At 44.6% G+C, this 121,786-nt stretch overlaps 2 protein-coding genes across 2 annotated transcripts; one reads left to right on the top strand and one right to left on the bottom strand.

Moving 5' to 3' along the window:
* The first annotated feature begins 30,825 nt into the window (after positions 1-30,825).
* Positions 30,826-31,150, top strand: SLN (sarcolipin). Its single transcript, XM_049778602.1, has one exon. The coding sequence runs from the start codon at positions 30,849-30,851 to the stop codon at positions 30,942-30,944; it is 96 nt and encodes a 31-aa protein (XP_049634559.1). The 5' UTR covers positions 30,826-30,848; the 3' UTR covers positions 30,945-31,150.
* Positions 31,151-39,429: 8,279 nt separating this feature from the next.
* On the bottom strand, positions 39,430-95,112 carry ELMOD1 (ELMO domain containing 1). Its single transcript, XM_049778579.1, has 11 exons — positions 94,911-95,112; positions 69,778-69,879; positions 58,306-58,451; positions 58,115-58,143; positions 54,480-54,577; positions 52,344-52,473; positions 49,372-49,505; positions 48,645-48,713; positions 43,907-43,957; positions 42,953-43,086; positions 39,430-40,924 (listed from the first exon to the last, which is right to left on the bottom strand). Exons 2-11 carry the CDS (start codon positions 69,810-69,812, stop codon positions 40,752-40,754), a joined length of 999 nt encoding a protein of 332 aa, XP_049634536.1. The 5' UTR covers positions 69,813-69,879; positions 94,911-95,112; the 3' UTR covers positions 39,430-40,751.
* Positions 95,113-121,786: the final 26,674 nt, after the last annotated feature.

Here is a 121,786-nt window from a genome sequence, read left to right as displayed (position 1 = left end):
TTTTCTTGGCCACAATGTACCTTGTGCCCTCCCTCAGCACACACCGCAGTGGGCGCCCTCGCCTAGGCCCCAGGCTCCTTTCTCTTTCTCACAGTGTTGGAGAAGAGCTGGAGGCCCCTGTCTGCCCGTGCACACCACCTGGTGTATCTGTCATGCCTGTGTTTGTGGTGGCCCGTGTGTGCCTTGACCTGGTCTTATTTGGCCTTGCCTGGCTTTGTCTTTGTCGTGGCCTGGTCTGGCATGACCTGTGTTAGCTGTGGCTCATGTTTTTATGGCCTGGTCTGATGTGGTCCATGTCTGCCCTGGCCTGGTCTGGCATGGCCCGTTTTTGTTGTGGCCTGTGTCTGCCCGTGGCCTCTCCCTGGCTCTAACCCTTCTACTCTCCACTCTTCAAGTGCTTGTTATATTGGATTTTCTCCCAATTTAGGCCATTTATGGGGAGACTTAATGGAAGACCCCACTGTGCTCTCTCTCCTCTCTAGTCCCTCCTCTCCTCTTTTCCTTGGACTCCCTCAGGACTTGGCATTCACTAGTGCCCCGGATGCTGGTTTGTGTTGATTGACCCAGAGAATCCCGGCTGTGAAGGCAGGATAGGGCCAGGTGAGATGCTTGCAAAGTCCAGGTGATGCTGCGCAACACCGAATCCAGCAGGGGTTCTGCTGCCCACTTTCCCCCACCCCCTTGTGGTCCTGGCAAGTCACCTTCCAGTCCTTTTTTCTGATTGGTTTCCCCAGCCCTGCTGTCAAATCCATTCAGTCCCAAACTGTTCCATTAAGGTTTTTTCTGCCCCAGAGAGGGCCCCTGTCCAGTGCCTGGACTTTGGTCATTCTTTAGGGGGTTAGCAAGATAACCTCAAAGGAAGAATTTCCATTATTTTACTATATTTTTTTTTGGGGGGGGTCACACCTGATGGTGCTCAGGGGTTACTACGGCTCTGTGCTCAGAAATTGCTCCTGGCAGGCTCGGGAAACCATATGGGATACAAGGAATCAAACCCAGGTTTGTCCTTGGGTCAGCCGTGTTCCAGGCAAATGCCCTACCACTGTGCTATCTCTCCCGGCCTTATGTTTTTCTTTTTAATATAGCAACTACCACCCAGATTAACCTTTGAAACCCCTGAAGTGCACAGCCTATAGAATAGCCTAGAACTCCGTCACTACATGTGTGTTTGCTCGAGGAGCTGCAATAATTTCAACCCTGCTTCATCTCTTCTGAGTTACAGTGGGGGCCCATTATCTCATCTACTAATCCAGGAGGGATTAGCACCAGAAATGGGATAAAAGAGCTACTATGTTGTCCCTAGTGTTGGTGCTAGGTCTAATCTGGGTTTTGCCTTTGGAAACTGGTGGAGGCTTCCCAATTCTTGGCCTTACCTGAGTCGAGAAGGGCTTGTAGTACAGAAGTTTTCCCAGCAGGTGGCGCGGTGAACAATAGAAACCAGACAAACCTGCCTCTTCCATCCTGATAGGTGTCCATAAGGTCTGGTACAAGACACTGGTTTATTTAGGGGGACTGTTACCAACACTGCCCCCAACAGGGCTTGCCTTTGATGAGGAGGTGAAGGATTAAGATCCCAGAAAATAGAAAACCTCTTTCACAGCATCCCGCTTGGGCATCCTGTCCAGATGAAAACAATCCTAGTTAGCTGCTAGGAACAGAGTTTTGTCTTATTTTTTTGTTTGTTTTTGTTTTTCTTGGCCACACCTGGCAGTGCTCAGGGATTACTCCTATCTCTGCTGTCAGAAATTGCTCCTGGTAGGTTTGGAGAACTATATGTGCACCTGGGGATCGAACCCAGATCAGGTCAGCCATGTGCAAGACAAACACCTTCCCCATTGTGTAATTACTCCAGCCCCTAGGAACGGTGAATTTTGAGGGGGACCCTAGTTTCTGGGTCTAATGCCCAGTATGCCTCCTGTGAACTGAGCTGGGAACATTTTCCTGCAAAAACTTGAGGGATGAGCTACTACTTTCTCTGTGCCCTGGAGGCTTTGTCTGCGTTTGTCTGTGGGGAGTGGGGTTGGCACCTTGTGGCTCATCCTGCCTCCCACTCTGACAGTGTTGCCATGGTGGACCATTTTCATTCCCATCTAATCATTTCATTTCTGGACACAGCCTTCCAACAATCTCCATAAATCAGAGGAATTCAGCAAAGAGCCACTTAGCTGATTAAAAGGTAGGCGATTTATGAGTAAGTTAGAGAATGCTGAGCTCGCAGTTCTCGAAGAGCTCCGGAAAGGGCTCTGGGGAAGCTGGGTGTGAATGGAGGCAGGTGGGGTGTCCAGAACTATGTGGGAGGTCTTGATCCACATTTGTGGATGATGGGGGCTGTGCTGAAGACCTGAATTTGGAGCTCACATATCCTGTGATTTTTGGGAGTAAGTTACTTAACCTCTCTGAGCCTCTACATTCTCATTTAGAGAATTTCACTGCCAAGGTTGCTTCAAGATTTAAAAACAGATGAGATGATAATATTATTGTAGAAGTGCACCAATTTTCTTGGTGTACATTTAAGAGCAAAAATAGGGCCCGGAGAGATAGCACAGTGGCGGTTGCATTGCAAGCAGCCGATCCAGGACCAAAGGTGGTTGGTTCGAATCCTGGTGTCCCATATGGTCCCCGTGCCTGCCAGGAGCTATTTCTGAGCAGGCAGCCAGGGAGTAACCCCTGAGCCCTGCCAGGTGTGACCCAAAAAACAAAAAAAAAAAAAAAAAAAAAAAAAAGAGCAAAAATAAACGTTTTACATGCTAAATTCCTATTGCATTTGTCTAACTTGGAAAATACATTTTTGGGGGTAAATTCTTTTAGAGACTCATCTGTTTTTAAAATAATTAATTTTTCCCAGCATTTTCAGAAATGATAGATTATTGTTATGAATAATTGATAAAGTCCCAAAAATGAGAAACAAGTATCAGAAAACTCCCTCAAAATTTTACTAGAGATAACCACCACCATTAATTTAGTCAGGGAAAGAACTCAATTGTTTGGAGTTCATGACTTGCAGGAGGCCCCAGGATCAATCCCAGGTATAACCTGTTCCCCTTTATAGCAGGGGAGTGACCCCTGTGCATGGTCAGATGTGGTCCCCAAACAACAAGGAAAAATATCAAAACAATCTTTATATGTTATACTATGTACTTATGAATAATACGTGCACACACATGCAGTAATAGAATATACACAGTTGGGGCCGGGCGGTGGCGCTGGAGGGAAGGTGCCTGCCTTGCCTGCGCTAGTCTTGGACGGACCGCGGTTCGATCCCCCGGTGTCCCATATGGTCCCCCAAGCCAGGAGGAACTTCTGAGCACATAGCCAGGAGTAACCCTCTGAGCGTCACCAGGTGTGGCCCAAAAACCAAAAAAAAAAAAAAAAAAAAAAAAGAATATACACAGTTTACAAATTCTTGTTTTTATTTATTTTTTGGGGGGCATACCGGGCAGTGCTCCGGGCTTACTCCTGGCTCTGACAATAAGAGATCACACCTGGCATGGCTCAAAGAAGATGGATGGTACCTCTTGCCTGCTGCAGGTAGTTCCGGAAACACAGGAGGATTCACTGATTTTCTCCAAGTTCTGACTTTTCCCCCCATACTTATTTGCCTTTAGAAATAGACAGACCGGGGCCGGAGAGATAGCACAGCGGTGTTTGCCTTGCAAGCAGCCGATCCAGGACCTAAGGTGGTTGGTTCGAATCCCGGCATCCCATATGGTCCCCCGTGCCTGCCAGGAGCTATTTCTGAGCAGATAGCCAGGAATAATCTCTGAACACTGCAGGGTGTGGCCCCAAAAACCAAAAATAAATAAATAAGAAGAAGATAGACAGGAGCATGGGCTGGAGTGGTGGTGCAAGCAGTAGGGCTTTTTGCCTTGCACGTGCTAACTTTAGGATGGACCACAGTTCGATCCCCCAGCATCCCATATGGACCCTCAGCCAGGAGCGATTTCTGAGCGCAGAGCCAGGAGTAACTCCTGAGCATCATTGAGTGTGCCCTCCACCCCCTCCCCCAAAAAAGAAAAAGAAAAAAATCTGCCTCAAAGACAGGCGAGGCCAGCAGGAGGGTGGGAAGGGAACTGGGAACATTGGTGGTGAGGAATGTGCATTGGGGAAGAGTGGTGGAAATCGTATACAAGCTCCATCATGAACAATCATGTAACCATGGTGTTGAAATAAAATAATTAAAACAGAGAAAAGAATATTTGTTTTCTTACATGTTTTTAGATGTTCTTGATGCGACCTAGGAGTTTTTTAGTCCCTTGTTAGTTTTTCTATTACATTCTTCCAATCTGTCATGTACCAATAAATCACACATGTATTTTTTTCTTCTTAATGCCACTCTCTTCACACCAGGATTCCGTGATACACATTCTCTGAAGCCCATTCCTTTCTCCTAATCAATAGTGTGCTCTGGATGGCCATCACTCCTTCAATCTGTCACTCCGCTTTCTCTTGTTATTTAGAAAAAAATATTTGCAGGACTTGCTGTAATGTAATGGTTATCTTTGTTCTGAAAACTTCCCAAGACCCCCCAGTCCCTCCTTTGAAAACTAGTAATGTACTTTTGGGATCATTTAAAGGCAGAGGAGCACTCTCAAAGGGGGTGGGGGAAATGGGCTTTGCATATTGGAGACACAGATTCTATTCAGTAGTCATAGGAGACACAGGTTCTATTCAGGAGTCATATAGTCCTCTGAGCACTGCTGGATGTGACTCAAAACCAAAGGAAAAAAATGGGTATAGTTTTCTCTCAATGACCATTTTTTTGGTTCCCATTTCTCCTTTTTTTTCTCTTTTCCCTTTGCTTTTTATTTCTAGTGTGTTTTCAAACTTGTATTTTTTTCCCTCTTGTTTTAGTTTTGACCTGCAATTGTTAGCAGTCCTTTGGCTGAAGATTCTCTCTGTCTCTCTGTCTCTGTCTGTCTCTGTCTCTCTGTCTCTGTCTCTATCTCTGTCTCTGTCTCTCTGTCTCTCTCCCCTCTCTCTCCCCCCTCGTTCAAGCACTTACCACTGGAGATTTTTCTAGAAGCCTCGTGCCCCAGGGTGGCAGCAGAGAAACGCTGTACTACAGTTATGCCACTCCCACCACAACTGTCCAATCCCGTCAGCTATGGGCTGGACCCAACTCAGGTCCTGGTAACTTCAAGCTTTGTGTTCGACCAAGAATCTGTGTGAAACCACGAAGCTTCATGTCAAGACTTGGGGCTAAGGGAGAAATACAGCAACAGGATACATAGCCCCCCACCCCATAACACTCTGTTTGAGAGCAGGGCCCCCAGAATAGAAGGAGACAGGACAGCAGCTGCGAGTGGCCAGGACAAGCTTTCGGTATTTACAGCAATGTCCGGAGCCTCCTTCCCTCACAGCTGCTGCCAGCATATTCGTGGCCCTTTCCTGAACTGACTGGAACGCAAGGTCACCCACAAACTCTCTAGGTGATGAGGCTTCATGCGCTAGAGGTTCACAGCACCTTTGAGGGAGGCAATGGGAATGTTCACTTGGGGGCATTTGAAATGTCAGCTAGTTAAAAATGTTCTGAGAAATATGGGTGCTAGAGTGATAGCACAGTGGTAGGGCATTTGCTTTGCATGCTGCCGATGTGGGACAGACCTGGGTTTGATCCCCAGCAGCCAATATGTTCCCCTGAGCCTGCCAGGAGCAATTTCTGAGCACAGAGCCAGGAGTAACTCCTGAACACCAATGGGCATGGCCTCGAAACAAACAAACAAAAAAACCCAAAAATGTTCTGAGAAATAACATTGACGCTGGGCCAAGAGTATGGGCAAGGGGACAGAACACGTGTCCAGCATGAACTGAATCCAGGCCCACCCCTGGCACTGCTGGCTGAAGCTTTTGTGGACTCTCCAGAACACTCTGGCCACTGTGCTTCCCCCAATTAGGGTGCACACCAGAGTGGCCCTGGTGGTCCTGAACACTGCTCAATGAGTCCTGCCGGAAACATTCCCAATCACCGTGATCCCCTCTATTGTTGAGGGTGGGGGCCTAGAATATAATAATAAACATTTTGGGTCATAAATGAACAAAGACTTAAAAGCTTGGGGTCTGGAGAGATAATAAGCTTGTCTTGCATGTGACTGACCCAAGTTTGATCCCTAGCATCCCATATGGTTCCCTGAGCACTGCCAGGAGTAATTCCTGAGCACAGGGCCAGGAGTAACTCCTGAGCATTGCCAGCTGTGTCCAAAAAAAGCAAAGATAAGTAAATAAAATAAAAATTAAAAAAAAATTGGGGCTGGTGAGGTGGCCCTAGAGGTAAGGTGTCTGCCTTGCAAGAGCTAGCCAAGGAAGGACCGCAGTTTGATCCCCCAGCGTCCCATATGGTCCCCTCAAGCCAGGGGCTATTTCTGAATGCTTAGCCAGGAGTAACCCCTGAGCATCAAACGGATGTGGCCCGAAAAACCAAAAAAAAAAATTATTTAAAAGGTAACATTTGTCCTGATTCAGATTAATTTTGGAAAAGAGGAGGCTTCCAGGAATTAAGGGAAAACTTAATTTTCCTTTTTGGCTATTAGGCTATTAGCAGTTGGAGGTGTTCAGGGATTATTCCTAGTAGGACTCGGGGGGGGGGGGGGCAATATAGGATGCTGGGAAACAGACCCAGATTGGCAAATGACCCTACTTGCTGTACTACTGCTCTAACCCCTGAGGAAAAAACTTTATTTTAAGAAAAATATCAATAGTCTAGCTCCTCAAAAAATGGGGAGAAGAAAATGGACAGGCAATTTGACAAAAAAGAAATACAAATGGCCAAAAGGCACATGAAAAAATGCTCCACATCACTAATCATCAGGGAGATGCAAATCAAAACAACTATGAGGTACCACCTCACATTCCAGAGATTGGCACACATCACAAAGAATGAGAACAAGCAGTGTTGGCGGGGATGTGGAGAGAAAGGAACTCTTATCCACTGCTGGTGGGAATGCCGTCTAGTCCAACCTTTATGGAAAGCGATATGGAGATTCTGCCAAAAAGTAGAAATCGAGCTCCCATATGATCCAGCTATTCCACTCCTAGGGATATACCCTAGGAACAAAAAAATACAATACAAAAATCCCTTCCTTACACCTATATTCATTGCAGCACTACTACTTACCATAGCCAGACTATGGAAACAACCAAGATGCCCAAGATGAATGGCTAAAGAAACTATGGTACATATACACAATGGAATATTATGCAGCCATCAGGAGAGATGAAATCATGAAATTTTCCTATGAAATCTATTATGCTGAGTGAAATAACTCAGAGGAGAGAGATAGACACTGAATAGTCTCACTCATCTATGGATTTTTAAGAAAAATGAAAGACATTCTTGCAATAATAATTTTCAGAGACAAAAGAGAGGAGGGCTGGAAGGTCCAGCTCATAACATGAAGCTCATCACAAGGAGTGATGAGTGTAGTTAGAGAAATAACAACATTGAGAACTCTCCAAACAATGAAAATGAATGAGGGAAGTAGAAAGCCTGTCTAGAGTATAGGCAGGGATGGGGTGGGAGGAGGGAGATTTGGGACACTGGTGATGGGAATGTTGCACTGGTGAAGGGGGGTATTCTTTACATGACTGAAACCCAAACACAATCATGATTGTAATCAAGGTGTTTAAATAAAGGCATTAATTAAAAAATAAACTAATATACACAAAAAAGAATTTTTAGGAGATAAAAATAAATAAACAAACAAACAAATAAACAGCCCAGCTCCACAACCGATCTTGGAAAGAACGCCAAGTCATTGACTCTACCAGGTACTGGGTTCTGGATGGAGAACTTGGGGGCTGTATTAGAATTAGGATGGCAGTAGATCCCCTCATTAAAAGACCCAGCAGCCTCTACCCACACTGACATTTTCTGTCCTAGAAAACAGCTCAGCTTCACACTGACCCTCTGCAAAGCTGCCCAACTTGTTCTAGTTCCTGGAGTGTTGCAGCTGCATTTGTGACAGCGACACCTCCAGTGTCAGCACTGACAGCCCAGTAGAAATGGAGTAAATCTCCACTTCAGTTGTGTAGAACTGAAATGCAGTTGTGTAGAACTGAAATGCAACTCCATTGCAGTTGTGTAGAAAACCACCAAGCTCAGCGAGCAAAAATAATAACCCAGAAGGCTCAGCGAGCACCAATCTGCTCCGAAAATTCTGACACTGACTTCAGTACACTGTTGGGAGCTACAACAAGGATCACGATGAGAAAAAATGATCTACTTCCTGGTAATTCCTTGTGGCAGCAAGCAATATAAAGTAAATTATTTTATGCCTGTTATAGGGGGCAGGCTTAAGGGAGAGGGTGAGTTGGAAATGTCTGTGCAAACAACCAAAACAATCATCAGCCAAGTATGCTGACACCACAGCTCATGTACAACCTTGGAGACCTAGCTAACATCATGCCTGTGCCACTTCGGGGAGTTACTCCACATAGGCAACCTCAGATTCAGAATGCCCGGGCAGCCTCAGAATCAGTGTGCCCGTACAACTTCAGAGAGCAGCACCATCTCTGCAGCCTTTGAGAGCCAGCATGCCTGTGCAACCTCAGAATTCAGCATATCTGTGCAACCTCACCCAGCATGCCTGGACAACGTCAGAGCCAGCATGCCTCTGCAAACTCAGATGGCCAACGTGCCTGGGCCACCTTGTCCACACCAACAACAGCCCCTGCTACAAAGGCAATTATTACCTCGAGAGTAACTTTTGTTTGAGTGCGTGTTGTAACAAGCCAGATAAAGTAAATTGTTTTGGGCCTACTCAGGGACAGACCTGGTTTAGAGTGGGAAACGGGACATTGGCAGAGGGAAGGGCGCACTGGTGTTGGGGTGGGTGTGGGGACATTGAATGCTGGACATAACTGGATTTATTATGAACAACTTTGCAACAATCACTGTTTCAAGTTAAAATAGATAAAGCAGCCATTATCCAATTAAGAAGCAAAGAAAAGATTTAATGAGACTAACATCTCTCTGAGCCCCTCAAACCCTCTTTCCTAGAAGAAATCGTTGGGAATTGGGTATAGACCTCTACCCAGGTTCGTACGTCCTGGGCTTATATCTAGCATACATCTTCACACAGTGGCTTTAGTTTAGAGAAACAGTCATGAAGCATGTATCAAGTTGACTTTGCTTCTTGGGGGCTGGAGAGATAGCACAGCGGTAGGGCGTTTGCCTTGCATGAAGCCGATCTAGGACAGATGGTGGTTCGAATCCTGGCATCCCATATGGTCCCCTGAGCCTGCTAGGAGCAAATCCTGAGCGTAGAGCCAGGAGTAACCCCTGAGCGCTGCCAGGTGTGACCCCAAATCAAAACAAAACAAAAAACAAACAATAAAAATTTGCCCCTCCACCTCTCCATGAGGGCCTGTATTCAAGCAGGATCTCAGGTGCCCAGCTGATATTCAAGAAGACAGGGCAGCTGTGGGCATTGTGCCCTACTCTCAGAGTGAACATCCCTTGTGTGGGGCAAATGAGCACACAGGCCCCTTGTACCAAGGGAAGAAACACAGAGAAATGGAAATGGAGAAGGACTCAGCCACACACATCAGACGTCAGAACTCCTCTGAGGAGCTCAGAGAGTGCAAGTAAACATGGGGAGCACTTGAGAAAGAGCTACAGGACAGAGAGGAACAGAGGCATGATGAGAAGGCAGCACCGCAGGTAAGTAAGAATGTTGGGGAAGGTCTGAATGACGGAGAAGAAAGCTAAGGACAAATCCAGACCATCAGCAGTAAACTGCTCGTGCCTCTCAATTACCCAAAGCAAATATAATGACCCTGAAGCAAATGGGTCAAGGAAATTAGAAGTATGTGATCACTTCTCATTCCCATCTATAAAATTAGAAGCATGAAACAGTTTCCTTTCCTTTTTTGGTTTGTTTTTGTTTTGGGGGCCATACCCAGCAGTGCTCAGCGGTTGGTTACTCCTGACTCTGTGGACAGAAATTACTGTTGGGGGCTGGAGTCATAGCACAGCAGTAGAGCATTTTTTTTGGCCTTGCATACAGCCAAACTGGGACAGAACCGGGTTTGATCCTTGGCATCCCATATGGTCCCCCGAGCCTTCCAGGAGTGATTTATGAGCTCAGAGCCAGGACTAACCCCTGGGTACTGCTGAATGTGGAAAGAGAGAAAGAAAAGAAAGAGAAAGAAGAAAGAAAGAAAGAAAGAAAGAGAAAGAAAAGAAAGAGAAAGAAGAAAGAAAGAAAGAAAGAGAGAGAGAAAGAAAAGAAAGAGAAAGAAGAAAGAAAGAAAAGAGGGCCCAGAGAGATAGCACAGTGGTGCTTGCCTTGCAAGCAGCCGATCCAGAACCTAAGGTGGTTGGTTCGAATCCCGGTGTCCCATATGGTCCCCCATGCCTGCCAGGAGCTATTTCTGAGCAGACAGCCAGGAGTAACCCCTGAGCACCGCCGGGTGTGACCCAAAAACAAACAAAAAAAACAAAAAAAAAGAAAGAAAAGAAAGAGAAAGAAGAAAGAAAGAAGAAAGAAAGAAAGAAAAGAAAGAGAGAGAAAGAAAGAGAGAAAGAAAGAAAAGAAAAGAAAAGAAAAGAAGAGAAAGAAAAGAAGAGCCAGAGATATAGCATTGAGGTTGGGTGTTTGCCGTGCATGCATAAGGATGGTGGTTCAAATCCCGGCATCCCCTATAGTCCCCCAAGCCTGCCAGGAGCGATTTCTGAGAGTAGAGCCAGGAGTAACCCCTGAGCGCAGTTGTGTGAACCAAAAACCAAAAACCAAAAACCAAACCAAAAAAAGAAAAGAAAAGAAACAGACAATCAAGGAAAGAAAAAAAATATAATTAAATTACTGCTGGCAGGCTTGGGAAACCATCTTGGGATGCCAGGGATTGAACCTGGGTTGCCACATGCAAGGCATGTGTACTGCTGTACTATTGCTCCATTTTAGTCTTTTTTTTTTTTTTAAACATAGGGAATCACATCTGATGATCTTCAGCAGGCCATGTGGCCCTCTATACGCCATGCCCAAGCTTTCTCCTTCTCCTGTCATTTTCCTACAGAGGTGAGAGAGAGCATCTATTGGGTGGGAAAGTGTGTGGGGGAGGGGATATGACCAAGTGTGCAGGAATTTGGTCCAGGCTCTCTGCTCAGTTCCTTGTTCTGTGTGAACCACTAAGTACCCTGGGGTGCTGCTTTATTGGCCCCAGCACTGCTGGAAGGAGCTCCTTCCTGTCCCCCCCCCCCCAATTTGGAAATAGCTGTACCTGGGAACTATGTTTTGCTATAATTGCTAAGCTAGATTCACAAGCTAGATTGCTTGTGAAAAATTCATCTGTAGTTTTTAAAGCTCTGGCATGAGCCGGAGCAATGGTGTAGCAGGGAGAGTTCTTGCTTTGCACCTAGCCAACCTGGGTTCGATTCCTGAGTATAACTGGATCCCCCCAAATAAAAGTTTTGACAGCAAGACCATAGTTCAACAATAATAACCATGTATCATATGCACAGAAGGAAATACCTTGTTACCAGGCATTATTTTTCAGGGCTGTTGGGCCACATCCAAGGGTGCACAGGGGTTCCTCCTGGCTCTGTGCTCAGAAATCACTTGAGACATGTTTGGGAAACCTATGGCATACCAGGGATCAAACCTGGGCTGGCCACATGCAAGGCAAAATGTTCTACCCATGGTTCTATCACTACGGTCCTTACCAGGTTTTCTTTTCTGTAACGAGTCAGCAACAGACTTCATCAGAAACCATTTCTCTAACACCTTCTACTTATTTGGCTTTGGGCCATACATCCACTCTGCTCAGGGATTACTCCTGCTGGCAGTCGGAGAACCATATTTGTTCTGGTGCTCGAAGCCTGACCAACTACATGCAAGGCAAATGCCCACCCCACTGTGCTCCTTTTGGCTGCGCTGACACGTTTTAATTATGAATATATTAGCTTCAGACAAGGGGCAGTGGGTATCATATTTTGCCTTATCTCCCCATCTAATAACTTTTTTATTTTAAATTTTGTTCAATTTGTTTACTAATTTTTAGGAAGTGCCCAAAAGCCATTAGAATGGGTCTATGGATCTCTACATCTGCACTGCTGATGAAGATTTCAGTTTGGCCTCTGCCATCTTGTGCATCAGGCATTTTCTTTCCTTTTTTTTTTTTTCTTTTCTGGATTTTGGGCCACACCTGGTGATGCTTGGGGGTTACTCCTGGCTCTGTGCTCAGAAACCACTCCTGGCTTTGGGAGACCATATGAGATGCCGGGGATTGAACCCAGGTCTGTTCTGGGTCAGCTGTGTGCAAGGCAAATGCCATACCACTGTGCTATTGCTCCAGCCCTGCAACAGGCATTTTCAAAGTATTGGAGCAGTGGCAGGAGAATTTCATCGAGGATGAAATTTTTAAGATAATGAAGATGTTGCATGAATTATGTAGTCTGGTCCCATGTCTGGGTGTTACAGAGCTGGCCCCATGCTTTATGGATTCCTGTTCAGACCAAGCATGGTCCAGGGGTGAATAGATCACAGCATGATTATTTTTCAAATACTTGTTTGCTATATGATTTAATATCATATGAATTCATGTGAAGCTATTAAAACTATGACTCTGCATTTTGCTGAAAAAAATATATTTGGTTTTTGGGTCACACCCGGCAGCGCTCAGGAGTTACTCCTGTTTCTACGCTCAGAAATCGCTCCGGCAGGCTCGAGGACCATATGAGATGCCGAGATTCGAACCACTGTCCTTCTGCATGCAAGGCAAATGCCTTAATTCCTTGCTATCTCTCTGGCCTCTGCTGAAAATATTTTTAAAGTTTGAGTATCATATGCCTTTGGCTAGATATGTATATTTCATATACAAAAGTAAAGTTATAATTCGGCTTGATTCTTTCTTTTGGTTTGCTTTTGTTTTTGGACCATGCAGAGATGCTCAGTGATTCCTCCTGGCTTTGCTTTCAGGAATTACTACTGGCAATGACCGTTTGAAATGCTGTGGATTGAACCTAGGATGGCTATGTGCAAAGCAAGTACCCTACCTTCTGTACTATCACTCTCGCCCGGGTTGATTTGTTGTTGTTGTTTGTTTGTTTTTGGGCCATATCCAGCAGTACTTCTGGCTCTGTGCTCAGGAATTACTCTTGGGCAGTGCTCTGGGACCATTGGAATGTGCTGGGATGAAACCTGGGTCAATTGAGTGTAAGGCAAATGCCCTACCCATGGTGTTGATTATTTCTTTTTTTGTTTGTTTTGTTTTGTTTTGTTTTGTTTTGTTTTAGGAAAGCCACATCCAGTAGCACTCAGGAGTTATTCCTGTCTCTGTGCTCAGAAATTGTTCCTGGTGTACATGGGGGACATATGGGATGCTGGGATTCGGACCACCATTGGTCTTGGGTAAGCTGCTTACCAGGTAAATGCCCGATCGCTGTGATATACAGATGCCTTCGTAAGAGAATAGAGCTCAATTTAATTTAATTAAAAAAATTTATTTTTGGAGGGGGGGCACACCCGGCAGCGCTCAGGGGTTACTCCTGGCTCTATGCTCAGAAATTGCTCCTGGCAGGCTCGGGGGACCATATGGGATGCTGGGAATCGAATCCAAGTCATCCCAGGTGGGCCACGTGCAAGGCAAATGCCCTACCACTGTGCTATTGCTCCGGCCCCAAGTTTCTTGACTTCTTAAGTCCATAACACTTAGCTTCTGGTTGTGTGTGTGTGTGTGTGTGTGTGTGTGTGTGTGTGTGTGTGTGTGTGTGTGTGTGTGGTTTTTGGGTCACACCCAGCAGTGCTCAGGGGTTATTCCTGGCTCCATGCTCAGAAATTGCTCCTGGCAGGCACGGGGGACCATATGGGACGCCGGGATTCGAACGGATGACCTCCTGCATGAAAGGCAAACGCCTTACCTCCATGCTATCTCTCCGGCCCCTTAGCTTCTGTTTTTTAGTAATCATCTTTTTTTTTTTAAAGCCCAATTTTGTAGTCTGCTCATGAGCGGGGGTGCATGCAGAAATCTCAGCCATCTGTTCTAGTTGCAATGATATCTAAGCTCGTGAATCCGACGCTGCATTCCTATGCTAAAGAAGCAGTTTGGCAAGGTCGATCATGGAGGAAGGAGGTGCGGGCCCCGTTTCCCAGAGCAGACTGTGAAGGCAGTTCTTGGGATGCTGGGTGGTGACAGGCCACCCCACGTGTAAAGTCAAGAGGAATAAACTCCCAGATCCTTCTGGAGCCTGCTTCTGGCAGAGCCTGTGTGGCTTTCTGGTGGCTTTCATGTTTGCAGAGGGGCAGTGCTGGATAGGTCAAGAGATGGAAATTCCAGGCCAATCGCATCTTTGTTTTGGGGTGAGGCAGCTATAGACAAAGGGTGGGAAAGACTCCCAAGCCTGTCTCTTGTGCTTGTGCTTGGTGTGGCAAAAGCGGGGGCATAAAGGTGCCTAGACAATGCTGTCTCTCTGATATGGAGGGACAGAGTCACAAAGCAAGAGGCCAACTCATGGACTCCAGCTGTCATTGACAAAGCAGGCCTGGAAGGCACAGACTAGACTGAACAGGAGCCTGGCCTCCTCTTTCTTCTCAGCAGGCAAATGGGGTAGGATTCTATGGGGGAATCAGCTGGGGTTGTCTTTCTTCTCTTTCTTTCTGGGGTTGTCTTTCTTCTCTTTTTCTTTCTTTCTTTCTTTCTTTCTTTCTTTCTTTCTTTCTTTCTTTCTTTCTTTCTTTCTTTCTTTCTTTCTTTCTTTCTTTCTTTCTTTCTTTCTTTCTTTCTTTCTTTCTTTCTTTCTTTCTTTCTTTCTTTCTTTCTTTCTTTCTTTCTTTCTTTCTTTCTTTCTTTCTTTCTTTCTTTCTTTCTTCCTTCTTCCTTCCTTCCTTCCTTCCTTCCTTCCTTCCTTCCTTCCTTCCTTCCTTCCTTCCCTTCCTTCCTTCCTTCCTTCCTTCCTTCCTTCCTTCCTTCCTTCCTTCCTTCCTTCCTTCCTTCCTTCCTTCCTTCCTTCCTTCCTTCCTTCCTTCCTTCCTTCCTACCTTCCTTCCTTCCTTCCTTCCTCCCGGTGTTGCTCAGGGGTTACTCCTGGCTGTCTGCTCAGAAATAGCTCCTGGCAGGCACGGGGGGACCATATGGGACACCAGGATTTGAACCAACCACCTTTGGTCCTGGATCGGCTGCTTGCAAGGCAAACGCCGCTGTGCTATTTCTCCGGGCCCTGGGGTTGCCTTTCTGATGAGTCTCTTCAGAGCTGCCTTCAGACTCTTACTGTAAACATGAGTAGGTTGGGTGACTCCTGTCCCACAAGTGATCCACGACCCTAGAGAAGCAAGCCCCCCATCCAGAGAAGTCCAGGCCACCATCTCACCCCTACTTGGCTTCCTCCCACCACAGCAGCTCATTCAGGGCAGAGGAAGCTTCTCTTGTAATGAGTGCCACAGAGAAGGACAAGCACTATGGCTAGAGTCTTTCCCCCTCGAATTGCTCTGACACTCCCCCAATTTTGGAAAGACCCTGGATGGCATTCACTAGGTCTGAGTTTCCAGTGGGTGTGTCTACTTAGACTGTCCCTGATGTTGGGCACATCCAGAGTTCTGGATCCTTGTCTCCCCTAAAAGTGTACCTACCCTGGCCAGTCTGAAATCGGGGAGTGTTTAGAGGGCGGCTGGCATCGACTTAGTAGTAAACACATTTTTGGCTGCCTGCACCCCATCTCTCCACCCACCCCGGAGAAGCTATGTTTGATGTACTGAGAGAAAGCTGTTTGCTTGCAGAAGCTTATTATAGAGCGGAATAAACTGGTTCCAGAGAGAAGGAATTTCATTGGTTCTGAGTCAGACATTCCTGATAGTTGTCACCTCGCCCCTCCAGGAGCTCAAATGAAGGATTACAAAGAGCAGGGACATGTGTGTTCCTGGCACAAGGGGCAGGGTGGAGGGCGGGGAAACCAGCTGCTCCCAAGTTTGCGTGACCTGCTAGTGTCCCCTCCTGCCCAGTTGCCTGAGGCCTTGGGGGGCTTCCGTGGGCTCAGGCCTGTTCCCAGCGTCTGCCGTGTCTTCTCTCTGTCGCCCAGGCTCAGCTCTGCTGCTCCCAAGGCCAAAGAGCTCAGTGGAAAATGAAGTGAATCTCACCCCACTGACAGGCCTGGCTGGTTCATGTCACCAAGGACGTGACACGCTGGCACCAGGTGTGCCCACCTAAGGTCAGCTTGAAGGACCCCTTGGGTTTGGGCCACATCTCTCCTGCTCCCAGTCCCAGTGTGTGGTTGTGGGGTCAGGCAGGTCTGACTGCGCTACTGAGGGAACCCTTACTGCTGGGCCCTAAAGTCACAGTTAGGTTGGCCAATAGTATTTGGGCGTGATTGAGCCAGGGGCCAAATATTGAAGGTCTTATCTGCCTTATTCCCCTTCCAATTGAACTGTTCTCTCTCTTTCTCTCTCTCTCTCTCTCTCTCTCTCTCTCTCTCTCTCTCTCTCTCTCTCTCTCTGTCCCTTTCTTTTCCCTCTCCCTCTCTCTGTCCCTTTCTTTTCCCCCTCCCTCTCTTCCTTTTTTTCTCTTTTTTAGGCATTATGATTTGCAATATTGTTCCTGAAGGGGTTCCATATCACTTTTTCTCCTTTCAGCACCTACTTCTCCAGGATAATCATTTGCAACTATCATAAACTATCATAGACGTAGTGGTTCCTCCTCTGTCCGAACTGCACTTTGTGGTAAGCTTCCTACCATGGACTGAACCTCCTGGCCCTCTTCTCCATTGTCTCTAGTTATTGCTACCGTACTATTTTTTAATATCTCACAAATAAGCACCATCATTTGTTTATCTCTCTCCCTCTGAACTCATTTTGTTCAGCACAATACTCTACATAGATGGGGCCAGAGTGATAGTACACTGGGTGTTTGCCTTGCACATGGGTAACACAGGTTCGATCTCTGGCATCCCATATAGTCCCCCGAGCCTGCTGGAGTGATTTCTGAGGGAAGAGCCAGGAAAAACCCGAGTGCTGCCAGGTATGGCATAGAAACCAAAACAAAAATTAAAATAAACCTCTCCAGATGTATCTAGGTGTAAGCAAATTTCAAGACTTCATTTTTCCTAATTGCTGTGTAATATTCCATTGTGCAGATAGGCCAAAGGTGTTTTGTTTGGGGCCATATCTGGCAGCACTCAGGGGTTACTCCTAGCTTGGCACTCAGAAATTACTCAGGGGATCATATGAGATGTTGGGGATTGGACCAGGGTGCAAGGCAAACATCCACCCCATTGTGCCCCAGTTCTAGCCCCAGATGTACTAAAGGTTTTTTTTTTTGGATGTGTGTCACATCCAGTGGTGCTCAGGGGTTACTCATGGCTCTGCATTCAGAATTTGCTCCTAGTAGGTTCAGAGGACCAGATGGGATGCTGGGAATTGAACCGAGGTTCATCCTGTGTTGGATGCGTGCAAGGCAAACACCCTACCGCTGTGCTTTTACTCCCAAGTTTTCTTTTTTTCTTTATACACTCATCTGTTCTCGGGTACATGGATTGTTTCAGATTCTGATTATTGTGAATAGGGTTTTCCTTCATATTTGATTCTACATAGACAAAGCTTCAAACTGCCAAAATATTTCTGGGGCTCTATTACTGGAAAAAAGCTTTTATTTATTTAGGGAAATTTATTTAGAGAAAAAATTGTTCTGAACTATGCCATGTGCAGTATAGGTTTATAGGACAAGCACTTATCAGTCCATTTAAGACTGCAGAAACCAGCCTACGATATATAATAAGAAGGTAGGCGATAACATGGGCTAGGGGGCTGGAGAGATAGCATAGCGGTAGAGCATTTGTCTTGTATGAAGCCGACCCAGGACAGATGGTGGTTCGAATCTCAGCACCCCATATGGTCTCGCAAGCCTGCCAGGAGCGATTTCTAAGCACAGAGTGAGGAGTAACCCCTGAGTGTCACTGGCATGGAGGTAAGGCGTTTGCCTTCCATGCAGAAGAACAGTAATTTGAATCCCGGCATCCCATATCGTTCCCGTGCCTGCCAGGGGTGATTTCTGAGCATAGAACCAGGAGTAACCCCTGAGTGCTGCTGGGTGTGACCCAAAAACCAAAAATCCAAAAAAACCCACAAAACGCAAAACAAAAACATGGGCTTAAGGTACTTGAGCTGCACACAAATAACCCCAGTTCAATCCCTGACATCATGTATGGTACCCGGGGCACCACCAGGGGTAAATCCTGAGCACAGGAGCCAGGAGTATCCCCGAGCACTGTTGAAAATGTGAACTAATTAGAGAACAAGACTTGGGAATATGGTTGCATGCTGGGAGATGGGTTCTGTGTGCATGAGATTATGAATTTGATCTCCAGCACTGCCCCATAGCACTGAGGAAATCCCCTGCAATACAAGTTTTTGACTCCTGGTGTTCTCGATCAAGTGTGCAACCCCTACACATCAGAGCACAGTAACAAGAAAGTAAAGAAAAGGCAGGGAATCACAAAAAAACCAAAAAACAAAAAAACATTGACAATTTGCTGGAGCTGGAGCCAGGAGTAAGCCCTGAGCACAGAATCAGGAGTTAGTTCTGAGCACAACTGGATATGGTTCCATTACAAAATAAAATAGATAAAAAAAAAATCAGACTAGAGGGATTACAGCTGACAAAGCATTTGCCTGACATATAGCCAACCCGGGTTCAAACCCTAGTACCACATATGGCCCCTTGAGCATAAAGTCAGGAGTAAGGCCTGAGCACTGCAGGGTATGTCTCCAAAACAAAGAAAGCATCGATATGGCCCAAGAAGATTGCAGAATCTTAGAGGGCAACTTTGAGTGTACCTGCCCCTCCAGCATACAAAGGCCCCCAAACATCACCAGGTGTATCCCCAGAGTCTCTGAGCAGCTGTGGAGGATTTCCTGACCTCAAGAACTCAGGGCTCTATCACACCCTTAGACCCTGCACTCAAAACTTTCTTGGCCTAGAATCATAGGGAATAGCCTGTGAGCACTGAGTAGGAGACTATTGCCCACCCCCAAAAGATTGGACTTTGTTGTTTCTCACTGAAGCTGCAAATAGCAAGATTTCACTTCTGTGAGCCAAAGCAGACTCATTCCTTCCCCCTCCATCTTAGCCTCATTTCTGTAAGCAATTCCCAAGACTTAACAACGTTCATTCTGTATCCAATACATTTCAGGGCACCGTCCCTCATGCCAGCAGGCCTGATGGAAGAACTTCTGATGGGATTTCCAGAGTCTGTCTAAATCTAGAATTCAGTCCTGGGACAGAAGCCTTAGGAAGAAACAAAGTTTAAATCAACATGACTATGAATCTTGGAGAAGCATCTGCCCAGTTCAGCCCCTTAGCAGTCTTGGGGTGAAACATTTCAGCTGTGTTGGGCTGAAACTAACTTCATTGACCTGTTCATTTTGTTGCATGATGACCCTTTGTCTGGGCAAGGCATTTCATTTGGGGGGAGAGAACCCCAATACAGTGGAGTGTTGTGTATGTAAATATTTTGGGGAATACTATGTTACTCACCCTAAACTGATTGGTGATTGTGCCCTACCCTAGGGTGTGACCTGGCATTCTGCCCCCACCCTAGGGTAGGACCTGATTCTGCTTCCACCATTGGTTGGTATCTGATCCCACCATTGGGTGGTACCTGACTCTGGGGTATAAAAACAAGGGTCTGTGGAAGGCCGGGGCTTTTTCTGGCTGGAATGGAAGCTGAGTCTTTGGACATCAGTTTTGTCCTCCGAATAAAGCAAATATTTCCACGAGCCTGACTGTCTGCGAGCTGTTTACCCGCCGTTTCACCTCAGAACCGTGGGCTAGACAGGGTGGCAGACGCGTGCTCCGAGCTGGAAGAAAAAGGCCTCATCCTCCATCCCACCATCAGTCAACCTCTTCAGGGGCTGACTTGCTACAGTGGAGCTCAGAGATTACTTCTGGCTCTGTGCTACTCACGGGTGCTCTTCCAGTGGTACTTATGGATTATGCAGTGCTGGGAATCATGCCTGGGGCTCCTGCAATCCGTGAACCCACCTCTCAGCCCCCCATCTTTCCAGGCCCAGGACATGGGGGGGGGATTGGGCAAGGCCTCCATGCTAGCTGAGGAGCTCATGGCCAACAGAACTGTCTGAGGCCTTCAGCACCTATGTGGAAATCTTCACACCCAGAAAGATGCTTCCCACTGGAAACCAAACCCAAGTCCCAACCCAGAACAGAGTGGACACCCCACCATCTGGTGCTGGGTGAGGATGGCTCCATGGGGAGCACCCCCAGAGTAGGGGTGAAGTCAGCATGGCTACTAGTACAGAATTACTAATGCAGGCTGGCACAGACAGTTTAGGAGGAACTTATTTTCCAAGGAACTGGCGATCCACTGGGACCCATGGACTTTGTGCATCTGCACCCACAAAGTCTTCATTTTTCTTTTCTTTTCTTTTTCTTTTGGTTTTCGAATCACATCTGGTAGTGCTCAGGGGTTACTCCTAGCTCTATGCTCAGAAATCACTCCTGACAGGCTCAGGGGACCATATGGGATGCTGGGATTCGAACCACTGTCCTTCTGCATGCAAGGCAAACACCTTACCTCCATGCTATCTCTCTGGTCCCAAAGTCTTCTTTTTTCTAAGAAGCATTTAGGAAATGGTTTGTAACAGGGCAGATGAAACAAATGCCCTGGTGTCCATCCACCAAACATCACAAACCCCGTTGACAAGGCTCCAAATCCTTCCGGAGTCCCCGCTGCTACCACACAAACCTAGATCAGGCCTCCTGGTCCCTTCATGACCACTAAGTCAGAAGCTGACCCAGAAAGGGACAAGTGAAGACATTTTCTGGAAGAGGAGGGGGACACAGGATCCAGCCTGGCCGCAGTAAACCAAGCAGTATCTGGATCCACCATGCAGGGAGTTCAGGGACTAGTCCCCAAATTCTGTAAGGTGTGGCCTAAACACAAAAGCAAAACGTCGGAGAGTTAGGGCAGTGAGGATTTCACTTGCTTTGTGCATAGCCCAATTTGATCCTTGGCATTTTATATGGGACCCTGAGTACCATGAATTACTGCTGAACTCAGAGCTGGGAGGAAACCCTGAAGGGCAGAGAAGGGAAGAAGGAAAGGGAGAGGGAAATGGAGAGAGAGAGAGAGAGAGAGAGAGAGAGAGAGAGAGAGAGAGAGAGAGAGAGAGAGAGAGAGAGAGAGAGAGAGAGAGAGAGAGAGAGAGAGAGAGAGAGAGAGAGAGAGAGAGAGAGAGAGAGAGAGAGAGAGAGAGAGAGAGAGAGAGAGAGAGAGAGAGAGAGAGAGAAGAGCGAGAGGAGAGTGGGGAGAGTGGGGAGAGAAAAATGAATGTTGTGAAGTTGAGCTACAGGTCACAGAGGACTGGTGGGTGTGATTAAATCTAAAATACAAAGTCTAAAGTTCACGAGTTGGGCGAGGCTTCCCCCAGCATGGCCCGGTGCCTCTAGCCCCTTCAGTGGGCCAGTCTGAAGATTGCAGGCTAATTTCGGAGAAATAATTCACAAGCAGTCAGTTAAAGTTTCAATGGAGTCAACTCCCTTTATTCCCTCATGGCTTTTCTCTACCATGAGCCTCTGTGCCAAGTCTACCTAACTCATGTTTTTCTTTCAGGAGCTCTGTCTGTTTCCCTTGCTGCCTCTCTCTATGCTTCCTTGCTGCTTCCTTATCGATGCTTCTCCTCTGGCTTTCTATCTTTTTTTCTGCTCCTCCCCCTTCCCCCAGGCTGACTCTCTTATTTTTTATTCAAAATAACCTGACCAACTCATGTGTTAATCCAGGTGGGATTAACATCTCAAAAGGAAGTTATGCTGAGTGAAATGAGTCAGAGAGAGAGAGAGAGAGAGAGAGAGAGAGAGAGAGACAGACAGACAGACAGACAGACAGAGAGACAGACAGAGAGACAGACAGAGAGAGACAGAGAGACAGACAGACAGACCGACAGACAGATGCAGAATGGTCTCACTCATCTATGGGTTTTAAGAAAAATGAGGGGCCGGGAAGGTGGCGCTAGAGGTAAGGTGTCTGCCTTACAAGCGCTAGCATAGGACGGACCTCGGTTCGATCCCCCGTCGTCCCATATGGTCTCCCCAAGCCAGGGGCGATTTCTGAGCTCATAGCCAGGAGTAACCCCTGAGCGTCAAACGGGTGTGGCCGAAAAACAAAAAAACAAACAAACAAACAAAAAAAATGAAAGACATTCTTGCAATAATTTTCAAAGACAAAAGAGAGGAGGGCTGGAAGTTACAGCTCATTTCATGAAGCTCACCACAAAGAGTGATGGGAGTAGTTAGAGAAATAACTACATTGAGAACTATCTTAACAATGTGAATGAATGAGGGAAGTGAAAAACCTGTCTAGAGTACAGGGGGGTGGGGTGGGGTGGGATGGAGGGAGATTTGGGACATTGGTGATGGAAATGTTACACTGGTGATGGGGGGGGGTGTTCTTTATATGACAGAAACCCAACCACAATCATGTTTGTAATCAAGGTGTTTAAATAAATTATTAAAAAAAAAAGGAAGTTTAGGTAAGGGCATTGAGGGAAAGGATACCTTACTGGTGGGCATCAATATCCCTTGCAGAAAATGCTGGGGGGAGAGAGAGACAGAGAGAGAGATAGAGACAGAGAGACAGAGACAGAGAGAGAGAAACAGAAAGAGAAGTAACTTTGCCTTAGAGGGAGGCAGGGGAGAGGGCAGGGGAGAAACTTGGGGACATTGATGGTGGGAAGTGTGTACTGGTAAAGATTGTGGTACATTTTATTTTGTTTGTTTGTTTGTTTTTTGTTTTTTGGGCCACACCCATTTGATGCTCAGGGGTTACTCCTGGCTATGCGCTCAGAAATCGACCCTGGCTTGGGGGGACCCTATGGGACGCCGGGGGATCGAACCACGGTCCATCCTACGCTAGCGCTTGCAAGGCAGACACCTTAACTCTAGCGCCACCTTCCCGGCCCCTGTGGTATATTTTAGAGCTAAAATTTAATCATGAACTGATGCTTGAGTACAAAGCCAGCAGTAACCCCCTACATGCCACTGGATGTGGCCCCCAAATAAAACAACAAAACAACAACAACAAAACCAACTGTATTATGAACAACCTTGTAACCCATGATGTTGAAATAAAGTAATTTTTCAACATCAAAAATAGAATGAATATCAATTATAAAGGTTCACCCCTCCTACTTGGGTGGTAAGAATATTATACTTCCCTTGGTTTTTTTTTGTTGTTATTTTGATCAAACAAAAAATGTTTGCATGGCTCTGGCATAATAAAAAAGGGAACAGGTGTGACTGTACAGCTAGGAAGCATGGCCAGCCTGGAAACAGTTTGGCAAGGACTTGGAAGCAAGAGACAGAAATCTAAGCCCTGTCTGGGAGCAAGCCAGGTGGCCCCACGGATCTGCCAGTGCCGCCCTGCTATAATTATTGCTACTCTCTGTCACTGTCTTCTCGTGGCATGTGGCAATGGAATGTTGTATTCACTTTCTCTGTTGGGTTTCTGTTGCCAAGATGAAGAGGATGAGAATATCCTTTTTTTATGAATAATATTGTGGGGTGGGAGGAATGATGGGGAAAGGTTCAACTGTGAACGCAATGATGTAGAGAATGTTATTTGCTTGTGCCTTCTGGGAAAGCTGAGCTTGGGTTAATCCTAAGTGGGAATTCATAGGGGGGAGGTTTGCTTTATCATATATAAAGAATTTCAGAGAAACACAGTTGCTGGGACTGACTTGAAAATGCTTATCTGATGTTCTCTCAGGTCCAATGAAATACCTCATTGGAGCATATAGACCTTGGGAATATTGATTACAAACCCTTCTATTACTAGAGCTTATGTTAGAAAGGCTGGCAATTCAGGGGGACTGGAGAAATGGCACAACAGGGAGGGCAATTGCCTTGCTTGTGACTGACCCAGATTTGATCTCCTACATCCCATATGGTCTTGAAATCCCTACCAGAAGTGATCCCTTAGCTCAGAGCCAGGAGTAACCCCTGAGCGCTGCTGGGTGGAGTCCCCCACAAAAAAACCACCAACCAAAAACCCACAAGAAAGTGTCAGGCTTTGTTTCTTCCAGATTTATTACTGCTCATGACTCTCAAAGGCTTTTGCGGTTTCTCCCCTAAATCTGTTCCCCAAGCTCCATCGATAGAGCTTTCCAGTCCTGGAGTTTCCCCACAGTAAGGGATAAACCAGGCCCCCTCCATTCCTTTAGCTGGGAATCTAGAATAACGTGTAGACTCACAACACACAGCTTAGCAGGTGCTGAAGACAGGCTATTCCTGCTTGGTTGAAACTCAAAACATTTGGGGGCAGATGGTCAATCCCAGGGCTTGGGACTTATTCCGGTTAAATGGAGCTCAGGGGCCTCTTCAGGGGGCTCCCGAAACCCCACATTGTCAGGGATTGGGTCTGAGGCTCCTGCCTGCTAAGCATATGTTGCAGTCTTTGGATCTACTTTTCCAGTTCCTATTACTAATTCTAAAAGCACTGAAATTATTTGTTGAATCCTGGAACACATGTGGGTGGCTTGGGGGGTGTGTGTGCCAGACAGAGACACCTTGACATTGCAACCATTATTCTGGGCCATCAGTGGGGTCCTAGATTCAGCCTGTCCCATACCGAGTAGGGGTACCAGCCCAAGGCAATATCAACATGTTGTGGTTGATGTAGACATGTTTAGGATAATTACAGAGATGCAAAAGATATATAAAAAACCTGCACCAGTGTACCCCCAAAATTTCCAGGAGGTAGAGACGACTCAGTGTCCCTGGGGCTTGAGTAGGAATTGGCAGCTGTGAAGGAACAGAATGGTAGCCAATATATTTCCGTGGTGCACAATGTACCCCTCTCCACAAAGCCACAACCCCCAGGGGTGTATCCTGTGAAATGCTTTATCAGTGACGTCACCAACAATGTCACCGCCCTACGGCTACTTTAGGCCTTGCCCAAGCCCTGGGGTCCAGACTGGTTGGAGAAGAGCAGGAGTCGGAGCCCAGGTGGAGTGAGAGGAAAAGTCTGCGTCAGCCAGGTGTGTTCTTGACCCTCTGTGGCACAACAGGAGACCTGTGCTTCTTCGTGTGTGTGTGTGTGTGTGTGTGTGTGTGTGTGTGTGTGTGTGTGTGTGTGAGAGAGAGAGAGAGAGAGAGAGAGAGAGAGAGAGAGAGAGAGAGAGAGAGACAGACAGACAGACAGAGACAGAGAGAGACAGAGATTATACAATCAGAATTAGACACAAGACTGGAGAAATAGCATGGAGTTAGGGCATTTGCTTTGCATGCAGAGGGACGGTGGTTAGAATCCTGGCACCCCATATGGTCCCCACTCCGAGCCTGCCAGGAGTGATTTCTGAGTGTAGAGCCAGGAGTAACCCCTGAGCGCTGCCAAATGTGACCCAAAAACCAAACCAAAAATAAATAAATAAATAAATAAATAAATAAATAAATAAATAAATAAATAAATAAAAAGGAATTGCAGACACAAAAAGTTGGGAAGGATAAGCTTTCTGAATGAAGTGGGCAATGGATTTGCACAGTATTTCTTCTCTTTTTCCTTTATTGGATGTACCCAGCATAGCTTCATGCTCTGGGTCATTTCTAGGGGCGCTTAGAAGACCATGCAGTACCTGGCATCAAACTTAGGCTCCCACCAGACAAACCCTAAACTCCAGCTAGCTCAGCTCTGTTAAGATGTAAATTGAAGCACACTGATTTTTGTCTTCCTGCTGCAATTGTGGTATATTCTCCCTTTCTATTGCTTTTATATCCTCAGATTCCCCAGGCATCTGCCTCCTATCTCTGTCTCCATTCACACTTCCTGTGCTATTTTTTTTTCCTATCATCTCTATAGTATTCACTTTGGCGCTTGACTCAAGGCAAAATTTCAAATGAAGCTAAAATTGTCTTTTTAGGTTGAAAGCTGAAAGTTGACACTTCTGAAGTTTCCCCTGACTTAGGTGCCTATGAGGGAAGGCAAAACTCTTTCACAGGAAACACACTGAACTGGGTTCGTCAGAAATTTGTGTTTGATTGGGGGCCATACCCAGTGGTGCTCAGGGATCCCTCCTGGCAGGGCTCAGGGTACCTAAGATTGAACCCAGATTGTCCTGATGCAAGGCAAATGCCCTATCCACTCTGTTATCACTTTGGCCCTCATCAGAAATTCTTACATTAACTCTGTCATTCGTTTTGACAATGAATTCCTTAAGCTATATTATTTAACAACGAATATATAAATTAATCATCCAAATGCGAGAAGGAAGAGAAACGTAGAAGCACTGAGAGTTAAAACCCCAGGACATAAGGATGTGTGAGGAGAACCTGTGAATTCAGAGACTGTAGGACCCTTGGGAGCAGGCGGGAGAAGTGCTTTGTACAAGACTTTCAAGGCAGTGTCTGTCTATGCCACCTAGCGCTCAGGTTAGGAAACTTTGCCTGTACCCTGATAGCTTCTCCTATCTTCTGCCCCATAAATCATCACGTTGACTGTTCAGTTAGTCTTGCTTGATTTTCACTACAACTCCCCCATGTTTCTTTGCATTCCTCAACAAAACGGTCACGTCACTGTTTTGACTTTGGAAACACAGAATCGCATTCTAGGCTTCTCTTGTCTGACCAATCCTATGTGTTGTCCCAGTCCTTGTGTTTGTTTGTTTGTTTTAGCTCTATGGCATCTACTCGAATGAACACAACATGATTCTTCACTCATTTTGCTGTGGGTGTTCAGTGGAGCATTTTCCAGCTTGGGGGGAGTATTTTGAATATGTGGCTATGAAAACTTTGATGAGAAAGAGAGTGGAGAGTAAGAGAGAAAAAGAGGAGAGTGAGAAAAAGGAGAGAGAAGAGAGAAAGAAGAAAGAGGAGAGAGAAGAGAGAAAGAGAATGAGAGAAGAAAAGAAAGAAGAGAGAGGAGAGAGAAGAGAGAGGAGACAGAGAGAATAAAGCATTTACCTTGCACACAGCTGACCCCAGGCTTGATCCTGGCACTACATTCAGTTCCCCAAGCCTTGTGATGTATGCATGATTCCTACATAGATGCAGGAGTATGCTTGAAGGCCTGCCAGGAATGGCTTAATAAAACAAGAAAAGATCCTGTTGATCAGTGCTTGAATACTGACATTGATATGCTAGGGTTTCTGAGGACAGTTTTTTGGGAGAAGAGGGTCACATCCAGTGGTGCTCAGGGGTTACTCCTGGCTCTGTACTTAGAAATCATTCATGGCAGACTCAGGGGACCCTACAGGATGCCAGTAATTGAACCCAGGTCAGCCATGTTCAAGGCAAACACCCTACCTGTTCTGCTATTGCTATTGCTTCTCTGAGGACAATTTTTTTTTTTTTTTTTTTGGTTTTTGGGTCACATCCTGTGACGCTCAGGGGTTACTCCTGGCTATGCGCTCAGAAGTTGCTCCTGGCTTCTTAGGGGACCATATGGGACACCGGGGGATCGAACCGCGGTCCGTCCTAGGCTAGCGCAGGCAAGGCAGGCACCTTACCTCCAGCGCCACCGCCCGGCCCCTCTGAGGACAATTTTTAATGGAATATTTATATGGGCCTGAAGAGACCTATTGGTAACTCCCTTAACCTAACAGACAGACTGGGTAGGGTTGTTATTTTGCCCTTTCTGAGTTGGGGTTTGCTCATTATAAACAGGGGATGGAACTCATATGTCCAAGAAGGCACGTGCCCAACTACTGATCTCCATCGTTGCACAGTTTTTATTTTTCAGAACTTACTCAGGTGAGTGAGTGTTTGTACTATGACTTGATTTTATTGCTAAATTCATAAGTCGAATTACTCTCTTTGTTTTTTGTTTTTGTTTTTTTTTTCCTGGGCCATCTCTAGCAATGTTCAGGGGTTACTCCTGGCTCTGCACTCAGGAATTACTGCTTACAGTGCTCAGGGGACTCATATGAGATTCTGGGGATGAAACCTGATCTACCATATGCCCTCTCCACTGTACCATGGCTCCAGCTCTGAAGTCTGTCTTTGGTTTCTGTTTCTTTACTCCAGGTCCTGAACGGGATCTTTACGTGCATGCTGCTTCTTTGCAAGAACATTCTTGACCCCTATACTTCCTTGACACACTTAGTTACTTTCTTCTCTGAGCAAATTTCATGAGCACTTTACCATACCTTTCATGTAGAGGCCCCAAAGACAGCAGACAGTGATAGGAAAATGAGGCTTAAATCAATTAACACTGCTGTATTTTGTTGTTGTTTTTGTTGTTTTTGTTTGTTTGTTTTTGGCAGTGCTCAGGGGTTACTCCTGGCTCTATGTTCAGAAATTGCCCCTGGAAGGCATGGGGGACTATATGGGATGCCGGGATTTGAAACACCGTCCTTCTGCATGCAAGGCAAATGCTTTACCTCCATGCTATCTCTTTGGCCCCTGTCACACTGCTGTATTTTAAATCATGATTCATCAACCTATTGTTTAAAAGTCCTACTTTGAACTAGTGTGTTATGTCAATGCTAAAATATGAAAAATGATTATTCATTTGGTTTATACAACTAATCATTTTATCCATGAATAATAAATAAAATAATCAAAAGAAACAATTTAGTTAGGTCTTCTCTCTCTGTCTCTGTCTCTCTGTCTGTCTGTCTGTCTGTCTGTCTGTCTGTCTGTCTGTCTGTCTGTATGTCTCTCTCTCCCCCTCTCCTCTCTCCTCTTTACTTCTGGTGAGTCTTGGGGGCATTGCCAGCTCTGTGCTCAAGGGCCATTACATGCGTTCAACCTGATGAACTATCTCCTAGGTCCCTTCAATTGACTTTTAACATGGATCTTCATTTCTACTAGAATTTAAAGTCTGTATCAGCTATGTAATTTTTATTTGTCTTTGTCCTTGTCCTCTCCCATTTTTCTATTTTCATCTGAAAATAAGCTCTAAAAGAAGCCAAAAGAAAAAAAAATTTAGTTAGGTCAGATGGTTAAAAGTACTAATTTTTGTTCTGTTTGTTTTTTTGGGCCATACTGGTGACACTCAGGGGTTACTCCTGGCTATGTTCTTAGAAATTGCTCCTGGCTTGGGGGACCATATGGGACACTGAGGGATCGAACCTCAATCCTTCCTAGGCTAGCGTGGGCAAGGCAGATGCCTTACCACTTGCGCCACTGCTCCGGCCCTTAAAAGTACTATTTAGGTTAAAAGTTTATTTACTTTTTAAAAGCCAACAACACCCTTCCAAGGTCTAGGGATGTAGCCCAGTGGATAGGTGTTTTATACCTTACAGGCAGACCTGGGCTTGATCCCTGGCACTACAAAAAACAAAGCAAACAAATAAACACCTTTCCTGACTCTGAATCCCTCCTCTTTTTTAGGGGTTTGGGGAGCACATCCAGCAGTACTCAGGGATCATTCCTGGTGCTGTGCTGAGGGGACCATATTGAATACTGGGGATCCAACCCTAGTTGGTCATGTACAAGGCAAAAGCCTACCCAGCTGTACTGTCTCTCCAACCCTGAACTCTAGCTCTTCACAAGCTAATGGGCCTTTCTTCCCCAAAGAGCACCTCTCCTTAGCAGGTGTCCGAAATACCCACAACACTGCTGCCATCTTTCATTTCTGGGGTCTGCGTGCATAGAACACCATTTCTGCTTAGCTCTTAGGTGGGGAGACTGAGGCTGGGGAATTGAGTTCCTTGTGCACCGGCCGTGTTGTGGGGAAACAAGTGCTACTCCCCGAAGTGTTTACAATTCGGGCACATCCCACCCTGACTCAAAATAGCCAGCAATGGCCTTGCTAGCACAGAAGCGCCCTCGGGGCTAGTGTTACTGTTTACACTGCAGGTTGCTGTGTACGGGATCTTGGCTGCCTCCCATGGGCCTGGTGCCAAGCAGCTGTTGAAAGTATTTCATGCTTTCACCAGGGATGAAAGACTAGATGAAGACTAGAGCAGCTGAAACCTGAGAAACTGTGCTCCCCACTTCTGTGTGGAATCCGGGGCCAGGACAATACTGCAACCTTTTTTTTTTTTTTTTCTTCTATTCAGGTGACCTTGCTGGCTTACTTTAACTTAGCAAAGCAAAGCCCTTTCCTCCTTGCCCTGTCCTGTCCCATCTCCACTCCCCCAGACACATATTAGAGAGAGGAAAATACATCTGTGTATCTTATCAAAAGAATCAATATAAGGGGCTGGAGAGATAGCATGGAGGTAGGGTGTTTACCTTGCATGCAGAAGAATGGTAGTTTGAATCCCGGCATCCCAAGTAGTCCCCCGAGCCTGCCAGGAGCGATTTCTGAGTGTAGAGCCAGGAGTAACCCCTGAGCGCTGCTGGGTGTGACCCCAAAACCAAAAAAATAATCAATGTGACTGTCACAGAGGCATGATGTTGATCATTCTAGAGAAGTCTCAGGGGACAGGGAGAGAGGAACAGAGCTTGGAGCAGGGGTGAAGGGCCTGGATGTGTGTGTGTGTGTGTGTGTGTGTGTGTGTGTGTGTGTGTGTGTTCGTGTGTGGAGAAAGGCCTGAGGATTCATACATGTGACTGTGGGGATGAGTGAGTTCAAGGACTGAAGGGAGGCTGGAAGCCTGAGCCAGGATTTGGCAAGGCCCAGTGCTTTGAAGTATAGCTCTCTGGCTCACAGAGGCCTTCTCCCCACCGTCAATTCCTTTTCCCTGGGAATCCCATGCTCACTGCACTCCCTCAACAGGACCCATCTGTGGGGGTCCTCTGAAGGCCACAGTCCGAGTTCACTGCAGGTACAGATATTGGAGGTCTGGACCTCAGTATAGAACAGGGGGCTCAGCGCAGAATGTAGTCTCTCTTTTCTTCTTTCAGAGAATCACCCCTTAAACCCATATTTTCTGTGTTTTCTCTGCACTTTCTGTCAGCAGGCAGGAGCTCTCCGGTGCTCTTGTGTTCAGAGGTCAGCCAGTCATCATCACCCCTCCTGACCCAGCGAGATGGAGCGATCAACCCGAGAGCTGTTTCTCAACTTCACCGTGGTCCTCATCACGGTCCTCCTCATGTGGCTTCTTGTGAGATCCTACCAGTACTGAGAAGCCATGCTGTGCCCCGGCTGCCTGTCCCCCACCCTTTTCCCTCACGAATCCCTTATCTGAGGGGCCCGCAAGGCTTTGTGACCTCCTGAGGTGTCACCTAGGCTGACCACTGAGCACCTGACCCCCCAACTCTCACCGCAGCTGTGTGTGGAACATCAGGGCCTGGTTTTGTGCTGATGTAGAGCCCCAGTCTCCTCCTCGTCTGTTGCCCACAGTTCCTCAGCCTCGCTTTCCTCAGAATTTCAAAACCAGCACAGCCATGGGAGGGGGCACTGTCAGCCCCATAGGGAGAGGGAATAAAGCTATTCTCCCACCCAGAACACATCGGCCTTTCTTTTTGAGCTTCTGTCGGTGACATTGTGTTTGGTTGGTCCTTGGATCCAAGTAACAAATGCATCCTGGTCTTAGCCTTTGGGCTCAGCCAAGATGCTCCAACAGTAGGAATTTGAATCTAGCCCACGACGAGCTTGCCTTTCACACTGATGCATGCTTCTCTATTCCCCAAAGTCCCCTCCACACTCGTTTTCAAGTAAGGGGAGAATTGCCTGTCTTCGAAGTTTGTGGGGGGAGCTGAAATGCCTACTAGTTTCTTTGTGTTTTATCTCTGCAATCCATAAGAAGTGGGTATTGGACCTCACAATGTCTCCAGGTTTGTTTTAGTAGAAATATTAAAAATTATTTACCAAGGAACCACTAGAACCTGGTCCTACCCCAAGCTGAGCACCCTCTACCCCTTCCCCAGTGGGTCTGTGTTTTCTGGCACAAGGTCATTAACAATTACAGGTGGAACAGAAAGATCAAAAACAAAGCCCAGGATGGTGTGTGGCTGCCAAGACAGGAAGTGGGTTTCTCTTTCTTCGGAGGTGCTCAGAGGCTACTGCTCAATGTGAACCTCCAAAGATTCAATCTGTCAGACCCTGTGTGCTGGGGGCTCTCCAAGGTTGCACCTGGGGATGGTTGTGGAACTTCTGGGTGTCAGAAATTGAGTCCTTTCCACTCTCTACTTGTCCAGAAACAGACACTTTTGGTTTTTGGGGCCACACCTGGCCGTGCTCAGGGATCATTTTCTGATGTATATCACCTCTGAGGGGTTCAGGACACTCCACTGCTCTCCCCATTTCCCTACCAACCTCGTGGGTGGTCAGCCTCCTCCCCTCAGCCCTCTATGAACTCTCTCTTTATGTATGATCTTTCCTGGGACCCCCGATACTTACTTCCTCCCTGCCTCCCCATAACCACATGGTTCCCCCAATGCAAACTCACCTGTGCCAAATAACCCAGCATCCTACATGTTTGCAGTGGTGCCGACTCACTGGCCTGGGCCAGCCTAGACCTTTTTCTCTTGCATTAATATGCCTCTCAGAGCCTGCATGCAACCTTCACATGTGGGGAATTACTCATCGTCTCAAGAAATCAGATAAATCAGCAAACAAGTGAACTGTGTTCTTGGGAGATCAAGGTAGGGCAGGGGAGAGCCAGGATCTGTTGCTCAGAACACCACAAGCTCTTTTTGGAGGGCTCAGGGGCCTCCTCCACAGTGCTGGGGATGGAGACTGGGTCCTGCCATACCAGCCAGGCACAAACAGCTTCATTCGGCGCTTTGATCTCTATCCAACGGACAGCCGGGCCCTGATGAGAGAGAAACAGGCTGTTGATGGAGGAGAGGCAGGAAGGTCAGGGAAGTGGGTGTTGGGGGATGGAAGGTATCTTGCCCTGTGCAAGGCAAAGCAAACACCCCACTCTGGGACACTCTGTATCACTCTGGAACATTTCATTTTTACCTGATGATTTATTTTAAACATTTGGGGTATATCTCATTAGGACTATTGGCCATCAGCTTCTTCCCCTAGGCTGCCCCACAGCAGACTTTTTATAGGTTTAGAAATTCTTCTTTTCCTTGGTACCTTGTTGGGTAAGGTCATAAGAGCAATTATTATTTACTCCTGGGAAGTTATCTTCAATAATTTGTTTTTTAGGCATGCCCATGGAGGCTGTGGGTTCCTGCTGGGAGTGGGGGCCCATGTGGTATCAGGGTACTCCTGTTTTTGAGCGGTGCCCCAGACTTCAGCCAGTCCTCTCTTCTCTGGCCCTTGTGATGAATGTGTTTATTACAGCTGACATTATGCGGTTTTAGCTTAAGTCTCTCAGCTTTATTCCCAGAAGCCTCCTTTAGCTCCGAATTCTGCTTTCCGGCAGGCCCAATCTACCATCTGAATAGCATCTGTTGTATAACAACATCACTGTTTGGCCAGACAGACTTTTATTTGTACTAAGCTTGTACCCATATCACTTATGTGCAATCATTTCTGCTCAGCCCAGTGGAACCAGGGGGCAGGGACCCAGAGGAAGGGGGGAAGTTCTGGAAGTTTCTGGCACGGTCATGAGCAAACCCAATTTCTCTGAAATGTGAGGCCATTGAAACAGCTTTCCCAAAGGCAGTTTGCTGCTCTCTGAAATATTTATGGGACTTCTTTAGATCACCCTCCATAACTTCCCCACTCTCTCACCATCCTGAACAGTTTGACAATGTTTACAAGTGACTCATCGAAGCCCAGTGTGCAGAGCTTATTTTTGAGCTCCTCTAGAGAGCAGTACTTGGAAAGTCTCCCCTTCCCTTTCCCTTTGTCTGCCTCTGACAACCTCCCAAAAGACCACGAGTGAAAAGTGTTCTCAGGAGATAGAGAGAAAGGACAACAGGGAGGCATTTGCCTTGCACGTGGCTGATCTGGGTTTTATCTTCAGCACTCCATATAGTTTCCTGAGCCTCACCAAGAGTGATCTTTTACTACAGATCTGGGTAGAAAGGCTATACTTGGGATCAAAGCCCCAGAAGCCAGAGGTCCCTACGGCCATCCCTCCCCAATGTCACACTGGGACCCATTTATGTGGCAGAGGTCACTGATTAGCCAAACTGGTAAGGGTGGAATTCACATCTAAAATTTTTGGTTGGTTTTTGGGCTAAACCTGGCAGTGCTCAGGGGTTATACCTCAGCTTTGGCTTTAGGACTCACTCCTGCCAATGCTCAGGGATGCCTGGGATGGAATCTGAGTTAGATACATGCAAGGAAAGTGCCTCTTCCTCCTCCCGCTATCTAGTTTATGAGGCCATATTTAATGTGTAATTTATGTCCCTTCCTGTCCCCCACTCCCACCCAGTGGTACTCATGGGTTATTCCTAGCTCTATGCTTAGGGCTCACTCCCTTATGGTACTGGAGATTCAATATGGAGGTTGGGGCTCAAACCTGGGTTGGCTGCATCCAAGGCAAGTGTTTTAAGATAAGTATCATTTATCTTGTGGCAAGAAAGTTTCAGTGTGGTTGAAATGTTAGAGGTGGCAAGGACTAAATAGGTCCCGTGACCTTTGAGTGGTCCTCCCTGGATCCCTGGATTGTTTCCCAGAGGATGAACTTTCCAACTCTGAGATGCTAAAACCAGCTGCTTACAGAGAGTTTCCCTACTCTCAAGGAACAGGATTGAAACATGAGTCACTGCACCAAGGTCTTGGCTCCCAAACCTTCCTAGTGACATAGGATCTGAGTCCCCATCAGGAGCCAGAGGCCTTCTTACTGCTTTGCATCCTCACGGGAGAGGCGCTGGGCAGAGTGAAAAGGCCCAGCAGCTGGAAGGAGCATTAGTCCTGACTCAGCCACTTAGGGCTGTTTGATCTAGGAAGAAGACATTCCCCGAGCCAATTTTCTGGTCTAAAAATGAAGGCAACAGGGGCCTGAGTGATAGTACAGCAAGAAGGGCATTTGCTTTGCACGTAGCTGACCCAGGTTTGATCCCTGGTATCCCATAAGGTCCCTCGAGCCTGCCACGAGTGATTCCTGAGTGCAGAGTCAGGAATAAACCCCTGACCACTGCCGGGTGTGACTCCTCAAAGCAAAACAAATAAAAAATGTTACCTGCTCTAAATGACAGAGGAAAAAGGAAAAATGACATGCAGAAAATATGCAGCTATAGTAGAATTTAGTAAATTCCTTTTTTTTTTTTTTTTTTTTTTTTTAGGGGGAGTGGTAGACCAATATGTGGAAGTGCTTAGAGTCTATTCCTGGCTCTGTGTTCAGGGGTCACTCTAAGAGGTGCCTGAGATTCAACTCAGGCTTCCTGTCTGTAGTGCATATGGTCTAGTTGACGGGGCAACTTTGCAGAGACACATCCCGGCTTCAAAGGATGACTTTTTGGTTGAATCTATCACTAGGAACAAGCATCTTTTCCTAGAACATTCATGTTTGGGGACTAAATGCTTCTCCAGTACCACACACTGATCTGGGGACATGTTGGGAGTTCATGGACACAAATAAGAATAAGAGGCTAATTTTTGTCTTCTTATTTAAATGTTGCTCACTCCCCACTTCCCTCCCTTTGCTTCTCATTTCCTTTTCCTTGCTGTTTTTTATTTTCTGCTCGCCCCAGCCCCGTATTTTTTTTAAATTTTACTTTAAAATTTTTTATTTTGCCACAACTGGCAGCAGTGGTTACTCCTGACTCTGCACTCAGAAATCACTCTGGCAGGCTCCGGGAACCATATGGGATGCCAAAGATTGAACCGGGTTGGTCCCAGGTCATCTGTATGCAAGGCTCTACCCACTATGCTATCTCTCTGGTTTCGTCTTGCTAAATAGCTGCACATACCCCACATCTGGCTGGGGTATCCACAATTGCTGGCCAGTAGCTGTATGACAGACCTGGTGCTTCCAGGTAAGTTGCACCTTATTCATGAGTGCTCATGGGCAAGTGCTCTTAGTGGAGGCACTCAGGCTCTGGTGCTCTCACACTTGCATACTAGGAGCCACACTTCTTTTAGTCATGGCGTTCAGTGGGTCTGGCATGCCCCCGGGTTGGGGGGAGGTTGGTCAGATCTCGTGGTACTCAGGGATGACTCCTGGTTCTATGCTCAGAGTTCATGTCTGGCAGGTTCGGGGGATGCTACGTAACATTATTTCCTCCCCATAGTCTAGGGTCAGTCTTGGCATTCTCACTTTCAAACACTATTCCCTCATCCAACTTTGTTTGTTTGCTTTTGGGTCACACCCGGCAGCACTCAGGGATTCCTTCTAGCTCTATGCTCAGAAATCGCTCCTGGCAGACTCGGGGGACCATATGGGATGCTGGGATTCAAACCACCGTCCTTCTGCATGTAAGGCAAATGCCTTACATCCATGCTATCTCTCTGGCTTCAGCTTTTCTTTATATTACCTGTATATAAGTGATATCCTGTGTTTGTGTTTGTCCTTCTGGCATACTTTATTTAGCCTATTATCTTCTAGTTCCATCTATATTGAGCAAATTGCATGACTTTATCCTTCCTTAAAGCTGTATAGTTTTCTTTTGTGTATATGTACCACATCTTCATAATCCACTTATCTATTGTTGGACACCTAGGTTGACCATGTCTTTGCGGCTGTGTTAATTAATAATGTTGTGCCTTTTTCCCCCTCTTTTTTGTTTGTGTTTTGGCCACACTCAGCAGTGCTCAAGGGTTACTCCTGGCTCTGCTCTCAGAAGTCACTTCTGGCAGGCTCAGGGGATCATATGGAATGCCAGGGGTTGAACCTGGGTCTGTCCCAGGTTGGCAGCATGCAAGGCAAATGCCTTTACAACTGTACTATCGCTCCGGCCCCAGAATAGGTCACTTCTGATGCTGTAAATTGAAAAAAAATATTTGAAGTAAGATAGTAGTTTTTTTTTTTTTAAATTTAAACTTATTTAGAAAGATGTGAGGGGAGAGAAAAAGAGAAGTCCATGTGTGAGAGAGCATGAGCAAATATTGAGGCAAGTCAGTAAGATGTGTGTTCCAGGGAGAGAACATAGGCTGGAAGAGAAAACTGTACATTTTTAAAATTTTTAAATTTTATTTTTTGTCTTTATTTAAATATCATGATTACAAACATGACTGTAGTTGGGTTTAAATGACTGTTTTTGTGTTCTGGAAATAAACATGCCTAGAATTTGAAATTGCTGGCAGCTCAATTCTGAGTTTACTGAGAATTCTCTCTCTCTTTTTTTTTTTTTTTTGTTTTTGTTTTTGGGCCACACCCGGCGGTGCTCAGGGGTGACTCCTGGCTGTCTGTTCAGAAATAGCTCCTGGCAGGCACGGGGGACCATATGGGACACCGGGATTCGAACCAACCACCTTTGGTCCTGGATCGGCTGCTTGCAAGGCAAACACCGCTGTGCTATCTCTCCGGGCCCAGAGAATTCTCTATGCTGTTTTTTCTAAAGGTTGAACCAGGCAATATCCTTACAGCTGTGGAGGATCGTTCCTCTTTCACCACTAACATGCCCCTGACAACAGATTGGTGAAATTCCGAGTATGGGTTTCTCTTTAGGAACTGTTGTCATACCCTCCCAGATGTGAGAAACACACAGCAGAGGGCGCTCGAGTACAATGCAAGCACTCCAGGGCCAATGGCCAATGCTGTTTCCCATAAGTGTCAATACTGGGATTATGTGTACTTCCCATATATGTGTCATGTATGCTGCCCAGCACTGGGTCCTTCAGGGACTTGCACACAAAGTGATCTTGATACTTATCACTCAAAGAAAACGCAGACATAATCAAGGAGGGGATGAAAGGTTAGGCTAACCAAGAATAACAGCAGCTAATTCTTCACCTTAGGTTTTGCCTTTATCACTTTAAAATATTTATCATGTTAGATAATGTTCTTAAGACTAGAACTATCCTAGGAGAAGTGTCTGAATGAGCAATGAGAGTGTAGGGGAAGAGATAAGACTTCAATCTTATCTTCAGAGAGCACTGAGAAAGAAAGAAGAATGTGACACTATTTATTTACTTGTTGCTTTTACTCCAGGATGCATTGATTGAGTGCAGATAGTAGCTTGATGTCTGGTTTCAATACATATCTCATGGGGCCAGAGAGATAGGAAAGTGGGGAAGGCACTTGCCTTGCACACAACAACCTGGATTCGATCTCCTGCATCCCATATGGTCCCCTGAGCACCATCAGGAGTAATTCCTGTGTGCAGGTTCAGAAATAACCCCTGAGCTCCACTGGGTATGCCCTCCACACCAAAACCCCAAATCTAGATAAATGAGCCAGTTTTGAACTCATGGATCTTGAAGCCCGAATAGATTGTCCAGGGTTTAGGGCAGAGCCACAGACCTCAGTGTGAGTCAGTCTTATACTGTTGAGGGAGGTGGGGGGGGTGGAGAAGAGAGGGAGAAGTAAAGGAGAAGTGAGAGAGAAGCGAGAGAAGAGAGAAAGAGAGGAACAGGAGAAACAGGAGGAGGTTGGTCGGCAGGCATGGTTCATGAGCACAGAGCCAGAAGTACGCCTGAGCACTGTCGGGCGTGACCCCAAATAAATGTGTGTGTAGTCAGGAGGGTGTGTGTAGGGATGTTTCTAATTGCACTCCTGAGGTCACCACAACTGCAACTAGCAACAGACCAGAGGCCAAGAGACTCTCAGTGTCTGGGAGAGATGAAGCCCTCTAGCCTGGAGCTGCTTCACAGGAAAAGGCAGCAAGTCACTAGGCAGGAGACATTTATTTCTGGCAGGGGCCACTCTGGCTGTGCTCAGGAGCTATTCCTGGGGGGCTCTGAGGGACCACATGGTGGCGGGGACGGATTCTGTCCCTCCTTGCATACTAAGCCTGCACCCTAGCTCTGTTCTGCTTCTTGCGGACCAGAGACCAGAGACATTTTTTCCCCATAATAATAACAAAAATGATGAAGGGAAAGTGGATACTCAGAGATGGCACTTCAGAGAGTTTCTTTCCACAGCATGAACCAAGATGGGCTTCAATCAGAGTGAACCAGTGTGTCGGAAAACCTGGCAGAAATTCGCTTGTCTTTATATTTTCACCATTTGGCAGGAACATCAGCAAACTCAGGATGCACCAGGGACACACACACACACCATCCAATTATTTTTTTTAATAGGCCTGAAACCTCTCCTTTTTCACACCCGACTTTCGCTCTGAGGGGGCAAATCTAATAATACCCACAGCAATGGAGCTGGCAGTTTGTTCATGTGAAATCCAACAGAAGAAATGACCCAGGGAGCAGAGGCAAAAAGAGCTGGTGGTGTTAAGTGCCACATGCCATCGAGGTGGGCCCAGGACATGGGCTCAGCGTGGCAGGGAAGAGAAGATTCATTTGAGGGATGGGAAGGGCCATCCTGCCTATGGGAAAGGTTCTGCCCTGGGCAGTGGCTGCAGTGGGTGAAAAGAAAGGAGGGTGGTGGCGGAGGAAGGGAATTGCAGACAGCCGAAGGGGTAACAGACTCGAAGGAAGTTCCAAACTCAAAGGTGGGTTTTGTTTTTCCTGGAAGCCCTGTGAAGCCTCAGGAGGAGAGAGATGAAAGAGAAAGATGCTTCTCCTGACATGCTAATTTACACCTGGTGACATGAGTGACAGTGATTTCTGTCTTCTACTCTGCCTGCCTTTGACAATTCTACCCCCACACATATTTGCATATTCCGAAGCAAAAATATTTAAATAAATTCCACTCTCCATTTCTGTAGAATGACGGGTAATTTATTCATATAACTGACAGTTAGGCCGTCCTCAAAATTCAGTGAAATATGCCAGTGATTACACAAACATCTAATCATCCTAAAATTGAGAGTCATAAGGTATAAAAGACCATGGGTATGAAATGCCATGGTAAATACTATTCAACAGACAACAATCATAATTCCAAACGAAATCATGGTTTATGAAAATGGGTTCTTCTCAGTTGTGGAACAAGGTTGGTCTCGTCAAGAATTGCGGTTGATCGTCATAGCTCCTGCAGCACATTTTCCTTCCAGGTTGTTTTCTGAATGTGGCCTCGAAAGTCAGCAGCAAATTCGCAGGCACTCCTAGCTACCTGGACAGGAACCATGCATGCTGACCCGTGAGCCAGAAAGAGGCTTGAAGAGCCTTTGCTGTACATTTACTTCTTTCCGGAGGCTCCAACAGCAGTAGCAGCATGTTTCAGCATCCAGGCCCCGGGGAAAGGGTGGGAGTGAATGGATGGGTTCTGTAGATAATGGGCAGGCATGGGCAGCCACAGAAAGGTCAGAAGTGACTTCCGTGGTGTTTGCTACAAAAGCACTGCTACCTATGTTTGCTTCTTGTCAGCCTCATTGCATTTTCCTAAAGCTCAGCGAGGTTTGCAGGAATGGTTTGGCTTCTCATGTGTCTGTCTGCATTTCTGGAAAGTCTTCTACTGTATTAGAATGAGGGCCAAGCATGAGCCTGGCTTGCAAAGCTAGCAGCAGCAGCCATGGATAATCTCGACAAATAAAAAGGTTTTCACAGAACAAGAGGAAGGGGAGTTTCTCACTGCCAAAAGATAGCTCGAGAAAGGCAACTTTTTTTTCCTCCCTAAATCCGGTGGCTCTTAGGGATTCCTCCTAGCTATGTGCTCAGAAATCACTCCTGGCAGACTTGGGTAACCATATGGAATGCCGGGGATCAAACCCGGGATGGCTCTGCGTGCAAGATAAATGCCCTCCCTGCTTTACTATCACTCACTCCGGCCCCAGTTTTATTTTTTTTAATGCTGAAGTATGAGGAGGGAAGAAAACAATCTAAAAAAATAGAAAACTCTCTCCCTACCTGGGTATCAAGGGAAGAAGTAACACTGCACAATGCCACAATATGAGCAGTTATTGGATGGCAGGTACCCCTGGAAAGAGGGGGCATCTGGTAATCATGACCGGGAGATGAAAATACTGTATGAAAAGGCATGCAGACAATCACTGTGGGCATTCAGCGAGGGCTGGGACCTAGGAGATCTAACACGACAATGAGGCAGTGTTTGGGGACCTGCTGAAAGCAGAGCAAGTGATTACATGTTGAGTAAACCCTCTGAGGCAGAAAAGTGCGGGCATAACGCCATGTTAGGGTTCTGCAGCTGTTTTATGATTCTCTTGCGGAATTTCTCCCGCACACGATTAAATTCCATTATATCCAGGGGGTCCTCTTCAATCCAGAACTTATGAAATTCATGCATCAAATAGCCTGGAAGGGGAAAAGGTAGTGATAAGAACATGGGAGGAAGAAAAAAAAAAGTCCTCCATCATACTCAAAATCACCCCCAAATAGGGAAAGAGATGTTCGAGCAAAGCATGGAGCAGACACTTGAATATGGCCCAGGGCACTCATTCAAGCCTGTGGACAAAGTTTCCTGCAACTTCCCACAGATCTTTGAAACCATTTCTGGACTTCGTCTCACTCTCCCAAGCAGGAAGAATCAATCTCTGAGAACTGAACCGCATCTGGGACATATTCTGAGAGTTGGATGACAGGATCCTCTCCTTCCTTTCTACCTGAACTACCAGAAAGAACCAACCTTTGGAGCTTCCACCACTTGGTCTGCTTTCTTTGGATATTTGGTTTGTCTGTGGTGGAAATTTCCCTCGACAAATTAAATGTGTTCTGAAAAGAAATTAGGAGATAATAACAATTCAAAAAAAAAATCCACCTAGAGCCACACAGACTGGCCATTGGGTCTCATGAAATTGTTAGTTTCTGAAACAGAATTGAGACAGGATTGCATATCCAAGTCTCAAAACTGGTTTCTATGCATCATCTATTTTGTGGGGACCTCCCCAGTGGTTCTGGGCTGGGGATCAAGAAGAATACAGAGGCCATGTGGTGCTGGGGTCCTCTGCATGTCAGGCTCTTTAAGCAACCCCAGCTCTACACTTGGTTGGGATTAGGGACATTTGGGAAATGTTGAGCATTTGCTATGAGAACTTGTTCATTGGGTTCTGTTTCCTTACTGCACCCCTTCCACTATATCACATATAGAACTAAAATCAGGTAGTTTTTTTTTTAAGGTAATCTTGGTTGTTTCCTTGTTGTAAAACAACTGCAAGCTCAAGTCTTGCCACAACATATCAGAACATAAAGAAAGACAAACATTACACAATCTTTTCTTTGTTTTAACACTAGAAGGAAGTCCAAGCACAAGTAGGAACAAGGCCTGGAGCTTTGGAGGGCTGGCTGGCACATGGTTCTGTCCCTTCTGCAGAAGAACTGAGCAGTAAGGGTGATTGCAGGCCTGACAAGAGAGTTTAGGGAAAACCATACTCAATTCTTACAGTAAGAAGGTAGTAGCTAGTTCTTTCCAGAGGGGACTCTAATGAGTCTTTAGACTGGGCTCATTTTTCATCTCCTAACACTAGGCACAGCGCAGCCCCAGATAACATCCTTCACGCCACGACAACAACAGGCTGGATTGAGGATCATGCGCACTTTCCCCCTCTTAGTGCTTCTTCCTGGGGAGCTGCAAATAGGAGCCTTTATAGCAATACTGGTGGGAGCAGCAAAGAAAAATCCAACAGGCAACTTCAATATCATAAATGCCAGCCTCCTCTGCTGGTGTGCAGCAGGCAATATACAGGGGCTCCCTACTGAAGACCTTGTACCCGTCCTCTCTTCCTACCCTCACAGCAGCTCTATGTCTAAAGGTCTATCTTACAGGTGAAATAATCAAATCTTAGAAAAGGCAGCAAACAGGGGTTGGAGCAATATTACAGTGGGAAGGGTGCTTGACTTACATGTGGTCAACCTGGGTGCCATCCCCAGTATTCATATGGACCTCTGAGGCACCAAGATTGATTACTGAGAGCAAAGCTAGGAGTAAGTCCTGAGTACCACTAGGAGTGGCCCACAAATTAAAAAAAAAGTCAGGAAAATCTGTGAACATAATCTAGGGGGTGATGCAAACTGTCTTCGGAGGCTGCCTGCATCCTTATGTGTAGGATTAGGGCTAGAAAGACACCCAGTATAGCTTAAAATCTGATCAGATGTTGATATATTAGATATTATAATGAAAGAAAAACATTCTTGGTTGCTGAAAACATGAGAATAGGCTTTTGAATGAGGAAATAATAATAGCAACAGAAAGAAAAAAAATCAGAATTAAAGAATGAAGCTCCAAGTCCCCAGAGCAGCAGAATCCAAAGATATTACCCCCATTTGCTCCATTTACCCCAACTCTAAGAAAGCCCAGAGTGACAACTGAGGTGGTAGGAAACTCACAGAAAGTTTGCTGGAAGTGAGAGAGTGTCGGGGCTTCTGGAGCGATGTTGTAGAAGTGAGTTTTCAGGGCTCCACTCACCAGGAGATTATATGCCAGGTCAGTGATGTTGATGCCCACAATAGCAAATGAATATCTGCAAAGGATGAACCCCAAAACGGGTTTGTGTACCACATATGGAAACCAAGCATTAAAATTATTATTCGGTTTTGTTGCTATTAAACTGTGGAAAGTCTCCCTTGCAAAATCTGGAGTTTTGTAACTTACCGGAAAATTTCAGTTATGTTCATCAAGAGAATTGAGAGTTCAATTGGGGAGACCAAATGGTAACCCCATTTTCAGATTGGAGAGAGAAAAATACAGAAACAAACAATTTATAGGCAAACATATTCATTCTAGCATTATATATGATGGCAAAACATGGAAATGATTCAAAAAGTCTTCTAAAAGGAGGTCAGTTAAATTGCAATAGCAAAGAATATTAAAACTTTAAAAAAAAGATCTATATTTCTAAGAACTAAGCAGGACAGGAATTATGCATAGAAGAAAATGTGCATAGAACAGTACAATATAAAAAGGAATAGAGCATTAATGCCAGTAAAATCGAGGTGATTATTTTTGTGTTTACTTTCACATAATAAACTTTCTATAATAATTCATAGCTATTCTTTTCTGGTGTTTGGTTTCTTTTTTGTTTGTTTTGGGGCAACAATCAGCGGTGCTCAGGGTTTACTTCTGGTTCTGAACACAAGAATTACTCCTGGCAGGCTCAGGAGACCATAATGGATGCTGGGGATCGAATCTGGGTTAGCTGTGTGCATGGCAAATGCCCTTCCTGCTGTGCTATCGCTCCAGTCCCTGGTGCTTAGTTCCTAAACTGCACCTGGCAGTGCTCAGGGACATCTTTATTCTTGGTCGGGACTGGGGTGTGTGTCTGAGTAAACCCCCACACTTACCCAATAGCTTTATCCATCCTTTTCTTCTCCCACTCTGCTTTGCTGAATTTGCTGCATGAATGAATGAAAACAGTTTAATTTCAAACCGGTACTTGTCTCTTCTGTTTATGTTAAATCTGTGGACTAGACGCAGAGAAGATTGTAACATAAATATGACTCAACTTAAATGCTATCGATTAGAAAGCCGAAATAAAAATATTTGAAGCTTAGAAATCAGATGATCTAGGCTACTTGCTGCCTCTCACCTGTACTGCAGTAGAGGTTGGTGCCGCTAAGGGTCAAAAATTAAAGAGATTCTTTTATAATTATCAGACAAAACGTGTTTCCTGAAAGCTCATTTGTACTCTGTCATCTCATGGGATTTATCCTTCTTAATGTTGGCTGAAGGTCAGGCAAATAGGAGAAGTCAAAATTTTCAATGGCAAGAAATTGATTGACTTAGAGAAAGGAAGAGAGGAAAGGAGGGAGGGAAGGAGGGAAGGAAAGAAGAATGGAGGGAAAGGAGGGAGGAAGTAAAAAGGCAGAAGAAATGAGTAAGTGAGAGGAGGAAGGGAAAGAGGGAGGGAGGACGGAAAGAGAAAGAAGGAAGGAAGAAGGGAGGAAGTAAGTAGAAAGGAGGGTAAGAAGGAGGTAGGAAAGGAGGGAGGGAAGAAGGAAAGGAGAGAAGAAAAAAGAGAAGGCAGAAGGCTTATAAATTTAGTGCTAGCAAGTGGTAACAAGCACTTCTCCTGGCCAAGCTGAGACAGTTAAATCACAGCAATTCCATTTCAATCTGTTTTCAATTTGAGTTACTGAGCTACTATTTGAGGAAAGGTTCTCTCGGGAGCATCCTGAAAACTCTGCCTGACATCCTCTTTCTTTGTCTGATCCTCTTGCTCATCCTCTCCTTTCTCAAGCTAAGTCCCACTGTTTTGTGTGCCTTTTTTTTTTTTTTTTTGGATTTTGGACCACACCTGGCAATGCTCAAGGGTTACTCCTGCTTTTGTGCTCAGAAGTCACTCCTGGAAGGCTCGGGGACCATCTAAGATGCCGAAGATAGAACCTGGTTCCATTCTGGGTCATCTGCATGCAAGACAAACACCCTTCTGCTGTGCTATTTCTCTGGCCCTGTTCTGTGTGCCTTATGTAATGCTCTTCAGCACCGTTCCACTAAAAAATGCGACTAGCACTTAAAATTAAAATTCAAAGCTAGAGTGCTCATGAACTTTAGCTTCCTGCTAAGAGAATTCTAACCAAACACACTGCAAATGATAGATTAGAAACACACAGAGAACACACAACACAAGACCCCAAAAACACAATGCAAAAGTACTCTTTAATTATAGGCACTTTCTACCCTGTACATGACTAGCTGGAATGCAAAGGAACTGCCTCCACTTATATTCAAATATCCACCTTTTAGAAGCACAACCACCAACTCACCAGCCAACTAGGCAGCTGGAGAGGCAGCAAGAGATTTAACCTTAAAAGACTTATTCAAACTGAAATAAATTAGGTGTGAAATTTAAGAAACTGTATGAAAACTGACTTATGAACAAAATTTCATAAATATGTAGCATCTCTGTGCTGCTCAATTTAAACTCTATTTGCTTTAGAAATGTTAAAAATTGGGCCAGAGAGATATCATGGAGGTAGTGTATTTGCCTTGCATGCAGAAGGATGGTGGTTCGAATCCCAGCATTCCACATGGTCCCCCGAGCCTGCCAGGAGTGATTTCTCAGCATAGAGCCAGGAGTAACCCCTGAGCACTGCTGGGTGTGACCCAAAAGCCAAATAAATAAATAAAAAGAAATGTTAAAAATTACCAGACCAGGGGCCGGGCGGTGGCGCTGGAGGTAAGGTGCCTGCCTTGCCTGCGCTAGCCTAGGACGGACCGTGGTTCGATCCCCCGGCGTCCCATATAGTCCCCCAAGAAGCCAGGAGCAACTTCTGAGCGCATAGCCAGGAGTAACCCCTGAGCGTCACAGGGTGTGGCCCAAAAACCAAAAAAAAAAAAATTACCAGACCATTTCCATATCTACTCTTTAGCTTATATAGGATATTCTGGCCCTAGCAGAAAATTATTCTCTTCAGAGAAATACACACACATCCCAACACACCCTACACATTCACACACATGATAGAAATAATGGTCAAAATGTCTCCTCAACTTGAATCACTTTGATTCTTCAAGTTACTTCCTGGCTCAGCCAAAGATGTTCAGAGAGCAGTGAGTATGGATGCTGCTGGAGAAGAAAGAGCTTCTCTCTGAATTCTCCTCCAAGGCATCCCATATCCTCAGGTCAGAAAAGGCAGAGCCTGTGCTCACATTATATTGGTGAGGATTTTGACTTATAATCTGACTCATATTTGGTGACATTGAATATCCATTTAGAAATGATCAGTACTTGAACTACATCTAATCAAGCTTTCTGTAGTCTGAAGGATGAAGAATGATAACTGTCTACCTGTTATCTACACACACAACACACACACATACACATATTCCACATCTCTTCTTACAATTACACTCTCAAAAATCTTCTCCCTAATTGCTGACTTGGGAGATAAACTTATTATAAAGCCTTTCTTTGAGAATGGCTCAGAGGCCAAAGTAGCATCTCTCTAATGGTAGATCAAAAACCAGCTTGAGACTTAGGTGATGTCCCAAGGACTATGCAGGTGTCATGACCTTTGACCTGCCTCCTCCCATAAATAATTCTGGGCCACAAACTCTATCAGTTCTGTGAGAATTCTTCAATAGCTAGATTTTAACCACAATATGGGTTATACAAGAAGAAAGTGATGTTAATGGATTCTTTTCTCTATAGGTAAAGAAAATCAAATCATAATTTTTTTGTTTTGTTTTTTGTTTTTTTTGGGTCACACCCAGTAGAGCTCAGGGGTTACTCCTGGCTCTATGCTCAGAAATCACCCCTGGCAAGCATGGGGGACCTTATGGGATGCTGAGATTCGAATCACTGTCCTTCTGCATGAAAGGCAAATGCCTTACCTCCTTGCTATCTCTCCGGCTCCGACAAACCAGAATCTTATAAGAGGTTACAAATACAAAATTTGGTCTTGCAGTGGAACCTAATAAAATGAGACTCATTCTCAGTAGTTAGGTTGGAGGAGAGTTCCAAAGTCCTCAATTTTTAAAATGGAAAATGACCCGATCCATTGTGGACTTTACTTAGCAAACATGCAGACTTACAGGAGCTTACAATGTTCAAAAGGAAAAGCTGATGTAAAATTAGGTTGCAGAGTATAAAAACTATCTTTCTGGTTGAGGGTGGTTGGAAATGTGGACACACTTGGCTGTGCTTGGCGGTTATTCCAGGCTCTGTGCTCAGGAGTGAGTCCTGGCAGTATAAGGGGAACCCTATGGAGGTAGGGATCAAATTAAGGTCAGTGTCTACCAGGCAGTCTTTAACCATTGTACTCTCTCCAGGCATAGGAATTTCTGCTACCAAGCATGACTATTGCATCACACTGTCACTACGATAGGGAGCACTAAACCCAGAGATCTACAGTGTGGGCACACAGAGCTCAGAGCAAGAAAGAGTGAGCTCAGCTTTTAAGTAGTCAAAAAGGACTTCTTCAACCAGACATAGTCTTAGCTCCCAAAGGCTCTCAGACATTTTACACCAGATTGTTGTATTCTAATTTTTTTTTCTCTCAGAAGACAAAGCTCAAATACAGTGAGCTGTATTTGAAAATTGGGAAATGGATCAGAGCAATAGTACACTGGGTAGGGCACTTGCCTTGCAATAAAGCCAACCTGAGTTCAATCCCTGGCACCCCATATGGTCCCCTGAGCCTTCCAGGAGTGATCTCTTAATGCAGAGCTAGGAGCTCTGAGCATAGTCAAGTGTGGTCCCCAAACCAAACCAACAAGCTAAAAATGAAGAAATAACTGCTTTATGAAAGATTTTTTTTACGAAATTACATTTCTTTAACATTTTTTCCCATATTAGTCTAAAATAAACAAAAGCAACAAAACACAAGCTCAAAAAAAAATACCTGATGTCCTCTTTAGTGATATCCCTTCGTGTAACCAGTTAAAGAAAAAAATTAAGAAAGGCAAATGAAATAAAAATGCATATAACTTAGGATATAGATGAAAAACAACAAAATTCAATAATGTAGATTTTCATAGTGAATTTTTGAATTGCAGATTTCACTTCTCCCCTCCACTTCCCAGTCACATTTCCCAAACTGAATCTTCTAGATATTTCTCTCCCTCTTGAATCCCCCTACCTTTTGCCTTCCCAACAGTAGGAGGCTCAATCCCTTTAATAAATCCCTTATCTCTCAGCTGAATAAGGACATGGATTCAGAACCTTCACACTCAAACTTTCTCAGAAAAGCTAGTTTGAAAGTGCTTTTGTTCATACAACCATTCATTCATTCATTCGTCCATTCATCTACCCATTCATGTTGTGGGAGTCACACCTGACAATGAACAGGTGGAATGGGGCACATGATTCCTTCCAATGATGGCACCCAAGGCTTTCCTATGCCTGGCACGTGCTCTACCACTCGAGTCCCATCCCCATCTATGAAAAAGCTTTGAAGTTGCACTTCTGGGAGAATTCTATCCCTAGATCCTTGGAGGAGGTAGAATTTGTTCTCCATAATCAGTGCTTGGGTCGCACTCCTATGGAAGACAGGGAGGAATCAGGCCTTTTACATGCCTGGGCTCAGTCTACTGAACTGTCTCTCCAGCCCTTAATATGTGTCTGTTTTCAACCATTACCTGCATTTGGGATGAAGAGAATCCGAGAGGACCTGCTGGGCGGATGCTGGGTCTCTTTCTGCAAAATACCTGCAGTGGGAGGAAAGAACATGGTGGTCGGTGTCTGCTGAGTTCATTCACCCAGCACAAGGCACTGAGTTTCTGCGACACAGGATGGAGAGAGCCCTGTAACTGTACTCCAGCGGACAAGCAGCTTCTCCTCATGGAGTTGTGCGAACACCCTGATGATGGCAGAGCTGTGAAAACCACATTGATTTAAGAACATGCCCAGCAGGCTTGCAAATGGAACAAACGGTGACAGTCCTCAAAGAGTCAAGAATATTCTTCTTGATAAGAGGATCAAGGGGGACTGGGGGGGGGGCAGAAGGAGGTTCATAAAAGGCCAACGCTGGTTTTTTTTTTGGGGGGGTGGTGATAGTGGTAGTGGTGGTTCAAATGGCAGAAAGAGGAGCCAGCAGAGGTGGCTAGATCCCAGACACACACATTCTTCTCTGGGGACAATCATGGCAAATTTAAAATCTATGCAAACAAAATATTTCATAGAGCTTAAAGAGCTTTTTGGTTTGTTTGTTTGTAGAAGCCTCCAAGAAATCGTTCAGATCTCCTGAGAAGTGACTCAGGTTCTTAACATTTTAAAAGCTTTTACTAGTTGCCTTTTATTTTCACAGCCTTCATGGATTTATAAAAGCAAATCTCTAATGTTAATATGGAATCTCCTATTACTTACTGCAAATTGTACAGTCCCAGAAGTCCCATTCCTCGAAAGTCTGTTTTTGGATCATCACCTTGGAAACCAATTTCACACCATTGCTTAGAAACCCTAGATTCCAGGGCCGTATTGGGTTTTAATAGCGTCCATAACTGGGAACAAAAGAGAGAAAACTAGCCTGTTACACACAAAAGAAATGCTCTTTGCAAAGACCTAATGGGGCCAGAGTGATAGTACAGAGAGGAGAGCTCTGGCTTTTCACATGGCGGGCCCAGGTTCAATCGCTGGACTCTATTTAGTTTCCTGAGCTCACCAGGGGTAAGCTCTGACTGCAGAGCCAGGGGTAAGCCCTGAGTACTGCCAGATGTGGTAAAAAACCAACCAACCAAAACAAGATTTCATTACAAAAAAATCTCCTGGTGGGGGTGGAGCCACAGTGGGTAGAATGTTTGCCTTGCACGTGGCTGACCTGGGGTTCATTCCTTGGCAACCCATATGGTCTGAGTCTGCAATTCTAATTTCTTAGAATGCAGAGCTAGGAGTAAACCCTGAGCACCACTAGGTGTGGTTCCCCTACAAAAATAAATAAAAAAAAATCCTGGAATTTATAAACCTCTACAATAAAAAAGGCTATAAAATCAATAAGCAAAAGCCTGTGCAAAAGTGTCATATAAATGGCATATAAATTTTTATTTATATACAAACTTATACATAGAAATATAGAAATCAATCTAACAAAAGAGGCAAAAGACATATTTAGTAAAAGTCATGATTCACTTCTAGACATACATTAAAATTCACTTCTGATGGTGCTAGGAGACCTCTGTGTTGCTAGGGTCGACTGTGTGCAAGGCAAGCGCCTTACCTATCTATTTTATTATTTCTCCGGCCCCACTATATTTCAGCTTTTAAATAGTTTATCCTATTTTATATAGATTTTTAAAGTTAAAACACAACAGCAATACATAACCATTTTTTTTGTGTGTAGGAAATTGTCACACATCTAGCATAACATAAAAGATCATATTCTTTAACAAAAATATGAACCAAAAGCATTGTCATTCATAACAAGTTCTTTTAGGCATTAACCTTAAATTACTATCATTCAAAAGAGAGGAGAAGGGTTTCACAGAAATATCCACTTAAAAAACTCACATAGTTAGAGCTTCTAGACTCTAGAATCTAGAATATAAAGGAATGTTTTCAAATGATCCTCAAGGGCTTACTTCTATTTTACCCACAGACCATTGATTCAAATCATCATTGTAGGTGATGACATGCCCTGGTGCCCACACATACAGTAGATAACTAGGATGGCCTCAGCCTCTGAACACAGGCATGAGAGTCAGTCGGCTAATTCTATTACTTTTTTCCCTTTCAAATGCCTTTTATTTCCATATTAAGGCCATTTGATTGAATTCCTCTACCTCTATCAAAAAGCAAGAGAAGTAGGCAAAACAACAACAATAATCACAAAGCCAATGATGTCTCATGAGTAGGTTAGACCACAATATGTAGGGATGAGAGAGAAGAAAGCCAGTGTGGTGTATGAAAAGTTTTCAACTGTGAAGTATTCATAGAGGCTCTCACATTAAGTAGGAAAGACAAATGACTCATCTAGTTAAGTACTTAGGATCCACCAAAACATACTCTCTCAGAACAAAACATATAACAGGATACATTTTTGAAACCACAGCTGCTGTTGACATTAATTGTGACATTAATCCTTAAAAATAAAGCCAAGGTAGCTAAACAAAGGTTTCCTTGTCTCTGATTTCAAGGAAAGAAGAGAAAGCTTCTATTGTAAGAAGCACCTCATTTTAGAAGTGGATTTGTACCATGTTTCAGATCTGTGTTTCTAGAGGGTGAGCATAATTTCTGAAGCCAAGAGTCACTGTTCCAAGGTAAAGTCATATTGACATTTCAACTATGCCATCACAGCACATTATAAGATCTTTAAGGTTTATCTCTGACAACCAGGGGAGTATGTATAACTGCACATTATTCTTGCAGCCATCTTTTAACACACCAGACACAAACCTTTCTTCCTCCTCTAAAACTCTCCAAGTTACATGAATAAATAATCAGCATTAAGCTCTTGGGTGATTTCCCGAGAGGCCTATTGCTGGAGCAGAAACCAACTTCATCTTCTTTGATGCCTATTGAAAGTCATAAACGAAAATCCCAGGCCGCTCTTTGACAAATGCTAGATCTCTTATTGGCTTTCGACACAGTTAAACAATCTAAACTTGAACCCATTGTGAGAGCACAGAGAAATCAAATCCCCTCTGAGCCTTGTCCAGATCATGAAAGAAAATCAGCTTTACCTCTAACTCCTCCCATGAATTTCTTAATGGAATGCTCATCTCTAACATCAGAATCAAGAGAAAAGTGGTCTTTACTGGAGGGCTACATATGAAAAGAATCACAATAAAAGTGATTAAAGGGGGCCAGAGTGATAGCACAGTGGCTAGGGTGTTTGCCTTGGATGTGGTCAACTCAGGTTCAATCCCTGGCATCCCTAGGGTCCCTAGAGTGTAGAGACAGGAGTAACCCCTGAGTGCCTTCTGGTGTGGCCCCAAATCAAAACAAACAAAAATTATTAAAAAATATCCAGGGGCTGAAGAGATGGCACAGCAGTAGGGCATTTGCCTTGCATGCAGCCAACCTGGGAGGGACCCGGTTTGATCCCCGGCATTCCAAATGGTCCCCCATCCTGCCACGGGTGATTTCTGAGTTTAGAGCCAGGAGTAACCCCTGAGTGATGCTGGGTGTGGCCCAGAACCAACCAACCAATCAATCAATCAATCAATCAATCAAGTTTAAGAACAAACAAAACAAAACAAAATAAAATTCCAAGCAGTTACTGGGTTCTGACTATTAGAATTTTGTGTCTTTGTTCTCTTGGCACCTTTTAGTACCCATCTTGGAACTTCCTGGCACACAGGAGGTGCTGTCCCAAGCCCAGGCCACAATGTGGTAAGTCTCACCTTCAGAAGTCTTTCTTCATGCTGGGGATTATCCGAATCATAGGGTTCTCTGCGGAGCTTTTCCACATCTGCAATAAGGTTTCTGTACCCAACAATTTGCAGAAGGCAGGCTTGAAGAGAGATCCCCAACCTGCGATGTTCAAAAGGAAACAGACATGAGGGAAAAGAGACAATGCTCTTTGCACTTGCTCATGTGAATAAGGTACAAGGACGTTTTGCAAGGGGGCCTGTGAGTGGATGGGACAAACTGATGGCCACAGCTACTCTCAAATGTGCATTCTGCTCATTATGGCCTTGTTGAAAACCAGGTTGCAACATCAGGACTTCCAAAACAGGAGCACCCTTCATGCGGGGGATTGAAGGCAGAAAAGTACACAGAGACACTTAGAAGATGCCATGGTCTGTTTCTGCCCATTTCTTGTAAAATAGTAGAGCTTTCTTACATTTTGTCTTTGGGGTGAATTCTTCTTTGGGTTCTCACATGTGGCACGGTGCTAGGAGGTTTCACTTACTTGCTCAGATCTGAGCTATGGACAGTTTGAGTCAGGGACCCTTAAAATAGCTCATCAGACAGTAAGCTTCTGATCTGGCATACAGAGATCAGGGAGGATTGGCTGTCAATGACCAAAAGGCCCTTTTCCACCCAAACACACAAGGTAAAGAGGGGACCTCTAGCCACTCACACAGTCCTACAGGATGTGTAAAATGAGTATTTATAGTGGCACATGGTCAGCCAGAATTAGACTTAACTTGGAGGTCATAAAGAAAGGGGACTATAGGGGCCAGAGTGGTGGGGCAGTGGTAGGATGTTTGTTGCACACTGCTGACCTAGGTCAGACCTCGGTTCGATCCCTTGGCATCCCATATGGTTCCCCAAGCCAGGAGGCATTTCTGAGTGTATAGCCAGGAGTAGCCCCTGAGTGTCACCAGGTGTGGCCCAAAAACCACAAAAAAAGGAAATGGAAAAGAATAGCTAGCAAGGAAAAGGGTTTGAGTGAAATAGAACTTTCAAGGAAGCAAATCTAAAAGATTTGATATGAAATCTAAGCCAAGCCCTCAAGTTGATAATAACACAATCAAACATTTGTTTTTGACTTTTGGATCAATACAATTGAAGATGAATTGCCTTTTTATAAACTTTTCTGAGGAATAAAATATGTCAGTAAATTTCCAAAGAATATGGCAAAATTAAATCAGCTTTTAGTGGCTGAATAAGGAAGAAGTAGGGCATTAGTCCAAGTGGCTGCAGAATGCTATGGGGAGTAGATAGAGACATATTTTGGTGATGAACCCCAACTACTAATGCTGAGATTCTGGATGTGCAAATCACACTCGGATCACTTAGGCAAAGACGACATTGAGGAGCCTTTCTTAAGGTTCACACATAAAGGTCTCATTGTGTGCATGTCTCAAAGGTGGTTCAATCGTGGCCTACCTAACCCACTTCTCAATAGATCTGCAGGAAGGATTTATTCCACTGAACAGCCTTGGCCCCAGATCTTATTGAAAACCTCCTATACCCAGTGGAAACAGTAAATCTGCTTTTAACAGATGCATTTTAATATTTCCAACACGAGCTGACTAAATTACCATGTTCTAAAGTCTTCGTATTAAAACTCATCTCTCTCCCTCTCCCACACGTCTGTTCGCTTAACAAGTAGGCAGAAACTGGCTCCCAAATTATCAGCCTGTCATGGTCTGGAGGAGAATCGTAGAGGGCGCAGGCTCAGCACAGGCACTTGGCACTGTGTGCATTTGCTGTGAATGTTGAACAGGCACCCTGGGGAGATGGCTGAGAGCTGGGCATCTGCTCTTGGTCTGTCACGGGCAAGAGCAGCCGGCAGAGTTCCCACATGTCCCAGTGCATAAGTAGAAATCACAACAGAGACACCAAGAGCTATTCTTACACCTGAAAAACACATTTTTCTCTACTCTTGATCTGGAAGTTAAGATTCTGCTCTTGATTTTGGGTCTTGGGGGAGGAGAGAAAAGGGAAGAGAGAGAGAGGCAGAGAGAGAGATACAGAGACAGAGAGACACAGGGAGATACAGAGACAGAGAATATGCAGGAGAGCTACACTAGAACAAAAAGAGGCGACTGTGTAGGGGTAGAATGCGCATAATGCAATGTTCTTACTGTGGGTTTATGTCAGGGTTGATCTTTTTCAGTTCCATGATGTCTTCTATAGTTTTCTCAATGGCATCCGGGTGCACACTCACTGCTGTCTGCAACAGCTGGAAGACATATCTGCATCAGCTCCACTGTCAGCCAACAGGGCGGCCTTGGTGGGCCTGTTAGCAGGAACTTGAAGTGTTTCTTTATAGTTGGTGTGTGGGGACACAGCTAATCTCAAATAAAAGCCAACATTTGTTCTGTATTTAAATTCTGTTAAATTTTCACAAGAAAGACAGTGCAATATTTCTGATTAAGGTAATTGACATAAAATAAATTTTTTGTTTTGTTTTTTAGGTCACAACCGGCATCACCCAGGGGTTACTCCTGGCTCTATGCTCAGAAATTGCTCCTGGCATGCTTGGGGGACCATATGGGATGCCGGGATGCGAACCACCAGCCTACTGCATGAAAGGCAAATGCCTTACCTCCATGCTATCTCTCTGGCCCCAGACATAAAATAAATTTTTTAAATTTTTATTTTGATCGTAATGGCTTACACATCTTTCACAGTACTATTTTAGGTACATATTAACACTGAATCAGGGGAATACCTATCACCAAATTTGCCCTCCCCCATCCCAGTTCCCTTTCTGCAATCCATATACCCCACCATCCCCACCCGGGGCTGCTAGAGTAGGTGGTCCCCTCTTTGTCTAGCTTACTATTAGTGATCATATAGCTGTTTGGTCCTGGTACCCTCCCTTGTTTCCCCCCTTTATTTGAGAGGTGGAGCTCAATAATTCGAATTATGTGGTTTTGTTTGAAGGAAAAAAAAGCAATAGATTGGGGTACAAAATAAGAAAATAAAAAGGAAGAAGAAGTCAAATACGCTGAAAATGGGTGGAGTCCTTCTAGAGGCTTTCAACCTCAGTTTGAGAGAGGATGTGAAAAAGGTAATTGAAACACCACAACAATACAGAAAGAAATATCAAATTAAATATCCAGTAAGCACTACAGCAATAAAAACAAGCATCACACAATAGTCTCAGTTCTGAAATCAAATCATGCATGAGGGCAAAAAGAAAGAGAAAAATAAGATAAAATAAAATAAAATAATATTGGAGATATCAACTTCATTATCTACACCAATATAAAGATGTCAAAAAATTGATCAATCGGGGCCGGGAAGGTGGCGCTAGAGGTAAGGTGTCTGCCTTACAAGCGCTAGCCAAGGAACGGACCGACCTCGGTTCGATCCCCCGGCGTCCCATATGGTCCCCCCAAGCCAGGGGCGATTTCTGAGCACATAGCCAGGAGTAACCCCTGAGCTTCAAACGGGTGTGGCCCAAAAACCAAAAAAAAAAAAAAAATTGATCAATCAATAAATATGTGGAAAAATGATTGTTTTGTGCTTTTTCTTTCTTTTTCCCCCTGCATAGGCACAGTAACTATTGGGGATATTATAGAGGGAATTCCCTTGGCCTAGGAGATACAGGGTTTCTCCACCCTTGAAGTATACTGTCATGGGATTAACTATAGACTCCTTGCATGATCATTTACTCTCCCTTCGGTGCTTTCATGGTGTATGGAAGACTTCTGCTTTGTCTTGGATGGTAAAATCAGACCTCTGTATTTAGAGACCTTGGTGACCGCGCAGCTCAAGTAATGGAGCTTATGATGAAGTCTTTCTTTGTGGTTCTAGCAGTTCTGCTTCTTCAGTGTCATTTTAATCCATCTTCTGTAGTTGGTGGACTTGGTTGTTATGTTGCTCCTAGGATGGAGCCTGGGATAAAGTCTTTTGTTATGTTTTTGGAAGACCCGTTCAGTTGGGGTTGTCTCAGTCAGACCTCTGGAATTGGATATCTTGTTTGTTGAACAGATCATAGACCAAAACCTAGGCTAGAGCTTTTTGTTGCTGCTGTTGGTCCCTGGATGCGTACTGTCCAGTCCTGGTTGTAATAACCCGTCATCTGTATATAGCAATCTTGGCTTTCGCACAGATAAAAGGGTGACATGTTTTCTATTTTTGTCTTATTGTTGGCTGTTGTTTTTAAAACAACATTATAAAGAAATATTTTCTTAGGGCAGGAGCGATAGTACAATGGGTAGGCATTTGTCTTGCACAAAGCTGATCTGATTTTGGACAACCCCCCCACCCCCATATTTCATATAGTTCTCTGAGCATTCGAGGGGTAAACTTTTGTTTGCTTGTTTTGGGGCCATATCTGGCAGTGCTCAGGGTTACTCCTGGCTCTATGCTCAGAAATCACTCCTGGCAGAAGTGATAGGAAGTGATAGGATGCTGGGGATTGAGCCTGGATTTGCACTGTGCAAGGCAAATGCCCTATCCATTGTGTTTTCACTCTAAACTCTTCAAGACTAATTTCTGAGCACAGAGCCAGGAGTAATCCCAGAGCACTGATGAACTGAATGTGGCCTTGAAATATATATATATATATATATATATATATATATATATATATATATATATATATATATATATATATATATATGGGCCCGGAGAGATAGCACAGCGGCGTTTGCCTTGCAAGCAGCCGATGGATCCAGGACCACAGGTGGTTGGTTCGAATCCCGTGTCCCATATGGTCCCCCGTGCCTGCCAGGAGCTATTTCTGAGCAGACAGCCAGGAGTAACCCCTGAGCATCGCCGGGTGTGGCCCAAAAACCGATATATATATATATATATATATATATATATATATATATATATATTTCTTTTTACTTTTGTTTTTTGGACCCTAGCCAGTGATGCTCTAATGACCATAGAAATTGAACCTAGGGTTCTCACATGCAGAACAAGCACAGTCTTCCTTTGAGCTAGATCCCAGGCCCCTATTTCACTTTTGAACCCAACATGCACTGGTTTCATTGTTAATGGGCATTGTGTTTATAACAGTGAAATATGTGAGAAAGACAGTTTTAAGGATGTTGATGTGATTTTAAATCATTAAGAGTTTTTGAGAAAACAAGTTTTTCTTTCTTTGTGAATGTTTAACTATATGCTATAAAATTAGCATAATGGGGCTGAAGCAATAGGACAGCTGGGAGGGCACCAATCTTGAACACAGTTGACCCAGGTTTGACCCCCAGCATCCTATCTGGTTGCCATGTACTGTCGGGAGTAATTCCTGAGTGTAGAGCCAGGAGTAACCCCTGAGCATTGCTAGGTGTGGGTCCTGCACCAAAATAAATGTTAAAACTTTGTTTGGGACCATACACAGCAGTGCTCAGGGGTTACTACTGGCTCTGTACTCAGAAATTACTCTTGACAGGGTTGAGGGAACCATATGGAATGCCAGCCAGGAATAGAATCTGGGTCAGCCATGTGCAAGGCAAATGCCCACCTTCCTTACTACCACTTTGGCCCTGGAAATATTAATTGTTTATATTTGGGGAGAGATATGAAAAGGATTAATTCAATAGTCAAGTTGTAACTGCTTCTAGTCTGCCTAGAAATTCTCATGTAGTGATGTGTATTATCAAAAGGACTTCCGTTTTTCTCCATTTTTCCATTTGCACTAGTTTTTTTTTTTAGCTAATGGCAGATTTTACAACGCTAATGTCTTATTGTTCTATGAGGGGGCCAAGCCTCAGAGAGAAGAGTTGCTGAAAAACAAATAAAGGATTTTATTTACCTTACTTTTTGAATCCCTTAGTGATGTTTCTGTAAAAGAGATCACAAAAATGTCATTAAAAAGAAAAATTATATTTCATTAATGCTTTTAAATCATTCTACTTTACTCTAACGCTCACCCACTCACCCACCCACACACCCAACCTCCCACACCACATATACATTCTGCTTCTTCCTTTGTTTGGCGCTTACCTATTTTCATGGTTCTGGAAGCTCCAGGCTTGGTACTGAAGCAGATTCGTTGAAGCTCACATCTCCCTGTCAGCTTCCTCATCACAAACTTCAGGCAGCGCCACAAACATTTACAGTAAAAATACAGGCACACCTGGATCAACATTCTGTCAAAGACAAAAGACAGCGCCTTCCAACAGAGGTCTGGAAGGGAAGAGAAAGCGGCCACCACCAGCGAGAAAAGAAGCCCCAGAAGAGAAGCACCATTAGGCAGGATTCTGCAGGAACTATCAAATTCATTTTTTCTGCTCTCGGCCTATTTTGTGTGAGGCAGCTCACAAGTCTATTCACTTCAAGGTATGCAAGGTCAAATCACTGTAAGTAGAGGCAACTCTGGATGCCCTAAATTCCAGGAAACTCGTCTTGTTCCAGGAAACTTCCCAATGCAAAGGGAAACACTGACATTCTTTCTTTACCATCTTTACCTCAAAGCATTTGGACCTGGAACCCAGAATCCTTGTGCTCTGGAATCCGTCTCTGCCTTGAGAAAGTTCCCTCCCAGGCTCTGAGAAAGTCTCTGGCCTTTCATCCCCACTTTGGCAGCAACGGATCACTCTTAATATGTTCTTGCTGTCATCTTTTTCTCCTCCCCACTGCTTCCCTTGGGCTTGCTGGAGACCTCTTCAATGAGAGAAAAGAACTCTGGTTCCCCTTAGAGGTGACAACATTCTTTGATAGTGACCATTGAAATTATTCCCCGACAGATTTTTCTGGACTATTGCTACAGAAATTTTCCTTCCTACCGACCCTACCACAGCTCAATCAAAGATCGTCAAAGCAATGCCTGTAGTACATGTGAACTCAAGCTATTGAAGTAAGAGTTACAATCAACCCATCTTCTCTTTATATTATTTTTCCTCATGGATAGAATTAATTTATATGTATATATATTTATTAGAGATGTTTAGTCTTCTTTAGGGGGTCACAGCTTCCCTTCAGCTTTACCCTAAGGTGACTTGAGGTCATTCAGATGAGCTCTAGTTAGCTAATAGCCTAGGATGATACCTGATACTATCTCTGGAAGGGAGCTCACACTATGTCTGTGTTTCTTTGCTCAAATTGCTCTGGTTCCAATATCTCAAACCACCTGGTGTTTGCAATCAAAAGGTAACTATCTAACATGTACAAAGGCATGAGGAGCATCAGACAAATGCAAAGGGGTTGGAAGAACATGGATGTAACCAAACTACTACTCTCTAGGTGATAGAATGTTCTAGAAGATCTAATGAGAAAGTGTTCATAATGTTTTTATTACAGAGAAAATAGCTCGGAACAGGTGTAGAACCATTTCATTCTCCTTTGAAAAACAAACCACTTTCAATGGCATTGTGAAATAAGGAGAAAAACAAGAAGAATAAATAACAAAAATATGAGCAGTACTATTTCTAGACATTGAGATGAAAAGTGCCTTTTTATGTTCTCTTTTGACTTAGTATAATTTCACTTTTCCTATAACAAACACTGTATTATATTACTTAAGGAGTAACATCCTTTAAAATATATAAAAGTCGTGACAAAGGGCATACAACATTTCTGTATGCAATCAGAATCTACAGAAAGGCAAAAAATAGACTTAATATATCATTATCAAATCTGAAATTCAACTGCTTTTTTCAGTTGTGTTCTAAAATCTAATAGGTTATAGATTATCAGCTTCCCAAGAAAGGACATCTAAAAATAACTGTAGTCACACATTTTAATTAGTTGAGTGGGAAATTTCATAAAACCTCATCAAGTGCTCTGGAAATAAGTTCTCTATATTAGAGAACTGTGCCAAAAAAAAAAAAAAAAAGGACTGAGCAATGTACCTTTGATAACTGGTCACCAGCCAATTGGTAATAATATTAATTTCCAGTTGGCATGATTCCTGTTACTAAGTCAAGAATAAAAATTTTCCATGGGATCTGTCCTCGTGGCACCTATGAGCAATTTTCAGTGGTGAGCCCAGGCGGTTCATCCACTGAAGACTTTTCTAAGTCTGTGTTTCAGAATTCCCAATTATCAAGCACAGAAATCTTCCTAGCAGAACGGGCTCTGATCATAGGGTAGGGAATATCTTTGCATTTTTTCTTCTTGGGTTACAAGCCAGTAGGCCATATTTGAGCTTCATGATAACACGCTTTTTTCTACTCTTTCAGAGGTGTGGCTTGGGATCTGAAGGTGCTGTGTTAGGTGGCAAGAAGAATCCACACATACTCACACTCCATCTGGGCCCCTTGCACAGAAGAGAATCAGGGGTACTTTTTCACACTAGATCATCTGTCTAACATGACCTGTCACTGTGGTCTGTTAACTTTCATCACTTCTCCTTTTCAGCACCCCAGAGGGTGTTGACCCAGCCAGACATGGCAACCTGGTCAAAATTGCAGTAAGGGCTGGAGATGGACCCTCACTCCTACAACTCCTCCCTGCTGTAGGAGTGATGTAGAAGTGTAGGGAGCTGCACTCCCTCTCCTGGAACTTCATCAGTGAGATCAGGACGGGGAAATACCCAGTGCCACATGAGGCCACATTGACCCTGTTTTCCACCCTTCTATAATTTATCACCCAGGATAACTGAGGATGTTTTTTATGATCCAACTTAATACTACTTTTCCCCTTGTTTTCTCATGGGATGCTGAGAGGCCCATAGATGTTTCTTTGGAAGGTCAAGCAGGCTCTGTTAGGTACAGATCAGCAGATCATAAGATCAAGCAGGGTCTTGAAGGATGTCATGTTTTTCCTTCCACTTAGATCATAGGTCTGGTTTAGGTAAGGGCTGAAGAGAGATGGATACTAGATGTTGTCTCCACACTTTGGGAGTTTTATTGGTATGATAGAAGTCAGAGCCAACTGGCTTCCTCATGAATTGACCAAATTAGCCGAATCTCCATGTGGGAGTTTCAGGTAGACTATCATCTGCTGCAGGACCAATATAAATTCCAACAGTTGAAATTTCCAGAGTAGATCAACCAACAGGAAGAACTATTTTGAGTGTATGTTAAGTTGACTTAGTATTTTAACTCTGGAAAGAAATGAAGAATAAATCTTGAAGATGATACTAATAATACTGAGTTGCATATGTAAAAGTTTCTGGAAGAAAATAACTTTTTTTTGGGGGGGGGGGCCACATCCAGTGGTGCTCAGGAGTTATTCCTGGCTCTGCACTCAGAAATCGCTCCTGGCTAGGGGGACCATATTGGATGCTGAGGATCGAACCTGTGTCTGTCCTGGGTTAGCTGCATGCAAGGCAAATGCCCTACCACTGTGCTATTTCTCCAGCCACTAGAAGAAAATATCTTTTTTTCTTTTTCTTTTTCTCTTTTTTTTTGTTTTTTTTGGCCACACCCAGTGATGTTCAGGGGTTACTCCTGGCTCTGTGCTCAGAAATTGCTCCTGGCTTGGGGGACCTCATGGGATGCCAGGGGATCGAATGGTGGACTGTCCATGGTGGAAAAGCAAAGCCTTTCCACTTGCCACCGTACTGGCTCTTGAGGAAAAAATATCTTAACATTTCTCTGCACGTGTAAAAAAAAACTTTAATTACAGAAGGTGACATATGCGGACTAAATTTGCTGTAGTCATTTAACAATATATAAAAATATTTAAATCCATATTTGACTATATGGTCCCATATGGTCCCCTGAACCAGCAAGGAGTGATTTTTTCCTTTCTTTCCTTTCCTTCCTTTCCTTCCTGTCCTTTCCTCCCTCCCTCCCCTCCCTCCCTCCTTCTCTTTCTTTCTTTCTTTCTTTCTTTCTTTCTTTCTTTCTTTCTTTCTTTCTTTCTTTCTTCTTTCTTTCATTTCTTTCTTTCTTTCTTTCTTTCTTTCCTTCCTTCCTTCCTTCCTTCCTTCCTTCCTTCCTTCCTTCCTTCCTTCCTTCCTTCCTTCCTTCCTTCCTTCCTTCCTTCCTTCTCCTTCCTTCCTTCCTTCCTTCCTTCCTTCCTTCCTTCCTTCCTTTCTTTCTTTCTTTCTTTCTTTCTTTCTTTCTTTCTTTCTTTCTTTCTTTTTGGTTTTTGAGTCACACCTGGCTCTGTGCTCAGAAATCACTCCTGGCAGGCTCAGGGGACCACAGGGGATGCTGGGATTCAGACTGGGTTCAACCTGTGTTGGCTGCATGTAAGGCAAATGCCTGCCCCCAGGAATGAACTTCGAGCTAGGAGTAACCCCTGAGTGTCACCATGTGTGGCCCCCAAACCAAAAAACAAAAACCAAAAGAAAAAAATTTAAATCCTGTCATAAACTTGAAGTTCATATAATTCCATGTGAATTATTCCTCAATGCAAAAGAGATTTGAAAAAGAGGAAATGAATGCCTAAATTAGAGAAAGAGAAGAAGGGCAGAATGGAAAGGAAGAGATGATGGAGACTAGAAAAAAAGGAAAAGGAAAGGAAAGAGAAAGAAAGGGAAGTTGAGGGGAAGGTTCTTGTTTGAGTTAAAAGTTCTAGATTCTTCTCACTTTTCCCTCTTAAATTTTCTGCTTTATCTTATGTTTCTGAATGTGAGCCTTGGTTAAAGGTATCTCAAATGTGCCTTCCAGAGAGAGCAATTTGTTTTTCTCAAATCCCATCATTCTTTCCTGTTCTTATAACAAGAATCACCTTCCTATGACCTAAACCGATGATCCTCAGCCACTGGGCATGGGGAAGTTGACCGCTGGTTTTAGCTGCAATTCGAGGACTGATGCACAGGTATGAAGAGGATGGAGAAAATGAATCTGAACCCAGTTAGGGGCTTTATTTCTTCCTGTTATGAATAACCAAAAAGGCTTGATCTAATTAAGGGACTTTTTCTGCCTCCCAACCTCACCCTATCTAGTTCTTTTTCTTTGTTCTCATGGAAGATAGTTAACATCTTAATGAAAAGATCAGCTACAGTATGAAAGAAAAAAACAAGCCAATTCTCAAGCCCATCTGAAGGAAATATTGTCCTCTATTTTTAATATTTAGCTGCATAGGGGCCAGAGAATACGGTGGGTAGGGCTCTTGCTTTACCAAGGTTTGATCTCTGACATCTCATAGGGTTCCCTGAGTGCAAAGCCAGGAGAAAGCCCTGGGCACAGTCGGGTGTGGTCCCAAGATAAAACAAAAAATTGGGTACTTAGCAGATTTGGGGTTTTGGTTTCTAACTCTTACTAGCATCCTCTATGAAGTAACCATTGCTTCCTAAGACAAGTTCCTTGCTAAAGTGATGGAGAATTTTGATCCCATAATAAGAGTAAATTTCCCCTGCTTGTTTCCAGAATTTTCTGTGCTGCCATTTTTCACCACTGCAGAGGGAAGCTACAGGGAGTTCATAGCCCAGTGCTTCCAGAAAGCAATCATGAGATTGCTATTAGTTAACAGACATTACCTAGCTCCCCAGAACAGTTCCGCAATGTCAATTCACAAAGATTCATATCTGTGACCAATTAAAATTGAACTTCAGTTTAAGGAGGTCCTCTAGGTGGGGAAAGAAGCCATTTATTCAGCGGGGGTGGGTGTCTGAATCTGCAGGGAAGACCAGCACCCCGGGTGCAGGGAATGGGCTGTAATACCTGCAGATCAACTACTTCATCATCTTACATGTGGGATTCGGGCGTCTTCTTTAGGAACAAGAAGGGGGAAAGTAGCTTATTTGGGACAGTTTCAGTGACTGTGATAGTAGTGAATGTTAGTTCTTGCTTGAAGAAGTCCTGCAATAAATAAAAAGTACGCTTTTGGTGAGGAAGGAAGGGTATGTACAAAACCAGAGTGGTTTCTGGGCATGAACGAGCTTCCTAAGGGAAATGCAGGTGCTTGAAAGCAACCAAGACAGCTGCTTCTGCCTCCTGCATGGAAAATCTTTTGAGTTGTTCTGAATTTTCTCCTGAGGGACACACACTAGCCTCCAACTGGGAGTGAATTTATCACCAGGCTCTAAAGGGCACTTTCTCTGGCATAAATCTTCTCTGAAGAGGGGCTCAGGGATGTTAACCCCAGAGGGAAATGGGAAGAGACACACAGAAGCCAACTGGAGGTCTCAAACACCCAAATGTTTCCTACAGCTCCACTGGGGAGCCGTGAGACCCTGAGACTCAGCCCCAAGTTGTGGGAGGCTCCCCCCTTTTTCTCTTCACAATAGACAAGACCATTCTGCCTCTGGGCAGGTAATAGGCAGAAATCTGTCATGGGTCCAGGTGACTCAAAACTTTACTCAACTTGTGTTGCCACAAAGGGCCCCATTTCCCATCTCAAGGAAAGTGCTGTCTGGGGTTTGAGAGCAAGAGTTGATTGTTATACAGAAGGTAGCCTGCTGAGTTATGATTGTCCTTTTCCATTACCTTTCATGATGATGTCATTATTAAATTACAGATGTATTCTCAAGGACTGGAGAAATTGCCCAAGGATCTGGGCATGATCCTGGTACTACATGGGTGCTTGAGAGCCTTTCAGTGTGGCCCCCAAACAAAACAAAAACAGAAATGAAGCAAACAAAACTTTATATTTTAATATATATATATATACATTTTACACTATTTAATTCTTCATCAGTTTTTCTTATTATTTAAATAATATATTTTTGACATATAGAGGTAAGCAGCATATACATTATACTTAGACACTTCAAAATATTTCATTGGGGCCAGAGAGATAGAATATCCAGGAGGGCTTGTCTTGCATAAGGCTGATCTGGCTGACCTGAATTTGATCCCTAATTTTTGTTGAGAGTTTTTGATTGAAAGTTGAAGGAAAGAGAAGTAAAGTGAACTGGGAACAACATTTACAACAATGGTTGAGGAAAGTTTCTGTACTCTTTCCAGGAACAACTACATGTTCTGAGGTTCTGAGGTATAGAAAGAAACACAGGGGTTCTGGTATAGGAAAGTTTCTGTACTCTTTCCAGGAACAACTACATGTTCTGAGGTTCTGAGGTTCTGAGGTATAGAAAGAAACACAGGGGTTCTGGTATAGGGGAGAAGTCAGTAGTGTCCAAGGATTCCGTTTCACCATGAACCTTTTGCTATTCTGGAGGATAAGGAAGGTGAAACCTAACGAAGGATAAACCCAGAGAAGAAACAGCAGACCATCCTGTGGGGGGAAACTGGAGGAGGTCCCTCAGCCAAGCCAGCTCAGCTTCTCGGTAGGGCACTGGGCTCCACTGAACAACACTTCTGCTTCAAATTCAGAAGCCAGCCCAGAGTCCAGGCAGGAAAGACAGGGAGGAAAAGAAATATAAATCACAGTTTTTCTAGGCCTCATCATACTGTTTGAGCTGGGCTCAAGAGAAGGGCAGAGGGTCAACACCTCCACCTGAAGGGCTGAGGGAAGCAAAAGGCAGGGGAGTATGGTGCCTGGACAGGGCTCTGGGAATCGCTGAGAGGGTCCACACTCAGCAGTGCTCAAGACTTCTTCCTGACTCTGTGTGCAGGTACCTCTCTTGGAAGGCTCAAGGGGACTATATAGGGTCCTGGGAATTAAACCTGGATCGGCTGCATATAAGGCATATAGGGCTCCTTATAAGGCCCTACCTGCTCTACTACCCTTCTGGACCCAACAGCTGGATAGTTGGAAGCACTAATTCACAAGGGTGATTCCTTTATTAGAAACTGTTAAAATAAATAATGCTCTAGTAGTGCCTCAAAGAATACAGTCTCTGAATTGAGAACAATTTGGTAGATCACAATGTTATAATAAAACTTAAAAAAGTTTTTTTTTATGAAAATAGTCTTAACCATGAAACACTAGCATGGGAAATAATCCTCAGTACATATCCTATTACCTGCATGCTCCATGTTCCACATCCATAAATTACATTGTAAAAAAAAAGCATCCTACAAAGTAAACCCTAGGCCTCAGTTTGATCTGACAGTCATAAAGAGTCCTTCTTTTCCTGATTATACAGACTTACATTCGTATCCACTCCACACCTTTCTGTTGTCTTACTACAGACCCTGGGTGAAATCTCATTGGCTGGCTCTAGTCACCTTCCACATAGACTCAATTTGAAACAACCTTCAGCTGAGTGCAAAGACCCTCCATTATTTCTAGTATCTCACATAGATTTTATAAAAAAAAATAGCCAACATTTTCCCACTCCTTTAGGCTCTGTGTAGTGATCTTCTTCTGTTTGATGGAAGCAGTGAGCTAGAGAGAGAAGAGCACGGCTACCATGTGTCTTGCATGTGGGCTAAAGATCCATGCTTGATTCAGGAGCATGGTGCAAGACAAGCACTGAGTCATAAATCCTACAGACACAGAACAGGAGCCTGGCAACTTCTCTAACTGTGATCACTGTCTGTGATCCATGAGTCCCAGCTGCACTGAAGCCAAGTGTGTGAGGAGCACATACACACACATACACATATGTCTCTGTAAGATTAATCTTTCTTCTGGTGCATTTCATTCTACAGTAATTCAGAAGTGGCAGACACGTCATGACAAGGGCTATAAATAATGTTGATTTTCTTCTCAGCAAAAGACAACTCCTTATTGTGCTTAATATATTTGCTGAGTTCAGGAAGTAACACCTGCCTTGATAAGGCTGTGTTGACATAATCTTCTCTAAGGCTCCAATGAAAAGGTTGCCAAGGTTGCCCAACATCTGTGGGAATGGACCACAGGAAATGCAAGGCAATCCCAGGGATGCAAGTTGGGGATGCAGAATGATTATTTTTTGTCCTTTTATCCCTCCATACCATAGTTCATTTTAACATGTGAATACAAACATTATAGCAAATAAAAACAATGAAAGTCAAAAGCAATCATCCATTTTGGAGAGGCGATGACCAAGCTTCCTTTTTATTACTTTCAAAGCGAATTTGGTCAGTGAAACTCTTTAAGTTTTTCTTTATTACCCAAGTTTCTGCTTCCACAATGTTAAGTAATAGGTTCCACAATTTCAGTGTCAAATTAAAGGAGAAATAAGGTGTGTTCTTCTGACATGATTCCACTACTTTCGTGTGAATGTTACAGTGGTGAATTTCCACTGTGATGGTTTTAAATAATTAATAAAAATTTAAAAATATTAGCTGCTAATTAACATAATGCTATAACTCTTCATTTTTTGGCCACACCCATTGACGCTCAGGGGTTACTCCTGGCTATGTGCTCAGAAAATCGCTCCTGCTTGGGGGGACCATATGGGATGCCAGGGGATCGAATCCTGGTTCGTCCTAGGCTAACGCTTGCAAGGCAGACACCTTACCTCTAGCGCCACCGCTCTGGCCCCTATAACTATTCCATTTAACAAATAAAAATAACCTAAACAAACAGAAACAAACACTATTGTTTCCTCTACAAAAGCTGGTTTTGAGGTTGCTCCTATTTTTCTCAAAATAAGTAAAGCACTGGAGAAGAAATTCCATTGTACAAGGCCTGGCACCTGCCTTTTCTTTTTACAAAAGGGTCACCTGGCTGCTAAGTTTTTCCTGGCATGGCCACTTCTCCTTAACACGACGCTCCAGCTGAAAGACCACATTTACTCTCAGGGAGGACCCCGAGGTCCTACATTTTTATGGAAGTGTAAACTAATGGGTTAATTGCCATGGCAACCAAAACATTAGGTTATATACATTACTGGCAAGTAGTCCAGAAAAATTTCAGCTACTAACAATTTTTTATTTTCAAATACTATTTGCTGCTAAGATAAACAGTGAATGTTGCACAAAGGAACCAATGTGAATTTCTGTTAACCGCTTCATGTGCTCTTGAACCTTCTGAGAGGTTTTCACAGTGTGAAGATCCAGGAAACACCAGTGGCCATAACAAAACAGCAAATTCCACATAGACAGAACCAAGTATTTCACAACCAAAACCAGTGTGTGTGTGTGTGTGTGTGTGTGTGTGTGTGTGTGTGTGTGCCTAATTTTCTCCTTTTCAGGCCTTGACTTAATTTGAACATATTTTAGCCTCATGTGGTTTCCTGGAGATTTTTTGTCATTGTTTTAGGGCCACACCCAGAAACACTCAGTGATTACTCCGGGCCCTGCTCTCAGGGATCATTCCTGGCAGTGTAATGTGGTCCAAATGGAATGCTGGAGATTGAAACTGGCTTGGCTGCATGCAAGGCAAACACCCTACTCACTCTAGTCCCAGTTTCCTAGGAATTTTATTAACTGAACTGTGGGCAACATCCAACACTCTTGAAAATAAGTATAATAGGTTCAGCTAAATGGCTTTTGAAACCAAGTAAGACTACTCAACTACATATACATATACTCAATGTATATGTTTTGTTTTTACTGAAAAGGAATGGTTGACAGATACATATGGACTGGCCAGCTAACAAAATGCAAACTTGGGGATGTTCTAAATTACTCATTTGAAGAAATTTATTCTATATAAATTATATTTATCCGTGGTTACCAATTTCTCCAATCTCAACCTAAAAGCCAGAAATATATTATTCTTTAGAACCATAAGCATCAAGTTTATTCAAAGAACTGTGTTGTGTATGTAAATATTTTTGGGATTCTTATGTTATGGACCCTACCCTGATCTGTGATGGTGCCCTACCCTAGGGTGTGACCTGGCATTCTGCCCCCACCCTAGGGTGGTACCTGATTCTGCTTCCACCATTGGGTGGTATCTGATCCCACCATTGGGTGGTACCTGGTTCTGGGGGATAAAAACAAGGGTCTGTGGAAGGCGAGGGGTGGTTGACTGGAACTGAGGCTGAGACCTTGGACTTCAATCTTGTCCACCGAATAAAGCTAATATTTCCACAAGCCTGACTGTGAGCTGTTTATCCGCCGTTTCACCTCAGAACCGTCGGATGGACAGGGTGGTAGACACGTGCTCTGAGCTGGAGGGGAAAGACCTCATCCTCCATCCCTCCATCAGTCAGCCTCTTCAGGGGCTGACTTGCAACAAACTGCACCCAGCTACTGAGCCCAGGACACTGTGATCCCTCAGAAACTACTGCTTCTAAATGCTACCTTTTGGGCCAGAGCAATAGAACAGCTGTAGGGCGTTTGCCTTGAATGCAGCCAAATCATTTGAATCCTGGCATCCCAGATGATCCCCCATGCCTGCCAGAAGGGATTTATGAGTGCAGAGACAGGAGTAATCTCTCAGCGCCTCTGGGTGTGATTCCCTGCCCCCCCCCCAAAAAAAATAAAAAGGAAAAAAAATCTCTCTTTTAATAAGTAAGTAGACTGAGAATAAGGGACTGGTCCTATGATCAAATGACTCATAAAATACAATGTTATTATCTTAAGAGACTTGGTTACAGTATTATAAATGGTTATCAGAAATACAATCTTAATTGGGAAGGAAAGTTCTTCTTTTTCTTTTTTGGGGGGGGGCATACCTGGTGCTGCTTAAGGATTACTCCTGTTTCTGTGCTCAGAAATCCCTCTTGGCAGGCTGGGGTGACCTGATGAGATGCTGGGGACCCAACCTGGGTAAATATGCAAGGCAAATGCCCTACCTGCTTGGAAACAAAATTTCTTCATTTTTAAAGGGCTCATTCGGGGGATGGTGAACACTTACCTCAGGAAGTGCTTCATGGTGCCTGTGGTGATCATTCAGACTGTATAACAAGAAGCCTTAAGTAATGGTCCGCAAATCTGTTTTTGACAGAGTAAGTGTGAGCTGCAGGAAAAAAGTAAAGGCATTTACTAGTAAGGGGTCTGAAAATCCCAACCCCTCAATTTCTGTTTACCACCGGGTAAAAGTAGTCAACATTCTATGTACCCAGGCTGTTATCAACAGAATTGCCCACATAGCAACACAATTAAAATCACAGTGATTCGAGCTAAACCCCTTTCTTTGGTAATTAGACCATTAGGCTTCTATTTTAAATCCTTGCTAAACAAATTATTAGTTTCATGAGCAGACATTTCAATAATTAGCTTTTTTTTTTTTTTTTTTTTTTTTTTTTTTTTTATAATTTTTTATTATGAATTATGAGAACAAAAGATGCAAAGAAAGAGGATAAGGTAAAGTTACAGTGGAAGGACAATCACCCATAACATAATTATCAGAAGAAGTCCCCTTGCTGATATCTTAACTTTGAATTTTCACCAAGAAAAGTTAAGATAAATAAAACAGAATCATGTGCAATTACTTTTTCCCTCAAGTCCCCAGATTGTAGCACATTATAATATTTCTTAACAGCACACAAGGCAATCTAAAGCCATCAAACTTACGTAACTCCTTAAACATTAGAGGCATAGTGTTTTTTACATTTCCATGTACATGCATATTAGCTTAAGTTAACCTCAAATTTTAAGTGGGTGTGTTTTAAGGATTAGAGTCAAAGGAGCACAGTAAAAACGATGTTAGAGTGGCAATTGTTGTTTGCATAGGCCCACCAAAATATGAGAGGCATGGAAAGGAATAGCCTTGGCCTAAATACAAAGAGATCCTACCCTGAAGTTTCCTGGCATAAGACCAGCTCTAGGCCTCAGGAAAGTTATCGTTCGCTCCAAGACATTGTCCGTAGCGCCAACACACTTATCACACAGTCTCTGTTGTTGGTCTCATGTTTCTGTATTAAAGATTCTGGAATCTGCATGTCCTACATTGAAGTCATGATGAGGAGTGCCTTCTCGTTTCACCTACCATGAAAGGGGAATGCAGGAAGCCCTGTCCTATAAGCAGGTTGTTGTTGTTGTTAGTCTTCTCAGTGTTAAAGGAGGTCTCTTTTTGAGCAGGACGATGTCTGAGCATTGGTAGGGTCTTCCGTGGTAAGAGGATTGCTTCCAGGTGATGTTATAGACAAACCTCACCATAAAGGGGCAATACAGCAAGCCTGGTCCAGTAACAGGTTCATTGTTTTTGTTGTCTTCTCAGTGCTAAGGGTATGTCTCTTTTGAGTAGATCGATGTCAGAGCAGCTGTAGGGTCGTCCCTGGTTACAGGAATGCCTCCGGGTGATGTTATATACAACCTTGGATGTTTGTAAATGTCTTCTGTAGATCAAGGGGTAAATGGAGAATGTCCATTCTTCTGAGGGCCTGTAGCCAGGTCTTTATGTCAATGTTCAGGGTGTAAGGTCTCATTGTACTACAAGATTTGTGTGTTCCCCTTTCTATTAGATAAGAACTTATTGGTATGTATAGTATTTTCCCATGTCAGTGTGCCTACGCAAACAAGATATAAAGCCACGTGGTGCTATCAGATATATGGTGGGCATAAGAACATTTCCAACAAGACCCATGACTTGGTTCCAAACATAAGAATTAAAACTGAGGGATTCTTTCACACCAAATTCCCATATTGAGCAGTTCACAAAGAGAGAGATAAAAAAAAAATGGGGGGGGATCATCACTGTATAGAAGAAAGTATTAGCAAAAGTTATAGCAGTCAAAGAAAACACCCATAAAATGTTGAAAAGATATGTGTCCTTTTTATGCTTTAAAATAGTTGTGTGGGTGTTAACTCTAGGGCACCACTTTGGTCTGTGAATAGGACCTAAGAGTACTTAAGTAGGAAAGGGGTATAAAGAGTAATGAATGATAGGAGTTAAAGAAGTTAAAGAGAAATATGAACTTATGAAGGGGTATGGCAAAAGGGCAGAGTACAAAATGGACATTCTGCATACTAAAAAACATAATTCAATGATAGTGAGTACTAGTAATGTTTCTTGTGAGAGTACTATTAATGTTTTTTGTGCGCGCGGGGGCTATCGCCCCGCACGATTTTGAAAATGTAGACTGGACAGAGATTACCAGTGCCAAACCTCCTCCTGCCTGACTCCCGGCTCCCAGGAAGGAGAGATCCTTCAAGAAGCTGGGAGAACAGAAGTTCAGAGCCCCACCCAGACCCTCCCTATGGAGCCGCATGGATAGTGGGGGGAAGGCCTAGGGTCCTTCAAGCTCCACCAAGGGACCCAACTCACCGGCTAGCCCAGGGGTGTGGCCCGGGGAAGCCCTGGAGATCTGGAGCAAGGCGGCAGAGGGGTGCTGGGTTACCCAAATCCCGCACCCCTCTAGGCCTGGCCAAGCAGGCCACCGGCATGGCGTGGGCCTGCCAAACCTCCTCCTGCCTGACTCCCGGCTCCCAGGAAGGAGAGATCCTTCAAGAAGCTGGGAGAACAGAAGTTCAGAGCCCCACCCAGACCCTCCCTAAGGAGCCGCATGGATAGTGGGGGAAGGCCTAGGGTCCTTCAAGCTCCACCAAGGGACCCAACTCACCGGCTAGCCCAGGGGTGTGGCCCGGGGAAGCCCTGGAGATCTGGAGCAAGGCGGCAGAGGGGTGCTGGGGTTACCCAAATCCCGCACCCCCCTAGGCCTGGCCAAGCAGGCCACCGGCATGGCGTGGGCCTGCCAAACCTCCTCCTGCCTGACTCCCGGCTCCCAGGAAGGAGAGATCCTTCAAGAAGCTGGGAGAACAGAAGTTCAGAGCCCCACCCAGACCCTCCCTAAGGAGCCGCATGGATAGTGGGGGAAGGCCTAGGGTCCTTCAAGCTCCACCAAGGGACCCAACTCACCGGCTAGCCCAGGGGTGTGGCCCGGGGAAGCCCTGGAGATCTGGAGCAAGGCGGCAGAGGGGTGCTGGGGTTACCCAAATCCCGCACCCCCCGTAGGCCTGGCCAAGCAGGCCACCGGCATGGCGTGGGCCTGCCAAACCTCCTCCTGCCTGACTCCCGGCTCCCAGGAAGGAGAGATCCTTCAAGAAGCTGGGAGAACAGAAGTTCAGAGCCCCACCCAGACCCTCCCTAAGGAGCCGCATGGATAGTGGGGGAAGGCCTAGGGTCCTTCAAGCTCCACCAAGGGACCCAACTCACCGGCTAGCCCAGGGGTGTGGCCCGGGGAAGCCCTGGAGATCTGGAGCAAGGCGGCAGAGGGGTGCTGGGGTTACCCAAATCCCGCACCCCCCCTAGGCCTGGCCAAGCAGGCCACCGGCATGGCGTGGGCCTGCCAAACCTCCTCCTGCCTGACTCCCGGCTCCCAGGAAGGAGAGATCCTTCAAGAAGCTGGGAGAACAGAAGTTCAGAGCCCCACCCAGACCCTCCCTAAGGAGCCGCATGGATAGTGGGGGAAGGCCTAGGGTCCTTCAAGCTCCACCAAGGGACCCAACTCACCGGCTAGCCCAGGGGTGTGGCCCGGGGAAGCCCGGGAGATCTGGAGCAAGGCGGCAGAGGGGTGCTGGGGTTACCCAAATCCCGCACCCCCCCCTAGGCCTGGCCAAGCAGGCCACCGGCATGGCGTGGGCCTGCCAAACCTCCTCCTGCCTGACTCCCGGCTCCCAGGAAGGAGAGATCCTTCAAGAAGCTGGGAGAACAGAAGTTCAGAGCCCCACCCAGACCCTCCCTAAGGAGCCGCATGGATAGTGGGGGAAGGCCTAGGGTCCTTCAAGCTCCACCAAGGGACCCAACTCACCGGCTAGCCCAGGGGTGTGGCCCGGGGAAGCCCTGGAGATCTGGAGCAAGGCGGCAGAGGGGTGCTGGGGTTACCCAAATCCCGCACCCCCCCCTAGGCCTGGCCAAGCAGGCCACCGGCATGGCGTGGGCCTGCCAAACCTCCTCCTGCCTGACTCCCCAATAATTAGCTTTTTAGTTTTTTTTTTCACTACTTAGGCTATTGTTTCTATATCTAGGGAAAAATCAGTATAGATTGCACAAATAAAAACAATAAACAATAAAATGAAAATCCTGATTTCCAGATTTCTGAAAGTCTGGCTGCTTCAAACGTCCAGAAGTACAACTCAAAGTACATAAATAAATAAAAACCCAAACAAACAGAACAACTTAGAAGCAACTGGTAAAGTCTGTATGTGATGAAGAAGCTGTGAAGGAGGCAAGTAATACTGAAATACAATCTGTAACATCTGAACCAATGCTTGAGATCTCAGTCACATCTTTCTCTGGCACTGCAAACAGTCAGACTTTTATGGGCCTGACTCTTCCCAAGTTACAATGGTCTGATCTGACAAGGAGACAAAGGAGCATTTCGAGAAGATCGAAGAACAGATTGAGAAGCAGCAGGCTAGGAGGACTAGCAAAGAGAGAGAAAGATTTTTTTTTTATTGTGACTGAAGTTCATTACACAGAATTATTTACTTTACATAGTGACAATGAATGAAGGGCATTCTCACCACCAATGTTGTCCTCCCTCCACTCCTGTTCCCAGCATGTCTCCCATGTCTCCCTCCTTTACCTCCCAGAATCTTAGTGCAACTGGTCTCCACCTTACAGCTCGTTATAGTTTGGGTATCTATTCTGTTTGGTGTTCCAGCCTGGTCATTTTTTATTTACACTACATGTTCATATGACTGGTCCTGGTATCATTCTTTTCCCCCCTCAATTTATGAGGCTGAATGATTCAAGTTATGCTATTCTGTTGGAGATAAAAAAAGGTTAAGAAAAAGAGAAGAAAAAATTTGGTATCAACTACTAAAAAAGAAAAAAAAACACTGAATAATATCCACAAATAATATCCATAAAAGAAAGAAAAACGTGGAAGAAAAAAGAGAGGGAAAATAATATCAAAAAACAAACAAAAAATAAAACAAAACAAAATCAGAAAAAGTGCTGCAGTGGCAGGGTTTGGTGTTATCCCACTTTTTTTTTTTGATAGGCACAGTAAGTATTGGGGGAAGGAAGGAAATTCCCGTGGCCTAAGAGACTCAGGGTTTCTCCACTCTTGAAGCATATTGTCATGACCTTCTCATTGCCATATCCCAGGGGTGTGTGTGTGTGTGTGTGTGTGTGTGTGTGTGTGTGTGTGTGTGTGTGTGCGTGTGCGTGTGCGTGTGCGTGTGTGTGTGTGTGTGTGTGTGTGTGTGTGTGTGTGTGTGGTGTCAGGAACCTTTCCTCTCGGTGGTGGGTGAGAAAATAAGGCCACTGTAGCAAGCAATCTTGGTATTTGCGCAGGTCCTAGGACAAGGCCCAAGATAGAGTCTTTAAGGTTCTAGACTAGAGGTACTGTTCGGAGAGAAAGATTTTTATGGGAAAAGCAATCATGTAACCATGGAATCATTTTGGGTGATAAGAACAAACATAATTCTTTGTACAAGGGTCATTTCTAAAAATTCATTCTTGGCTGAAGAGACAGTGTAGCAGGTTTAGTGCCTCTCTTGCACACATGCAACACAAGTTCTACCTCTGGCCCCAGAGGGTTTCCTAAACACTACCAGGAGTGATCCCTGAGCACAGAACTAGGAGTAAGTCCTGAGCACCACCAGGTGTGGACCCCAACCAAAATAGATAAAATAAGTTGAACCCTGGGGCCGGAGAGATAGCATGGAGGTAGGGCATTTGTCTCGCATGCAGAAGGTTGGTGGTTCGAATCCCAGCATCCCATATGATCCCCTGAACCTGCCATGAGTGATTTCTGAGCATTGAGCCAGGAGTAACCCCTGAGCACTGCCAGGTATGACCCAAAAACCAAAAAAAAAATAATAATAATAAGTTGAACCCAAATTTCACTAAAATGTGGTAGTGCCTACTAAGAGCCAGATTGTGGTTCCCAATACATTCTCAAAAGAAAAGAACAAAAGATCCCCCAAGCAGCAGCTGCTTTTAAGGTCTTATGCAGGTGAGCTTGACATGCTCCAGTGGAGAAAGCAAGGACACATGACATAAGTTCAGGCGCCAACTGAGAGCTCCCTGTGGCTGAGGAGGGGACCTGAGTTCCAGCACCCCTGAAGATTCCCACGTCCACCAGGAAAATCATCTCTGAGTGCAGAGCTAGATAAACTCTGAGCACAGCCAGGTATGACCCACAAACCAAACCAAACCAAACCAAACCCAAATAAAGAACTAAATGATTTCATGGCCAGCCTTGCAGTGCAGAATCTTGAATGGTTCATATTAGGAGCGGGCAACAAGCACTCAGGGTGGTACTCATTGTTGGGATGAGTCATTCCTGTGCCATCCGCTAAGGGAGAAGATGATTTTTGTTCAATAAAGAATCACTCGAGAGAAGGTCAAATAAATTGGCAAGAAGTGATCCTAACAGGCAGGAGGCAGGGGCCCTGATGATGAACAGAGAGAATAGGGTGATGGATATGGAGGTAGAATCAATTGGACACATTGATCCAATGGGGGAAAGCGAAGGGCAAGAAAATAACAATTAGTTCTAATAATCTGTCCCCAAACAGGAAACAAAGCCAGTAATTAGTTCTAACTATCAGTCCCTCCAGGAAGGAACACCCCAAATGGCTGTGCCTGTGAAAATTCGACTTAGGTCACTGATCAGCAGAGAACCATGAAATAACATCTCTACTGCTTTTACAGAAAGGCAGAAGGAATTGCTGCTACTTTTCTTTTCTTGGGGGGGGGTGGGCACCCATCAGTGCTTAGGGCTTATTTCTGGCTCTACACTCAGGAATCACTCCTGGCTGACTCAGGGGGTCATATGGGATGCCAGAAATTGAACCCAAGTTGGCCTGTGCAAGGCAAACACCCTACCTGCTGTGCTATCACTCTGGCCTCATGCAACTACCCTTTTACTGAAGATTAATTGGCACTCAATAGTGTGTGCATTTCAGGCTCATATCATAATGCTTGGACATTCGTATGCAGTGCAAAAGGCTACCCACAATCAGACATTTTGTTTTCCAGTCCATATCTGTGCCGGTGTTTTTGTTAAACTTGAGATACTCCAAGGTCCCAACTATATCCCAGATCCTGTTTCTAACTGGAAATTTGTCCCTTTGATCCTCTTCATGGATTTTCCCAACTTCTGTCCTTCCATCAGCCACTCCTCTCTTCTCTGAAACTTTGAGTTGGGTTATCTTTTGCTTCATTTTGGTTTAGCTTCAAGAGTACTCGTGGAAATGAAATCACTCAGGACTGATCTTTTCTGCTGTTTCACTGGCCATTTTAGGATGAGGACGGAACGGTGTTTTTCTGTCGAATAACCTGTGTAAAAGTCACAGCCAAGTACAACCCAGAACTGGTGAGGCTGGGGGTAAGAGGGGTCCCCTCTGAGGAGAGGGCTGGTCAGACAGTGAGCACTGGTCTGGGAGGAACTCTGATAGACGAGCTACTGGGTCTGCTGACTTTCACTTGCTCAAGCACTGCTCACAGCCTTGTTTCTGTCTCCCACCCACTAAGAAATGTTTCTGAATTCTGGTTTAACTCAGAGTTGCTGAGTACTGTTACATAACACCTGTCTTTCTCACCCTTTTTTCTCCTTTGGTTCCTGCACCCTTTCTGACTGGACATTCCCATCTGGCACAAGGAGGATGTGGGGACCAGCCTCTGCACTGTCCTCCCCTTGGACCAGTTCTGGCAGGAGCCACAAGAAGCACCCCTGGTTTCCAAAACTGCTTGCCCTCCTAAGTGGACTCCTTCTTTCCCCTTCGCATGACCCACTTCTCCAGGGCACTGAGTCTTCGCCCCATTCTTTCATGGGGGGTCACAAGTCAAACTCACATCAGTGGTGAACCAGAGAGTGTGAGACCAGGGGGACAACTGGTAGACCCGGGAGGCACTGGAAGAAATGAGTGGAAAGTGGCCTAGTCAGCAAAGCCAGCAGCATTGAGGGCTAGGCTGGGAGCCCAAGGTGGCCACACCATGGGTTCAGCAGAATCTCAAAATAAAGTCAGAGAAAAGCACTAATGAAACACACTGAAAATTTTCTCAGGAAGAAAAACTGCCCCCCCCCCACATTTGGTTTTAGGACCATACACTGCAGCACTCAGGGGTTACTCTTGGCTCTGTGCTCAGAAATTACTCCTTGCAGGCTTGGGGTACTATATAGGATGCCAGGAATTGAACGTGGGTCTTCTGCATGCAAGGCAAATGCTCTCCACACTGTGCTTTTGCTCTGGCCATGCTTATTATTATTATTATTATTATTACTATTAAGTGGTGAATCCCTGGGATTGATCCCAGGTCTCATACAACCACACAAGCATGAGGCCCTTACATCTGAGTGACCCCCTTCCCCTTATCTTTATAGTTTTTTAAACAGAAATAAGGTGGGTGGTTATAACCTGGGCTTCTGGAGCTTGCCAAATTATCTCGCCTAGTGCCCCTGATGATGAGGGGGTGAGGCTGAGAGAGGCATGTGAGGGGTCCACAGCTCTAGGAAATGAAGTTGCATCTGTGCTGGGGTACAGATTTACATCTCTTATATTCTCTTTTTTCTTTTTGGGTCACACCCAGTGGTGCTCAGGAATTACTTCCTGCTCTGTGCTCAGAAGTTGCTCCTTGGCTTGGGGCACCGGGGATCAAACCTGTGTCTGTCCTGGCTCAACAGTGTGCAAGGCAAATGCCCTACTGCTGTGCTACCACTCCAGCCCCCCCCCCTTGTATTCTCAATTCCAGTGAGGAGAGGGAGGCAGAAAGAAGCGTGTGCTGCTTCTGAAGACTGGCCTCCTGCAAGTCATCAAGAAGCTGGGGTTCCTTTGAACACTGGCCCCTCACACTTTGTAGCTCGATCTTCCTCACAGAGGTTGAGAGAGACTTCCACGGTTTTAGGGAGCCGTGTGTCTTTCTGAAATGCTGGGCCCGCCCAGAGATGAAAAAGCTTTTTTCTGCCGATGTGGCCTCACACTTTTCCCCCAAAAGACTTGCAAGCTCATAATGTTCTGACATGAAGCAGAGGGAATCCACAAAACCAGCTCTGTTCCAGCCCCATCATTTCCCTAAAGATTGTACAAGGCGCATTTCATAATAAAATTTAATGAAAGAAAACAGACCCATGAAGTCTTAGCACATTCTCCACTGCCTGGATCTAGGTCATGTATCCTCTTGATCTCTGCTGCTTCTTCAAATTTTCTTTTCTTTCTTATTTCTTGGTTTTTGGGTCACACCCTGCAGTGCTCAGGGATTCCTCCTGGCTGTGCACTCAGAAATCGGTCCTGGCAGGCTCGGGGGATCATATGGATGCCAGGATTTGAACCACCTTCCTTCTGCATGCAAGGAAAATGCCCAACCTCCATGCTATCTCTCCAGCCCCTTCTTCAAGTTTTCTAAATGAAACTATTTGCAAAGATTAAGAGCACATTATCAATGGGAGGTACTATCAGTTCACAGTTACTATCTACAAAGTGCTTGCTGAATGCTCTGAACTTTGCCTGTATCTGTCATTTTGTGGATATTCTATGAAGTGAATCATAATGGTTATCCCCAGGGACCATTGAGAAAATGGGGCACACAGGTTAAGGCTTCCATTGTCCCACAACTAGAAAAAGTTCAAGCTGGGATTCAAACCCTTAAAGCCTGGGTCTTGAAGGAGTTGTTATATTTCATGGTCCTAGGATGATCTGAAGTCAGATTCTGTATGGATTTTAGAATGAACAGAGCACTAGATGTCAAGGAAACTATGAGCTGAGTTGAGCAGGGTCTGGGCACACACCTGCCCCCCAACAGTTTACAGCCTTCTTCTGGGAACTGGAGGTAGATTCTTGTATTAATTAGGGTTCCTGTACTTCTGAAGAGGGATTGGTCCCTTTCCTGAAGCAAATATATCACAGATCTGAAATTCCCTAAGCCAGAAAGAGTACTGAAGAGAAAGTCAAGATTCTAAAAAAAAAAAAAATCCACATTTAGAGAAAATTGAAGGCAAGACTGTTTAAGCCTGCCAAGGGGATAATGCAGTCAGGCTTGACACACAAATAGGAAGAGGAGATTTTCAGACTTTATCAAAACTGAGGATACATAGTAATAAGCTTTATATATGTATTATAAGAATTTATAACATTTATATTACACAAAAGAGATAGCCAAAGATATGAAAATGCAGCATTCCAGAAAAATGAAAAATCACTCATACATATTTTAATATATGCTATCCAGAAATTCTAATAGAGGAATAATGCTCCTAACAAGTCCTGAGAATACATTCCAGAACTTTCCTTTCTTTTCTGGAGATTATCTTGAAAAATATTCTGCTTTGATACTGAGACCTCTAAACACAGAGCTCTGATTGTATCACTCTGGACAGAGCAGAAGTCTACCAACCACAAAAACACCACTGGGAGAGTAAATGATCCTGAGCAAAGTCTAGAGTTGATCCCATGACAGTATACTCCAAGGACGGAGAAACCCCATATTTCTTAGGCCAAGTGAATTCCTTTTCAAATGACCCCAATATTTACTGTGCCAGGGCAGGAGGGAAAAAACAAAAATACAAAAAGCACAAAACCTTGGTTATTTATATATATATATTTTTTTTTACCTTCATTTATTATTATTTTTTTTATTTACCTATCTATTTTGGTCGATTTCTCTCTTTGGGTGTGATTATTGAAATTGTTGTCCCCAGTTATACTTATTTTTTCTCTTCCTCTCTTTTCTTTCGTTATGTGCTAGGCCATGTTTCTTATTTCAAGACCATGGTGTGTTTTTTGTTTGTGTGCTTGTTTTTGTTGGTTTTTTGTTTGTTTTGTTTTGTTTTTTGTTTGTTTTTTGTGGTGCTTATCAATATAGCTGGAGTCCTCACTGGATATTTGACACTTCTTTTGGTACTGGTGGAGTGTTTCACCTTCTCTTTCTCCTTCACCTCCCAAATCGATGAGGAGAGCCACTAGAAGGATTCCGCCCATTTTCGGGGTATTAGACTCTTACCCCAATTTATTACTTTTTTCTTTTTCAGGCAAAACCACGTAACTTGAAATAGCTGGTCTTGCCTCCAGTTAGAGGGGGAAATAAGGGAGGCCTCAAGACCAAACAGGTGCAAGACTACTAAGTAATAGGTTAGATACAGAGGGGACCACATATTCTAGCCGCCCTGGGGGTGAGGGAAGAAGAAATGGGAGGGAAGACAAAAACGGACGGGTAGGGAGAACAATTCGGTGATGGATGGGAATCCCTCCTGATTTTATGTAAATATGTACCTAAAATATTATTGTCAACAATATGTAAGCCACTATGATCAAAATAAAATTATATTATAATAAAAAATATTCTGCTTTAAGGCTGGAATGATAAGTAGTACAGTAGGAAGGGCATTTGCTTTACAATTGGCCAACCTAGGTTTAATACCCAACACCCCTTATGGTTCCTGGAGCACAACCAAGAGCGATCCTTGAGTGCAAAGCCAGGAATAAGCTCTTAGCAGTAGCAGGTGTGGCCCAATAATCAAAAAAAGGGGAAAAATAATGGTTATGCTTACACTCACTGAAGCAATGGGAGGCTTATCCTTCCTCAGGAGGAAGCCCTCACCCAGCATGAACCTGTGAAATTAGGAGCAATGGAGACTCAGGTCTGCTGCAGAACCGAAAGCTGCCTGCAAGCCAGAGAACTGATCTGCTCAGAAGCTACCAGATTTTTCTAGCATCTCTGCGTTCGCCTACACATGTGCACTGTTTCCATGGAGCATAGGGAGAAGAGGAGGACAGACAAAATTTGTCTCTATAAAATCAAAGAGCAATCTTGAAATCTAGGCATTCATCAATTTTCCTTGGGGGGAAAAAAAAAAGACTACTTAAGGGGCCAGTGCAATAGCACAGCAGTAGGGCGTTTGCCTTGCATCTGACCAACCCCGGATGGAATTCGATCAGATTCCCGGCATCCCTTATGGTCCCCTGAGCCTGCCAGAAGTGACTTCTGAGCACAGAGCCAGTAGTTACTCTTGAGCCCCACCAGGTGTGACCCCAAAACCAAAAATAAAATAAAATAAAAAATACTTTAAATGTTGAACCTGCTTAATTTTATTTAATTATTTTTTGGTTGTTATTTTGTTTTAGGCCTGCCTCCTGTGGTACTTACTCCTGTGGCTTACTCCTGGCTCTGTGCTCAGGGATCTTTCCTGGCAAGGCATGGGTCGTCATAGAAATTGCTGGAGATTAAACTCAGGTTAGTTGCCTGCAAGGCAAGCATCTTGTATGCTGTACTCTTCTTCTGACCTCTAAATAATTGCTTCTTTCTCCTTTTTTCTGATTTTTTTTCATGCTTAATGTCATAATTTTTAAAACATTAACATTTCTAAAGAAGATCACTGTAAAATAGATTGGCACTGTTCTGCTCGCATAAACCTCAAATAAATCTGGGTTTGACCATCTGCGCTTGTTTTTTATCCACACAAAATTGTTGCTTTCATATCATGAGAACATAGTAAGGGCTTTGATCTAGAAATATTTGCCAAGCAAGTTGGGGCATTTCCAGAGTCGAGTGGTAAATATCATCCTGTTCCAAAGGCAGCTGGACCTGACTACAGAAATGAGATAGAATATTCATGCAGAAGGCTGCTTTTCATCTTTTGCAAAACTCTTATGTAAAGAAAACATTTTTGTTTGTTTTGGGGCCACACCTGACAATGGATCTATATTCAGATATCACTCCTCATGGGTTCAGATGGACTATATGGGATGCCGGGGTTCGAATCTGGGTTGGCCAGGTGCAAGGTAAGTGACTTACCCAATGTGCTATCTCTCCAGCCCCTAAAATAATTTTAAAATGGTGTGATTTTTGTCTTGGGGGGTGGTCAAATGGTTAGCAGTGCTCAGGAGGCCAAGGGGTAAATAGAATTCAGTTCAAGGCCTTGCACATACTGGACATGCACATTACCCTTTCATCAAGGTCTTGGTCTGGAAGAATAGTTTCCAACTCTGTCCTGAGCTATTTGCCCTTGACTGTCTGATTCATTTCTAGTGGTATTTCATCATTGGAATTAATAGTAAAATGAACCATATTTTCAAGTGGCCTTAAATTCTGCTAATCACATTGATGGGCTTTGACATCAGTGACATCTTAGGATGAGGTCATACAGGAAGTCTGATGTCTCCTTATTTCCAAATTTTCAGCTTCAATACCTCTGCAGAGAATCAGTGGGGATGACCAGGAACATGAAACCTACAATGCCTCCAATCATGAGGCTCGAATTTCCTAGGATAGATTCCTTTGGGTTAAGCCAGGTTGACTCTGTAATTCTACTCGATGTTATAGGTTGATACCATACAAGCAATTTAGCCTCATCTGAGAGCTACTAATCACTTTCCTGGTCTCTGAGCACTGGCTTCCTTTCCCCATCACATTCCTATCAGTGCGCGCGTACGCTAACACACACACACACACACACACACACACACACACACACACACACACACACACACGCACACACGCACATAGAGAGCATAGCTCTGGCCATAAGCATCTTCAGAGATCCCACCCCCTCCCACGCCGAGTGCTGTGCTATGTGCCAACATTGAGGCACAGGCAGAACACGCCCCAGCTCGGCTTCCTGCATCTTATCTGATGTGGCTCTTGCTTCTTGCAGGCTTCCCTCCTCCCATGTTCCCCTGGTCTCAACTCCCTCTTGCCTACATAAAAAACATTGCCCTCCCCTCACCCCCACAGTCCTGCTCCCACTCTTCCTCCTTGATACCTCTCAGTCATCAGTCAGTGAGCTGGGTGAGGTCCAAATGCTGGTTGTCAAAGACCTCAACATTTATGCCAGATCATTAACACTGTTGTGCACTTATAGATTCTGGGTTTCTCTCCAGGCAAACTGGGGTCAGTAAGGCATTGCATCGAGAAATCCTGAGGATCTCAGGCCTGGAATCCAAGGCTGTGCTGCAGTTGTGAAAAAGGCTTTGAGTTTTCTCAAATGTGACTATACTTCAGTCATGAAGACCAATCAAGGCCTATCAATGGTCCAGGCATATGGACTCCTGACAGAAGTGTGATAAAATTATGATCATTGGGCTGAAGAAATAGTGTCAGTCATAAGCTGCTTGTCATGTATGTAACAAGCTTGGGTTAGCACCCCGGCATCACATATGGTCCCCAGAGCTCCACCAGAAATAATCCCTGAACACAGCCAGGAGTAAGTCCTGAATATGGCTTGGTGTAGCAAACAAAATTATGCTTATTGTTTACATTTTTTAATAACTGAAAAGAGAAGTTTAAATCAGGTGGAATATTCTCTAAAGAGGTGGTCAGGGCAAGGTTAAGATAATATTTCAAGCCTCTATGGTTTGGAAGCAAGAGGAGTAAGCAAAACAAGAATGGTAGCTGTGGAAGTTTATGGCTGGATAAGTGGGACACATGCCATGTAGTAATTATCTCAGTATAATTACTGCTGACACATTTAACACGACTTTACATCTTTAATTCCTTATGTTGCCTTCAAATGTCTGTGACAGACTAGGCCTCGATTAAAGACAATGAAACACACGTTATGAGTGTAAAGAAACCAGACTAAAAAGATAATTCAAAGACTGAATGCAGCTTTTGCATGTAGGAGTCCTGGGTTCGAACCCCAGAACCACGTGGTCACTCAAGCACCATCAGGAAGCAACCCTTATATACACAAGGCCTGAGCATCATTGAGATTGTCCTTCCAGAGTGTTCTGAGATCACTGGGACCTAGAAGCCAATGGACTAGCTCTTGTGAGCGTGGGCCTGGACCAGTCAGGGGGATCAGCATTAGGAACAGAAACAGCCCTGCCCATCAGGGCTGAAAGAAAACTTCCCTGAAGGTACCCACAGACTGCAGGAGGGAGGGAAAAGGAGACTTGGGGGGTTCAGAGTCCCAGAGCAGGGTAAAGTCAATACAGAGACCACTCAAATGAGATACATCCTCTTCCTTACCCACCAAACCCAAATTCTGGGCCCCTGAAGCACTGCCCTCGGTGACCCTCGGAGGCAAGTCAGGAGTAACCTAAGTGCCACCAGGAGTGGCCCCAATATTAAAAAAGCCCCACAAATTAAACACACACAGCCATTTTGAACTATATTTTCCAATCTGATCTTTGTTATATAAAGAATACCTGAAAATGGCCTCTTTCACCCTCTGTAAGTATCGAGTGGATATAGGTAAGTGACGACTTGTTAAGTATAGAGGCAAACAGTCCAGTACAGAGGAATAAGGCATATTCAATGGAAATTAAGGCAGGAAGCTCAGTAGTAAAATGTTATATAAATGTTACTAAATTGAATTGGATTTTCATAGTTTTGCATACGGAACCTGGAAGCCCAAGATGAACTATATAGTCAGATGGGGGAGACACTTTCAAGGTCACGCAGGCTCATACTCCATCCAGTGAAGACCTTTCCATGTTGGAGAATGAATGCAAGTACATATATCACTTTTAGTATGGTTGTAGGAGTATTTATTTCCAATCCTTTTGATATGGGCTCTACAATTCATCTCTGAGTATTGGTGAATCTTACCCAAGTTGCTAAGGTGAATTAACCTTGTTGTTAATCACCAAACTGCGTAAAACTATGATTTTTTACTTTTTGTTTCTGTGCAACCAATTTTAGAACTAAATGAAGCCAATATCTATTCTTTTAAAAATGTAATCTTCATTTTAATCCTTGCATTTAGCTAAGGTATACTAAATTTAATTCCTACTGACATCCATTGCTTTGAGATTTCCATTCTAAACAAATGGATATTATATGTATGGTCTATGAATGCCTGAGTTGTTTATTTAAAAAACTGTGGCAATGTCAAGGTGAAGAGAAGAACTAAGTAGGTCAGTAGGTATCACCTCTGTGTGGACTTCTGTTGTCCTACCAACATTCTTGAGGTTCAGTTGGTCAAGCTAGCCTGAAGACCACATTCCAAGAGCCTCATGAATATATGTGCCCCAGTAGGATTACACTGACATAATATTGTTCTGCATATTCCTCTATTTTAAGTACTCTAGGTTACCTATAGTATAATAATAGTGAAGCCAAAAACTACAATCCAGTCCTTTTGTTTTGACTTTCATATATTTGGTTTCCATTTTGGTTATATACTCAACATATATGAGTCAGAATATGAAGGTCAAAATTCTATGTCAGGAGCTGGCAGAGATTTCAGAGAGGTGGTATATGCTTTATATATGCAAAGCCCTGATATTAGCCCTGGTACTACATATCCACCTCCCACTAGCCAGCACCTCTGGGTAGAGCCCTCCTGGCTTCTAGTACCACTAGGTATGAGGAGGAGGAGGATGGGGGTAGGGCTTTCATCACAAGGCCTAGTATTGAGTCTGGGTATTCCAGCCAAGAATCATGGGAAATGAACCCAGGAGGTCTCTTAAGTACTACTTTGAGCTCCTCTCCCTCAAATGCTATTAGACCCACTTTAACATAAGATTTACAAACATAGAGGAAGGATGTCCATGATACACTTTTGGATTTTTAAGTTTTGATGTTTAGCAAATATTTTAAGAGACTGTATGGTCAAACTCAACTAAAATGAATTGTTCTGGGGGCTGGAGTGATTAGCACAGCAAAAGGGCATTTGCCTTGCACACGGATGATCCGGGATGGACCCAGATTCGATCCCTGGCATTCCATATGGTCCTCTGAGCCTGCCAAGCAGTGATTTCTGAGCACAGAGCCAGGAGTAATTCCTGAATGCTGCCGGTGTGGTATCAAGCTCTCAGGGATTACTCCTAGCTCTGCACTCAGAAATCACTCCTGTAAGGCTCAGGGAACCATATAGGATGCCAGGAATTGAACCCAGGTTGGCCACATGCAAGGCAAACACCCTACCCTCTCTGCTATTGCTCCAGTCCCAGGTTTCTATGTTCTTATTTTTCTTCCAAAGGAAAAGAGATGATGCATTTTTGTGTAAGTGTAAAATCATGCTAGAGATTATTCACAGTTAAAATGCTTATAATGTCAACAGTGTTCTGGTATCTTGTAATGTTAAAAAAAGGGAGCAGAATTTATAATGTTATTAATAATATTTATAGACCAGAAAAATCTATGGAATAATTTTTATCATAAAATAAAGCCTTATAAACATTCTTTCACATCTAATTCTTTTTTTTTTTTTTTTTTTAGTTTTTGGTTTTTGGGTCACATCTGGCAGCACTCAGGGGTTACTCCTAGCTCTATGCTCAGAAATTGCTCCTGGCAGTCTCAAGGGACCATATGGATGCCAGGATTCGAACTACCATCCTTCTGCATGCAAGGCAAACACCTTACCTCCATGCTATCTCTCCAGCCCCTCACATCTATTTCTTATGCAAGGGTAATAGGAGAGTTAAAACAGCTGGATAAATTCTTGTAAGCTCTTCTACCAAGCACCCTCATTAACCAAATCCTAACGTCAATAATCAATAAAAATAAAAATAACTCTTTAAATGCTACATACAGGATTTTGAATCGGAAATCATTCACTTATTTAAGACTGATTTTAGAAGGGGCTCAATGAACACTCCTCAAAAACTTACTTTGTACCCCCCCAAAGCAAAAACTAACAGCAAATTGTGAATTATTTTGATAGCACCTGAATTATAAAGTGCACACAGATCATGTACATTGTATAACTGCACTGAAAAGTATTTATACATTAGAACAATAATAAAAATTAGCATATAGTCATGAGGATCCATGTTAGCACATTTATCTTATTTTAAATGTGTCTATTTTCCCCTTTTCAGCATATAAATTGATGTATAAGTCTTGCTCCTGGTCAGCATAAATGAGCTAAAGGATTAAAAGCTCCTGGGATGCAAGAACATATCGTCTTCCTATTCTTTAAGTTCAGAATATTTACTAAGGACTTAGACTGAGAACTGAGCACACAGTTTGAGTGAAAGCTCCCTTCTAGTACTAGCTCAGGTGAACTGGCATGAGAGATCATGCAGTCTTTCTTTGATGATCCATGTAAAACCATGCTGAAATTAAAGCCAGTGGTCTGTCTGGAAACTGGACCAACTTTAAGTATTCTTGACCTATTAGAATTATAAAGCCAGAAGTGTTTGTAAGATAGTGCAAAGTGAAATAGTACTTAAACCTGAAAAAATTGTTTTTCTGCATTATTTTAAAAATTAAGTCACCCAGTGATGAAGCATTTAGCTTGCATGTGAGAGCTTGAATTCAATTCCTGAATTCAATACCATGTGTTCCCCCAATCACCAAACTGGGAGTAGCTCCTGAGAACCACCAGCCATGGTCATAAAACCAAATGAACCAAACCAACAAAACCCCACAAAAGATCATCTTTTTTTGGGGGGGGTAGCTTTGGGTCACACCTGGCAGCACTCAGGGGCTACTTCTGGCTCTATGCTCAGAAATCACCCCCAGCAGGCACTGGGGACCATATGGTATGCAGGGATTTGAACCACCCTCCTTCTGCATGCAAGGCAAATGCCCTACTGCTGTTCTATCTCTCCGGCCTCAAAAGATCATCTTTCTTTGAGAATATTCCAACTGCTTCAGTATAAACCTTAGGAAAGAGTAATTTTTTGGTGTAATTTTAAGGACACAGTAATTATACAGGGGAAATTGAATGATACATATAGATACTAAAATAGTTGTGTGTCTTCTGAAGATGATCCCTAAGATAACAGGATTTGACAGAAGAATAATCTAGCAGAAAGTGCATTCTAGTAGAATTGTTATTTGCTTTTGGTTGGCTTGAGATGCAACTACATTGCTGAGCGGTGAAGATCATCACTAGTTCTCAGGAGACACAAATGTGTGTGGGGCATTATCTCTATGATTTAACTACACTGGGAACATTCGGAGTAGGTACTTGCTGGTACTACAAGCATATGGACATTTTCACACAGTGCTATTTATGTAAAACCCACATTCTTCCCATCATCAGAATCTGCTTTCTTAAATATAGCTGGGCCAAATCAGAAAATGATTGTAAAGTTAATACCCTTTCCAACTCGAAGCAATACATTTACTAAAACTTGAACATCTGCTTCCTTGTTATTACTGAAATTTGTGGCATAAGGCATTTGATCACTATCACAAATATTACCTTTAAATACTTCCCTTGTACAGATGAGGGACAACTTTTACCAACTGCACAGTACTGTCTGATGGTGACTTACTTTCTACCTAGGAATCCACGATGGTAGGAGAATAGTAAAGGGGCAATTGGTGCATTAGCGAAAAGTCACCAGTGTTTTAGAATAACAAGACATTATAGGGGAGCCAGAGCAGTGGCGCAAGTGGTAAGGTGTCTGCCTTGCTGTTGCTAGCCTAGACGGACCATGGTACGATCCCCCAGAGTCCCATATGGTCCCCAAGCCAGAAATGATTTCTGAGTGCATAGCCAGGAGTAACACCCGAGTGTCACCGAATGTGACCCCCCCAAAAGACATTATAGGACTTTACGTTTTAGGTGTACAATATTACACCTCTTCAAAAAATGTGTTCTATGAGACTGGACAGCAGGGGAGGGTGTTCACCTTGTAAACAGCTGACTTGGGGTCAATTTCCAACATCTTTTATGGTTCCCTGAATCTCACCAGAAATGATTGCTATTAGCAGGTAGGAGTAAATCCTGAGCACCACTGAGTATGGCCCAAGAAACAAAAAAAAATGTGTTATCACACCATCACCCCCACCACCTTGACCAGACTCCTCCCTTCCCATCTTGTAGCATCTTCACATTTCGATGCCCTTTCTCCTCCTCACTCTGGTATCTTCAGCATTGTTGAGTCCCTGAACATTTCCTTCATTTCTTCTGCTTCCCTGATGTGTTTCTCTCTCCCTCACATAGGAGTAAGATCATGTGATACTGTCTTCCTACTGGCTTATTTCACAGAGCATGGCCTCCACACTTCCGCTTGGGTTCTCTAACTAAAGACAAGATTGCATATTTCCCTTCTGGCTCCGCGACATTCTGTTTGCTCCACATCTTGATTTCCTCCCATGTCTTGGGCAATTGGGTAACTCCCAAATGTTGACTACTATAAATACTGTGTTTTGTATGGAACTTTGAGCCATTTCTCTGGTCCCGGGAATATCTATGCAACTATTCCAAAGATTAACAGTTGGATGTCTGTGTCTATCTTTTTGATTCAGTGGTTGGTTTTTGGGTTACACCCAGTGTGCTCAAGGCTTCTTCCTGGTGGGCTTGGGGATCAAATCCAGGCTGACCACATGCAAGGCAAGTGTCCTGCCTGTTGAGCTATTGCCCCAGTCATAGATTCAGTGCTTTTATTTTCTTTGGATTGATATCTAGCTATGGAACTAACTGATGGATCTCAAGGTAGTTTAGTTTTTATTGAGAAATCTCCAAATTATTCCCAGTGAGTGAAGCAGTTTTAATTCCTATTAGCGGTGACATTTCTATTAGCTCCTTTTCCTCAGCATCCTTACCAACATTGCTTATTTCTGTTCTTTTTGACAGAAACCTTTCTCTTTGGTGTGAGGTGCTACATCATTGTTTTGATTGCTTCTTCCCAATAATGAGTGATGATATACATTTTTTCACTTGCTTTTAATCATCTCTATCCCAGTTTTGAATAAACTGGGCTTATTCAGATCTCCCCACTTATATATTTTGATTTTTTTCTATATCCTGGATATTAGTCCTTTGTTAGATGAGTGGGGTTTGAAAATTTTCCCACTACTAGTAGGATGTCTATTTTTTTTCTGCAGTAATGTGATCCCATTTAATTATTTGTATTTTTTTCTTTCCCAAAGGAGTTGAATCATTCAAGATATCTGTGATGCCAATCTCAGGGAATGTTTGGCCTATGATGTATCTGATGTATTTGAGCCTGGCACCTAAGCTTTTAATCCATTCGTAATTTATTTTATTTGGTACTGGATAGGTACCAACGACTACAGATATACTCTAAATCTACTAAGTGAAAATTAGCATACTGTGTGTGTACATTTATGTATCTTTTTTTATGAAGCATGTTTTTTTTTCAGAATGCAATGAGATGTATTCACACACATAACCATGACCAATCTCTGCACCTCTCCCTAGTCACCTCCCTCTTCCATTCCTACCCACAGCTTTTTTAAGTCTTCCCTCAAGGTTTTTTAATTATAAGATGAATTTATTTCTATTTTCTCCACTTGACTATTGTGTTGCTGTGATGGATGAGACCTCACACATCTGCACACTTTATCATGGCTCTGGCGCTGGGTCGACACTTGAGCTGTGCTCCTGCATATGTTGGCTGTGAGATGCCAGAAATCACATACTTTTGGATCTGTTTTTGGGGATCAACACCCATGAGGCCTCATCTCTGCATGTTAGGCCCTCTTTCACTCTTCTACTGAGTGATCTCTGAGCTCCCGAGAATCTCCTATGAGACTCCCTGCCTCACCTCCCTGATTCCCAGGGAAAGGGCCTTCAGCTACTGGCTGTGCTCTTGGGCAGAGAGCTTGGGCCTCTCTTTTTATGTTCCTCCCAAGAGATGATCTCATTCTCATTCATTCACACACACATATATTACTTTATTTCAGGAACATGTATCATACAGTTAACACAGCTGAGCATAATACATTTGGTTTCCAATATAAATGGGAACAAAATTATTAAAAAAAAATAAATAGAAAAGAAAAAGAGGGGCCCGGAGAGATAGCACAGCGGTGTTTGCCTTGCAAGCAGCCCACCCAGGACCTAAGGTGGTTGGTTCAAATCCCGGTGTCCCATATGGTCCCCCATACCTGCCAGGAGCTATTTCTGAGCAGACAGCCAGGAGTAACCCCTGAGCACCGCCGGATGTGGCCCAAAAACAAAATAAACAAACAAACAAAAAAAAAGAGTACAGCAGCCAGAAAATTTGTAAATATGAGTGTATTTCAATGAAGGTATCACTGTCTTATTCAAGCCCAATACATCCAGTGCTAGTCATCTCGCACCCCTACTTCTCCCTGTGCATTGAATGGGGCACCTCCATATACACTTTGGTCACTGCAGATCACATATCAGGTGCTGCAAAGACTCCTTGACTTGTCTTTGTATCACATGCACCCTCCCCCCACTAAGTCTAGCAAGCAGTGCCACCCAACAAATATGTTTTTGTTTACCTCTAGGGGTGCCACACTTAGTGACTTAGTGACTCTATGCTTGAGGTTGATTCCTGCAGTGCTCAGGGCACCATGTGGTGCCAAGGCTTGAACCACGGCTCCCTGAACACAAAGCACGTGTCCTTTGAGCTTCTGGTCCAGAAAAATTCTATTCAACTGAAACCATTTTCTTTTGTTTTCTTTTATTTTGTGTTGAGGCCACACCTGGCAATGCTCAGGGTGATTCCAGGCTCTGGGTTCAGGAATGACTACACAGTGCTCATCAGACCATATGGGATGCTGGAGATTGCACCCAGGTTAGCTGCATGTAAGGCAAGCACCTCCCTAGTATACTATCTCTCCAGTCCCAACCACATAGTTTTAAATATGAGTTATTTTAATCACTTGAACCAGAACTGAGTTTGTCCCAGATTGTCTGTGGAGCAGCATGCTTCCTGCTCCATTTTATTTTATTCTTTAACCCACAAGTGACCCAAAAAGAGGAGAAATGAGGAATTTCCAGGGACTGTAGTTGCAGGTGAATTGCAGGCTGCCCAGTCCAAAGTGACTTTCAGAGAAATTACAAATGAAGTTGTCAGAGTAAGTGCAGCCCAAATGGTATCTGGAAACAATCGGATTGAGTTTTCGGATTGAGATTAGAATTTAACTGGGGTTTCTTTGGGGGTGGGGGATTGCCACACTGTCTTTCCAGAGACTTCAGAGACTTCAACAACATTCCCAGGAGTCTAGAATCTCATCTTCAGGTGACAAAGGAGTTCGCATTCTGACTGCAAACTTCCCATAGGTCCAGGCTTTGTAAGGCAGCTGGATTTCTCTCTAAGCATCTCAATAACACACAGGAGGAATCAGTCTTGATTCAAAAGGTTCGCTTGTTCCACTGATGTTATAGAATTCCCTTCAATACCACAAATTGATCATCTCAGCCCAAGAATGTTGCAATATTGCTCCAAATCTCTTTGAGAGCTAACAGAGAGTTATTACTCTGCCTGAGTGATGACTTGACGACATATCAGTAATAAACAATTTGGGGGGACTGTAGCAGTACCATATATTTTCTCGAGTCCCACTGAGTGCAGAGCTACATTAGGGGTGGCCTCCCCCTGAAAAAAACCCCAAAATAGTAGTCATGCACAATTTTTGAAATTTTCATGGAGGGCAGAGAGTTAGGACAGAGGAGGGTGGGGACACTTGTCTGTGGCTAACCCAGGTTCCCTTTCACCCCCCCCCCCATTACTCCCGATTGTCCCCTGAGCTCTGTCAGGAGTGATCACTGAGTATAGAGCTAGAAGTATGTCCTGAGCATCACTAGGAATGGCCAAAACAAATCAACAGCAACAATCAAGGTTTAAAGGAGGAAAAAGGGAGATAGAAAAATGTCTTATTTTTAGCTAATTAACAAGGGAAATAAGGACTAGACAGATCAGTGGGTAGGAAGCTTTCCTTGCACAGTCGCCAATCTGGGTTTCCATCTCTCAAACCACCTCTGGTCCCCGGAGCACTGCCAAGTGTGCCCTAGCAGAAAGCCAGGAGTAAGCCCCGAGTATCATCCTTTGTGGCCCCCAAAGACAACACAGAAAAATTAAATAAATATAAGTCTTTCCTTTCGAGATTTTCATTCTTTACTAAACAAGCCTGGGGAAACAGCCTGTCCTCACACTTGGGCTGAGAATCAGACTGGCACTGGGGTGGGTGGTGGGTGGTGGGTGGGTGGGGGGAGCCTGTGATGTAACTGCCCGGGTCTTTGTGCTGGCAAAGCCTTGGCCAAATGGAAAACATCTGCAGACCTTCGCGTTTACCTCCACGGAGTAGGGGCAGAGAGGAGAGAGTCATTAAGTCATCTCTGTGACCATCAGTCTGGCCTGTCCTCCTGGCCAACAGATGGATGGATCCTGGCAGATCGGTTCCTTAAGGCTGGGGAGAGCTGGTTTCTGGTGCCAATGAGCCCCATTTCCCAGTGGGCAGGCTCCCTAGGTGCCTGGGGTGGGAAGTTAGAGCCCCCATTGGGGTCCTGGGAAGTTCCTGCATTCCAAGGGCAGCACATCCAGGGATAGAATCGTGGAGAGGAAAACAGCTCCCAGGGCATCTGCCTTTACACTCTAATTCCCCTTAACCTCAGGCACAACTAAATCAGTCCTTTGGGACTACCGGGTGACTTTGGACTCCCTGTCCGACGCCAGCACCCAGCCTGTCATCCTGCCATCGTGTTGGCAGTTCCAGATAACGAAGGTTCGGTTTGGTTCGGTTCGTGGCGCCGCCGGCCCCCCAACGCGCGCGCACACTGCGGAGACGCAGAACAAAGCCTGGACGGGGTCCCCGTAGGGTTCCAGATTCAGCACCCCGGGCTGGCCCAGACTCAATGGGGGCCAGGCTGGGGGTTGCCAAGCTCCAGGCCCCAGGGCCCCCCTCCCCGGACCCACAAACGCGCATTCAACTTGATCCCCTGTGAGCCTGCAAAATTCATGAGGTGTCACCGGACTCGAGGCTGTGCAGAAAGCGGGGTGCGCTTGGGGGAGGGCAGCGCACGCCCCCTTGAAGAGCAGAGACGCACCTGCACCCCAAATGGCCCCCCAAAAGAGCCCACACCCCACCCCACTGTCCTGCAGGACCGCGGACCCCGCACTCGCCCGCACCCGTGGCACCTGCCGTGCGTGCGAGCGGGGAGCTGGTCCAGGAGGATTTGCGCGCACCTGGAGGAGGCACCGCGCGCGCCCCCCGGGGCGCACCTCCCAGCTGGGAACCCCGAGATCTCCCCCATTGGATCCCCAATATCCCGGGGACCCCAGAGCCCCGCATGACCCTCGCACCGGGGCCCTGCGCCTGGCTTCCCCGCCTCCTACCCAGCTCTGGCCTGGCCCAAAGCGTTCCGACGCACGGAATGGAGACGCACCGCGGGGGTCCCCTGGGGAGGAGGACGGGGGGCGCGATGCGGGGAAGGAGGACACTGCGGGGACCCCTCCAGGCTCCTCTCCAAGGGATCGGCCCCCAGCCTCGACCTCTGCGCCCCTAGGACGCGCCCCCCGCATCCCCGCGCCCCTTACCTGGCTTCGCGCGCGCGGCCCGGGGCGGTCAGCGGGTCTCTGCGCGCTGCTGCGGGGCGTCCATCCCCGCCTCGCGGGGCCCAGCCGGGCTGGTGGCGGGTGTCGGGGGCGGTGCGAAGCGAATCTGGGTCGGAGCGAGGCGGCGACGCAGCTCCCGGAGCGCGAAAGGTTTCTTGGGGAGCGCCCCGCTTCGCCACTGAGCATGCCCAGACTGCCAGTCGGGGTGCGGGGCGGCTTGGGGCGCCGAGAGGGTTAAATCTGCGGACTCGGAGGCCCTCGGTGCGCAGGCGGCGGTGCCCCCCTTCTTGGCGCTGGGGGTGACGCCCCCAAATCCCCATCACCGCACCCCCGCTCACATCCCCACATCCCCACCACCACATCCCCAGCTCCTGGGGATGGACCGTTGGAGACCTGTCCCGGGGTCCCAGCCGCCCCAGGAGGAGGGTCGGTTGTTCCTGGTTCCCCCCCCCCCCGTCTCGAAAATTATGCAGAAGTTAATTTGGTTTATTTTTGGTTTGTTCATTTCGTTTTGGGGAGCTTTGTTTGGGGGCCACACCTAGAATGCTCAGGGTTTCCTTCCTCCTGGCTCTGCGCTCAGGGCTCACACCTGGTGGGACCCCTTCTGCAGGGTCGGGGCAGAACTGGGGTCAGCCTTAAGCTGTGCCCTTGCTCTTTAGGATTCCTCAAGTTTGTTTCAGCACCTTTAGTCTCTGGATCTGAGTCTCGCGCCTTCGCAGTTTTGGGGTGCCCCACTCGATGGGGTACCCAGGAGGACCCCGCCTGTCCCTGACTCCCGGTGGGAGCATCTCCTTCAGCCCATCCTCTCTGAGATGCAGCTGAGATACTATTGGTCCTCTGGGTAACAGGGGCACGGAGAGTCCCTAACCCAGATTAATGGCAAGGGTGGGGTGGAGAGATGAGAACAGAGACCTCGTGACTCTACCACCAGTTGGTCATCCCTGTACAACGCAAGGCCTGGCCCAGGAATCCATCCTGTCTGTCTGTCTGGTCTGTCCCTCCGTCTTTCTATCTGTGTCTCTCTCACCTGCGCTTTCTTCTTTGAATAAGATTCCGCCTCCCCCCCCCCCACCTCTGTTGCTCACGCAGCAACTTAGAACTGGAGCCAGAAGAAGAGGATGAGTGCGAGCTGGGCCTGGACCCCAAGGCCATATCCCATCTTGGGTTGGGTTTATGACACCCCCAAGGTGCTGAGTGGAGGCTGGTCTGTGTCTTGGGGAGCTGTTTCCTAGTGAAGGTGTATTAAGTCAAGCTGCACACTCCACCCGCCCCCCCTCCCCGGTTCTGTCAACAGTGAGTGCGCTGCCTTCACCTTTCATGGAGAACTTTTTTTGGTGAGATGAGGCTGGGCCACACCCAGACATGCTCAGGGATCGCTTCTGGCTCTACACATTCTCAGGAATTGCTTTTCCATAAGCAGTCTGATCATGGAACCTAGATTAGCTGCATGCAATGTTACAAATATAAACTTTTGACACTGGTGGTGGGAAGGGCTCTGGCTCATTGTATATCTGAGATTCAACTATGAAAGACTCTGGAGATCACAATTGTTTCAATAAAATACGATAAAAAAAATAAATAAACCGGGGCTGGAGTGGTGACACAAGCTGTAAGGTATCTGCCTTGGGTTGGCCACATGCAAGACAAATGTCCTCCTCACTGTGCTATTGCTCTAGCCCACCCTTTGCCTTTATTAATGGGGTCCCATTCTTTCTTTTCATTCTACTTCACAAAGTCCAACCCATATATCATACTGAAATGCTACTGGTGGTGATGTTAACATAGTGCTTTTGCCTTATGCACCCCACATCATCCTCCAAGTTTCACCAGGAGTGATCACAGAGTCATAAATAAGCCTGGAGCATTGCTGGGTATGACCCAAAACAAACAAACAAAACCCAAGAAAAACGTTAATACTGGCCCTAGGCTGGCCATACTACATGGATATGGAATCCTACCAATTTGCTGTTGAACCAGTGGTTTTTTACTCCTTTCTCTGACTCCATCAGTTAAAATGACACTAACCCCAAACCACTTAAAAGCCTGCAATCTTCCTATGGTGAGTGTAAGGTAAGTGGGATGGGCAGCATGTAAAACCCAGTGAGTCCATTTCTCTAAACTCAGAGAATGGTGTTGTCCCAAGGCTGCCTTCCACCCAGGTTCCTATATCACTAGAGCACAAATCTCTTTCTCACCAGAGTGGACCACTCCTGTCTTCTCTCCTCCCACACTGGGCCTCTCTGTGTGTCAGTAGCATTTCTTTGATGTGTATCATTGGACTCTCTGACCTTTTCTACAGATTGCCTGACTAACTTTAGTTTTCCTTCTGTTTTTCTTCTTGTCTGTGTATGGTGGACTTGGCACCCCTCACAACCAGTTTTTTCCCCAAAGCATATTTATATACATCTTGGCATGGGGATTGGTGACTGTCTCATTGCTTTTCAATATTGAGCTCCAGATAGGAGCTTATCTATCCTTTTATGACAGAACTTAGCAGACAACCAATACAAAATGGAGCCTCAATAAAATTAGATCTGGGATCTACTGATCCTTGATAAGGTATCAATAAATGTGGATCTAAGATCAGTAAGTGTGGAAAGACTCTCAACCATCCTTGTGTGGTCCCTACTTCCTTTCTTACAGGCCTTCCTACTAACCTTAAGACTGGACTCAGATATTACAGATATTCCAGATATCCTTTCCAGGTTCCCGAGACTTACTAAAGCCATAAATGCACAAAATCCACAGTTTTATTTTCCTTTGTGAATGAAAAGCTTAGCCATGATTCATTGATTCTCAACATGTGTGTTTCATCCACAGTCACCACTTGTATCAGTCACATCCTGGCACTTCCTCCAATTCATCCTCATCCCATTTCGCTTCATCTTCTTTCAAGCTTTTCTTTCTCAAACCCTTCATCCATCATATTTAGAGCAGCACATGTGCATCTCTCCCCACAGCATCCTGAAAGAAAGACTGCTGGGTCCTTTCACCCTGAGCATCCTTCTTTGGGAACATTCTCCACACCTGGAGGCAACCTTCCTTTTCCATCTCAGTGGAATTGCTATTATCCATAACCTGAATGATGATCCAGACCACCCCTTCTCCACTCTTCTCTGGGGGTCACCTCCTTCCATGGATGATCTCTGCTAGACCTCAAGCTTCTTAGGTTTGAATTAATTTATGGTGCTTGCACATCAGAAACCTTTCTCTGCTGCTAACTTTTTAGCAAGCACCTTTTTTTAGTTACAAATATGTGTATGGGCTTGCAACCCACAGTGGAAGAAGATCGGATCAAGTTGGGACAAGTGCAGGGGTTAAGACACTTGCCTTGCACTGCATATGGTCTCCCAAACACTACCAGAAATTATCTTTGAACATGGAGCCAGAAATAGATCCTGAACACCCTTAGGTGTGGCCCCCAAACAAAGCAACTGGTTTCTAGGCCAATGGCCTGTTGCCTCCTCCTTACTCCCATCATTTGTCTCACCCCTCTCTCACTCACCTCGCATCTTCAATAGTCCGGGTTGCTCAGAAGCTTGTGCTGACCTTTGAAGGCCCTTTGGAGATGTCTAAGGATGTACCAAGTTCAGAGGGCATTTAAAATGACTCACAGCCTTCTTTTCCTGGACCCTGCCTTGGGGCTTCCTTATAGCAGGTCACACCTGCCATGCTGTGAGTGCATGGAGGCCACTTCATGCTGCCCGGGGTCAGCTCCTGATTAACCCCTTTACCACCCAGCTTGTTTCTTTTTATAAAGTATCAGGTACCCAGCATTATCACTAGGTGCCCAAGTTATCATGGGTGCCCAGCTTTAGTGCAGGAAACTTCTAAGGCATCTCACCTGTTATCAAACCTTTGAAAGATACAGTCACTAGACCATCTAATACTTCCACTGGGAGTCTACAGGTTGTTTGTAGGCTCCCACTTACAGGCTGACTGGAAATCATCCCGTAAATCAATGCAGCACGTCCTCCTGGGCTTCAAACTAGCTTGACCACCCACCCACAGTGCTACAGAAATAATTACCTACAGGCATATAGGAAGTATAGTGTATGGTTGAGGGGCCAGAGTGGTGGCACAGCGGTAGGGTGTTTGCCTTGCATGAGGCTGACCTAGGACGGACCTTGATTCTATCCCCCAGCTTCCCATATGGCACCCCCCCCCAAGCCAGGAGCTATTTCTGAGAGTCATAGGGTGTGGCCCCAAAACAACAACAACAACAACAAAAGTACATGGTTGAACTTGCTGGTGCAAAGTTCTAGAAGAATGCGCACCCTATCTTTAGCCTGGAAAATAAGGGACTTGGGTTTAACCTCTTTCAGTTTTTTGGTTTTGCTTTAGTTATGGTTTTTGTTTTTTTTGTTTTTGTGCTCTGAGGTTATTCCCAGCTCTGTGCTTAGAAATCACTCCTGGCATGCTCAGGAGACAATATAGGATTTGAGGGATGGAACCCGGGTTGGTCACATGCAAGGCAAACACCCTACTGTGCTATCACTCCAACCCCGAACCTCTTTCAGTTTTACCTCCAAAGTAAAATATCAGTGGTGGATGAAAATTTATTTTCATTTGTAAAGTGCTGTGTATCATGACTTAACCCATAGTGTGGCCCCAGCTGTTCCTGCTCAGTGAAATATCCATGTCACAGGTCACCCTGAGATGCCAGCAGAGGTGGTGCTTAGTGATGCCATGTTTAGCAGTGGGGGTGGGAACCTGACAGGGAGGATGTTGTTCAGCTCCTGCCTGCCAACATCCTGGAAGAGCACAGAGGAGGAGGAGGAGGAGCAAGAAGAGGAGGCCTGGTGAGGATCGACCATGCCCTGTGGCTGTGTCACCTCCACCTTGGATGGCTTAGGTGTTTCTGTGGCCAGGCTTATGCTGAGCACCATCCTGTGGAATTTATTTGAATAAAAGCCGCCACACCCGAGGCTTCCTTCACAGGCACTTTTAGGATGAGTGAAGGACAGGCAGGAGTTCCATTGGGAGGGATCATTCTGTGGGTGGGGCACAGACATGAGACACTCATTTATTTTTAGTCTAATCTGGTCTGAGTGTCATGATGGAAGGCTTGGTCGTAGTGCTAGTGGAACTTTAGACTGGACCAAGAAGTCAAACCAACAGGCTGAGAGGGAATCCAGCCTAGTCATACTTGACTGAATTCTTGTCACGTTGCCCCCATCACCTTCCAGAATCTTGTGTTGTTTTAGGGGTTACAGACTTCAGTGAAGTCTTCTTGTACTTGATTTTAGAGATGGAGCACTTGTGGGAATGCCAAGGGTCCCAAACAGGAGCACTGTTTGGTACTTGCTCCATTTAGGGTGCGATGTTAGGGATCAAACTGGTGGCCTTGTGCTTACTAGGCAGCATTCAGCCACTGAACTCTCTTGGGGTTCTTGCTTGATTGCTTGGCATGTTTAGAAAGTTACTCGAAGACCACTCTGCTTCCCAAGAGAAAGGATCTTATGCACTGTGAAGTTCTGGGTACAAAACTGATGTGGCTGTTGGTACCAATCTATGTAATATCTGGTTTGATAAAATTGCAGCTGGAATTCATCATCAGGAACTACCTAAGAGTTTATCAGCACATGAAGGAATGTGTTAAAATAAATAAAGATCCTCAGTGACTAGTTATTTCTCCCAATGTCACCTAGAGAAGGCGATTCTGAGAGATTGGTCTCAGTAAATTTTTTGACATAAAGTTACTGAGCATCTGCCTATGTCATGCACTAGGCTAGATATCAGAGCACAAAGACAGGTTAAACTCGCAAGCTCTCTCTCCCCACATTTCCAATATAGAGTTAAATCTGTACTCAGGTTCCTTCTCCTCTATCTGAATCACACAGTTGAATGTCTCTGCACCTTCATGAGTCCTGGTACTCAGCCCCCCACCATCAGTCAAACCCAGGGAACTGAATCGATCCCTAAAATATGATGGTCCTGGACCAAAGCAATAGCACAGTGGGGAGGAAGTTTGTCTGATATGCAGCTGACCCAGGTTTGATCCCTGACATCCTACAAGGTCTCTAAGTCTGCCAGGAATGATTCCTGAGTGCAAGGACAGGAGTAACTCCTGATCACTGCCTGGAGTTATTTTTGCCAGGGCCATTTTTGCCACCCTCAAATACCGATTCTTCAGAAATCTGAGAGGGCTATGCATGTCAGGCAGCAAGTGTAAATCATTGTACTGTCAGTGTCCTTGGATTCCTTTCTGGTACCCTGTATAGTTGCCTGAGCACTGGCAAGAGTGATCCCTGAGCACAGAGCTAGGAGTAACTGAGCACCACTGGGTATGTTCCCTGTTCATCCCAAAATAATAACAACATTTGTCTCACAGATTTCATTAAAACAATGGCCTGGTATTCTTGCGTTATGTTCTTTATCACTGTAAATGTGCTAGTGGACTGTTGGGAATAATGTCAAAGAACAGAAAATGTGTCTACAGTTGGACATCTTAAAATAATACTTGGCTTATCCAGGAGACCCCTATTGAGCTTGTATCTTGGAATAATAGAAAATTAGAGATTAAAAATATCTCGGTAAGGGGCCGGAGTAGTGACGCAAGTGGTAAGGCATCTGCACTAGCTAGGAAGGACCACAGTTCAATCCCCCCGTGTCCCATCTGGTCCCACAAGCCAGGAGCGATTTCTGAGCACAAAGCCAGGAGTAACCCCTGAGTGTCACCAGGTGTAGCCCCAAAACAACAACAACAACAACAACAAAATCTCGGACAAAATTGCATTTGAAATGGTTTGGTCACTGCAAATCATGTAAAGGATATAACTGAAACATTTTCTATTACTCATATACATCATGATACATATTGCAGATTCCAGTTAGTGAACTCAGAGGCTCTTTAGTTCAGAATTGTTTCTAATGAAAGATCCACATTTATACATTTAGTATTGTACTATTTATCTCACAAACATCATCAAACATAAAGCTTATTTGTGTCTGTGGGACAGAACTTTTTGTCCTTTTTGTTACTCCACCCTGGATTTGGTGTAAATACCTAAGACCCACCCATTTTTGGGAGGGGTTTTGGGAACCAGATAGTAGGTGTAACCTTACCTGCAAGACCCCGCCCATTCCTGGGAGGGGTCTTGGAAAAGTGAGATAAGCCTTGAACCAGGGGGATTCGGCCCTTTCGGCCCTGCTGAGCTCGCTGGCTTTGAGGTCTCTGTTTCTGGTCTTTGACCAGCATGGAGGCCAAAGGGAAGATGGCTAACAGGAGATAAGACTCAGGGCTAGCAAAGTATTGCTGTGCTTGAAAGGTTATGAGTAGGCCACACACCTGTGGTGGATAGGGAATGAATAAAGTTAATGCTTCCTGATGCCTGTCTCTGGATAAGTCTGATTTCCGCCTTTCACCTGGGCCTGGGACCCTCCGGCTAGATGGGTTTGCGGAGCCACATGGCCTGGGATGGCAGAAAGAAATCCATCGCCATCCACCGCCATCCAGCCCCATCGTTAATTATTTAATGCAACACTTTTTTTCCCCTCTTTTTGGGCCACACCTCAGAAATCCCTCCTGGCAGGCTTGGGGGACCATATGGGATGCCAGGGATCGAACCCTGGTTCATTCGGATTGATAGCATGGAAGGCAAATACCTACGGCTATGTTATCGCTCCAGCCCTGCATTTTTATTTCAAAGCTGAGTATTTCTGATTCTTCTGAAAAATGTATATAAAGAATTCATTTTCAGCAACACTGAAGAGGAACTTTGTAACAGATATTTGTGCACTAGAGTTTTTTTTGGAGGGGTGTGTGTGGCACACCAGTGCTGCTCAGGAGTTAGTCTAGGCGCTACACTCAGGAGTCATTTCTGGCAGTGCTCAGGGGACCATCTAGGATGCCAGGGATTGAACCTGGGTGGGCTGTGTGCCAGGCAAATGTCCTCCCTGCTGTGGTATTTGCCCCAGCCCCTTTATGTATATATTTATTTAAAAATGAATATTATGGCTAAGACATCCATAAGAAATTCCTGAGAGTCTACAGACCTCAAACATTTCCCTTCACCGTCAGGTTATGTTTGCAATGATGTGTTTCAGCTTTTGAGTTCAGAATATTTGTTCCCATGAGGCAGGCCTATGTCTTCTCCTGAGTCACTATCAGACCAAAAAAAAGAATCTCTTGGCTTCTGGTCTTTGTCCCACAGGACTTCAACTCTATCTGGTAGGTTCTGGTGAGGAGAGAGAGAGAGAGTGAGAGAATGAGAGAGACAGACAGAGAGACAGAGACAGGGAAAGACAGAGACAGAGAAAGAGAAAGACAGGGAAAGACAGAGAAAGACAGAGGCAGAGAAAGACAGAGACAGAGAGACAGGGAGAGACAGAGAAAAAATGTTGAACTAGTAGCAGAAGAGCTAACAACTTATAAAATCTAAATGTTGGAGTTAGCACAGAGGAGACCCCTGGAAGGTCTGTCTGTCTTTAGCACGCACGACTTGCCCAATCACCATGAAAACACTGCCCCCAAGAGCCCATTCCTTCTCAGCTCCGTGGTGGCCCCCCACAACACTCTGTCACATGCAGGTCCTGTGAGACTCTGGTGTCACACGCTGGAGTGTAGATGGCACAATACTCAGCAGCCCGAGTGATGTGTCTTCGACTGAACATCTCCCTTCATTTCAGCTCTTGAAATAGCTCCCGAGAGCCGGGCTCAGAGCCCCCTCTTCTTTTGTTTCTGTACAAAGGCTGTTTTTTTTTTTTTCTCTTGAAGCAGCTCCGGAAACTCAAAAGCGCCTGTTTATGCATTCATGAGTCAATTGCTCCCTTCTGCCACTCCACATTTCTGGAGCACCTATAACAAAGAGGACAGATTTTGGTGGAGAGATTCCACATACTTGGCTTCTGAAAATGAGCTGCAGCCCAAGGATGATTGCAATAACCCAGGAGCACTAAAAAACAATAACCATGCAAGAGCTTTCACAAGCTCTACAGTAAGCGCATGGCATATGTGCTATGATGAGGGGAAAGCTGCTGTTCCTGGTCCCCAACCTGATTTTTGTGCACTGCAACTCCAGGACAGGCCTGATAACCCCCCACTGTGTTGTCAGGTTTGTCACCTTCCTTAAAACAGCAGAAAGTCAATCAAGAATGTCACTAGCTGCACAGTCCTAATGGAAGTTAATTTGTCATTTTACATGTCTGATATCCCCTGAGCTACAGAGATTCTCATCTGCTTTGCTTAGAAATTCCCAGAACATGCCATTAAAGGGAAAATGCCATCAACATCGTGGCTGGAATTTTATCCTAGTTGAAATTGGTTTGAAAGGAGCCAGGAATACTTGAACGGGTGGTTTTGTATCAGAATTTCCTGGGGAACTATTTTCCACGTAAACATGCCAGAACATTCCCCAGGCCTGTGATCTGTGGGGACTAGCACTCACCTGGGCAAGTTGTCTGGAACCTGTCCCTGGGGATCTCAGCATGATGTAGGCACCCAGGGGAGGGGCCTGAATTTTGTAAACACAGCAGGCTGTGTGTGTCATGCTTTGTCAGATGCTAACATAGGCATGTTTGCACAGGCCTCCTGTGAGTTGGCTGCAATGTTCTTTGTTTTAGGAAATGAGAGCTTCCTAAAGCAGCACACCGGCATTTCACCGCAGCTCCTGAGAACGCAGAAATGTTTGCTCTGCCCGCTGCCAACGGTGATTTGTGCTCAAGTTGGCACAGCAAAGGCCACCAGAGACCAGGCTGACTCATGCCCAGAAGGGAGACAGATGAAGACACCGACCCTCATAAACACCATGCCTGGAACAAACTCCTAAGAGGGAAGGGACTTTGAAAATAATTGATGCGTTAGTTTTGAGAAATTTGAGCATCTGAGTACAAATTTGTGACTTTGCATTATGAGCCTCAATATTGAACCTCTGGGGCGGTTCCCAGTTATTGGGCCAAAGGTGGGGAGCGTGTGTGTGTATTCAGCCTTTTGCAGACGCTCAGACCAGGAATGCTTGCTTGGGGGGCACCTTCCCAGAGCCCCCAAACCTGGCAGCATCTTCCAGGAGGCAATCTGGGTCCAACCTTTGAGGCAAGAGCCTGACTACGATGGTCTTGCGGCCACTGCTGCCACCTGGTGGTAAACTATTCCCTGCCGTTGCTTTCCTGTGCCCATGTGAGCCCCAAGAACCATTTGAGATGCCCTACTTCTCCCATTTCCAGAATTCTTGGCTGAAGCTTGTCTAACCTCCTCACATCAGCCCATTCAGCTCGTAGCCACTGTCCTCAGAACATTTACTTTTAGTTCTTGGGCAGAGGGAGTCAATAAAACTATGAAGACATTTGTCTTCAAAGGGAAAACATAAGATAATCTGTTCATCCCTAGACCCACAAAAAAGATTTTACTAAGCAAGGAGAATATTTTTTTGCCTTGCAATTGGCAGACCTGCGTTTGCTCTCTTTTTTCCTATTTTGTCCTCCAAGCACTGCCAGGAGTGAATCCTGAGTGCAGAGCCAGGAGTAACCCTGAGTATAGCATGGTGTGCCCCCCCCCAAATGAACACTTTTATTTTATTTTATTTTGTTTTGTTTTTGGGTCACTCCCTATGGCTGCCCAAATGAACATTTTTTTGTTTTTGTTATTTTTATTCGGGCCACACCTATTTGATGCTCAGGGGTTACTCCTGGCTAAGCGTTCAGAAATTGCCCCTAGCTTGGGGGGACCATATGGGACGCCGGGGGATCGAACCGCGGTCCTTCCTTGGCTTGCCTTAGCGCTTGCAAGGCAGACACCTTACCTCTAGCGCCACCTCGCTGGCCCCCTAAATGAACATTTTTAAATACAATATTGTGGTCTACTTATATTTCCACCTTCAGAATCCAACTCCATGAAGCTTCTTGTCTCAAATGACTTTTCAGAGCTGTCTGTTTTCATTGTGGTGTGTTAAATTTCATGAGGAACACCATAATCAATGCTATTCAATTATTAATTCCTTGCCCTGAGACTATCAACAGGCTTCCTAGAGATTCTGAAAGGCCAATTGTAGGCCTTGCTAAATCCCTGTCGTAGGAACATGGTCCCTTCAAATAGGTGAGAAATGATATTTAAAATTAGTCCTGATTCTGAAACCCAAAACATTGTCACACGGTTAGTCTTTTTAGCACACACATAACTGTCTAAACTTCTGGGGAAAGGCCTGGCACTATCTTTACCGAATGTTTCAAGTCATAGTTTATTTAGTATGTGAATAAATTTCCCATACCACTGCTGTTTTTGTTGTAAAGGCCAGATAAACTCTCTCTCTCTCTCTCTCTCTCTCTCTCTCTCTCTCTCTCTCTCTCTCTCTCTCTCTCTCTCTCTCTCTCTCTCTCTCTCTCCTCTCTCTCTCTCTTCTCTCTCTCTCCCCCCTCTCTCTCATGGTACTATCTGAGGCAGATTTTCTCTGCCTATCCATACACTTTAGTGCATATTAGCACCCCCCCCCCCCATCTGCAGTGCATCAAAGTCCACACACTGGTAGTACTAGGGGAGCAGACAGCTTAGCCCCACCAGTACTGCACAGTCTTTTGACTGAAGTCATCTCCTAGGGCCCCATGATGCGTTTAGTATTTGACACTTTGAAAGAAGGGTGCAGTAGAAAGAGGAGTGTTGCAAACGTGTGCAATTAAATCCTTGGTTGCGGGCCCGGAGAGATAGCACAGCGGTGTTTGCCTTGCAAGCAGCCGATCCAGGACCAAAGGTGGTTGGTTCAAAATCCGGTGTCCCATATGGTCTCCCGTGCCTGCCAGGAGCTATTTCTGAGGAGACAGCCAGGAGTAACCCCTGAGCACCGCAGATGTGACCCAAAAACAAAAACAAAAAACAAAAAACAAACAAAAAATCTTGGTTGGATGTTTGTGAATCCCCAAATAGTTCCCACAATGAGAAATTGATTCCCATTCCCTTCTCCCCCTTTGCGGGGAGATCTTGGTAATATTTATCCGCAGCAAATAATCCACACAGACAAGAAGGTTAGGGTGTCAAAGGTTGGGCGAAAAGAGTCCTTTGTCAGCCTGCTACCAGCTCTGGCAAAAAGATCCAGCACACCTCCTACTAAAGCCATTTATTCAACTCTCAACAGCGCCCCCATCTGGAAGGTCAAGGTGGGGCAACAGGCAAAGAATAATCTTTTTTTTTAAATATTTTATTTAAACACCTTGATTACATACATGATTGTGTTTGGGTTTCAGTCATGTAAAGAACACCACCCGGGCCCGGAGAGATAGCACAGCGGTGTTTGCCTTGCAAGCAGCCAATCCAGGACCAAAGGTGGTTGGTTCGAATCCCGGTGTCCCATATGGTCCCCCGTGCCTGCCAGGGGTGATTTCTGAGCAGACAGCCAGGAGTAACCCCTGAGCACCGCCGGGTGTGTCCCAAAAACAAAAACAAAAACAAAAAAAAAAAAAAAAAGAACACCACCCATCACCAGTGCACCGTTCCCATCATCAATGTCCCAAATCTCCCTCCTCCCCACCCAACCCTGCCTGTACTCTAGACAGGCTTTCTATTTCCCTCATACATTCTCATTGTTAGGATAGTTCATAATGTAGTTATTTCTTTAAATAAACTCATCACTCTTTGTGGTGAGCTTCCTGAGGTGAGCTGTAACTTCCAGCCCTCCTCTCTTTTGTGTCTGAAAATTATTATTGCAAGAATGTCTTTCATTTTTCTTAAAACCCATAGATGAGTGAGACCATTCTGCGTCTCTCTCTCTCTCTCTCTCTCTCTCTCTCTCTCTCTTTCTCTCTCTCTGACTTATTTCATTCCATGTACATCCATGTATAGGAAAATTTCATGACTTCATCTCTCCTGACAGCTGCATAATATTCTATTGTGTATATGTACCACAGTTTCTTTAGCCATTCATCTGTTGAAGGGTATCTTGGTTGTTTCCAGAGTCTTGCTATGGTAAATAGTGCTGCTGCAATGAATATAGGTGTAAGGAAGGGATTTTTGTATTGTATTTTTGTGTTCCTAGGGTTTATTCCTAGGAGTGGTATAGCTGGATCGTATGGGAGCTCGATTTCCAGTTTTTGGAGGAATCTTCATATCGCTTTCCATAAAGGTTGAACTAGGCAGCATTCCAACCAGCAGTGGATAACAGTTCCTTTCTCTCCTCATCTCTGCCAACACTGCTTGTTGTCATTCTTTGTGAGGTGTGCCAATCTCTGTGGTGTGAGGTGGTACCTCATAGTTGTTTTGATTTGCATCTTCCTGATGATTAGTGATGTGGAGCATTTTTTCATGTGTCTTTTGGCCATTTGTATTTCTTCTTTGTCAAAGTGTCTGTCCATTTCTTCTCCCCGTTTTTTGATGGGATTAGATGTTTTTTTTTTTCTTGTAAAGTTCTGTTAGTGCCTTGTATATTTTGGAGATTAGCCCCTTATTTGATGGGTATTGGGTGAATAATTTCTCCCACTCAGTGGGTGGCTCTTGTATCCTGGGTGCTATTTCCTTTGAGATGCAGAAGCTTCTCAGTTTAATATATTCCCATCTGTTAATCTCTGCTTTCACTTGCTTGGAGAGTGCAGTTTCCTCCTTGAAGATGCCTGTAGTCTCAATGTCCTGGAGTGTTTTGCCTACGTGTTGTTCTATATATCTTATGGTTTCGGGTCTGATAGCGAGGTCTTTAATCCATTTGGATTTTACCTTCGTACATGATGTTAACTGGGGGTCTAAGTTCAATTTTTTTGCAAGTGGCTAGCCAGTTGTGCCAACACCACTTGTTGAAGAGGCTTTCTTTGCTCCATTTAGGATTTCTTGCTCCTTTATAATGTATATTTGGGGAACATTCTCTGAGTATTCAAGTCTATTCCACTGATCTGAGGGTCTGTCTTTATTCCAATACCATGCTGTTTTGATAACTATCTCTTTGTAATAAAATTTAAAGTTGGGGAAAGTAATTCCTCCCATATTCTTTTTTACCAATGATTGCTTTAGCTATTCTAGGGTGTTTATTGTTACAAATTAATTTCAAAAGTGCCTGATCCACTTCTTTGAAGAATGTCATGGGTATCTTTAGAGGGATAGCATTAAATCTGTATAATGCCTTGGGGAGTATTGCCATTTTGATGATGCTAATCCTGCCAATCCATGAGCAGGGTATGTGTTTTCATTTCCTTGTGTCCTCTCTTATTTCTTGGAGCAGAGTTTTATAGTTTTCTTTGTATAGGTCCTTCACATTTTTAGTCAAGTTGATTCCAAGATATTTGAGTTTGTGTGGCACTATTGTGAATGGGGTTGTTTTCTTAATGTCCATTTCTTCCTTATTACTATTGATGTATAGAAAGGCCATTGATTTTTGTGTGTTAATTTTGTAGCCTGCCACCTTTTTATATGAGTCTATTATTTCTAGAAACTTTTTGGTAGAGTCTTTAGGGTTTTCTAAGTAGAATATCATGTCATCTGCAAACAACGAGAGCTTGACTTCTTCCTTTCCTATCTGGATTCCCTTGATATCTTTTTCTTGCCTAATCGCTATAGCAAGTACTTCCAGTGCTATGTTGAATAGGAGTGGTGAGAGAGGACAGCCTTGTCTTGTGCCAGAATTTAGAGGGAAGGCTTTTAGTTTTCTTCCATTGAAGATAATATTTGCCACTGGCTTGTGGTAGATGGCCTTAACTATATTGAGAAAGGTTCCTTCCATTCCCATCTTGCTAAGAGTTTTGATCAAAAATGGGTATTGGACCTTATCAATATCAGACCTTTCTCTGAGTCTATTGATATGATCATGTGATTTTTTTCTTGTTGTTCATGTTGATAGGTTTACGGAAACATTTTCATATACAACCATTCAAAGAATAATCTTATGAAAATATTTTCATATACAACAGAGGAGTATAGACTAACTTCTAAAACGGAGCCCTTTATTCACATGGGACAAACACAGGTGTGACATGATGCCCATGTTTCCTGCTTCCATAGCACATACTTTCATTCTGTCTCAGCTGCTAACTGTAAAATGAGGTATACAGATGTTAGGAAGAATTGATTTGGAATCAAATTTTTCCCCCAGATCTGACAAGCTCGGGGAACCATGGGGTGACAGGGATCAATTCAGATCAGCTACATGCAAGGAAAGTGCCCTACCTTTGGACCCTTGATGTAGAATTTTAAGGGTCCTCTGACATTCTAAATCATCACACATCTTTAAAAAATGAAAATTCTTCAATGACCCAAATTTGCTAAAACTACGAGCACCTGCTACTCTGGGACAGCTGTGAAGAGCTTCATGTTGAGTAAGAGACACCATTTATCTTTAATGGGGACACAGACCAGCAAGGCCCCTTGTGAACATGAGGATTGCCTAACTGTGATCCCGAGAGGTTTGTGTTCCTTTGGATCAATTTTCCCAATTTAGTTTGTCTTTCCCATTCCTTTGCTAATGGACATCTTGTGGGCCACACACTCTTAGTTGCTGTGCTTGTTGGTGTGGTGCTCATTGGGGAATGTTATTTATAGAAGTTCCTTAGGTCAACTCTTGTTTCCATGCATTTCAACATTGAAACGATGAAGCCCAAATCTCAGCTAATTTGCATAGACAAGGCTAAGAAAAATCATCACCTAAAATTTACAAAAGTAAACTAAAGTTTACAAAATTTGGCAAAGGAAAAAAGATTTTTATTCTGAAATACAGGGGTACCCAAATATTATTATTATTATTATTATTATTATTATTATTATTTTTTAGTTCATTTGCTTCTTAGCCTTCAGTTCAACTCAGCTCTTCTGATAATTTCTCCAGGTTCATTATATCTTCCTTCATAATGTCTAGTTGAGACCTCAGATATTTTATCATTTGTTTTTTGAGTTCAACTTCTTTTAGAAGATTGTATTTTTCTTTCTCATAATTCTGAAAGCAGATTCATTCAACTCAATTACAAACAAGTAAGATAAAGACATAGACAGTACTTACCTTCCTCTCTTTCATTCTAAATAACCATCACATTCAATCTGGAAGAACATGTTGGTCCTTCACTTAGAAACATCCTGGTCTTTTGGGATATTTTGGGTCTAGGTTCAAGTTTATATGAACTCCTGCCATCACAATGGACCTATGTGGGTGTGTAGGTCAGTAGTACTGGGGATGTTTAAATTATAAAAAATAAGGGCCGGTTATTATATAAACTCCTGGATTTGGGTTGGGGCTCCCAGCCATACTTAGGTGTAGAGGGGCCACTCCTGGTAATAAGCCTACAAGCAGGGGTTGGCTCAATGTGAGGGCTTGGGGACTACTTGAGACATGATAGTGATGCTTGGTGGCATTGGCCTAACCTAGGGGAGATGAAAAACCATGCTACTGACCTGGGGCATGTTGGAGAACCCTGGTGCTAACCAGGGGGGTGGTTGGAGGACCCTGCAATGTTGGAGGTTTAGCTTGGGTCCCAGTGTGTTCATACCTGAATGCTAAACTATCTTTCAGTTCCAAAGTCTTAGATTTCAGGCTCAGGCAACTGACTGATATGACTATATTTATTGTATTAAGCTAAAGAAGTTGCATGTTCTGGGCTATTGCAATAAAACTGCAGCAAAAGTGCTTGCCTTGCACAAGGCTTCCCTGAGTTTGACCCCCGGCACTAATGTGGTCCCTTGGGCCTGGCACAAAGCCAGGAATAAGCCACATTGAGCACAGCTGATGTGGCCACCCCCACCAGGGAAATAAAAGCCCAAAGAAATCATAAGTGTTTGGTTAGTAATCAGGTAACCAACTGCTCTGTTTAATGTTACTTTTGTACTTTGTATTTTAGCGGGGAATTCAATACACAAGTGTAAACTTCCTGGGCCAAGTGGGGGTCTAGCATAGTGCCATAGTATTTTAAATATTATTTACAGAAAATAAATGAGGTCACATAAGTAAAAATGCAGACAAAACAAATTTTAAATTTAAGATGTAGGGCCAGAATGACAGCACAGTGGTAGGGCATTTGTCTTGCATGTGGCTGATTTGGTATAGACCTGGGTTTGATCCCTGGCATCCCATATAATCCCCCTGAACCTGCCAGGAATAATTTCTGAGCACAGAACCAGGAGTAACCCCTGAGTGCTGCTGGGTGTGGCCCCAAAACAAAAACAAAATCCAAGATGTAAAAATGAGAATTGCAACTTGACAGTTTTCAAGCTCAGAACAGATGAGATTTTATTAGATATTTGTTTACTAGTAGATAACTAATTTATCTGATGACAATTGGGGTGGGAGCAACCAGATCTAAAGTCATTAGAAAATAAAGAGCTCCTCTTATTTTTTGGTTTTTGGGCCACACCCGGCGTGCTCAGGGGTTACTCCTGGCTGTCTGCTCAGAAATAGCTCCTGGCAGGCACGGGGGACCATATGGGACACTGGGATTCGAACCAACCACCTTTGGTCCTGGATCGGCTGCTTGCAAGGCAAACGCCGCTGTGCTCTTCTGTGAGTGGAACCTGGAGCCTTACCTGGGTCATGGCCATCATCTCATTACAGCATTTATCCAATTCCTCCTGGAGTCTGTTCTGGCTTTCTTCCAGCTGCCAACCACTCTGAGCAGCTTTGAGTTGCTCATCTTCAAGCTTTTTGATTTTGCCTTGAAGATCTATGATTTTATCTGACTCCATTTGCTTTACTTGTTTAGTCTACTACAAATAGGGAAAAATGAAAAGCACTTGAACTTAAACCAAAAGACTTGACACAATGATTAAAAAAACATACTGTGAATATGTAAATATTTATGTAAATATGGGAAATCCATGGTGTTAAGGCAGTAGCATTACATGTATGCATGTAGTACATAAAGTCACACACATCCATCCTACTGCCCTGAAAAACCAGAGCTCATAGGTTGTAGCGTACCCCTTGTGTTCCTCCTGGCCAAGTTTATGCTTTAGGGCTGCAGTGGCCTGGTTGGACCTTTTTGTTAAAAGTCTTTTTAAACTTTTAATATGGTTTCTTTTCCTATCTGAGGACCTCAGCTCTTTTCTCCCACAGTAGGCCTCTTTCTTCTCAAAGTGAGTCTCCCAGAGGCATCTGCGGCCACAAACTTTAAGGTTTTGTTTCCTGGGGCTGGAGAGATAGCATAGAGGTAAAGTGTTTGCTTCGCATGCAGAAGGTCAGTGGTTTGAATCCCGGCGTCCCATATGGTACCCTGAGCCTGCCAGGAGCAATTTCTGAGCATAGAGCCAGGAGTAACCCCTGAGCGCTGCCGGGTGTGACCCAAAGACCCTCCTCCCCAAAGAAAAAGGTTTTGTTTCCTGTGGAAGTACATTCTGGAGAAACTGAGGGTGAGGCTGTAGGAGTTCTGAGCTGTGCCTACCCCACTTCCTATAGCAACCCCTCAAGTAGTGCTCCAAGGACCCTGCCCTTTGCCCCCTTCTTCCTGTTTCCAATGATCTGAATGGAGGTCAGTGTCTCAACAATGTCTTAGGGCAGAACCCCGTATCACCTAGTGATGCTCATGTTTCCTTTTGCATTGTGTCAGTGCAGTTCAGAATTTCACAGAGTACCCACTTAAGCCAAACTAATGGCCTTTGGAAGTAGGCATGATTTTCCAGAGGGAAGCAGAGTCCCAAAATGAAACATACTTGGTCAAGTAACAGTACTGTTATCTGAATGAATGCAGCTGCCTGCTCAACAATTCAGGGTCTCTGGGTGTGAGTGAGCCCATGCATGGGGGTTTACATAATGGTTATGTTAGCACTACTTGAATCCCAGTGCTCAAAACAACCAAGCAACAAGAAACAACAATCAAGATTTAGTGGGTGCTTCTGAATCCTAGTAACTGTTCTACAAGTCATATCTTTGGGATTGTTTTTGAATTATCTCCCTTGAGGAACTGTCCATATATCTTCTTTCTATCAGTAGCTTTTTTTCCCTTCTAGGTTGGATGATCTCATTATCAAATAAACATTATGATTTCCATCTCTGAAAATACAAGTTTCTCAACCTCACTCATTTCAACCCAATTATTCCCTTGAATATCAAAATTCATAGGACAGGGGTTTTGCACCAACTAGCTGATTTTGTCATCTTTTATGTGGTTCCTGCTTGTCAAGATCTCTAATAGTTCTAACTTGCATCATCATTTACTGAGTTCCCATTTCCTTAACACTGGAGTTTCTCACTCTCCTAGACTGTCCTTGAATGCTGCCCCAACCTTATTTTCCTCTTCTCAGTTCTAGCTGATTTCTTCTTCTGACCCAGCTAGACTAGACTATGAAGGATGGATCTGGCTGGTCTTGACCATTGGCAGCAAGGATGCTCTTAGGTAACAACATGGCCTGGCTGACTCATGGCTAAGAGGTGCTAGAGCCAGACACTAGTTCATGTGTCATCACCACCTTACACTTAAATGCTTGAAATGTAACCTTCCCTATCCATTCCCAAAGATTCAACGCAGACCATTTTGAGCTTAGGTGCATGGTGACTGGCTGAAACACAGTGGTCTTAATTGTACTTCACCATTCTCTTTGTCTGACATTGTCACCAAACACCTTCCAAATGGGACCTTATTTGGTATTTTCAACTGTCATCCGAATGACCTTGTGTGCTCAGCACGGTGTAAAGAATTGGGAGCTGTTGTGATCTACAGATGCATAATGCAAACCAACCATCAGTGTGCATTCTCATCTATGACTCCAATCTCAAAGCCGAGTTGAGGGTGTGTGTGCTAAGGGAGAGACTCCTGGAGCTGGAGTTACAATGCCTGGAGACAACAGCAAGGTGACCTTGCAAGATGACAGCACTGGCCCTGAACCATACTCACAACAACACTTTTTTGCTTTGGTGTCTAGGGACACTCCAGGCTGCTTTCTGGGATCCCACATTCGTCCCCATTCTATGATGGGGCCCAACCCAAGTTCTGGCTCCATTACTCTCCAACTGTTATCTTGAGCCAACAGCTTAATTTCTCTACTTAAGAGTTTTCTCCTAGGCCCCATCCCTGGGAATTAGGTCCAGCAGGGCTAGTACCCCAGCTAAGTCCCTCCACAGATCAATTATAGACAGAAAGGCTCTACCCAGAGTAAGTCGCAGCGCGAATCCAGTGGAGAACAACTCCAGCTCCAGCTAAGGATGCTCCTGTGCCGCAGGGGATCATGGGAGCTGCCTCAGTCCCGCGGCCTTCTGGGAAATGTAGTTCTTCCGGATCCAACATGGCTGCGCCCATGAGATGGACCATGGGATGAACCGTGAAGGGGCTAGAGAGTGATGGAAATCGCATGAGGGGCGAGAGGCCTGTGGCCCTTCTCGGTAGCGGGTTCGAGGCTGCGCATCATCTTTCACTGGTCTCTTCCAGGCTCCTTTTTGGCCCCCTTTCGATCCCTTCCAGGACCTCTACAGCCTTGGCTCATGGCCAGGCCTAAGGGTGTGAGGCAATGTTTGTGGGGCATTTCCTCGAGTTTGGGGACTCCCCAGCATGCTTGTGACTTCGGACCCGCATCAGTGCGGTGCTTCTCTGCATAAAACGGCGTGGAGCCCCCCAGGACCTCCTCAGTTGGGATGACACACCCTGGGCAAGCAAACGCTAGAGGCCCTGCAGAATGGACATGAGCTTCTGGGCATGCTTCTTGTGCATGCTCCTCCTGTCTAAGGAAGCTGATTTTTTCTGTTTTGTTTTGTTTTGGGGCAGACTTAGCGGCTGGCAGAGTTTATTCCTGACTCTGTGTGCTCAGAAATGACTCCTGGCAGGCTTCTGGGGACCCTATGGGATGCTGGGGATCGAACCCCAGTTGACCACGTGTAAGGCATATGCTCTATTAGCTGTGCTATGCTCCGGCACCTGAACTTTTTTTTTTCCCTTTGAAAATTTGGCTTTGGGGCCACACCCATTGTGATCAAGGCTTACTCTTGTCTCTGTGCTCAGCAATCAGTCCTGGAGGTGCTCTGAAGACCATATGGGGTGCCAGGATCGAACCTGGAGGGCCTTGTGCAAGGCAAATGCTCTCCCTACTGTACTATTGCTCCAGTCCTCAGCTAAACTTCTTTTGCATCTTACAGTTTCCATTTTCTCTTCTAGTGTTGCCATGGATTGTCATGGTATGCAGCATGGATGTCTCCATATAGGGTAAGCTAGACCACTAGATGTGTCTATTGACTTTCCTAGTGCAGTGAGCTGATATTTTCCCCAAGAAATTTTTAGTCAGCAGGCCCGTTGGTAGATGTTAATCATACTCCCTATATGGATTACTGGCTATATATATCTGAAATACTTGACATGGTGATGACATTAAAAATCTCTTTTCCTGGGCTCGGAGAGATAACACAGCGGTGCTTGCCTTGCAAGTAGCCGATCCAGAACCTAAGGTGGTTGGTTCGAATCCCGGTGTCCCATATGGTCCCCCGTGCCTGCCAGGAGCTATTTCTGAGCAGACAGCCAGGAGTAACCCCTGAGCACCTCCGGGTGTCACCCAAAAACCAAAAAAAAAAACAAAAAAAAACAAACAACCCCCCCAAAAAAAGACCCCCCCAAAAAAACTCTTTTCTTGAGGCCAGAGAGATAGACAGCGGTGTTTGCCTTGCAAGCAGCCTATTCAGGACCTAAGGTGGTTGGTCCCAATCTCATATAGTCCCTCGTGCCTGCCAGGAGCTATTTCTGAGCAGATAGCCAGGAGTATTGAGCACCACTGGGTGTGACCCAAAAACTCATCCCCCCCAAAAAAAAAAAGAAAACCAAAGACAAATTTTTGGGGCCAGAGAAGTGGCACAGGGCTTAAGGTGTCTACCTTGCACATGCTAGCTTAGGACAGATAGCGGTTCGATGGGGGAATCATCCCATATGGTCTCCCAAGCCAGGAGTGATTTCTGAGCGCATAGCCAGAAGTAACCCCTGAGTGGGTGTGGCTCAAAAACAAAAAACAAAACAAAACAAAAATCTCTTTTTCTATCATTTGGCTTTGTCTTCCTTGCAAATCTACAGGCCAAAATTAGGCCTCAGTTTATGACTCAGGGAAAATTTCAGCACTAAATCTCTGCTAGTTTTGCCCTCTGGCCAGATCAATCTGCATTTCTAAAAGCATAGTGGTCAGTGAAAATGCAAATCAGTTTTTCTTTCTTTGTCATAAGAATCATGTTACTTCCTACCTTGTTTTTTTTTTTTTTTTTTTTTTTTTTTGGTTTTTTGGGCCACACCAGGTGACGCTCAGAAGTTGCTCCTGGCTTGGGGGACCATATGGGACGCCGGGGGATCGAACCGCAGTCCGTCCTAGGCTAGCGCAGGCAAGGCAGGCACCTTACATCTAGTGCCACCGCCCGGCCCCACTTCCTACCTTGTTAGCTTGGGATTCTTTTCACCTGTATCGGCTAGTTTTTTGATATGTATATTTGAGGGCCTGGTACCATTGTGTTGTTTCTCCTAAGATTCTCCACCTTTTGTTAGCAAGGAAATACCATGTATACCAGAGACGTGCTTATATGTCACCAGCTTGAAAAGTAAAATTGTGGGGCCGGAGAGAGCACAACGGTGTTTGCCTTACAAGCAGTTGACCCAGAATCCCAGCGTCCATATGGTCCCTCATGCCTGCCAGGTGCTATTTCTGAGCAAATAACTAGTAGTAACCCCTGAACACTGCCGCGTGTGGCCCTGTTAAGTTCAGGAGAACGATGCGCCGTTCAAAGACACCAAGACCACAATCTCTCATGCAATAGCAGAGGGTTTATTTTTCTTACAAGCATGCAGGGGCTGTCAGAATCCAGCATAAGCCAGAATCTGCCAGCCCTGAACCATGAGCTTACAAGCTATATATAGTATTTTAAACAATAGAAAGGTACAGTAGATTGATTTGCTTTAGGAAGTACATGACATCTGGCATTTTCCCACAATTGTGAATGAAGGGGGTGGGTAATCAGGGCAGTCAGGAAACTCCCAGAATTGTCATGGATGCCTGTACGACCCCAGTGTTTTTGAGGGCCACGTCTAGCCCACTTTCCTGTCCTTGCCTGATGGCTGTTTCAAGCTTCCTTTACATTCCCCCCTTTTCTTTTGTTTGATCTCTAATCCTAGAGATCTGGGTTGTTTGATTAAGTGCCTTATATTGCTGCCTAGTAATCATTAGGTTCTATAGTCAGTAATAGCAGCAGGAGCACAAGCGGGCCTGTAATGGCAGACATTAGAGTTGTTAGCCAGGGGGACTACTTGAACCAGGACTGAAACCAATTGTTTTGAACCCGGAATTTTTGTTTTAGCCTTTCTTGAAGGGGGGTGGGTGATTACTGATTTGATTGGCCCCCCTTAAGAGCGCAGTTAATTAGCACACAATAATGGAAGGTCAAATTAAAAACTTCAAGGGCAATGCAAGGCATTTCTCTTGCCTGACCCCTTCCCCAGCTGCTTTTTAAAAAGTGTGATTTACTACTAATCTGGTTATTACGATTCAGTTCCAACTGGAAGGGAGCTTCCAGTATGCCTGACCGGTGGTTTTACAGTCCCATGCTGTCATCTGGTACAGTAGGTGATCTTCATTTTGCCCCGGTCCAGGAAGTTGAGTCAGATGGATATGCAGGGGGGGTCCTTTGTAGTCTGTTCAGGCCACTGACCATTCAAGCTGCGGGCTTCTGAGAAGTATCTGAAAAAGACTTATGAAGAGGTTTTCCGGGGGGTTCCCCCCTCCCCAAATAAGTAAAATTGTCTCACATCTATTGCAGATGCAGGTCCCCATACAATGTATTTTGTGTGATTTTCATTATTTCATATTTTATATTTCACCGCCCATGCAACCCACTCTCCCTAACCCACTCTCTCTCATCAAAAGCCCACTGATGGCTGTAGGACAGAAGCCATCTCCAGTGGATCACACTCATCAGAGCAATCATAAATTCAGCCTTTCCTGAGGAAGGCTTGGAGGGAGAAGCAGGCCAAAGCCAGATACACTTTGCTTAGACATGAAGGTCCTGTGCCATGCATTGTCTAATCCCAAATTCAAACCCTAGTAATACTGAAAATCATCAACCAGCCATCAAGCCTGGACTTCCAGGAGCTGATCTCTGAGCTTCTGAGCATTGCTAGGATCACTCAAGTTTCATAAAAGTCAATGAAAATACCTCTTGATTAGCAAGGCTGCAAATGATTGGAAGCAAACATGACATCTGTGAAGAATAGCAGTTTAATTATAGAATGAACTAGATACTTAGGATTTTTCATACTATAAAAATGTATATAAAACCTAAGTTCAAAAGAACCTATTATTGATTTTCTTTTGATTGAGTATTTTTTACAGATTGACTTTAGCAAATTTTGCAGAATGGTTGTATCAAAAGTGTAGATTCTTGGGACCAGAGAGATAGCATGGAGGTAAGGCGTTTGCCTTTCATGCAGAAGGTCAGTGGTTTGAATCCCGACATCCCATATGGTCCCCGTGCCTGCCAGGAGCGATTTCTGAACATAGAGCCAGGAGTAACCCCTGAGCGTTGCTGGGTGTGGCCCAAAAACCAGAAAATTTTTTTCCCTGTTTTTTGGGCCACATTTGGTGGTGTTCAGGGCTTACTCCGGACTGCCTTCAGGCATCACTCTTGGCAGGCTTGGGTAACCGTATGGAGGCCAGGGATCAAACTTGGGTCAAACCCTTGCAAGGCAAATGCCCTAACTGTTGTGCTGTCACTCTGACCCCTTAAGTGTTTTGAGTTTGTGGTTTTCTTTAATACTGGAGTTAGAATGCTTAAATATTGTGAAGTAAAGCAAGACATAAGCTAAGCAGCTCCTTTTAATTTAACAAACTTTAGGTAAGGGACCAGAGCACTAGTACAGCAATTAGAGCATTTGCCTTGCAAGTGGCTGACCCAGGTTTGATCCCAGGCATCCTACATTGTCACCTGACTCTACCAGGAGTAAGCCCTGAAACTGATGGGTGTGGCTCCAAAAGAAAAAGAAAAAGCTAGCCCCCTTGTTTGTGCCAGTAGTTGGTACTTGTAGTTGAACTACAGAGGTATGACTTAGCTTCTTTTTAATGTGCTGGACCCATCAACCTAACATTTGGTCCTTATTTGGAATCCTGGCACTAATTGTGTTTTCAAAATTTACTGTTGTGGGTCTGGAGCAATAGTACTCCAATACAGTATTCGCATACTACCTTGTGGGTAGGCCACTTGCCTTGCATGATCTCAACCTGGGTTTGATCTCAGGTATCTCCTATGGTTTCCCAACACTGCCACGAGTAAACCTTGAGCACTATTGGTTGTGGTCCATAACCCCAAACCCAAAACCAACCAACTAACCAACAAACAAATCCATAACCAAAAAGTGACTCAATCATGTTCAAACAATACTTACTAAATACTGCTGTTCTATGTTGGTGATTGTAGCGTATAAAATTAACCATAATTATAAGTTTGAGCTTTCTTGATATTTCTGGACCCTACCCACTTATGCTATCATTCCAACCCCAAATTTTCAACTGGTTTCTACCCCAAGCAAGAAAAATAGATGCAGCTTTATTTGCCACACAAATCTCAATCAAGTCTCGTAAGAGATTTAAGTAAATGATAAAAATATTTGTTACTCAGCAGTCGTGCTTATACTTATATGTACATACTACATGTAAAAATGTATGAAAGGAAAAGGTCAATAAGCATATAAATTTCATATGTACCATGGAGGAGGTGGAAACAGGGAGACAGGGTGACCTTTATCTTAAAAAATCTAAGTTCACCAAAGTGAGTTCCTGTCAAAATGCTCACAGAGTTGAACAAAAGCCCTTCTTTCAGAGCTGGGACACAATGCTTGTTAGATTGTTAAGATCTTTTGGCTTTTCTGCATTTCCTCCCACAAAACTAAAAGCAGACTAAGCAAAGATGACAGCACTTGGTAAAAGTGATTGTAGTGACATATTAGATCTGTCAAGTCTTTGTAACTACTGTGCTGTCTATTGCCTAATGAGACGTGGTGCATAGTAGTAACACAGTGAGAAAAAAAACATTAGAATTCTTGTTAAGGTCATCTGAAGGGGGTTATAATTCTGAAGGCTGCCACTGTCTGCTGGATAGTGGAATCTTTGGACAGCTGTTGAATCACAGTAAAATGTCTCAAAAGCCATTTTCCTTCTGGTCATAACCATGCAAAGATTTTGATGCTTTTTTTTTTTTGTTGTTAGTGATGAATACACATTAAACATCTCTGAAACTGGAATTCACATCCAAAGCAGTATTATTTGAAAACTCACAGATAGGGGCTGGAGAGATAGCATGGAGGTAAGGCATTTGCCTTGAATGCAGAAGGATGGTGGTTTGAATCCCGGCATCCCATATGGTCCCCCATGCCTGCCAGGGGCAATTTCTGAGCATAGAGCCAGGAGTAACCCCTGAGTTCTGCCGGGTGTGACCCCCCCAAAAAAGAATACATGAAAACTCACAGATTTACTTTCAGATTTTCCTCAGATTATGCTTAACTCCTATGTATTCAAAGTGTAATTTGTAATAAATGGACTTATACTATCTAAAAATTATTTGGCTTTTTCATACTATTCCCTTGCATTTTTCTGTTAAAATACTATTGCAACTGTTGAGAATGATAATAAAGCTTGAAGATTTCGAATGGAAGGGTGATTGCAAGAAGATTTATATTCAGGATACTTGAATACATACAATTTCAGATTTGAGAAGTACTGGGAAAATAAAAATTATGTTTGCCACCTTCTATAAATATTTATTTATAATCAGTATTATGTGTGTGATATAGTATTCCAGGCACCATGGTGGGAATAATTATGAAAACTTCATTGAACAGTTTCTTCCTCCAGAAGGGATTAGTCCTTCTTTTAGATGAGTGAAATGAGGTGAGAAGACCATGATCTCAGATTATGACTAGTTAGAGTAAGAGCCAAATGCACTTACATTAATCTCTGGATCCTGGCTAGAGCCCTTCCTAGAGCACAGACATCCAGAAGCTTCCAGAGCGAGCCTGCAGTGTCCAGACGGGTTTCT

This window comes from Suncus etruscus, chromosome 8 (assembly GCF_024139225.1).
Source record: "Suncus etruscus isolate mSunEtr1 chromosome 8, mSunEtr1.pri.cur, whole genome shotgun sequence".
Taxonomy (NCBI): Eukaryota; Metazoa; Chordata; class Mammalia; order Eulipotyphla; family Soricidae; genus Suncus; species Suncus etruscus.
Note: the sequence above shows the minus strand (reverse complement) of the source record. Positions and strands in the feature narration are given on the sequence as shown.

Coding starts and splice junctions, on each gene's coding strand:
- ELMOD1 (XM_049778579.1), bottom strand. CDS start 69,812: ATGATCACCACAGGCACCATGAAGCACTTCCTGAG. Junction 43,958..48,644: donor TCTCTTCATCCCAAATGCAG/GTAATGGTTGAA, acceptor TCATTCATGCAG/CAAATTCAGCAAAGCAGAGT. Junction 43,087..43,906: donor AGGATGGATAAAGCTATTGG/GTAAGTGTGGGG, acceptor CATCCTTTGCAG/ATATTCATTTGCTATTGTGG.
- SLN (XM_049778602.1), top strand. CDS start 30,849: ATGGAGCGATCAACCCGAGAGCTGTTTCTCAACTTCACCGTGGTCCTC.